This window comes from Bubalus bubalis, chromosome 18 (genome assembly GCF_019923935.1).
Source record: "Bubalus bubalis isolate 160015118507 breed Murrah chromosome 18, NDDB_SH_1, whole genome shotgun sequence".
In the NCBI taxonomy this organism is placed as follows: Eukaryota; Metazoa; Chordata; class Mammalia; order Artiodactyla; family Bovidae; genus Bubalus; species Bubalus bubalis.
In genome coordinates, this window is record NC_059174.1 from 10,638,396 (window position 1) to 10,772,031 (window position 133,636).

At 51.1% G+C, this 133,636-nt stretch overlaps 1 protein-coding gene and 1 pseudogene across 3 annotated transcripts; one reads left to right on the forward strand and one right to left on the reverse strand.

The window, feature by feature from the left end:
* Positions 1 to 1,493: 1,493 nt before the first annotated feature.
* Positions 1,494 to 84,255, forward strand: CRISPLD2 (cysteine rich secretory protein LCCL domain containing 2). 3 transcript variants are annotated; one of them, XR_326416.3, is made up of 17 exons: positions 1,494 to 1,647; positions 18,213 to 18,527; positions 21,378 to 21,496; positions 23,287 to 23,419; positions 23,846 to 23,961; positions 27,273 to 27,373; positions 32,491 to 32,631; positions 34,450 to 34,510; positions 40,219 to 40,285; positions 40,786 to 40,916; positions 42,848 to 42,891; positions 46,153 to 46,225; positions 49,303 to 49,378; positions 55,582 to 55,715; positions 78,005 to 78,094; positions 82,964 to 83,016; positions 84,190 to 84,255. XR_326416.3 is itself a non-coding variant. In XM_006045708.4 (15 exons), exons 2-15 carry the CDS (start codon positions 18,288 to 18,290, stop codon positions 67,254 to 67,256), a joined length of 1,491 nt encoding a protein of 496 aa, XP_006045770.2. In that variant the 5' UTR covers positions 1,494 to 1,647; positions 18,213 to 18,287; the 3' UTR covers positions 67,257 to 69,593. The 3 variants fall into 3 exon arrangements, 2 of the variants coding, with proteins under 2 accessions (XP_006045770.2, XP_025124266.2); XM_006045708.4 differs by lacking the exons at positions 78,005 to 78,094; positions 82,964 to 83,016; positions 84,190 to 84,255 and adding an exon at positions 67,202 to 69,593; XM_025268481.3 differs by lacking the exons at positions 78,005 to 78,094; positions 82,964 to 83,016; positions 84,190 to 84,255 and adding an exon at positions 63,075 to 65,626.
* Positions 84,256 to 95,030: 10,775 nt separating this feature from the next.
* Positions 95,031 to 96,148, reverse strand: LOC102397539 (annotated as a pseudogene).
* Positions 96,149 to 133,636: the final 37,488 nt, after the last annotated feature.

A 133,636-nucleotide genomic window follows, 5' to 3' on the forward strand; every position in this document is an offset into this window, starting at 1 on the left:
CACATGAGGTGGCCAAAGTATTGGAGTTTCAGCTTCAGCATCATTCCTTCCAAAGAACACGCAGGACTGATCTCCTTTAGAATGGACTGGTTGGATCTCCTTGCAGTCCAAGGGACTCTCAAGAGTCTTCTCCAACACCACAGTTCAAAAGCATCAATTCTTCGGCGCTCAGCTTTCTTCACAGTCCAACTCTCACATCCATACATGACTACTGGAAAAACCATGGCCTCGACTAGACGGACCTTTGTTGGCAAAGTAATGTCTCTGCTTTTCAGTATGCTATCTAGGTTGGTCATAACTTTCCTTCCAAGTGTCTTTTAATTTCATGGCTGCAATCACCATCTGCAGTGATTTTGGAGCCCCCAAAAATAAAGTCTGACACTGTTTCCATCTATTTCCCATGAAGTGATGGGACCGGATGCCATGATCTTAGTTTTCTGAATGTTGAGCTTTAAGCCAACTTTTTCACTCTCCTCTTTCACTTTCTTCAAGAGGCTTTTTAGTTCCTCTTCACTTTCTGCCATAAGGGTGGTGCCATCTGCATATCTGAGGTTATTGATATTTCTCCCGGCAATCTTGATTCCAGCTTGTGCTTCTTCCAGCCCGCATACAGTAGGTCCACATTAAGAGTGGGGAGCACCAGGGAGTCCTTTAGCTCCTGTGGCCTTGCTTTCTTCCCCTGCCGACCAGGGCCTTGGCTACATCTCTCAAAGGTGATTTCTTCTGGCTCTAAATTCATTGAAGTGTTTACCTGCACTGCCAGCTAGGGACTTGGGGCACTCTCTTCTCCAAGCCTCAGCTGCCTGATCTGTGAAATGGGATCATTTCCATCTCAATGGATTCCTGTGAACCTACACTGAAATAATGACGATTAAGGATTAGCCTGGGCCTCAGCTTTACTGCGTTCATCCAGTAACATCTTCCTGTCTTCATTTGCACTTTGGGAATGTGTGTGTCTATGTGTATATGTGTGTCTGGATGGCAAGAGTGAAGTTTTCTATCCAGGTGTAGAGGATGGGGATAAATTTAGCAAGTGTATTCTACACCCTAGTTGATAGGGCCCACACAAGTCCCAAGGAGGTAGCTTCTCTTTTCCCATTTTCCAGTTTCCAGTTGAGGCGCACAGAAGTGGAATTTGGTAAATTTGCAAACCCCTGGTGGAAAGTGCTTGGCACCGCGCTGGGTGCACCGTTAATTTCTCAATGGAAACGCTATTTTTATGGTCATGATGAGGAAACTGAGCGCGTCCTCCTTTTCTCAAGCCGAGTTTTTAGGACGCGGGTGGTCCCGCCCTCCCTGCGATGCCCCGGACCCGAGGCGCCAGCGCCTCCCGGAGGCCGCCAGGCTCCTAAGTGGGGAGAGGCCGGGTGGGGCGGGGCCGGTGGGTGGGGTGGGGCGGGGCCGAAGGCGTGCAGGGGCTGGGCCAAGGCAGCGCGACCCTATTAGGGCCGCCAGGGGCGTGGCTCCTGGGTCCGGGCAGCCTACAAGAGGCGGCGCGTACGGTCCTCTGACCCACTGCATCCTTCGGCGGCCCGAGAGTTCCTCATCCCGCGACCTGCCCGCTGTGTCCGCTGTGCTTGCCCTGCTGTCGCCGCCACTCTGCGCAGGAGACGCCGGCGAGGAGGTGGTTGAGCCGGGCGGAGGGAGGTGAGTGTGCCTTAGATTCCTCTGTCTGCACCGTGCTCTCCACCCCCTCAATCTCCTAGGAGCTGGAATAACCAGAGCCGATGCCATTTCTTAGGGTTTACTGTGCGCAGGCAAGTTAGCTGTGCATGCCTTCTGCATTTCAGAACCATACTCGGAGGCATGCCCTTCTGCAGATGGAGAAACTGAGTCTCAGCGAGAGCAAGTTGTCTGAGACCTCACATACTAGAAGCTAGGGAGCCTGGGACTCAAAGCAGGTCTGACCGCAGAATCTTGCTCCCTGAGGCTGTGTGTACTCTTGCCTTCCCGGTGCAATTCGCCAGCATCTATTGCATCCCTGTGTACACTGTGGGCGTCAATAAGTGGAGAGCGTGTGGCAGGAGTTTGAATGTGTTCTGCCCACGTGTGGAGGCTACGGTGATCCTAGCGGCGTGTGTATTCTGCTGGGCAGTTTACAGAGCCACGCCCCTTTACGGTAGTGTTGGCGACAAACCTTCCAGGTAGTTTTCCTCTTCTATTTCAGAGGAAGGCATTGAAGGGTCAGGGAGGTGATGTGTCCGGGCAGAGCGGAGGCTGGGACCCAGTTCCGTCTGCCTCCAAAGCCCCATAAGGCTGTGGATGTGTCCGGGCGTGGCGCATGTCCAGTTTCTACAGGTTTGGGAAGAGTTCCCGGGTTTCTTCAGCTAGAGTAGATATCTGTATAAACTTCTGGTGGGGGGAACCGCTGGCAGCTGAGGGCTCAGCTCTGGGGTCTGGGAGATCTGCGACCCCCATTGGAAGAGCCAGGGCCAGCCCCCTGGGCAGTGGAGACCCAGAGCCTCCCTCGAAAGGGCTGGGCTGGTGGACAGGCCAGCTGGCTAATGCCAGCTCACGGAAGTCCAGTTTGAACCGGGCATCTGTTGGCTGGAAGGTGAGTTACCGCTCTGGTCAAGGGGAGCAGCTGGGAATTGACAGATGCTTAGCTCACCTGCCAACCAAGAGCGGCTTGTGAGTTTCCACTTTGAGCCTTTGGGCTCCTTGCCCTGGCAGATTAGGGTGAGCCTGCCTTCCCCAGAAGGGTCAGGGCATCTAGGGTCTAGAACCTGACAGATGAGAGGCCAGGATGTGAAGGACAGGATGAAAGGCGTGCCCCCTTCTCCAAACAGATCCAGAGGGGAACTCTTGGGCCTATTTGTTCTGTGCACTTGATGGCTGTGTGTGATGCTGTCACCTCAGGTCTATCTGTCTGCACTTAGCCTTCACATTCAAGGGCTGAGTCCTGCCTCCTTTAAGACACTTCTCTGTCCAATTGCTAACTCCACCTCTGAACCTGACCTTCAAACCTGAGGGATCATTTTGTTTGAGAGGGGCTCCAGGTAAAACACAGTTAGCAGAGTTGGGGCCAGCCCGTTCCGACGATGCAGTCAGGGAAGAGAATGAAGAGAGTGGTCTTGATTTTTACAGTCTCTTAAAAAATAGGAGTAGGAATAGTAATGATTGCGTTTGTAATCCTATCAGCAGCTGACATTCATCTGGCACTTACCGTGGGCCAGACATGCCTGGGGTTTTACATGGATGACCACTGACTTATTTGTGAGCTGGACTGTCCTCCTTCTTACGAGGAGGAAATTGAGGCTCCGAGTGATGAAGGCATGTACCCAACATGACATGGGCAGGGTCGGGGAGAGCTGCCATCCTAGCTGGGTCCTCCCTCAGATCCTGGAAAAAGATGCTGGTCCAATGACTGGCCACATGACTGTCAGCTCAGAGCTTGCTTCTGGGCAAGGCTTCTGCTGTGTGGGGTCTGAATTCCCCAGCCCTGATTAGGGGTGGGGCTGGAGAGGAGACACTGACATGGGGGCTTGGGATCCACTCTGCCGACAGGTACCTGCATCAGTAAGCAGGGGCCCTGCTGGGGAACCCAGAGCAATGCCAGCTGCTCCCACAGCCCTGCTTCTGGACTGCCAAGGGGAGCTGGCTGGATGGGGAGGGGCTGGAGCCTCAGGAGTGGAGCATGGGCCTCTGAAGAACCCCACACTTCATCTTTCCCTCAGCAACCCCACATCGGATACCTGGGTTTTTCTGTAGGTCGCATTTGAAAACCAGCTTTTAAAGGCAGGACCTCTGAATGCTGACCTCTTTGGCCTCATGGGAGCTGGAACATTTCTTTTCTCTGTCACCAGAGTAATTTACTATGTATGGGAGGTGCCTCTGTGTCTGCTTACTCCCAACCTAGGAAGACTCCCCCCCCTTTTTTTTGCAGACTCACTGGTTTTTGATCAGTCCCAGATGTGCAAACCCAGAATCACTCAAAGGGGCTGATGGCTTGTCAAGAAAGGAAAATGGAACACAGGCATCATTTCATCTTCAGTTCACTGAGCTGACTACGATAGGGATCTGGAGCCCCTCACAAAGTCCTAAGGGGAGCACACTCCGTTCTGGAACAGGGAGGGACAGGCCGCTCTTGTTTTTTTTTTTTTTTCTTTCCCTTGGAAAAAAATGATTTTAGTATTGTAAAATACTAATAACATGAGATTTATCATTTTAAAGTACATAGTTTGGTGGCATCTAGTACATTAGCTGTGTTGTGAAACTATCAACGCTGTCTAATTCCAGGACATTTTCACCACTCTGAAAGGAAACCTTACAACCAGTATTAACAGTCACTCCCCATTCTGTCCTCCTCAGCCCCTGGCAACTGCTCATCTGCTTTCTGTCTCTCTGGATTTGCTTAATTCTGGACGTTTTGTGTAAAAGAAACCATCCGGTATGTGACTCTCCGTGTCTGGCGTCTCTCACTGAGCATGACGTGGTCAAGGTTCATTCATGTTGGAGCCTGTGTTAGTGCTGCGCCCTTTTTTGCGGCCGAATACTCTTCCACGGTACGGGCAGGACAGACCATCCTTGGTTGATCCTCTCATCCACTGCTGGAAGTTTGGGCCATTTCCCCTTGGGGCTGTTGCGCATAGTGCTGCTGTTGACATCTGTGTACACTTTTTTTTGTACACCCATTTTCAGTTGTTTTGGTTCTTCCCCTATGAGTAGAATAGGTGGGTCCCATGGTAACCTTATTTTTACCTTATTAAGGATCCTGTGTCCCTTGTTCTAGAGTTTCGTCTTGAAGAGGCATCAACTGAGATCATCTCCTTCCAGAAGGAATCAAGGCCCTCTGCCATGAGCATAGAGAATGGGGCGCCTGGGTGTTTTGGGGGAAGTGTTCACAGTATCTCCCCACCCCTCACCCTGGAGAGCAAGTGGCAGAGATTCCTGTCAGAGATGTTGTCCTGGGGAACATCTTGTACCCCAGGCTGTGCATTTGTGGGTACATGGTGATAGACAACCCCCCCACCCAAGATTGTGGGGACAGACAGTTTCTTGTGGTCCAGCCCCAGGGAAATTTATCTTCTCTGATTGCCCCAAGTGCTGCGTCAGCTTAGGAAAAAACCACAAATTCAGGGGAAAAAAGAAAAGTCCTAATGAGGATTATGCAACTTTTGGACCATCATTTTAAAAAAATATTATAAATTATGAAATCCCACATTTTCAGTCCAAGTTTCTGGATCATTTCCCACTGTGAGTGCAGAATGGTAAAATCCTGGAAGGAAAAGAATCCAGCTTCCATTTTGTTTGTAGTCAAGTGGTCCGAGAATGGACCCTTCCCTGACGTTCTTTTGGATTGAAAACTTCTGGATCTCTCTAGAACTAGGGACTGGCATCCAGCTGGCAACTGCTGTGGCTGATTTGATAAGATCCTAGAAGTTCTTTTACTGGTGGCTCAGTGGTAAAAGGAGACGCAGGAGACTTGGGTTCGATCCCTGTATTGAAAAGATCTCCTGGAAGAGAGCATGGCAACCCACTCCAGTATTCTTGCCTGGAGAATCCCATGGACAGAGGAGCCTGGTGGGCTACACTCCACAGGGTCTCAAGGAGTCAGACAGGACTAAAGTGACTTAGCATGCACACACAGAAGTTGTTTTAGAGCAAAGAGGCAGTGTTCCTGGCAGGGAAGGTGACGGTGGGTGGGACGTTGAGGGGTATGCTGGGAGAGGAACCATGTTTGTGCAGAGGCCTGGAGGAGGGCTCCCCTGGTACCCTGAGAGTGACAGGAAGCTCATCTGTCTGGGGTCTAGGGGTCTGGAGGTCAGGCTCAGGGTGGAGGAGCCTGCCCTGTGATGGGGTCAGCTGTGCTGAATTTGGATCTCCTGCTCTGAGCTGCAGAGCACAGGGCAGTCATGGTGTGGCCTTCATCCCTGAGAGCAGGTCACGGTGGGATGTTTGGTGTCCCCCGCAGTGTGTGAAGCCCATCCCGGCCCATCCCCAAGGTGACTGAGCCTGTGTGCTGACCCAGCAGCAACCCACCCTTTACAAGATTGACCTCCCTTTACAACAAAAACAGAGCACCTTCTACAATGAGGCCTCTGGTCCTAGCTCTGCTCCATGTTCACCCAGGCTCATCTCACTCCTGCCTTCCGGTCACAGCAGGAGGGATCAGGTTCTCTGCACATGCTGATCATAGAAGGCCCCTCCTCCCCACTTTTTTTTTTTTTTTTTAAATTTTTGGCTGCCCCGCACAGCATTTGGGCTTAGTTCTCAACCAGGGATCAGTCTGTGTTCCCTGCCTTGGAAGTTCAGAGTCTCAACCATTGGACCACCATGAAGTTCTGAAGGTTTCCTTTTTAACATAAATTTCTTTGAACTCCCAAAGCGAACCAACAAATAAAAATAAGAAATATGAACTAGAACAGGGAGATGGTAGGAAGGTGGGCAAAGCTTGGGGTAGCGGGTGTGCCAAGGGCTAGAGTTTGTGAAACACCGGACTAAGGTGCAGCATGGGGAGATTTGAGAGGCTGGTGCCACCTAGAGCAGCGGTTCTCAAAGTGAGGTCCCAGGGCCAGCAGTGGCACCCAGGGGAGCTGTCAGGATGCCGATTCTCAGCTCCACTGCAGACCTCCAAAAGCTCGGGGGGTGGGGCCGGCAATCTGTGCTTTAGCTCGACTTCCAGCACTTTCTGGTGCAGGCTCCAGGGTGGGACCCACTGCCCGGGAAAGCCTGGAAGACTTTCCCTGGGCAGGGGCCCAGAATGGGGTGGGCTGGGCGGCTGATTGGGGCGGACAGTTCTGTTTACAGGACCTGGTGTGAGCACAGAGAAGTCACGTGGCAGGGATGGAGCCAGTGGCTTGGGAGCTAGAATGACCTCTTCTGTCCAGAGTCGAGGCCCTGAGAGCAAGTTGCTGGCGTGTTCCTAGGCCTTTCTTCCGGGATGACGCCAGGTTTGCTGGCACCCATTGCTCTAGGGCTTGAGCAAGTGTCCTGAGGGTTCCAGCCTTTTCCTTCAGCTGCGTTTAGAGCCCGTGTGCCCAGGACCTTGTGAAGTCCGTCTGTTGGTGACCCCTAAGCGGCCCCTCTGAAAGAATGGGCTGTTTCCTCTCCAGCATTCAAAATACATCTGTGTGTCTGTACATGTCTGCTGCATCTCTCCATCCCGCCCCCAGCCGGCTCCCAACACAGCCAGTCTGTTCTCATGGGGGGAAGCACTGGCTGCTTTAAAAACACTGTTTATTCCCAGGAACCGTCAAGGCCGGGCTTCCCGGGGACTGAGATATTTTCAGCTTTGGCATCGCTGGACAAAGTGCCCTCTCAGACCAGGATGAACCGGGCCCTGTCTGGCAGAGTCGCTGTCTGGCCCAGCTGGGAGGCCCCGGCCGCACAGAGCTTGCTCTGGGCTCCAGCACCTTCAGGTTCACTTCGAAGGGCTGTCGGAGTCCAGGCCCCGGACTTGTCTCAGCGCTGATACTCAGGGAAGAGCCCAGAGGGTTTTCTCTTGCACAGCGCTCTTCTCCTGCTTCTGTGGAGGCATTCTTCCAACAGAAGCCAGAGCCTCTGTAACTCTTCTCTTAAACTTTTTATTAAAGTTCAACATGCTAGAGAAGGAAGCACATGCATTCATGCACAGGGGGATGGCGTTTTCTCCCAGTGCGCACGTGCAGGCTCGGGCCCCAAGGTGACAGAGCCTGACCCCCCCAGGCCCCTCCCACAGCCCCACCTCTGAGGGGAACCATTTCTGTGCCTCTGTTGGGGTAGGTTAGTTTTGCCTGGTTTTGAACTTTACATCAAGGGCAGCATGGATGTTTCATCACTGGAGTCTGGCCTCTCCAGCTCAGCATTAGGTCTGTGAGCCCCATCTGCGGAGCTGCATCTGCCGGGTTCTCAGAGCGTAAATCAGACCGTGTCACCATTGGCTTCATCTGCTCTGCACCTGAAGTGTGCGCCCGTGCGTGTGCGCGCGCGCACACACACACACACTCACACTCACACAAACACACACCCCACCCCCCACTCCGCTTTGCATTTAGAGTAAAATCAACACTCTTTGTCAAGGCCCTCGGGGCCCCAGGCTGCCTGGCCCTGTTTGCCTCTGTGACCCCATTTCTCCCTGGTCACACTGCTCTGACCTTCTTGTCCAGGCCAAAGACAGTGACCATCTCAGAGCGTTCGTCCTTGCAGTTCCCGCTGCCTGGAGTTCACCCCAGCCAGAGTGGTCACTGCCCCTACCTCTGTCCACACTCACCGTCCGGTGTCCCAGGCTGTCTTCCTTCAGCCTCGGTATGGTCTCCTCTGCTTGCTGCGATGCCCGCCCCCCCACTGGGCCCCACTCCTGGGGACAGATTCTTGCTCACTGCATACCCCAGGGACTCCCTGGCCACCTGAGGGCTTGCCCTGGGGATTTCTCCCGAGAGGCCACGTGCAGATTCCATAGTCTGGTGCTATATAGAATGCTTGAGTTCGGTTCAAGGCTGTGACTCATGCTTGCAGGTACCACCGGACACCAGTGAATCGTGCACTGCAGGTGGGAGGCTAGTCCCGGTGCTGCCGGCACCGTAGCCTGGAGCAGAGGTGTCTGGGATGGCTGGTTTCACTCTCAAGGAGCGGGAAAGAAACACTAATTGAACACCAGTGAGTCTTGGGACTCTGCCGCTGGGCTCCTTAGAACCACTATTTCCATAATTGGCAAATTCTCCCTCAGTCCTGGGAGAAACTCAGTACTTTGCTTTGCCCGGGAGGAACTGGAGACTCCGAGGGATTGAGGGACCTTCTGGGCAGCCCCAGGTCTACGTCATAGAGTCAGGATTCAAACCAGGTTTGACCCACTGTCCACAATTTTCTTTGATGTCTCCTGAGAGTCCTCGATTTCTTGTTTTTGGGAGCTGGAGGTTTCCTGCCATTTATCTAAAGCTTTCTGGGAGCATTGTTTCCAAGGAAACATCCACATGTCTGCAAGAAGGGGGCAAAGGGCCCCAGGCGTCATGTACTGGGTATTTGAAGAGTATATTAATTTATTATCCAGTCACTTTAAAGTGGCTTCTTATATATTATCTTGGCTTGCATTGAACAAACCTGTGTTTTTTTTTTTCCTGCACAGAGTAGATTAAGCGAATGTTTGTTAAGTAAGTGTGCTCTTTTTGTTCAGAATTGTGTATGTTCTCTGCATAGTATTTAAAAAACTGAATGGGTTTTATATATTATATTCAGTTAAACATACCGAGTTGTTGCCCCATGTATCCCATAAGGACATATCTTTTGCTGAGGGGACAGGAGGAAAGAAGGTGCCCGTGGGGGTGGCCTTTTTTGTTAAGCCTAATGTCCATCTTTGTGGGGTTGGGGGCAGAGCAGTTGACAAGGAAGGGACAGTCCTCCATGGTCTTTCCCTAATTCTGTCGAGAAGGGTTTAAGGAAAACTGGCTCCCGTGGAGGAGGGAGCTCCCCGCCCTCGGCGTGTCTGGTACTTACCCAGCCGCTCTTCCCAGCCCTGGGATCTGCCCGAGACAGGCTGGGGTGTCCCGCCCCCTTTCTCCCAGCCGCCACTTCATTCCTGGAATTTCTGGGTGGTTTGTGGGTCTGACTCTGCTCTGCCTTCAGCCTTGCTCACATTCTGAGTTCTCCTTTGTGCTCCTGAGGGAGCTTGGAGCCCTGATGCCCCTGCCTTTGGGGCTAGCTGTGGGGGCTCTTGCTGACATGGGGGTGCAAGTCAGAACTGCCCTGATATTTTGGAGGGCAAGGCAGGCAGGGAGTCAGAGCGTGGCAGGCTCCTTGCCGTTGTCCGCAGGCATTCTGCACAACTGTGAGCAAGTTGCTCGTCTGCGTTGAGCCTTAGTTTCCTCATCTGTAAAATAGGGATCATAGTCATAGTGACCCCAGCAGTCTGCAGAGAGGGTAAAAGACAAGATTCTGGGAGTAGAGGACCCAAAACAAGGTCAGCCACTTTGTCCTCACTCATCACGTGTTGGCTGGGTGATTGGTGAGAAATGTTTGTTGAGCAGTTAATACACCCCGAAGTTTCGGGTTGAGTAAGACCCAGTTGGCCAGTGCCGTGCTGGAGCTGGCTCATACCGGCTTGTGGGAGCTGATGGTTAAGTTTCCAGAAAAGCTATGGGCCAGTTCAGTCCCACCATCATTTTTTTTTTTTATTGAAATATAGTTGATTCCCAGTGTCGTGTAAGTCTCAGGTGTACAATACAGCGATTCAGTTATACACGTGTGTGTGTGTCTATATGTGTGTGTGTGTGTGTGTGTGTGTGCACATGTGCGCCCAATTACTCAGTCATGTCCTACTCTTTATAATCCCTTGGACTGTAGCCCGCCAAGCTCCTCTGTCCATGGGATTCTCCAGGCAAGAATCCTGGAGTGGGTTGCCATGCCCTTCTCCAGGAGATCTTTCCCACCCAGGGATCTGTCTCCTGGGTCTGTGGCATTGGCAGATGGATTCTTTACCACTGTGCCACCTAGGAAGCCCTACATATACATATTTTCAGATTTTTGCTCTTATAGTTTATTATAAAACAATGGGTATAGTTCCCTGTACACACAACCACCATTATATGTTATATAAACTTACAATGAAATAAGTCTTACTTAAAATAAAAGTAGTAACTAGTCCAAACTTATTGCATCCTAATCTTTTACCCTGCTTCACTGTTCTCTCTGTTCTTGGGGTGGTTGCTGTCTACTCCATGTGTATGGTGGAAAAGTTGCATCACAGTGTGTTATCGTGGGACTCTTTCCAGAAACTCCACACTCAGTGACCCTACATCAGTGGCTTGAAATTGCCGTGGTGGGGATATTTACACCAAGGGAATGGGTAGACACTACAGATTAGGGTGAGTATTTCAGGGTTTTCCAAATGTCCGTTACTAAACATTTGCCATTCTAGCACTGGTGCCAGCCCCTCGAGAAGCGCCAAGTCTAGCTGGCAAGGCAGCCAGCGTGAGCAGACTTGGGCAGGCTGCTGGCTCCTTGACACCCAGGGCTCAGCTGAGCCCTGGAAGGAGACCCAGCCTCAGGGCAGCAACGGCCACTGAGCCGGATAACTGTCATTGTGAATCCGGTTCCTGGCCAGCTGATCATATTCGTGCTGCAGACCCTGTCTGTTACATCTCGAGTCATCACTTCCCCAGAAAGCTGAGAGAAAGTGGCTAAGGCCCCAGGCATGTAGGGAACTGAAGCGTATTTCAGATTTAAGGGAGGCCTTTTTATTTTTTTTATCATCCCCACCAGCATTAGACATCTAATAGGAGTTTTAAAAATTAGATTTGTCTCCAAGAAGAGGCTTTGAAATAAGAGAGAATAGCCTTTTTAACTTCATTCACCATTATTAATCCCAGTCTTCCTCAGATCTCTCCAAACAATGGATCTGAGGAGCATTTAGCATCCTTATTATTGTCATAGCCAATACGATTAGCCATTAACCACACAATGAACCCTGTAATGTTGTGACCCTGTAATTCCTTGTCCCACGGCTCATCCCTTGATCCCAGCCTGCCTCCTCCCCTCACAGGCAGATCAGTCTCTGTTCCACAGGAAGACTCAGTGGAGGAGTCAAAGGGTCACCACTTTCCGGAAACCTCCGGGAGCTGAATCACACTTGCAGACCTGTCGATCTTGTTCACCGATGAAGACGCCAACGGTGTTCTATAAATATTTACGAGGTGAATGTACAGACCTCCTCGTCCCGACGAGGTCAGACTTTGGTGATTCAGTGGTGAACAAGGTCTGGGGCCATGATTAAGCTGCGACCCCAAAGTTGAGTCCTAACCCACGGGCAGGAATTCATCCACTGGGCCCCAGCGGGGGCGCAGCAGGTTGGGGTCACAGGCTGAGCCACGGGAACAGCGTGTGCAGGAGCAGAGAGCTTGGCACGGCCTCAGGGCTGCCGGCTGGTGGGTCCTATGAAGATTCATCTTTCTGGCAGACTTTCCTAAACACAGGCGAAAGCAGCCTGGGCAGAGTGACGCCTCCAGGTTCATCCACATTCTCTTTCTTCATTTTGCTCCTGAGAGTTGAGTTGAGTGGCAGGAGACCCTGAGGTGGATTGGGGGCATGTGAGGCTGTGGGTGCCCTTGACGTCCACAGACTCTTAGGTGGGGCGGAGGGTGATGGCAGAGCTTTGTGGCAGCAGCCAAGTGTACAAAGCCCTCCATGCTTCCAGGAAGTGGGATCTCAAGTCTTGGTTCCACCTCAGTCCAGCCCCGGACATCACTCATACCATGGAAGATCACCCGGGCTCAGTTTTGTTTTCCAGAAAATGGAGTGGAAAACAGCGAGAGTCCAAATGTATGCCTCAAGTTGGGGCGATGCTGCAGGAATCCGACCCCAGATTGAGTGGCTGTCGACCAAGGGGTTTGAAAGCTTTGTTGGTGTCTCCTCACCCCTGCCCCCCACCCCTGGTGCCCTTATCTTGTTTGTGGTCTCTCAAGCTGGGAGTTTCAACTGCTGCCAAGGAGACCTCTCCGAGACTGCATTTCTGTCAACTGTGCGGCATTCACTCGGGTGTTTGATGCTGTTGGTTGCAGGCCAGGGACAGAGAGTGGAGAGGGCTTCTCTGGAAACGAGGCCTGCATTTGGCTACCCTGGGAGAAGCGGGGGGCAAAAGAGCCAATGAGTGTTGGCCTCCATCTCCAGGCCCCAAAGGGAGCTCAGATAACCCGCTTGCCTGAAGTGTGAGCCCCTTGGGATGTCAGGAGGGCTGGAGGGTTGCAGAGAGAGTCAGAGCGGGCGTCATATTTGAGTCAGAGGCAGATGGAGGCTGGGTGGGTGCTAGGCTCGGTGACAGGGCACGTCGTGGTGCAACGTCACCATGACGTAAATGTTTCACTCCCCTGGGGATGACACATGGGTGCCTTCTTCTTGACAGAGTCACTGGCTGACCTGGAGTGGGGGTGGGGCCTGTCTCCGCTGAGCCCAGCCATCTGCTCAGGAAGCAGGGAAGGGCGGGGAGGGTCACAGTGTGAGCTGGGTTGTTTGCGGGGGTCCTGCCCCTGTGTGGGTGGCGATGGGAAATCCCCAGGGAAGCTCACCCCGGGGAAGGCGTGGTGGCACTGAGGAGGGGGCTCAGAGGCCAGACAGAGCTGCGTTCCAGCCCCAGGTTTTCTGCTTGCAGTTGTGTGACCTTGGGTGGGTTCCCAAAGACCCAGGGGCCTTAGTCTCCTCATCTGTTAGATGGGAGCAGTAGAACACAAACCCCTGGATCATCAGGAGGGTGGAGTGAGAAATGCAGCCACGGGCATGTGGTGGGTCTCCCTCCCGGTAAGCCCCCACCGGCCTCCCTGGTAGGAGCCTGTACTTGTCATTGGAAAGCCCCAGGTGGCAGTGTGTGGGTCTCTGTTGGAAAACTTAAAAAAAAATGTATTTTATTGAAGTATAGTTGGTTTACAATGTTGTGTTTATTTCTGTTGTACAGCAAAGTGACTCAGTTATGCATATGCTGCTGCTGCTGCTGCGTCGCTTCAGTTGTGTCCGACTCTGTGCGACCCCGTAGACGGCAGCCCACCAGGCTCCGCCATCCCTGGGATTCTCCAGGCAAGAACACTGGAGTGGGTTGCCATTTCTTTCTCCAATGCATGAAAGTGAAAAGTGAAAGTGAAATCGCTCAGTCGTGTCCAACTCTTAACGACCCCATGGTCTGCAGCCTACCAGGCTCCTCCATCCATGGGATTCTCCAGGCAAGAGTACTGGAGTGGGGTGCCATTGTATATATTCTTTTTCATATTCTTTTCCATTCTGGGTTTATCACAGGATGTTGACTCCCTGTGCTCTGCGGGAGGACCTTGTTGTTGATCCATTCTGTAGATAGTTTGTTTCTGCTAACCCCAGCCTCCTGCTCTGTCCCTCCCCCACACCGATCCCCCTTGGCAACCACAAGTCTGCTCTTATGTCTGTGAGTCAGTTTCTTTTAAATTATAGATGGAAAGGGGGCTGAAGTGCTTTGTGCGTAAGTTCTGATCGAGCTGTTTGGGCAGCAGAAGTTGAATAGTCTGCCCAGACCAGGGGGCTGGCGGGGCCTGGCAAAGTCTCCTCGGCCGATGGCCTTGTGCTGAGACACAGCACCAGTCGCCTCTGCCCAGGTTCCAGCTGCAATCTCAGTCTTGGCTGCCCGATTTGCCTCTCTGTTCCCCCCTCACCCCCTTCCATACAGCCACCAGTGGGATGTTTAGAACCTAATTCTCATTTACTATCTGATGCTTGTATTAATATTAGTCTGCTAGGGCTGCCAGGACCAAACATCCCAGACCGATCAGTTCAAACAACAGAAATTCATTCTTTCACCCTCATGGAGGCTGGAAGTCCAAGATCAAGGTGCTGGCAGGGCTGGTGTCTTTTAGGCATTGCTCCTCGGTGTGTAGACAGTGGTCCCCTCCCTGTATCTCACACGCTCATCCCTCTGTGCGTGCCTGTATCCTAATCCCTCCTTCTTACAAGGACACCAGCCATACTGGAGCAGGGCCCACTCGTATGATCTCATTTTAACTTAATCACCTCTTCTAAGACCCTGTATGCAAACCCAGCCATGGTCTGAGGAGCTGGGGTTGGGACTCCAATGACGGAATTTGCAGAAGGCATAGCTCAGTCCACGATTCTGTGTTTCCCTCTGTATGCCAGCCCTGTGCCGTGGTCTGGAATAAAGTTGTGGGACACCAGGCCTGTTACTGCTACAGCTTTGCTTGAATCTTCCATGTTCTCCCTGGCCCAGACTTAGAAGCCATCAGGATCCAAGCATTGCCCCCTCCCCAGCATGGCCCCCCAGCCCCCCAGCCCGCCCCTCCCCATCCCCGCCCCAAGCTGCAGACACGCCAGGCCACTTTCAGACCCAACAGTCCTACCCGACATGATGCTATGAATGGCCCAACCCAAGACAAGTCGGCATGTCTGTGCCAGCGACCGTCTCGAGGTGGAGGAACCACTTGGAGAAATGCCTCTTTTCACTTGTGTTTCTCCCAAGGGGAAGGTTTGACTAAACCCCGTGGTTCTCCCAACTTTGAAGCTCCACCCGAGGCTTCATCAGCTCCCTCCTGAACCTTGGAGAGAAGGCCCCATCTGTGGGCCATGGACCGTGTGAGGCCGTTGAATGTTCAGAGTGAAGGCAGCTCACCAAGTCTGGAATAAGGTCGCCCTTGTTGAGGAGAACATGCCAGGAGGGTGCACTTGGAACCAGCGGTGGTTTCATTGTCCTTTCATGCTTTAGCATTTTGCTTTCTTCTAGTCATTAATATTTTTTAAAAATTTGAAGTAGACAAGTCCAAAGGATAGAGGGCACTCACCAGTGAGGTCCGGCCCCCAAGGACGCCCTGCTCTGGCTACCGCATCACAGCTCACTCACCTGGTCCACCTTGCATGAACAGAGCTTACCACATGTGCTTGAGATTTTAAAGCTGAAACAATATATTAAAGATAAAGATGAGTCCCCTCATATTCTCATTCCTGGTTCAATTTCCCTCCTAGAGTCAACCACCACCATGAACTGGTTTCACTGTACCAACACGTGCACACACACCATATGATACATGTACAAACACATATAATACATGTCTGTGTAATATACACATACATATATATGCATGTCCACCTATAATATCCACAAACTTGTCCAAAATACAGTTTATATGCCTTAAAATGTACATAAATAGTACCATTAGCATAATATTCTACAACTTTCTTAGCCCAACATTGGATTAGAGCTTTGTTGCTGCTGACAATCCCAGAACTCCAGGTCTTTCTTTTACCTGCTTTATAATATTCCGCCCACACTGACCCACAGTTATTTTACCCTTCCCCCTACTGAGAGTTATTTGAATTGCACCCATTGGTAATTTAAACCAAACCCAGGTTTTGGTCCAGTTGAGTCATGTAAACAATTCCTGTTTCATGCCTTTTGGGGTGCCCTGCCCCTCAGGATGCTGAAGCACAGAGTAAAGCAAATTGGATGTTTCTCTGACGACCGAGTGGTCATTTTATGATGTCAGTCTTGCTCCCGCTTTGTCCCAAATCTTAACCCAGTGTCAGTAGTTTTTGGCATCCTTTTCAGCCTGGCCTCCGCAGCTGGGAAATGGTCATATATGGTGGTGTGACTAAGCGGGGAGGCGGCAGGGACCCTGGGAGCGTCTGCGTTACTGGCTTGATTCCCACGGGGCGAGTGAGCACACAGAAGCCCTCCCGTGGTCCCTGCAGCTCTGCCCCAGAGGGAACTCCTCGGCAGAGAGGCCACGGAGCTGGGCCTCCGCCTGGATGTCGGCTGCTTTTATCTGAAGCATAAGCCTGGTCAGGACCCTGGAGAGTTTCCAGGGATGGAGATGGGAACTGCCACGTTCCCATTGCTCCAGGCTCTGTGCTCGGCCTCTCAGGTGCCCTGGGCAAGCCCCAGAGGATCCCTGCCTTCCGCTGCCATCTTGCACCCCCACGCCAATGCAACCAGTGAAACCCTGGCTGTTGCTCACGTGGGAGATGACAGGGAGGCCTCCTGGGGTTCTGGGTGGGCCAGCCTCCAGGCTGCCTCCCTCCCTGCTCACCCAGGGGTCTCTGGAGCCCTCCCTCCAGCTCTCCGTGCTGTCTTCAGCCAGACCTATCCCACTGGTCAGGGATTGGGGGCTTCCCTGCCCATCTCCCCAGCCTAACTGGGAGCCCCTTGAGGCCAGGGACAGTGCCTTGTTGTCCTCCTCTCCCAGTGTGCAGCACAAAATAGGTGCCAATAAAGGTCACTGGGTAACTGACTGACTCTCCCTGGGGGTGAAACAGAGGCGAGAGGGTGAACAAACAAGGGTGAACAACAAGCCCTGTCCTGTCTTCTTGGACCAGACAACAAGCCATCAGGAGGACCACACTTCGTGACCTGTAGTGTGACCCCTGGCCCCCCAGGGTGAGAGGAACCAGGGCAGCATGGTGGAAAACCCCAGGCTCTCAGGGACATCACACCTGGGTTTGAGTCTTACCAGTAAGCAGCCTTGGGATCAACTCTCTGAACCTCAGCCTCCCCATCTGTAAAGTGGTCGCAAGGGCACACCTACCTCCTAGGTTGTCATGAGGGCTGGAGATGACATGGATGAGGCGACTGGCCCCCGCAGAGGCTCAGGAAGGGCTCTGGGAAGGAGCACAGGCACAGCGGAAACTCAACCTAATAAATTATCTTCGGGCCAGGGAATTTTAGAATTAGTAAGTGTGTTCCAAGACTAAGACAGCTTTTCCTAAGATGCCTGCCAAGGAAGAAAGGTTAGTGAGAGGCGGTGTTTGGGAAAAGGGCCCAGAGCCCAAAGGCAAGGATGGATCATGAAGATCCTTGACGGGTCATAAAATGACAGCGTCAGGCACTGTGGATCTCAGAGGGGGTGAATCCCAACTGATGTGACCACGAGGCGTGCACCACGGCCCCTGGCCTGGCACGTGTCAGGAGCTAGGGTTCCAGAAACACTCCTTGGGAAGCACAGCCCCAAGAGGGGCTGGGAGGTCCGAAAGTCTTCCATCCCTTCCTTGACCCCGCTGATGTAGCTGTTGGGTGCTAATCACCCATATGAACCATTCACTCAGCAGCCAAGGGGGTCACACCCAGCAGTGCCTGTAACGGGCCCACTGTCAGACAGAAGCTGGCTGAGGGAGGCTGCGCGCTGGACTGTTTGGGGGGTTTCCAGGCAGGGGACAAGGTGAGAGTGGGTACACAGGTGCCTCTGGGAGGCCCGTCTCTTTCTCTGAGGATCAAGCCAGCAGAGCATGTGGCTGGGCCCTGGGAGGCTATGTTGTAGGGTGTGATGGTTACACACCCCGTGGAAGGGCCGTGACAGGAGGAGCCTGTGCGGGGATGGGTCTGGGGGTGCCTGACGGCCAGTTTGGGAACTGAGTCCTACTTCACAGGGAACTAGGAAGTTTGCTACCCCTGTTGGTTCACGGCACATCCTTTGCTGACGTGAAATGGCTTTAGCACTCTCTTTTGGGGGCAGGAGATGGAGTTTAATTCAGGCCATAGACTCACTGGAGCCTGAATGAGTCCAGATGCTGACTCAGAGTGAGGAAAAGGAGGCGCCACGAGAAGCTGAGTCTGGGAGAGACCGAGCCAGGATGTCCATGTGGCATCAGGCCGCTTGCCGTGCTGGAGGCCGTTGGCTTGAATCCCAGCTCCACCACTTCCTGCCTGCTGGACCTTGCTAGTGTAGCTTCTGTGAGCCTCAGTCTCCACATCTGCACAGTGGGGAGAGAGGGGTGCCTGGTCCACTCTCTGCCGTGGTGGGTTTGGCACTGACGGACTTCTCCGGCCGCCCTCTGCTTCCTTTCAGAGCACGAGATCACCCAGCTCTGCCTCAGGCGCCCAGGCCACCCATCACTCCTGCCCTCGCTGCCGGCGTGGAGCCATGAGCTGTGTCCTGACTGGCGTCGTGCCCTTGGGGCTGGTGCTGCTGTTCTGCGGAGCCCAAGGCTTTTTCCTGCCTAATGTCACACAGTTAGAGAAGCTGCTCAGCAAATACCAGGGGGACCAGCCCCACTCGCGGACGCGGAGGGCCATCTCCAGGGTGGACCGGGAGGAGATCCTCGCACTTCACAACAAGCTGCGGGGCCAGGTGTCGCCGCCCGCCTCCAACATGGAGTACATGGTGAGCCCCGGGCCCGGGGCGGGGGGCGGGGCCCAGGCCCCAGGGCTCCTGGCCAGAGAGGCTCCCCTGGCTGCACCTCTCTGAGCTCAGCCCCAGCTCTGTGCCCTCGGCTCTCCCCCCAGGCCCTCCTGGAGCGGGGGCGGTGAGGGTCACGGGCTGGGCTCTGGCCTCAGTGTCTCCTTCGCTGGGCTGGGCCTTAGTGCTCATTTGGTAGCTGGCGGGCACGCCCATCGCGTGCCCAGCACAGACGCTCAGCCCTGGGGCTGTGCTGGTGCCGTGGCCTCCGTGCAGCGTGGTCTCCACCCCACTCTCCAGGTGCTCCCTCTGTCCAAACAGTGAGGGGCAGCTGAGTCTGTGAGCAGTGGGGTGTTCTGGGAGGAGGAGGCCGAAAAGGGATGGTGGAGGGTCCCCTGTAAATCAAGAGAAGCCCCAGCACTTAGGAACAGAAGGAGCGACCAGCTCCAGGTGCCCGTCCCCAGCCCCACCCTCGCTCACGTGTCTCCATGTCCGGTTTTCTCGGCCCCATGAAGTGGGCACCGTGGTTCCCCCCAGCTTTACAGACTGGCCCGGGATCACACAGCTGGCAGAGGCAGAGGTGGATTCCGACCTGGGTCTGGCTGAATCCAGGACCCACACTCTGGTTCGCCTGTCCATGCTCAGTCTGAACTCTACCCCACCCTGCTGCCCCGCTAGGTACCCGGGGCTCTTTCTCCAGCTGTTTCCATCTTCCCTGCCCATGCTGTTCTCGCCTTGATTAGCGGGGCAGCCTCAGCCCTGGAGGGGGACTCACCTGCCATCTTGCCCTCTGAATCCTGGCATCATGTTGTAATTCCTCAATCTTTATTCTTCCAGCCTTTCTCCTGGCAGGAGCCTCGAGGGCCCTCTGTGCTTCTTGCCTGGCACCCGAGGCCTCCTGTCAGGAGCCCTGGTCTGTCTGGTTAGCTTGTTTCCCTTCCTCTTCTGTGGCCAGAGAGGTCTCAGGGTGCTGTGCATACAGCCCCCCTCTGCACCCCAGGCATCTGCACCCTGTCACTCCTGTATCCAGCTCCGTGCAGCCCAGGCCCTGGCCCCTCTCCTTCCTCTGGACTCAGCTGCCGCTCTCTGTGTTGATCATGCTCTGACCTTGGTCACCCTCATGGTCGGGCACCTGCCCGTGTGGCTGTGGGCCCCTAGGCATTGCTGTGCCTGATGAGGTGGCCCGTCACCAGGGATGAGTGGATGCCCGCCTGGGAAGAGCCTGAGAAAGGCTGTCCCCTAGGGACTCCTTATGAAATCATTTCTTTTTTTCCCCTCAAGAAAATAGTCCAGGGGTTTGTTCTGAAGGGGCTGTGCTAATTTTAGGAGGCAGAGTGGGCACCCTTTCAAAATGTTAGTGTGCAAGGCAGCCATGCAGAGCTCTTTAGGGTTAAAGATGGAGAGAATTAGGGTAGGTTTCTTTTTAGGCTCCTCCTGCCCCCTGCCAGGATCCTCGCCTGCCAACATGCATCCACCCAACAACAGGCGGCACTGACTGGAAGAGAGTGTCTCAGATCCATGGCTTCCTGCTCAGCCCTGCTTCCTGGGGCTTTGAGCCACAGCCCTCTGAAACAGGCTCATCCCAAGAGGTGGACTATAAAACCCCATGGAGTTAAGACATCCTGTTTTGAGGTTTTACGAGTGGACAGGCTCTGGAGCCAGCCTGTCTGGGTTTAGGACTTGCCCCTGGATGTTCAGGAGTGCAGTTATCTTGGCCAGAAGGAGACGCAGGACTGGAGATGGGGGCAAGGGGTGGCTCCATGCTGGGGTCCCATGGTTGGTGAACCAGTCTCCTGGAACGTCCCAGGGCCCTCCCCATACAGGCTGTCAGTGAGCACCTATTGTGCACGGGGCTGGGCCTCCTGCCTGCCTGGTGACTCTGGGAGGGGGCGGGGCAGCCGCTGGCTCACAGCCTGAGGGCGCTGGGCATCAGTTTCTCGAAAGAGAGAAGTGGTCTCCCTCACTTGGTTCACCGTTTTCTCTTCTGGGGAGTTATGTATGGGCCCTGTGCTGGCTGGGAGGGGAGCAGGTGGCAGATTCTTTGTCCTGCAGGTGGCAGGGTGGGCTTTGCCGGAGGGGAGCAGGACTGGGTGAGTTGAAGGCATTTCTTGCTACTTAGAAAAAAAAAATCTATATGTACGTGTGTGTATATATATATATATAGGGTTATATGTAGGCTTCCTAGGTGGCACTAGAGGTAAAGAACCTGCCTGTCAATGCAGGAGATATAAGAGATGTGAGTTTGATCCCTGGGTCAGTAAGATCTCCCGGAGGAGGACATGGCAACCCATTCCATTATTCTTGCCTGGAAAATCCCCATGGACAGAGGAGCCTGGCGGGCTACAGCCCATAGGGTCACAAAGAGTTGGACATAACTGAAGCAATTTAACACATGTGTGTATAAAGAAATATATATGTATATATAAAATGGTAAAATATACATAATATAAAACTTACCATTTCAACAGTTTTAAAACGCACTGTTCAGTGGCATCAGGTACCTTCACACCATTGTACAGCCATGACCACCATACATCTCCAGGCTATTCATCCTCCTGTTTCACATATGAGGAGACTGAGGCTGAGAGGAGGGACTTGCCAGGGTTCCCAACAAGTTACAGGACGAGCAGGAGCTCTGAGCATCCAGGCTCCTCCAGGTTCTTTGCTGACCAGAGACCATCGAAATGCTCTAGGAGTCCTTGAGTCCAGCGTCGCAGAAGCTGAGCCTGCTCCTTAGGGTCGTCCTGGGGCCCGAGCTGGGGGCGTCTGTGCGGTTTGAGTTCTTCCACACACTCCTGACCCTACCTCCTGGTGCCCGTTTCTCGTCCCCTGCAGACCTGGGATGAAGAGCTGGAGAAGTCGGCAGTGGCCTGGGCCCAGGAATGCATCTGGGAGCATGGGCCCACCAGCCTGCTGGTGTCCATCGGGCAGAACCTGGCCGTGCACTGGGGCAGGTGAGAGCCGCCGTGGCCCCCTACTTGTGACCTGGGGTCTCTCTCACACTGCCGGACCTCTGAGCATCTGTTAAATGTCACCCACCGACCTTCGCCCAGGTCAACTGGGCCGGTTTCCTTAGAGGAAGCGGGGAAGATGTCTTCTGACTGATTAAGACTCGCTGACCATGTGCAAGGCACACGAGTTCTATGAGTAGAGGCCCAGGAATTGCTAGGGTTCCAGGGTCTGCTTCCATTTTGCCCCATTCATTGAAAAATTGATATGGATTGGACAGAACCCCTGAAAACACAGGGCAAGGTTTGCTGGCCTTCAGACGTACCATATCCAGTTTGTGAGCTCGGATTTTAACGGGACCCCCAAGCCCCTGCACTCTGCTTTAGCCAGGGTTGTTCTGGGCAGGACCTGGGCAAGGGGTCATCCTGGGGCTAGAGGCTTGACTGCGTGGAGGCATAGCAACCCGGTGTTGTTTTCCGCTTTTCATCCAGTCAGCCTTGTGACAGCATCACCAGGAAGCGTCTAGGAGGAGCCCAGCCCACAGGCCCGCTGACCTGGTCAGCTCTTTCTGTGTTTTTGCGCTCCTGGGCTGCATCTGGCCGACATATTTTCGCATAACTGTAACTGTGGCCAGGACAGCTATTGATTTTTTTTTCCTTCTCATACGACATCAAACAGTGTTTAGTACGTACTTGTCATGGTTATCACATTTTAAAGGCTGCCTGTGAGCCATCAGGTTGACAGACCAGAATTTAGGCATTCCATTCTCGTAGTTGGGTTTTGTTTTTTTCTTTTTCCCTTTTGGCTCATTTGAATGATTTCATTAGGAAAACTCTGAGGAGTAGGATTGATGGGTCCATGGCAAAAAGGCTGTTCCCTTTCTGTATCAATATTGCTGACTCACTTTCCAGAGGAGCCCCTCATCTGAAAGCCCCTCAGCAGCTGAGTGTTTTCTTTCTAAAACTGGCCCAGCCTGGCAGCAAGCTTGTGGGACATGGATAGATGGGTGGTGGGTGCCCTGTGGCCCTGGAGCTCTGTCGCTGCCTGTGTGTCCTTCTCCGAGCTGGCCCCAAGCAGAGAGGCTCTTTCCCTGGCCAGGGCACTGACGCCACCATTACCTGAGTCCTGACGGTAATCATTACAAGACCGCTGACTGCCCCGCTCCCCACGGTGCCCTCAGAAGTGCCCAGTTCCCCCCGCATCTGTTCTGCCTATTCAAACCACTTTGTCTACACTTGCTGGTGACAGCAGCCGGGGCTTGCATCTGGCTTATTTTCTTTCCCAGTGCCAGCCTGGGGCTGAAGAGAGGGCCAACGGTCACCAACAAGAGGTGGGGAGGGTCTTCTAAGTGCTGGCGGCGAGGGAGGGCTCAGGTGATAGGATCCCAAATGGGAGCTTGGAGCAAGGTTTGCCCCCCTTCGGTCTTTTCTTATGCAGTAGTATCTGTGAAACACGGGATTCAGGGGCTGCATGTATTTCCCCAAATGTATATAAAAAATACATAATTATTAGTATAAAAAAGGATTCACTAGGGCCAGATACATGTTTCCCATACACACAGGTGGTGTCTGGGTCACCCAGGCATACTCCTGGACTCTGAAGGAGGCCAATTCAGGTTTTAAGCACTTCTAACAGGTGCCAGGTGGGATGTGGGGCTGTTGGCCTGAAGGAGCGCGCCCCCACCGCGTCCCCCGCCCCAGCTCCACCGTGGGTGGTGGTGCTGCCAGAAGGCGTCTCTGTTGTGTGCAGTGGTGGCCAGAACTTAACAAGCTGATCTGTCCCTCTGTCCCTGCAGGCATCGTTCCCCTGGCTCCCATGTGCAGTCCTGGTATGATGAGGTGAAGGACTACACCTACCCCTACCCCCACGAATGCAACCCTTGGTGTCCGGAGAGGTGCTCTGGGCCCATGTGCACCCACTACACCCAGGTAAGGCTAGAAGATCAGGTGTGGCCTCAGCCTGGCACCCCCCAGAGCTGTGGGGCTCTCCCCCAATCAGAGGACCTCTGTTCTATCATTGCCTTAATTTTTTCCCTTTAATTCAGTCCTACTCAAAGTATAACTGGTGGGTTGAGCTGTTTGTGGCTGGTTCACAAATATGGAAGCTGAGAATGAGCACTAGAAACTTCTATGGCAGTTTTACATTGCTGGGGCATTTTCCTTGTTTTGTTTTGTTCCCTTTTCTGTTTTTGATTTAAACAAATGTCTGGATCGTTCATGGGCGAGGGGAAGAATTTGGGCCTCACCGCTTTACCACACACCCGTTTACTGTGGGCACCTTATGGATTCAGGCCAGATTATGTCACCCTGGCCATTTTCCCCTTAAACTTTGATGTATGGATGTCATCTTTTCAGATAGTTTGGGCCACAACCAACAGGATCGGCTGTGCCGTGAACACCTGCCCGAGGATGAATGTCTGGGGAGATGTTTGGGAGAATGCGGTCTACCTCGTCTGCAATTATTTTCCAAAGTAAGAACAAGTGACATGGTTTTATGGGTTGGGGTGTGTTTGCTTGCAGTGGAAGACCCAACTAGAACTGGCTTAAGTGGTAAAATCTCTTCATTACTTCACATAACAAGGCATTCAGATATTAGTGTGTCGAGGTTAGCTTAGTAGCCCAGCAGTGTCAATGAGAACTTTCTGTCTTCTTGCAGTACTATCCTCTCCTCATGGTCATAAGAGGGCTGCAAAAACATCAGGCACCAAGTCTTCCCAAACAGAAGGGAAGAGAATGGTAGAAAAGAGTTCTCTCCTTCGGCTTTTCTCTTGCCTGGCCCACTTTCTCCTTAAGTCATTTGCCAGAACCGGACTACTCATGGACAAGGGGGAACAAGACTGCCCCAGTTGGCTTTGACCAATGAACTTGTCCCAGTTGGCTTGGCAAATCATCCTCTGGGACTACTTGAATAAGTCAGAAGCAGGAATAGCTGTTGGCTGGGCAACTAGTGGAGTCTACCATAAAGATTCTTTTTTTCTGAAAATATGCAGCAAAGAGCACTCTAGTAAAGAGGTATTTTGCGTCTTTGTATTTCCCCTCCCAGAAGGGGCCTCGTCAGGCTTTGTGGTCACAGCCCCTCTTCGTCTTCACGGCGTCCTGATGTCATCGGTGTGTCTCTTATCCCTTTACTCATTCGCCTCTGTTGCTCATGGGACAACTATGTGCTGATTCTCGGAGAGCAGCTCACCCAGTTTACAGCCTGTGGTTTGCGCACTGGCCGTGGGGCTGGCTGCCATCCTAGCACTGGGCCCTGCACACAGGGGCCCTTAAGGCATATTTTCTCAGTGACTGCATGAAGCAGGAATGACCTCATTTACTGGGTTGGGTCAGGAGTGGCCGTGAGAAGGTGAGATGAAGAGGGAATCGCTGAGGTTGGGAGGAAAATAGAAACTCTGCATAAACCATCTGGCACTCCAGCGGTAGCAGTGTCTCCACAGCCACGGGGATGAGGTTAGGGGTTGTGTCATCAATGGGAGGGACCAAGCCCCACGGAAGGGCAGTAAGCTGGTCAGAGCTCCTGGAAGAGTGGCAGGTGGGGAGTGAGGAATCATTCAATTTGACTGTGTATTAAAAAAACCCCAAACACTAGAAGATCCTACTAGAAATACCACTTCCCCCTTATTTAGCGCCTATCCCTTTCTTAAAAAAATTAATATCCTATGTATAGTAATACACTAATCCTGAAAGTACAGCTGGTAAATTTTCACATGTATATACATGTATTAGTCAGCACAGGCTGCTGTAACAAAGTGGCTTCAGCAGCAGATTTCTCTCTCACAGCCCTGGAGGCCAGAAGTCCAGATCAGGGTCCAGCAGGGCTGGTTTCTGGTGAGGATTCTCTTCCCAGCTCACAGATGCCCATGTTCTCTCCATGTCTCCACATGGTGTTTCCTCAGTGTGTGCAGGGGGTGGAGGAGAGAGATGGAGGGGAAGTTGAGCTCCCTATATCTCTTCCTATAAGGACACTAATCCTATTGGATCAGGGTCCCCACCCTTGTGACCTCATTTAACTTCAGTCACCTCCTCTGAGGCCTCATCTCCAAATGCAGCTACCCTGGGGGTTCGGGTTTTAACATATGAGTTGGGGGGTGTGCACATACGTTCAGCCCATGTATCATGTATATATGACATAGCACCCAGGTTGGAAGACAGGCTCCCAGGACGCCTGGCACCCAGCCCACATCCACAACTGCTAACTCTGAGAGTTACTTATCCAGTCCTGTGGGAGGCATGGTTTGTCACTGAGGAAACGTGGAGCCTACATATGCTGGCAAACTCAGCTGGGGGAGGGGAAGAGCCCATCTGGGGGCCCAAATGGTCTGAAGAACCTACTGAGCCCCACCCAGTGACAGGGCAGGTGCTGGGGTACCCAGGGTCCACCTGGTGATGGCCCATTTGTGGGGGTCAACCTGAAGCCCTCTGTGAGTCCCAGCCAGCTTGCACGTGAGGCAGATGTGCTCAACAAAGCAGTGTCTGCAGCCTGCTGGAGGATGTTATTTTGCCCTCTCTGGGCGCAGATTATGACAGCCCCTGCCCACCGTCCCCAGCCGGACACCCACGTGGCCCTGGGTGGTTCCATTCCGCTATTTTGTGCTGACCAGGAGCAAACAGTATGTTTTCTGCAGTTTGTCCCTTGGCCAGCACTAACGGGACCCCTCCCTCCCTGGCCACCCTGGACAGCCGTCAGCCCATCACCCCATGAGGTTGCTGATTTAGCAAGTGCTCAGAGACTGTCACCATCACCAGAGGCCAGCCCCGACGTGAGGCGTACATACAGCCACCTCCTTCATCTCACGACCAGCCCCCGAGGCTACCCTGTACAGAGAAGGGGGCAGAGGTTCTGGCTGGCAGGGCCAGGTCTAGCCCCGGAGCCTGCTCCTCATGGCTCAGCTACCCTTGGCCCAAGAGTGGGGCCCTGCATCTATTTCCTGAGAGGATAGCTAGTTGACTGGGGCAACCCTGAAGGAGGTTCCTAGAACAGATCGCAGAGACCGGCCCCCAGTCACTCACTGCTCCAGCCTGTGCTGCCAAAGGCACCACTAGAAGGGCCTTGGAGTCCTGCTCACCACCCACTACCCAGGCCCTGGAGAAATCCCATCCAGCGGCCTCTGGTTTTCCTGCCCTGGAAGCTTAGAGGGAGGCAGATCAGTGCCTGTGATGCCCAGAGGGACCTTGGTCCCAGCCCCGCGAGCAGAGTATGGTCAAAGCTCTGAACCGCACAGGCTGAGGTCAAATCCCAGCCCTCACACTCACTCGCTGTGTGACTTTGGGCAAGTCACTTAACATCTCTGAGCCTGTTTCCTCTCCTGATAAAGGACTGAACTCCAGCATGTCCTTCCTAGGGTGCTGGAAGGATGGAGTGAGTGGGTGGTATGCAGTGAGAAGCCAGTAACCTCGAGGCCCTCCCTGGAACAGGCTGCCCATCACTCATTTGAGAAATGGCTTAAAAGGGAGGGTCCCAGCAGCTTCCCGGCGTTGGTGTTGGGGCTGGGGGAGGGGGGCGGTGCCGCTGGCGTTCAGAGTTGTGCGAGGGAGCAGCATGGGTAGGTGGGGGCCACAGGACAAAGGATGAGAAGGAGAAGGACGCTTCATGGCTCCTGGCTAGATTATTCTGTAATTCTCTAGACGCTATGCACAGAGGGGCTCAGGGCAAGCGCCTGTCCCCCTCATACTTTCCTTCTTCCCTGACCGTGTCAGGGCCCCAAGAGGGTCTAGAACAGAAAGAGGGGTCCCCGGGCTCTGGCATGGCAGCCCTGTGATGGTGTTTCTGGTCTGTCCTCAGGGGCAACTGGATCGGAGAAGCCCCCTACAAAACCGGCCAGCCTTGCTCCGAGTGCCCGGGCAAGTACCGCGGTGGCTGCAAGAACAACCTCTGTTACCAAGGTAGGAATCCACTTCAGAGCCCTTGGGAGCAGGCTTCCGCTCCCACCCCTGAGTCATAGAGCCGCCAATGTGAAACTGGGACGTTGGACAGCTAGGGGGAGAAATTGGTCCCTTCCACCCTTGGCCTCTGCTCCCCTCCTCCATCTCCAGACTCCAGCCCACCCTCCCCTGCTCCCCTCCCCATCTCCAGACTCGGGGTTGAGCCCCAGCTCCCCCTGGGACATCCCCCAGTGGGCGTCTCCCACGGGCGGCACTGACCAGAGGCATCCTGCCCTCTTGGTGCTCAGACTTTGGTATAAAACAGACAACAAACGAGGAATTTAAAGCAGCTGTGTGATGGATGGTCCAGGCCAGCTGTGGGCTGGGTGGGCTGTCGGAGCCCCTCCTGCTTGTCCTTGTCCCCACCAGCCCCCCACCAACCCACGTGTGTGGCTCACCCAGCCCTTACTCATCATAAACATCTACGTTCCCCTCCCCCTCAGCTCAGGCCCAGCTAGAGCTTTCAGGCTGTGTATTTTCCAGCAACAGGGCGTTTCCATTTACCCCACTTCTGTAAATAATGCACATTTTTCATGCCTGAAGTGCTCCTCATATTTCGGACTATTTCCTCCAACTCCATCCTGGCTGAGGCGCTGACCATGTGTCTGCGGTTGAGGTGTGTTTTTTTCACGTGGCTGCATCAACAGGTCCTGTGACAGCTGAGAGGGGCCTTTCAGGAGGGTTGGCACGGGCAGGAGGCAGCGGCCCTTCCCTGCTGGGGGTTTGTGGGGTCAGCCCAGTGGGCTCCAGGGTAAAGAGTGGATATTCCAGCCCTCTTGGGCCAGTTATTCCCTGATGATTCTGCCCGCTGCAGCGGGGCGGTGGCTGGGGGGAGTCCTCTGAGGGGAGAAGCAAGGGTCTGATGGTGCGGCAGTGTGGCCCAGTCCATGTGGGCCCCTGGGTTATGACTTACATGCGGGGAGCTGAGTCTCCGGGGGAAGCAGGGGCTAAACGCAGAGTCCAGACATGAGACTTCCGGCTCTGGATCTTAGTGATTTGAGGCTCTTTGCTCAAACCCCTTGGTCTCTGCCCAGCGGCAAAATGCGCCTGGTGATGCATCTGTCCGTGACGCATCTCAGACTCAGATGAGAGAGTCAGTGCATTTGGTGTGAACATCCTGAGTGCCTGCTGTGTGCCAGGATGTTGGTAGGTGATGGGGTGGGGTAACTATGGGGACCAGTCCCGGCCCTGCCCCGGGGAACCTGACATCAAGCGGGGCCGTTGCCCCTTTCAGGGCATGATACAGGTGCCTCGGGGCTGTAGCACGAGCTTCCGCGTGGGCCGGGTCAGGGAGGGCTTCCTGCACAGGCAGCTGTCGAGGAAGACTGAGCCTGGTGATGAGGGAAGGGAAGGGCACGCCTGGCAGGGAGCCGCTGTGCCGTGGCACGGCGCACAGGTCCTGGCAGTGCCCGCTGTGCAGTAGGGGGCTACAGGCGTTTGTTAGGTGGAGTTCCTCCTGCTCCCCCTCTCCACCGTCTTCGAGACAGGGTCCCCACGCCCATCCTTAGTGAAATATTTCCACGCAGTCCCACTCTGATACCTGGATTCCTGGAACAAGCGTGGGTTTTAGAGTCTAGGACACCTGCTTGGGGGCTGTCAACCCTGCACGTTGCAGCAGGGGGACCCCGGCAGGTCACTTCATCAGTCTGAGCCTCAGTCTTCCTGTGTGAGCATGGGGTGACGTGTCAGCCCCTGGGGGTAACGGGAGGGCTGAGAAGGCAGGCCAACACTCGAGCCATGTCAGGCTCCAAGTTCCCATTCAGGCGGGTCCTGTGGCTGATATCTGGTCGCCCAGAGGGACAAGTCGCCTCTCAGATCCTGAGGGCTGGTTAGGGGACTGTGAGGGAGGGCAGACCCCTGGGGGCGCCCCCTCAGGTCTCCCATTGGGGGACTCCATGTGTGCACGAGGCAGGCTGTTGCGATGCAGGGAGGGCAGAGGGGCCGGGTGTGCCAGGCAAACTGCTTGCCTTCTCTGAGCCTCAGTTTCCCCATCTGTAAGAGTAATGCCATCATCTCCTGAAGATGGTTTGCTGGGAGGATGTGGTGAGGAAGGTACAAGTTACTAGGACAGCAGCCTGTACATAGTCAGCACTTTATGGACCCAGCCTATTACTTTCTTGGAGAAGCAGGTGAGGAGGTATGACCTCACTTGTCACTTGGCCTGGAGTTCTTCACCTTAGGGGTTACTGGGGGCCCCATCCATCTCAGGATCCTGGCACATGCCTTCTTTTCTTGGAAAACACAATTGTGGTGTCATACCTCCTCTAGGAAGACTTCCCTGATTTCACAGCCAGGCTGCTCACTTGCCTCCACGCCCTTACTGCACCCAGACTCTCCATGAACTTGAATCACCTGTAGTTACAACCGCTGGTTCACGCCAGGGCCTCCAGGGGCACCTGGCAGGTGTGTTCTGCATGTTGTCTGAATAAATACACCCCCAAAGTCCACAGAGGGGCCTTGTCAGAGAACAAATGTACACAAAGACAGCCTAGATACAGGTTAACCCACCCAACGAAGCCTCCTGGACTTGCTTATTTATTTTTGGTGGAAAACACCCAACTTCACTTGGAGGGCATCCTGATTTCCTTAGCTAACCATGCAGAAAGTCTCCTCTAAAGCGGCTTATCTGCATAAGCTACTTAATAAGCGTTTATTGAGGTGCCTGGCAAAGCCTTGACCTCTTAATGGAGATGGAGCAGGGATAAGGATAGACCATAAGAGGCATTCCCACCCCTCTAGCCTGTCCCTGTGTGGCGATGAATGGTGTGGGATTCAGGGAAAGGAGTTTGACTCTCAGCTGTGTGAGCTTGGGCAGGTCACATAGCCTCTCCAAGCCTCAGTTTTCCCATCTGTGAAATGGGGCTGTTCACGCCTCCCAGGGCAATGAGAGGATGACACGAGAACTTGACATTAGCTATGAGCTTTGTCCACACTTACAGAACCATTTGGAGTCTGCAGAATGATGTAGAAATGCTCGGTGTCCTGGGACCCCTGGTCCGGAGCTGGACGGTGCACAGGGTAACCTTGGCGTGAACTTGGGCACGGAATTTCCCCAGGCCTGTGCTGGTCCACTCAGGGGATCTTAATTAGGATGTGCTCAAATACAGCCCATCCTCTGGGTAAGCATTCCACTTTTCATGTGTGTGTCCGAGGGTGAGGACTGTCTGCCCATTTTCTTAAATAGTGAGCCCTCAAATGCTTTAGGCTGCTCTACCCAACTATATTCGGCTAAATAAAGCTGCGATTATGAGGTATAAAAATCCTAAAGGCCAGTGGAAGAAAACCCAGCTTATTCCAGAGACAGCTCTGGCTTTCAGTGAAGGGCGAGCCTGAATAGCCACATTGACGGGAAGACAGACCAGAGACCGCTGCTGGGTTCCAAGTGCTGTTTGCAAACCCAGCATCTTCGTAAAGATTTTGCCTATAGAGTTTAGCTACAGATGATGTTTCCTGCATTCCCCTTCCTGAATATCTTTAAATTTTGCTGGGACTATTTTTTCCCTCTCCAAAGAGTTCAAAGACAGAATTCAGTGTAGGGGTTGGAGGGGGTTGACGGTCCTTCATGCAGCCAATTTTGTTGAGCAACTGCTGTGTGCTGGAGCTCATTGTAGAGTGGGTGTGAAGCAGGCTGGCTGCTGCCTCAGGGAGTTTTCAGCTGGTAGGGGAGGCAGGTGGTGGTGAGCGTGCCGTCCAGGAGCCAGACATGAAGGCCCACGAGCTCTGGTAATGAACTTGGGACTCAGGACTGATGTTCTCCTCTGGCTTCAATCCCGTCCGTCCTCCTCCTCCTGTCCCATCCCCAGGGTTCCCCTGGGGCGGTGGTTGTACGGTGATGAGTCAGCCAGTGAAATGGCTGCAGAGTATCCTATCAAAAGGCATCCAGAGAAGATCTCTTGAAGAAATCTTGAAGTCGCCCTTCAATTGAATGGCTTGTGTCAACACAAAACGGTTGGTCTGCCCTTCAGAGAAGAAATGTTGTCACCCTTAAGGAGAAATGGAGATAAGGCTAGAATTGGTGGACATTTGATGGGACTTGAGTCTTAATCCATTGACACAAAGAAGCCTGCGAGGGCCCCATACCTGCTCCTTGAACTCCTTCTTATCAAAGCACATTTGTTGTCTTTTCTCACTGGAGAAGCTTAGAAGGCAAGGGTTTCCAACTCTGGTCCACGGCATCCTTGGCGAGTACCCCAGCAGATGTGCACCAGCTCATGTTTGATAAGGGCACGCAAGCAATACTTTGCTTTGCTTTGGCTGGAGTGTAGGGCTTGGTATCCAAGTGGCCTATTACAGATCCCAGTGACTTTCATGATGAGAACTGATGCTTAATAAATGCAATTTGTTTGGTGAATTAGAATGTTTTGAAACATGAAGGTTGCAATCATGTTTGGAGAAATAACCATATTTGGGTGGGGAAAAGATTGGGAGCCAGTGAATTAAGTTTTTTTAACCAAGAGTTGGGTCTTTGGCTCTTTGTAGGTGATGGTTCCAATGTTACTGGGTTTCAGAACTTCAGTGCAGAGAAAGGTTAAGTGATCTTGACCTTCAGGGGTGGGGAAGGGAGCAGAAGGTGAGGGTGGTAAAGGGCAATGTGTCTAAGACCATTGACACGGGTATTCTTGCACCCCGATGGCATGTATCTAGGAGGACCCCTCCCTCAGTGAGAACCCAGGGCAGAGGGACCCCCGGGAGACAGCTGCGGTTTGGGGTCAGAGGATGAGGTGGCTTCCTGAAGCTGCTTCCTTGGGTAGGCAGTGGTGAGTAGGCAGAGATGTGACAAGAAGTCATTCTGACCATCCAGGGGTGGGTGCCGGGGCCTTCTAGCCTCCGGTCAGCCCAGCTGCTCTTGGGTTCCAAATCAAGCACAGCGAGCAGAGAGCCATCCATCGCCTTTGGGGGGGAGAATCCCACCTGGCCAGTTGGCCCTGAAGTGGGACTTTCTCTTTGCTGCTGAAATGACCCTTTGTGAAAGCAAACCTCAAACTAGTTTCATCTCCAGATGGCTTTTTTACTTCTTCCCAAGTGCATTTCGTTTGGATCCCAGCATGTTGCTTTTCTCTCCCCCCTTCACTATTAAGAGACTTACGGCCAGGAAACTGAAACGGACGACATGAACGAGGTGGAAGCAGCCCCTAGTCCGGATGAGAAGCACGTCTGGGTCACCCCGAGGGTGATCAAACCCAAGAAGCCCAAGAAAGACTCTCCTGTGAACTACATGAGTGAGTGGGGCTCTGCCTTGCTGGCTGCCTCTGGAGGGGGCAGTTTTCTCTGGGGTGGACGGAGTAGGGGAACCAGTGAGTTGAGAGGTCTTCAAGTCGACAAACAGCGGGGACCAGGGTGGGGTGTAGCTTGCAAAAGCACCACCCAAACACGTTTCTAAAAAATGATATTTTGAAGTCATTTCAAAAGAAGCATTACAGGAGCTGTGCTTGGGTGGCCTTCCCCCCTCCCCGCCCCACGCAGTTATTTTAAGGTTAGACCTTCTCTTGTCCTTTCAGAGAGGACCGGGGCTGAGATCGGGTTCCAGTTGGGGTGCCCACCTCCCATAGGATGAGTGAACAGGCAGCGTGGGGCCCAGCTCCCAGGGCCGCCATGCACACGGGTCCTGTGACTCGGACCTGCCTCTTTGACACTCCACGTGCTCATCTGTAAAGTAGGAGCCCTGATGCCTCTTGTTAGCACTGTTTTAGTTTAGAGACATGGGTGTGTGCATTTCCTGTGTCCGTATTTTAGGAGAGGCATTGTGTTCTTGACAGAGAAGAACTGAAGCAGTCACTAAGGAGCTAGGCTATGAATTCTAGACCTGGGCTGCATGTTCTCATCTGTCCCTCCTCACCCATCTCCTTGCTGGAGCGGCTGCAGCTCAGTCAGGTTGCTGTGAGGATTCTTTACAGTCACATGGGTCCCCCAGTGTCAGCTGTACTGTGAGGTCCTCAGCGTTGCCTCCAACAGCTCCGTTAAGATGGGAAGTTGGCTGTTTCCCCAGAGACTTTCGGAGGTCCCCAGATGCCATGTTCTCACGCTCACCTCTGGTCTCCCAAGACCCTTCCCCTCCTGGGGCTCGCTTCTCTCTGCCTTTCCTTGCTCGGCTCTGATTCCTCCCTCCCCGGCCCGGGTCACCTGTGTATGCGGCACCTTTACTGAAGTTTGGGGGCTCTAGAGGGCATTTTCTTACAGACAAGTCACCAGGTATGGCTCCTCTGCCCGCCAGTGTCTCTGTTTTCCCTCCACACCATCACACAGCACACAACTCGACTCGGCTCTGAGCAGGGGGCCGGCTCACGCCCATCTTTCTCAGAAAGCCTTGGCTATTTTGTCAGTTGCCCTCCCGCCACCCACACCCAGCCAGTGTTCTCGTGGGCCTTCAGTTATCTCTCCCCTGGGCTTCCTGCCTGTTTAGTCAGCCTGTAGCTCTCTGTGACCAGGAAATACCCTGATGTCCTAGTCTGTCCAGAGGTTCCAAACTCTTTCATTATTATTTTATTTTTCCATAATGTAAAATTACAAAGTAATATGTGTCTTTCTGTCAAACTATAATACTACTCCAAGATTCTGATATGTCCCTATAAACTAAACCAAAATGAAAACTTGGCAAAGTCCTCTTGGCTGTAGGGGAGATGACACTGGGGAGAATGGCTGGGTCCCCGCTTCCTGGGCTGCACAAGGCTCACCCTCCAGGGCCCTGTGAGGCTGAGGGGAACTCAGTGTACCAGGCTGCCTTCCAGGGTTGGTTCACTTTCTCTTCAAGGCTCAGAGAAACCCCTGGAGGTGGATACTGTACCCATCCCCAGTAATAAGTGGAATTTGAACCTCAGAGAGGGGAAGTAAGTGTCCAAGGTGATAGTGCTACTAGAAAAAGGAGCCGGGACTCAAACCTCCACCCTGTGCCTGCAGCCAGTGGGCGACGCTCCTGCTCTCATTATGATGAGGCTTCCAGAATATTCCAGAAAGTTCCTCAGGGTGGGGATGGGATCTGCTAACTCAGACTCATCTTCCCGTTTCTTGCCGTGACAAGGGTTTCTGCATTTCTCTCCTAGCCCAAGTCGTCAAGTGTGACACCAAGATGAAGGACAAGTGTAAAGGGTCCACGTGCAACAGGTAAGGGCTGGCCCCTCCCTCTCCCACCTCCTGCAGCCCTTAGATACACCTGCTCTGGGTCAGGGGTCCCTTCGTGGCCTGTCGGCTGATCTGCTGTGGAAATGCCAGGTGTGCTGTAGACAGGGAGATCCTGAACAATGTTTTGGTGCAGGTGGATGCTCCTTTCCACCCTCTGCATGAAGGGGTCCCAGAGTGATCCAGAGCTCTGGGCTGCAGCAGCGTCAGGGCAGGTGTGGCCATGGCCGGGTCCAGCACGGCTGCTGTGGAGTCCCAGTCAGCCTGCTTCCCCAGGGCCCCACCAGACGAGGAGCAGCAAGCATCTCCCCCAGAGTGGAATGAATTAATCTAGCCAATGGAGTCACTTAGTATCATCCATTTCGGATGTTGAAAAACATCTGCCAAGAAGAACAAGCTTGGTTTTGGCAACATAGCCGCTGAGCTGCTCCTTCTGGCAGCGAATGGCCAACAGGTGCAGTGGCCTCGTGCAGGCCCTCAGGTTCACGGCAGGAAAACCGTGTCATTGGTGGAGGGGCCCTTGCTCTTCTTCCTATAGGTCCTGGCGTCTGTTCATCTAAAGCTGAATCGTATTATTTAAAGCACATGCTCATTGTGTATGCCCAGTACTGGGATTGCTGGGTCATAACACAGTTCTATTTCCAGTTTTTTAAGGAATCTCCACACTGTTCTCCATAGTGGCTGTACTAGTTTGCATTCCCACCAACAGTGTAAGAGGGTTCCCTTTTCTCCACACCCTCTCCAGCATTTATTGCTTGTAGACTTTTGAATAGCAGCCATTCTGACTGGCGTGAAATGGTTCCTCATTGTGGTTTTGATTTGCATTTCTCTGGTAATGAGTGATGTTGAGCATCTTTTCATGTGTTTGTTAGCCATCTGTATGTCTTCTTTGGAGAAATGTCTGTTTAGTTCTTTGGCCCATTTTTTGATTGGGTCGTTTATTTTTCTGGAATTGAGCTGCAGAAGTTGCTTGTATATTTTTGAGATTAGTTCTTTGTCAGTTGCTTCATTTGCTATTATTTTCTCCCATTCTGAACGCTGTCTTTTCACCTTGCTTATAGTTTCCTTCATTGTGCAGAAGCTTTTAAGTTTAATTAGATCCCATTTGTTTATTTTTGCTTTTATTTCCAATATTCTGGGAGGTGGGTCATAGAGGATCCTGCTGTGATTTATGTCGGATAGTGTTTTGCCTATGTTCTCCTTTAGGAGTTTTATAGTTTCTGGTCTTATGTTTAGATCTTTAATCCATTTTGAGTTTATTTTTGTGTATGGTATTAGAAAGTGTTCTAGTTTCATTCTTTTACAAGTGGTGACCAGTTTTCCCAACACCACTTGTTTAATACATTGTCTTTTCTCCATTGTATATTCTTGCCTCCTTTGTCAAAGATAAGGTGTCCATAGGTGCGTGGATTTATCTCTGGGCTTTCTATTTTGTTCCATTGATCTATATTTCTGTCTTTGTGCCAGTACCATACTGTCTTGATGACTGTGGCTTTGTAGTAGAGCCTGAAATCAGGCAGGTTGATTCCTCCAGTTCCATTCTTCTTTCTCAAGATTGCTTTGGCTATTCGAGGTTTTTTGTATTTCTGTACAAATCATGAAATTATTTGTTCTAGCTCTGTGAAAAATGCCACTGGTAGCTTGATAGGGATTGCATTGAATTTATAGATTGCTTTGGGTAGTATACTCATTTTCACTATGTTGATTCTTCCGATCCATGAACATGGTATATTTCTCCATCTGTTAGTGTTCTCTTTGATTTCTTTCACCAGCGTTTTATAGTTTCCTATATATAGGTCTTTAGTTTCTTTAGGTAGATATATTCCTAAGTATTTAATTCTTTTCGTTGCAATGGTGAATGGAATTGTTTCCTTAATTTCTCTATTTTCTCATTATTAGTGTATAGGAATGCAGAATTGAAAGAGACACGTGTACCCCAATTTTCATTGCAGCACTGTTTATAATAGCCAGGACATGGAAGCAACCTAGATATCCATCAGCAGATGAATGGATAAGAAAGCTGTGGTACATATACACAGTGGAGTATTACTCAGCCATTAAAAAGAATATATTTGAATCAGTTCTAATGAGGTGGTTGAAACTGGAGCCTATTATACAGAGTGAAGTAAGCCAGAAAGAAAAACACCAATACAGTATACTAACGCATATATATGGAATTTAGAAAGATGGTAACGATAACCCTGTATGCGAGATAGCCAAAGAGACACAGATGTATAGAACATTCTTTTGGACTCTGTGGGAGAGGGAGAGGGTGGGATGATTTGGGAGAATGGCATTGAAACAGGTATAATATCATATATGAAACGAATTGTCAGTCCAGGTTCGATGCAGGATACAGGACACTTGGGGCTGTACACTGGGATGACCCAGAGGGATGGTACGGGGAGGGAGGTAGGAGGGGGGTTCAGGATGGGAAATATGTGTACACTCGTGGCAGATTCATGTTCAGTTCAGTTCAGTCGCTCAGTCGTGTCCGACTCTTTGCGACCCCATGAATCGCAGCACACCAGGCCTCCCTGTCCATCACCAACTCCCGGAGTTCACTCAGACTCACGTCCATTGAGTCAGTGATGCCATCCAGCTATCTCATCCTCTGTTGTCCCCTTCTCCTCCTGCCCCCAATTCCTCCCAGCATCAGAGACTTTTCCAATGAGTCAATTCTTCACATGAGGTGGCCAAAGTACTGGAGTTTCAGCTTTAGCATCATTCCTTCCAAAGAAATCCCAGGGCTGATCTCCTTCAGAATGGACTGGTTGGATCTCCTTGCAGTCCAAGAGACTCTCAAGAGTCTTCTCCAACACCACAGTTCAAAAGCATCAATTCTTCAGTGCTCAGCCTTCTTCACAGTCCAACTCTCACATCCATACATGACCACAGGAAAAACCATAGCCTTGACTAGACGGACCTTTGTTGGCAGAGTAATGTCTCTGCTTTTCAATATGCTATCTAGGTTGATGTATGGCAAAACCAATACAATATTGTAAAGTAATTAGCCTCCAATTAAATAAATTTATATTAAAAAAAATAAAGCACATGCTCAAAAGAGAAGGTATATTGTATTACCTGAAAGAGAGGGTCCTATTTTACACATGGGGACGTGGAGTCAAGTTTGTCAGGAGAACGCTCCACTCGCCTTTGGCAGGAAAGTCCTGGGACAGAGAGAAGCTGGGATCAGATGTTCAAGGGGCTCACACGTTGTCCCATCAGCCTTGGTGATGGGCCAGCAAACACCACGAAAGTAGAACCAGGCAGTTTGGTGGTGAGACGAGCAAGAGGTGGCAGCGAGGGTGGTGGAGTAACCATCTGCCCCCACCCTGAATGTCGTCCCAGAGGGGTCTCCACCCGCAGACTCCCAGGTCTGGGATGCCCGGAAGGCTCCCGAGCTGCCCCGTGGTGGTGCCGTGTCTTCCGAACCGCTGACTCGTAATGAGAGCATCACGCCTGAATAGTCAGTGGGGAAGATGACAAGGTTTGGAAAACATTCGTTGTCAGACAGCATCAAAAGAGTTTCAGGATTGGAGGTAGACGGAGCCCTCCCCAAGCACGAAGAAGGCAGGGGTCTGTGCACATGAAGCCTCTTAGACGCCTCCTGTCAAGAAATAGAGCTCAGCCCACGTGTAACCCCCTGAACTCCCACGGTGCCCTTCCTGGATGTCGTCCCACCACCTGGCACGTCAGTTTTCTGTACATGGCACTTCTGCAAGAATAATGTTTACTGGGATTTTTTTTTTTTTACTTTAAAGTACATCCTTGTTCATTGTAATTCAGAAAAACAACCACCAAAACAAGTATAAATAAAATAAGTGGCCTAGAATCTCGTTAGTGTCAGTAATAATTTGATGTCGTTCCTTCCAACCTTTGTTCTGTGCTCTGATTAGGCCTATTCTATTGTACAATTTTGTATGTTACTGGTTTCATTTAAGATTTCCAAAGTCAATAACTATTCCTCAAAAACTTCATTTCTAGTGGCCGTAAAATACGCTGACATTTGGCCGCACAGAAATACATTTGGCTATTCCTTTGACACCTGCTGACTTACTTCCAGTTTTCCCCAGTTATAAACGGTTGGAATAACATGGAGGTCTGACTTTCTGACTTTTTTCTTGGGAGAGTCAAGAATCAAGGGATATAAATTTAAAAATTTTTTTAAATTGAAGCATAGTTAATTTACAATGTTGTGTTAGTTTCAGGTATATAGCAAAGTGATTCAGTTATACATATATATATTCTTTTTCAGATTCTTTTCCATTATAGGTTATTATAAGATACTGCATATAGTCCCTATATACAATATACAGTAGGTCTTTGTTGGTTATTTATTTTATATATAGTAGTGTGTATACATTAATCCCAAAGTCATAATTTATCCCTTCCCCAATTTCCCCCTTTTGTATTCCTAAATTTTCTATGTCTGTGAGTCTGTTTCTGTTTTATAAATAAGTTCATTTATATCTTTTTTTAGATTCCACACACAAACGATAGCATATATTTGTCTTTCTCTGACTTCACTTAGAATGATAATCTCTAGATCCACCCATGTTGCTGCAAATGGAATTATTTTAGTTTTATGGCTGAGTAATATTCCGTGGTATATATGTACCATCTTTGTTATCCATCTGTCTGTTGATGGACCCTTAGGTTACTTCCGTGCGAATATTGTGACTATTGCCGGCGTGACCACTGGGGTACCTGTATCTTTTCGAATTAGAATTTTTCATCTTTTCGGGATATATGCCCAGGAGTGGGATTGCTGGATCACTCGGTGGTTCTGTTTTTAGTTTTTTAGGGAACTGCCATCCTATTCTCCATAGTGGCTGCACCAACTTGCATTCCCACCAAGAGTGAAGGAGGCTTCCCTTTTCTCCACACGTCTATAGCATTTGTTATTTGTAAACTTTTTAGTGATGGGTGGTACTTCACTGTGGTTTTAATGTACATTTTTTCTATTAGCAACATTGAGAATCTTTTCATGTCCCTGTTGGCCATCTGGCTGTCTTCTTTGTAGAAATGTCTATTTAGATCTTCTGCTCATTTGGGGGGCTTTCTGATTGGATTATTTGTTCTTTTTTTTATATTAAGCTGTATGAGTTTATATATTTTGGAAATTAATCGCTCGTGGGTCACTTCATTTGCAAATGTTTCCTCCCAGTTTGTAGGTTGTTTTTCTTCATTTTGTTTATGCTTTAAGGGACATGAATTGTTAAGGCTTTCTGGAAAGATTAATTGATACTTGTTTGTGAGCATGATCACCATCATCGAATTTTATTCTATTACAGCACCCTTGTAGTTTGACACCTGGAACTTGTAGTCTGCACATCTTTGATGATTGGTATCTGAGGACTTTTTTGGTGCCTTTGAAGCCACTTGTCTTTCTTCTGGACAAGCCATTTGTCCATCTGTTCATAGAGACGTCCATCTATTTGACTTGAATCTGAAGCACATGAAAATGGTCTTTAAAGAGGCCAAGTTGAATCTGTAATTGTGTCCATGTGTCTATACACTTCCGCCTGGGTAAATTGTGACTTGCTCCCAAACAGTGTATGCTAGATCACTGACACTTTTCTATATGTAATAATAGCTATTGAAGGGAATAAAAACAATAAATTCATGGTGAGGTTTTAGCAACGTATTTTATTCAACTTATGAAAATCATCTTCTTTCTTCCCCATCAGGTACCAGTGCCCCGCAGGCTGCCTGCACAGTGGAGCAAAGATCTTTGGGACTCTCTTTTATGAAAGCGTAAGTATGGCCAGAGCTTCTTTAAATGGCTGGCGTGGACTCCTGTCTCTGTGTTAAAAGCAGGTGGCTGGTTTTCAGGTGAACAGATTTTCTTTTTGCTCAGTAGTCAAACCCCCCTCTTAGCTGAGGCTAATAGGCATAACTGATCCATGCCTATTTCTGGGGTCACAGATTTGTGAAGCCACTTTCGGAAATGGGGCTGACCCCTGAGCCGATCAGTCTCTATGTTAGCCCCAGCGTTAATATGCTCCACTGGAGGGGGAGAAAGGGCTGTTTGTCACTGTTCTTAGTTTGTAAAACAACGCAGATGAGTTCTTAAAGATAAGCAACCCCAGAAACAAAGACGTGTTATAGAGCGAGGTCGGAGTCAGCAGTGGGGTGAGCCTTGGCCCGGCTTTTTGGCTTTTTGTGGGTTGAGGACAAACATCTTGTGTGTTCCTGGAAATGATTGCTGACAAAGGTGAATTCAGATGTACTTACATTCCGGCCCCGCCCTGCAGGCGTCCAGCATCTGCCGGGCCGCCATTCACTATGGGATCCTGGACGACAGGGGAGGCTTGGTGGACGTCACTAGGAACGGGAAGGTTCCCTTTTTTGTCAAGTCAGAGAGAAACGGCGTGCAGTCTCTGAGGTAAATATTCTGTGATCAGGGCTCCTGAAAACTTCTTTTCTGATTGTGAGAGTATTGTTGAAACCTTGGGAAGTTCTGGACCATATAAAGAAGTGGGAAATAATACAGATGGCAATGCTATAATTCAGAAATCACCCCATAGGCTGTTTAGCATATTTTATTCCACTGGGTTTCTGTGTGTGTGTTTAATGTGTTGAGCTTTTTGTTTGTCTGTTTGCTTGTTTTTGTAGCTTTTAGGAAAGTTTATTCCATATTTGAAAGTTAATACTGCTCTCAATTATGAAATGTACATATAGCCATTAAGATATAGAAAAACAAATAAGGAAATATTGACCCCTTCTTTCCCACTTGCTTGAGATAGTCTGGGTACACAGCCTTCGAGAGTGTACAGTCTTGCAGTCTGACGTGAGTTCTGAATCCTGCTTTTTCTCCCTTGCTGTCACTGAGACCTTTTCCGACACCTCAGTAATGACTGATAGTATCTTTGAGTTTGCAGGCTAGTTGTTCACTGGCATTCCCTACATACCCCCCTACCCCTGAGAATGAAGCTTTTCATTTTTTAAAAATACCTACTTGTGTTTGCAAGGTGCTTTTCACATAAGGTATGTGGATGGGTCACAAGGCAGACCATCCTTGCCGTCCTGACTTTTGGAGGATGGAGGGGGTATGGAGACCAGCAGGAGGCCGTGTCTTGATCTGTCCATGGCACCTGAGGCATAAGGTGACCAGGAGATGGTGGAACCCACTGCAGGCTCTGGGGTCAAACGGACCCAGCTCTGCCTCCTCCCCGTCTGTGACCTGGGCTGGCTTCTTCATCCCTTCTGGCTGGCAGTGCCATGGTAGGACCTGAGGCTGACACCCAGCTTTCCCACCACAGAGCAGCGTGTCAGGGACCCTGTCAGTGCCCCCCAGGGTCTGGCAAGAAGGCGCTCAGCAGACACTTCTGTGGTTGGTACAAGGTGGCATGTCCATATCCGTTCTAACAGTGAGGCCACTCAGAACACTCCAGAAACGATGTGAGTCATTCTGCTTGGAAAGGCCTGGTTCTTCATCTTCAGGCAGTGTTGCAATATTCCTTGTTCTGTCTTAGCTGGGGATTTGGGGGTTATGTAAACAAAACAAAAAAGAACAAGGAAGTTTAAATGAAAACTAAGAAAATATTCAGAGAGATCGATTGGGTGACCTCAACATCAGCCTTGATGAAGCTCAACCTCAGCCCTGGTGGAGCTGTGGGCTTGGCTGAGGGTTCAGGTCTGTGTTGTCCAGGATGCCTGTCCTGAAGCCGCTTCTGGTCTCTTCCAGTGGCCAGCTTTGCATCTAGAGTGAGGCTCTTCACATCTTAGAATTCAGGGAGTCTGTGAACGCAAGGCAGATGAAAGCTTTAGTTTCACTGACCTCTAATTGAAATGTAGTATTGTCTTCCTTTATGGATATTTAGCCCCACATCTAGCTAGCACTGCTAGAAGTCCACTTGCTGGAGACATCTTGAAACATTCTCTGCCATCATGGTCCCTCAGTGACAGAAGTTAGAAAACCTGCCTCTTGATTCTGGTTTTAATGCATTAATAAAGATGCACAGCCATTAGGCTAACACAAATTTGTTTTCATACTTTGATAATGATATTAATAATACATGACTTCCTTTTAATCTTTTAAATGTATCATATGCATTTAAAAAGCATTGTTCTGAGGAGGCGTCCAAAGGCTTTACCAGGCCTCTAGAGGGATCCTTGGCACAAAGAAGGTTAATGAGCCCTGTTCTAGAATGTTCTCAGTCTAGACCTTGCTCTGGAATGTCCTAAGGGCTTTCAGGGTGATGGGAAACAAGTAGGAAGATATGAAATTGAGGCTGAAATAAACTAAGTACAGTAACAAGGTTGCATATTTAGAAGCAGTTCTGTTTTGTATTCACCTAATGTTTCCTTTTACAGCAAATACAAGGCTTCCAGCTCATTCACGGTGTCAAAAGTAAAAGGTAAGCTGGACAGTCTTCTCTTATATGACCACAATCCGCAGGTTACCCTGGAATTTTGTTCCCCTTAGTTACTGATTTAATGGATATCATAACTGTTGGTACTGCTTTTCTCAGCATTGCCACAATATTGAAGAGGTTCCTGAGAAGGATTCCTTAGCTAGTTTCTAAACATATCTGAACTTGGCATTGGCCCTAGATGGCTAAGGCTGAAACACAGGCCCGAGTTCCCAGCTGACTATCACAGAAAGACTATTGCCTGGGTCTAGAGTAGCTAACAGGCTTCATAGGCAGTATTGATTTCTACTGAGTGGTATTGGCTACCTGGAACATTGTGTTGAGAAGGATTCTGAGGTCCAATTCTGTGCTCAGCAGAAAACGGAGCTGGAGAGGTTAGTCATGTCTGCCACAGAGGAGAGAGTGAAACCTGGGGAAGGACGTGGCCTATATTTGCTGTATCTCGTCCAGCTTTGTACCTGACCTGTGGCTTGTTCCTTTGGCAGGGCGGCAGGGCGGCATGTGACCATGGGAGAGCAGGCTGTAATCAGAACTGGGGTTGGGTTTGTAGTTGCCCAGACCGGGCACTTGCCTGGAGGGGCTCAAGCAGGCAGGGGTGCATAGGCACCACCAACCCTCCCCTCCCCGCTGGGAAACTGCCCCCCTACCCTCTCTTCCTTTGGGAAAGCCATGCTTGTCATTTGGCCTGGATGCCAGACACGTTCAGTCGTTCAGTCGTGTCCAACTCTTTGTGACCCCATGGACTGCAGCACGCTAGGCCTTCTTGGCCTCCACTGTCTCCTGGAGTTTACTCAAACTCATATCCACTGAGTTGGTGATGCCATCCAGCCATTTCATGCTCTCTCATCCCCTTCTCCTCCTGGATACCTGACTACCTGGTTAGATATCTTTATAAAAATATGTAGCAGCATTTTACCGTATTACAAAATTAATACCTATTTATTCCAGATAATTTAAAAATATGTAGAATCAGTAGGGAAAAAAGAAAAAAAAAGACCTAAATTCCACCACTCAGAGATAACTACTCTGAACATTTTGGTGGATTTCTATAGAGTTTATTTTCCCTCTGCATTGAGTATATACATTGGTAATATGTACATTGATATGTTTTTAAAAATTGAAATTGGTAGCCTGATTTATTTTTTGAATAATAATATACCAAGAATATACTTCTATACCTTTAAGTGGACTTCTGAACCTAATTTTAATGGTCTCCCCAGCATCCCATTGTGTAACAGACCCTTGTTGGACCTCTGCACAGACCCCTGCCCATCCAGATGATAGGCTCTGCTAGAGGCAGGCAAACTACAACCTTCAAGGCCAAACCCTGCCTGCCATCTGTCTTGTAAATAAAGTTTTATTGGCACGGAGCCATGCCTATTCATTTCTGTGTTGCCTAAGAATGGTTTTTCAACAGTATGTGAACTGTGAACTTCCAGATGTTCAAGCTGGTTTTAGAAAAGGCAGAGGAACCAGAGATCAAATTGCCAACATCTGTTGGATTATCAAAAAAGCAAGAGAGTTCCAGAAAAACATCTATTTCTGCTTTATTGACTATGCCAAAGCCTTTGACTGTGTGAATCACCACAAACTGTGGAAAATTCTGAAAGAGATGGGAATCCCAGACCACCTGACCTGCCTCTTGAGAAATCTGTATGCAGGTCAGGAAGCAACAGTTAGAACTGGACATGGAACAACAGTCTGGTTCCAAATAGGGAAAGGAGTACGTCAAGGCTGTATATTGTCACCCTGCTTACATCGTGAGAAATGCGGGGCTGGAAGAAGCACAAGCTGGAATCAAGATTGCTGGGAGAAATATCAATAACCTCAGATATGCAGATGACACTACCCTGCATTTAGTGAAGAAGAACTAAAGAGCCTCTTGATGAAAGTGAAAGAGGAGAGTGAAAAAGTTGGCTTAAAGCTCAACATTCAGAAAACTAAGATCATGACATCTAGTCCCATCAATCACTTCATGGCAAATAGATGGAGAAACAATGGAAACAGTGTTAGACTTTATTTTTTTGGGCTCCAAAATCACTGCAGATGGTGATTGCAGCCATGAAATTAAAAGACGCTTACTCCTTGGAAGAAAAGCTATGACCAACCTAGACAGCATATTAAAAAGCAGAGACATTACGTTGCCAACAAAGGTCCATCTAGTCAAAGCTATGGTTTTTCCAGTAGTCATGTATGGATGTGAGAGTTGGACTATGAAGGAAGCTGAGGGCCGAAGAATTGATGCTTTTGAACTGTGGTGTTGGAGAAGACTCTTGAGAATCCCTTGGACTGCAAGGAGATCCAACCAGTCCATCCTAAAGGAAATCAGTCCTGAATATTCATTGGAAGGAATGATGCTGAAGCTGAAACTCCAATACCTGTTGCGAAGAACCAACTCATTGGAAAAGACCCTGATGCTGGGAAAGATTGAAGGCGGGAGGAGAAGGGGACGACAGAGGATGACATCACTGACTCAATGGACATGAGTTTGAGTAAACTCTGGGAGTTGGTGATGGACGGGGAGGCCTGGCATGCTGCGATTCATGGGGTTGCAAAGAGTCGGACACAACTGAGCAACTGAACTGAACTGAAGGCTGGTTTCTGTTACAACAGCAGAGTAGGGTGGTTATAACACAGACCATAGGGCTCAGGGAGCTGGAAATATTTACTCTGACTCTTTAAGAAAGAGTTTGCTGAGGCCTGGACTGAACAAGGACAGGCTGTTAGAGACCACAGGTATTCAGTATTAGAAGTGCTTCCTTAGACACAGCATTTGACCTTGAAGGAGTCACCTACCCCTCAGGAAGGGTTTGAGCAATGAGCTGAGGCTGGAAATCAAAAACCAGACCTTCAGCGTGTCCTGTGCAGCCTCAGGGGGTCTCTTAGCTCTTTTGGACCTCAGTTTCCCCATATACATAATTAGAACAATACCTTCCATGAGGATCCAGCATGATAAGGTAGAGGGAAAGACTTCAAAGTATAAAAGCACAATGCTGGCCCCACAGAGAAACTGGTAAGTGTGATGACCTTTGACCTGTAGACACACTTGGGCTGTGAGTTTTGTCTCATTCCTTGAGTGGCTGTGGGGGAGGAGTTGGGAGCACTGGGGCCTGGTGCCTGCTGGGTGCTCACCCTGGCTCTCATCCGAGTTCAGAGGCCCAAGTAGCCCCCAGGACCAGCAGCCCCTTTCACAGTCTGGAAGCCTGAGGCTCAGGCCCGCCCATGACCTGTTGTTCCCATTCACAGTGCAAGACCTGGACTGCTACACCACTGTGGCCCAGCTCTGCCCGTATGAGAAGCCGGGGACGCACTGCCCAAGGTAAGGCTCCCTGGCATCTGGATTGGCAAACATGGGGTCTGGGCTGCGGGGCGGGTAGGGTGGTCACCGCACGCAGCCACGCACGGCTGAGTTCTAGCCGCAGCCCTGGCATGTGTCCACCTAGGAAGTCATTTGCTTTGTGGTCTGAGTCAAGGACCCATCCAACTTCTCCCTGAGACCGCTCATTCTTCGCCCTGGCTGCACACTGGACTTGCCGCAGAGGCATTAAAAGGATGAATCCCAATCTCCAAGGGTGGCCCAGGAGGGCATCACATCTTTGGAAGCTTCTCCGTGAGTCCCGTGTGCAGCCAAGTGCCTGCGGCCCGCCATGAGGAACTTAACTGAGAAGATGATTTCGCCCCGCTCACTGTCGTATCCACTAGCAGGAGAGAGTATGTGCTTAGTTGCTCAGCTGTATCTGACTCTTGCGACCCCATAGACTGTAGCCTGCCAGGCTCTTCTGTCCATGGGATTCTCCAGGCAAGAATATTGGAGTGGGTTGCCGTGTCCTCCTCCAGGGGATTCTTCCCAACCCAGGGATCAAACCCCGGTCTCCCGCTTTGCAGGCGGATTCTTTACCATCTGAGCCACCAGGGAAGCAGAAGAGAGTATTTGACTTCGTTTGCCGCCAAGCTCTTCCCAGGCCCCAAGACAGACCTCAGGACCTGTCATTCTTGACCCCTTAGATCAGCTGAGAACTCTGGAAGCTGGTTGACACTGGTCCCCTTGAAATCTGCTCTTTGATTCTTATATTTGATCTGTGATGTTTTCTGTGGGTCACTTTAGAACAAGCTTGTTAAAATCCAGCTTTTTGGAGGTAAAACTTACACACAGTGAAATCCACCAGTAATAAGTACACAGTTGGGTGTGTTTTAAACAGTGTACACCACAGTCCCGATAGAGGACGTTTTCATCATCGCAGCAGGTTCCCTTGTAGTCCGTTCCCCTCCCTCCGCTCTCTCCTGTATCTCTTCCAGCCCCTGATCCGCTTCCTGTCCCTACAGTCGTGCCTTTTCTGGAATCTCATGTACATGAAGCCATCACAGAAGAGACTTGGGTGTCTGGCTTCTTTCACTCCACACGATGCTTTGCAATTCATCTGTGTCCTAGAGCCAACGGGTGATTTGTTTCTTCTTTCACGTTGCCTAGTGGTGGTCCACTCTGTGGATGTACCGCAGTTTATCTAAGGAGTGAGTTTTATACACATCTGCCTAAACCTCACTTGGCTGGTTTTTGGAAGATGGTGCGTCATAACTAAAGAAGAGGTGCCTCTGAAGTACCTATTAGACCCTCTCAGAAAATGGGGGATGTAGCACCCCCTGAGCCCTTCTCCTGGCCTGGAGGCCTGTGGGTTCTCCAAGGGGAAGACTGACCTTAAAACCAACAGGTGAGGGACTTCCCTGGTGGTCCAGTGGTTAGGACTCCTGCTTCCACGGCAAGGAGCACGGGTTTGATCCCTTGTTGGAGAACCAAGATCTTGCATGCTGGGTGCAGCGGACCCCCCAAAATGTAACAGGCGGAGACCCCCAAGGGTGAGCAGGAGGAACCCCGGGAGGGTGCTGATGAGGGAGAGGGGACTGGACTGGGCCCCAGACTCCTCCCCTTGGCTACTCACGTTCCACTTGGGGCTTTCTCACTGTCTACTGCCACCTCCACCACCACGCTGACCTGCCTTGAATGTTCAAGGGAAAACATCCCTTTAATATTTCCCCGCATGTTAAAGAGAAGCAGAAGGAAGTAATTTCAGAAAGTACAAACAAAAAGAAAAACTTGACATACTACAAGTATCCAAAATGTTTCTGACCTCTCATTCTAGAAGCAGGAAAGAACATTCTTACCCAGATTCCCTTTTTTTTTTTTTTTTTTTTCTGTTTAAATCTCAGACACATCCTTGTTCTCTCTGCCCACTCTGCCCCTTCGCCCCAAAGGACCTTTTCCACTTCCCAGTCGCTCTGCCTGGCTCTCTTCCCCTTCGGCATCCTGCCTGTCTCTGGGCCAGAGGGCTTCCGGCTGCCTTTTTGGTTTCTTGGTCCCTGGGCTCATGTGTGCCTGTTCCAGATGAAGACAAAAGACCTTTTCTTAAGTCAAGCTTGTGTTCTTTCTTGGTTTGAGAGGCTCCAGTTTGAGGCACTCTCCTCATCCCCTGTGGCAGGGATGTGGTGACTGACACAGCAGTGAGCAAACCCTTCCTGCCCCAGGTTATCAGTGTTCCCTCCCTGGAATATTCTGTGACTCACAGAGGTGAGCACCCCCACCCTTTCCTCATCCAAAACAGGGCAGTGGCCTTAAAAAAAAAATCTATTGATTACAATCTCTATAAGGTACCCGCAGTGTGAAATGGCCAACACCCAAGAATGGGAGATACAACCCCTTACAATTGCATACTCACCTCTGCTAGATTTTTGTTTCATTTCACCTCATTGTTTGTGCATGTCTTTTAATATGAAGAGCTTTTTTTAAAAAAAATTTTATTGCAGTATAGTTGATTTACAATGTCGGGTTAGTTTCAGGTGTACAGCAAAGTGAATCCGTTATGTAATCAGCTATTGCTGTTGCTCAGTAGTGTTAGGCTCTGTGACTCCATGGGCTGCAGCATGCCAAGCTTCCCTGCCCTTCACCGTTTTCTGGAATTTGCTCCAACTCATGTCCATTGAGTCGGTGATGCCATCCAGCCACCTCATCCTGTCAGCCCCTTCTCCTCCTGGCCTCGATCTTTCCATCTATACCTACTCTTTGAGATTCTCTTTCGTTAGTCTTTACACAGTACTGAGTATAGTTCCTCATGCTATACAGTAGTGTAGAGTGGGATCTTACAGAAAGTCTATTTTATATATAGTAGTGTGTATATGTCAATAAAATTCTACATGTACTTTTAAGAAAAGGAAAAATATCTTTTATCACTGCTAGGGCGAGAGAGGTATATATGTATTTTTTCTTAAAGAGTAGACTGTGGTAATAATTGCCTTTCATCTAAGTAGTAAATCTTGATGAGCAAATAAAGAGGGCCAGCTGCTCTTCTCAAGAAGTTTTGTTTTCTGCCGATGATAACCATTCCCTAAACGCTTCTTGTTTTCCAGAGTTCGCTGTCCAGCGCACTGCAAAGATGAGCCATCCTATTGGGCTCCCGTGTTTGGAAGCAACATCTATGCAGACGTGAGTATTCTGGCCTTATCAGTGACCGCCCCACAGAAACCACGTCCCAGGGTCTGGACATCAGAAACTTAAAATCTCATTCCTGTGCCTATAGATAAATTTATGCCATCCATTTCTGCTACCAGTGCTCTAGTTTCTGCGTTTTCAGAAGTGTTTGTGCTTCCACTAATGTGTGCTGATGAACGCAGACATGGGTGTGCCTCCTCTTACCCAGACAGCTTCAGAGTTTGGTGAACTGACTCCTGCTCCCTCACTGACAAGCTCTTCTCATGTGAAGGCTGCCGTGCATCACATACTGCACTCCCCCAGATACTTGATAACCTATCTGGCTCTCCTGATGCTTGTGCAGCTGTTGGTCTTCTCTACTCATTGCATTTCCTTTTGGCTGTGTACATACACTGAACTAAAAGCACACGGAAGAAAATGCAGACTCCCACAAATTTGCCCCCTGTGATAACCAGTCTTATTAGATTCCACTTTTCCATCCTAACTTTAGCAAGGAAACTTAACTTGGTTGTTTTTTAAGTTTTATTGAAATATAGTTGATTTACAGAGTTGTGTTAATTTCTACTGTAGAGAAAAGTGACTCAGTTACACATACATATTCTTTTTCATACTCTTTTCTATTCTGGTTTGTCACAGGATGGTGAATATGGTTCTCTGTGCTCCAGAGTAGGCCCTTGTTGTTTATCCCTACAGAACAAGGTCTCTCCCTCCTGTGATCCAGGGTTTAGAGACACGGTGACCCAGGAGATGTGAATACGGTCACAGCTCTGCCCGGCAGGCTCTGTGATCTTCTTGACCAAGCCATTCACCTCTCTGTAGAATGAGCCAGGGCTGGGGTTTTCTAGTTCGGGGAATCCTCCAGATCTGAAAGTCCATGAGTAGATCAGCTTCACTCAACCCCAGCTAATGTTTTTGCTCAGCTTTCCTCATCTTCATTTCTGTAGTTCCCCTGCATCCACTATCGCCACCCCCACCTTTGCCTCCATCTGCCTTCATTTATTCTGGACTCCCGTAGTGTGAGCTCACTGAGTTCTATAAAATCAAAGCAAACTTCGTGACTGACCTCCCCCCACCCCTCATCTTTTTTTCCTCTCCTCTTTAAATGAGCCTTTTTTTTTTTTTCCTCCTTGAAAGGTGCTTAGCCAAAATGGAGCTCTAAAAGTTTAATGAAGGAATAAAACAATGTAAATCAATTGTTATACCAAATATTTAAGCCAAAACCTGCTACTGAAAGACAAAGTCTTTGATTGTCAAGTGCTTTAAATATAAAAGGATGAGCAAGATGATTCTAGTAAAGTACAAAAAGACAAATAGATAAAGCAGGAGTGGCAATATTGCTATCTGATAAAGTGGAATTTAAACATACTGAATGGGACGAGACAATTCATTATGCAATGGCACAAAAGGTACAATTTATGGAGATGTGAAATTCAAGTCCATATGCTCCAAACAGTGTAGCAGCTAAACATATAAAGCAAAAAAAAAAAAAAAGTTTAGAAATGCAAGGAAAACTTGATGAAATTTTAATAATAATATAAGGCTACATTTTACTTTGTTATAGGTTCTTAAAAACATCATCACTAGGTATTGTTACTCCCATCTCACAGAGACGGACAGGGAGGCTCAGAATAACCTGCCCCAGACCACGCCACCGGCAGTGGCAGAGGCGAGATGCAGATGAGGGCGTGTCTTGTCTTTGGGTCTGTTCTGCCTGCATGAATGTCGCTGCACTTCTGAATACCCAGGTGTGAACAGGCCTGTGTGAAAGCCTGTATTCAGTCTCTAAGTTATTCACTAGGATTTTGAGCTTTTGACATCACTGCGCCAGTGCCCATGACAGGGCTTGGCGTATAATAATTGTTCAATTCATGTTTGTTAAAAGAATAAGTAGATAAAAATACTGCAGTAGTCAATGCCTAAACATCTCTTGAGAAAATTTTTTAAAAAAGGAAGGAAGGAAGGGAGAAAGAAAGAGAAAACTAACCCCGTTTCAGAGGCTCTTTTCTGGCTTCGGTTTCTAGGTCACTCTGTATTCTGGGAAATGATGATGCCCCTGGAAAATGTCTGTTTAGCTAAGAGATTTATTTTGGGAGAGTTGTCTCCAGGCCTTCAAAGGGCCCAACAGTGCCTCCCTCGGCGAGCGCTCCTTGGCAGACCCCGCACTTTGTGGTGAGCTGCAGGCAGGAGGAGCACCAGGGTGCAGCCTGTGAACCACGTCTGGGTCAGAAGATGCAAAAACTCAAGCCCTGGCTGTGACATTAAACAGGCCTGGGATGGTGGACGAGCCTTGCCCTGTTCTGAACCTCAGTTTTCTGATCTGTCTCATCTCCCTCTGTGGCTCCTTGAGTTCTCACACTCGTGTGTGCACCAGAATCCCCGGAAGGCTTGTTCAGACAGAGTTCCGGGTCCCACCCCCACCATGTTTCAGACTCGGGGGTCTGGGGCAGAGCCAGGGAATCTGCATTTCTAGCAAGTTCCCTGGTGGGGCTGATGCTGCTGGTCTGAGACGGCACTTCAAAGACCCCTTGGTTGGAGATGACAGTCCTGTGGGAATTTTCGATAATGGTGATGGTGAGAGCAATGATTATGGTGGTGTTTGTTTTGTTACCTGACATCTGTTGAGCACTTGCTGTGTGCAGGCCTGCATTTAGCCTGTGATCTTTACATAATCGCCTCCCTAGCCCCTCTCGGGGTCTTATTGACCCCTGTGGAATAGTGTGCAGCTTGCTGGCTCTGAGCAGCAGTCCTGGCTCTGCTGTTTGCCAGCCCAGTGATTTCCGGCAAGTCTTTAAACCTCTGTTAAGCGGGAATAATAGTGGTGGTGATGATGATGACCATGATAATAATGATGATGATGATAATACTGTGTAGGTTACTGGGCGTTACTGTATCAATCACTTGAAACACTCAGAACTTGGCCTGTAGTGATAAATGCTCGAAAAGATTACCTATGATGATCCCTGCTTTATGTTGAGAAGATAGAGCCTCTGAGGGTTAAAATAGGTCATCCAAGGCCACCCAGCCAACCAGTGGTGGGGGCAGGGGTGCTGAGACCAGATCTCTGTTGATAGTGCTTGTGAATAAGTATCCAGATACCGGTGTTGCCAATATGTTGGTGTTGGAGAAGACTCTTGAGTGTCCCTTGGACAGCAAGGAGATCAAACCACTCAATCCTAAAGGAAATCAACCCTGAATATTCATTGGAAGGACTGATGCTGAAGCTGAAGCTCCAATATTTTGGCCATCTGATGTGAAGAGTCAACTCATTGGAAAAGACCCTGATGTTGGGAAAGGTTGAGGGCAGGAGGAGAAGGGGACAACAGAGGATGGGATGGTTGGATGCATCACTGGCTCAAAGGACATGAGTTTGAGCAAACTCTGGGGGATGATGAAGGACAGGGAAGCCTGGCATGCTGCAGTCCGTGGGGTCGCAGAGTCGGACACAACTGAGTGACTGAACAACAACGAAGTAGGTGTTGCCTCGGGTCTTGAGGAGAGAAAGCAGATACCTTGTACCTTTGGGGAAGCAGAGGTGAGAGGAGACGTGTGGGAGGAGGAAGCGGGAGGAGAGTGTTTGTCCGCCATCAGCAGTGGACGGCGTGTGCGGTGATCACCAGCCCATGCAGCGAGGAGGATGAGGTCCTGGGTGTGAGGGTCCCATGCCTGCTGTCATCGTGGGAACTGCTGTACCGCTGGTGCCCCGACACCCTCGGGGGCCGGGGCAGAGGACCGTCCCAGAGGCCCCAGCACCGGAGCCCCCGGCCTCTTGGCAGCTGTGGTCAGAGGATATGCCTCCTGGGCAGGCCCTGGGTCTGGTCACTCATAGAGTGTGAGCAATACAGAGAGGGAGACGGAAGAACCCCCAGTCCTGCCCACAGCGGACAGTGAGCCCCAGCTCAGCCCTGCAAACAGCGAACGTAGGAGGATTCCACAACGATCATTTCCTTCGTAGTCTCCCTGCCTCTCTTTGAGACGGAGCAGACTTACTGCTTGTTAATCTTCTAGGGACACAAGCCCTTCTGAGAACTGGAAAGCTGTGGATCCTTCCTCCGAGGAGGTGGGGGGTGGAGAAGGCTTCTTTGTATTGATAAAGTTGACCAACCATCCCAGTTTGCCTGGGATGCTGGGTTTCCCAGGCTCAGTGCTAAAACCTCGAAAGTTCTTGCCAACCCTCTAGGCCCACAGAGTTCTGCCTGCAGCCTCAGGGCCTCGCAGATGTCCCGGAGCCTGCTTCAGGCTAAGGAATCCGGCCCTTATCTGTTTAATGTATGAACTGAAGACAAGATATGTTCATGCGGAATTAGAAAAACTGGCCTTCAGTGCCTCAGGTCAATCAGTGGTGGGAAGCAAGAAATCCAGTTCTCTCATCTTTAGTGTGAGGGTGCCAGTCGGCTCTGAGACTCCAGCTTTTAACAGCAATATTAACTTCCCAGGGAGCGGGCCGGGCAGGGCCTTCTACTGTGAGTGTTTTTTCCTTCTTCTGCAAAACCAGAAGCTTGTTTGGAATGGCCTGGATTTGGAAGGGATGTGGCAGGAGCTGGCAGTCTGCAGGGATGTTGGGTCTTTCTCTCTGCCTCTGACCCTCCAGTCTACCTCTTGCAAGGACCCTTGGAATTCCACTGGACCCACTGGGGTAATTTAGGACCCTCTCGTCTCAAGGTCCCTAGCTTTGTCACGTCTTCAGAGTCTTTGTGCTGTGTCAGGTCACGTGCCCACATGTTTCGGGAATGAGGGTGGGCATCTTCAGTGGGCATTTCCGTTATTCTGCTGACCACAGAGGCTCAGACTTGACCCTTCGCCCGATCTTGTATGGAATCGCTACTAAACCATGAAGTGTCTTCAGGGCCTTGGCAATGTTGTCCAATCTCACTGAGCCTGTGTTTCTGGACTATAAAATTGGAGTAACATAGTCACCCATCTCACTGGAAGATGAAATGAGATGACAAGCAAAAGCAGCCCAGGGCTGGTATTCAATAAGTTCAGTCGCCATCAGCTCTGCTCACCATGACGGAGCCTGTCGACTCCACAGGTGGGCTGGCTCCCCTCGTGCCTGCAGCCCTGGCCGTACCTGGCAAACACAGCCTCAGGCTTCACCCCAGAGCAGCCGAATCTGTGGGGTCGGGGGGCATAGGAAGGGCATCACCAGGTAAAGACTGCAGCTGCAGTGAGGGTGGAGGCTCGCTGCCAAGGCCAGCGTCAGAGTCCAGCACAGGCCGGATGAAGGACTGCAGAAGGGTGTTACCTTGAGTCGGCCTCAGCATCACCTGGCCCTCACCTGAGGGGATGGTTCTGAGTCTGTAGGTACGTCAGGGTGAGCTCCAGGAGCCTGCATCTTTCACGAGCACTGGCCTCCCCAGCCCTGAATGAGTCTCCCCAGCTTTGAGGAACGTTGATTAATTACTCTCAGACAACCCAGTCTGAAGAGCGTTTTTCTACTGGATAAGTCAAGACCCTAATGGAAGTTGAACCCGACGATTGTCTTACCCAGGGATTGGATGACTTGACGACTTTAGAAAACAGCGTCTCCTGCCCTTGCTTGAAACAGGGGCTTGTGTGGCACCTGGAGTGAACCCAGATGCCCCACGGCTCTCACGGCCCCGAGTGACTGGCCCCTGCTCACCTCCTCCCCCCTCTCCTGCCGCTTGCTGTCTGACTCACTGTGTTCCAGCCACCCTGGCCCCTTTTTCTATTCTTTGGATATGACAAGTTCACTGCGCTCCAGGGCCTTTGCACGGGCTGCTCCCTCTTCCTGGGACACTCCTCCCAGAGACGTTCCCAAGTCTGTGGGAGTCTTCCCGTATTAACTGTTCTAGAAGAGCCCCTTAATCTTATTTCATGATCAGGTTTTGTTTTCTTTGTGGGTGAGTTCCTCATTTGTGTATTTGTTTGTCTGTCTCTCTTGACTCCGTGAAGGCAGAACCTTTATTTTGTTCCACCCACATCCTCTTGCATCTAGTACAGTGCCCGGCACATAGTAGGTGTTCAGAAAATATTTGTCAAAAAATGAGCAAATGAATGAGGGATGAGGCCAGGTCTCGCTGGAGAGGCCGTGGAGTAATCGAGGTAGTGATGGTTACTTCCTAAGGCTTGGTGGGGTCAACATCCTACCAACCAGCAAGCCAAGGCACGGTTGACCCCATCAGGGCGTGACTGAAGGCCTGACCTTGACACTAATCACAGCCCTCCTGCACTTTCAGACTTCCAGCATCTGTAAGACTGCCGTGCACGCGGGGGTCATCCGGAACGAGAGTGGGGGCTATGTGGACGTGATGCCCGTGGATAAAAAGAAGACCTATGTGGGCTCGCTCAGGAATGGAGTCCAGTCTGAAAGGTAGGGCTGCTTTCTTGGACACTCAACACCCAAGGCCTGTGGGGGCCGTTGGAGAAGGGCCACAGTCAGTGCCCTTTAAGATAAAGCTTGGGCAGACTTGGCGCGTGTTCTCAGTAGAACACCCAGGACAAGCCTGTCCTTCTCCTCCTTTCTTTTTTCAAAATAAGAGCTTGTTTCCTGCCCAGCGCAGGTTTTTGTAGACCATTTAGAGGTGTCACAAAAGCCCCAGGGAAACCATCACCCGTTACCTCTCATCTGGGGGAGTTAGAGATCTTTGGTGTGTGTCCCTATGGTCCTTTTTTCGGAATGTATGTGTGCATGCCCCCCCGCCCCTCCCCTCAAAAGACAAAGGGATCAAGTTATAGTCACACGGCGGTTCTCTAGCTGCGTCAGAATATAGCTGCATTCCGTTACCCAGCTAAGAGTCGAGTCTGGAGTGCAGCAGACCTAGGCTCTGCTCCTTCCCAACTTTGTGACCCAGAGCCAGTCGCCTGGTTTCTTGAGCGTCCGCTTTCTGGCCTGGAACATGGGGAGAACTACAATCCCCACCTCTGAGGGGTGTTGCAAGGCTGACGGGGCTGTTGCCCAGCTTTTCTGTCCAGGACACCAGCCACATTGGACTGGGGCCCACGCTGATGACCGCATTTACTTTAATCACCTCTTTGAAGTCCCCTTCTCCAACTACAATCACGTTCCGAGGGCAGCAGGGATTAGGAGGTCCACATGTGAACTTGGGGTTGGGGCGCACAAGCCAGCCAGCCCACACCAGGGGAAATAATGAAGATGTTATACTTGGGGGACCGCTTTGGAAAAGGCATATAGAGTCAAGGGTACAGACTGTGCCGGGCCCCTTGAAGCCCAGGCTGTCGTGGCTCCCTGGCACTCTGCCGCTGTCCGTACCCTCCCAGCCTCCTGGGGCGCTGCAAGGGCGGACCCTGCAGAATCAAATGACAGGGATCCTGGCAGAGGGTAGGAGCGCACGGGGTGTGCTCGGTCACAGCCATCAGCCACGAACACCTGGAGTTAGTGGCTTCTGCATTTTCTCCTTCAAAGCCTGCAACCTCTGTGTGGGAAAAGCTTAATGAAGGGAAATTCCATTGATTTAATGGGAGGGAAATGAAGCAGCTGATTAGGTGGAATTTCCTGGTGGGGCTGGAAAGAAATCCCAGGACACCCATCTCTTGAGTTCACTGTGTCCCTTTGAAAGAGAAAACGCCTTGGTGAGAAGCTGATAGGCTGGCCTTCTTATCCTTGAGAGGGCCCCAGCAGCTCCACCCCCGCCCTAGGCTGGGACACAGGGGGGTCTCTAGGGAGGACTGGGGACCAACAGAGGGGCCCCCAAAGTGCCTTCTTCCCCACTGTTCACTGCCCCCTCCATCTGTAGTTCTCTCTGCCCAAAGGACCCGCCTGAAATGCTGTCATTATACCTGCCCTTGACGCTCACGGTGCCTTGGTTCCAGGATCCCCAGCCCGAGGATGCTCAAGTCCTTATTGTTGTTGTGGTCGTTTAGTCGTTCAGGCATGCCTGACTCTTGTGACCCCATCAACTATAGCGCGCCAGGCTCCCCTGTCCATGGGATCTCCCAGGCAAGAATACTGGAGTGGGTTGCCATTTCCCTCTCCAGGGGATCTTCCCGACTCAGGGATCGAACCCACGTCTCCCACATTGGCAGGCAGATTCTTTACCTCTGAGCCACCAGGGAAGCCCCCAAGTCCTTATATACAATGACAAAGAACAGGAGGCTGTCCACATCCACGGACTCCACAGCCACGGGTGGACGTGGAGTGGATACAGAGGGCTGACTGTGTCTTGCGGACAGCCTTCCCCAGGCCCCGGAGTGGTTGATGCCCACTGCACTACTCAGACAGGTTCTACTGAGCAGACAATTTGCTTGCCTTCCTTCTTGGGCTCTTTTCCCCCTGAGTAGGTTGTGCAGGCTGAAATCTGTGATCAGCTGAAGTCTGTGGTGAGCTTCCCGACCTGTAGAGGGAAAATGATAGCAGCCACCTCCAGTGTTGGGGAAGACAGTGGGTCTCCAAATAGGCTCCCCAGAGCAGCATCCAAATTGACGGGGAGTTTGCTAGAGAAGCACATTCTCTGGCCTACCCAGGACAGACACTTGGGGAGCGCAGCCTCCTCTTGGAGGCCCTGATGCCTGCTGGAGGGTGACCGCTGCTGCCAGAGGGGGTGATGCAGGGTGGCCACGTCCCGGCACACACAGTTGCACTGTCCGTGATTCTGATAGTTTGTGAGGTACTGTGTATCTGCGGGGGCCCAGACCCATGCCGGGATGGGTGGGTGCCAGGTGGTAGTCTGCCCTGCGTGTGCAGGGGGAGAGGCCAGGCCAGAGGGAACATGGGGTCTGAGGGCAGCTGGGAGCCCTCTGCACTGCTCGTCAGCTGGGTGTCCTGGGGCAGGCAGTCTCCCCAGGCCTCCGTCAGTGTCTGCTGTGAGGATTAAATGAGAAAGTATGTGCAAAGCACTCACCAGCGGCTTAGAGCAAGTGTCTAATAGACCCGCTGGTCTGGCCGTTATGACACCTCAAGGCCAGTTTTGAACCTCAGGACGCTTTGGTTCTTTTCATGTAGGGTCAGGTAACGCGACTGTAGGAAGTAGCCTACGTGGATTATTCCAGGACAAGGGAGAAAGCATCGTGCAGGAATTACTCTTTCGTCCTGATATCCGTCCGTTCCGCGTGCTCTCACCTATCAGGTGTCACACTCGAGGTGAACCCTTACAGTGTCCCAGGCGCTGGGACCCAGCGGGGAGCACATAGTCCCGATCTGCGCCCCCCGGGACTTGTCACCTAGTTGCAGGACAGACAGCGCAGAAATAACAACTTTAGTAGCAGGGCACAGGCGTCTCTGCTGCGGAGGGTGGTGCTGGGAGCTGAGCACACCCAGCAGGGGCCCATCTTACTGTCAGGAGGGGCCTCTGTGGTGACGTGGCTCCTGCAGAGATGTCTGGCTGCCCCAGGCAGGGCAGCCCCCTCCTCCCCTTCTTTAGATGGGACCTCAGAGCCCCTCTGCATATGGACCAGTGCTGAGGAATTTCCCTGGAGCCTGTTCCCATTAGGGACTGTGGGAACCCAGCCTGAGGCTGGTGACTCTGTCCTCAGTGTCTGCAGGGCCCCTGGAGTGGTCATGGCTGTCCCAAGGGAGATGTGGACACTGGACATACAGCACCCGTTCACAGAAAGCCACCTTCTAAATTTAGGGAATCCTTCAATCAGTCAAACAAACAAACCTCCTGAACAGAATTCTCAGTACACAGACCAAAAGTTGGTTCTGCGTCAAAGTGTCTTTAGTTTAGCAATTGTCTTTTTCTAGAAGAGGATTTCCTGAAAGTTTTGAAAGATGACCATGCAGAACCGGAACCACGTAAGACGACAGGCACTTTCTCTCTCTCACACACATGCCCATGAAAGCATGGAAGGAAAAGGAATCCGGGAGAACTTTAGATGTTGGGACCTGGGTTTGTCCAGATATTCTCAGAAAGAAGTGACATCTGGAAGAATATCAGTTCAGGATTTTTTTTTTTTTTCCTGAGGCCAGGACTGATTTTTAAAGACAGATTTCACAATGAGATTGGGAAATATACCAAACAATGACAGATAATACTCTTGGTCACAGTGACCTGTTTACAGAGGTTGATGGTATATACGTGGATTGATGTTTACCCGAACAGTAGGCCACCTGGACTAGCATTTATGGGGCAGCTCCTGTGTGCTGGGCACTGTCCCTGGGGCTGGGGCCACAGCAGGGACAGAAGAAGCCAAAATTCTTGTCCACAGAGGCCTCTGTCGACTGGGGCATGTCCCAGATACATACCGTGAGCCACAGAGGGGATTAGAAGCAAAGCATTAGAGCGCAGTTGGTCTACAGTGTTGTGTTGGTCTTAGGTGTACAGGGCAGTGAGTCAGTTCTCCGTGTACATATATCCACTCTTTTTTAGATTCTTGCCCCACCACATGGGGATTTTAAGGTTTCTAGTAATCATAGTGAAAAAGAAACAGAAGGGAGAATTTAGAGTACATTCATTTCATCCAATGAATCAACACTATTATTGTTTCAATGTGTATGAACAGAAGAAGTGTTGGTGGGAAACTTGCACTCCTCTTTTCTCATAAGAGCTGGGAAGCCCAGTGGGTGTTTCACACACAGAACACGTCTCAGTTTGGGTGAGCTACATTTCAAGCCCTCGGTAACCACCGTGAGCTCTGGGAGTCTCGAGGGTCAGGTGTCTGAAACTCTCTCAACTTGAGCAGAAACTCTGGGAAGCAGAAACCACTGGGCCGTTATTTCCAGAGGGAATGAGCTTTGCACTCTCCCCCAGGCTGGCTGGACCAAGCTGGGCTGGTCTCCCTCCCTCCCTGCTCCTGTTTCCCAGCACTCTCAGATCTGTACTATCGTTAGCTCAGCTCACCTCCCAACAGTCCCATGAGGCAGAGACCACAGTTACCCACATTTATCAATAAGGAAAGGGAGGCTTAACAGAGAGGTTAAAGGACTTGCCCAAGGGCACCCCACCAATAAGCGGCAGGGCCCATACTTGAACTCAGGCTGGTAACCAGCACACGTGACTTCTTACTGCAGACAAGTTGTTGACCAAAGAAGGGTCTGGGGTGAGCCTTAACACTCCTAAGGTACTCTTGTTTGTAAACTTTACAAATATTAATTAGAAGAGAAATACTTATTTAAATAATAGGGCTTCCCTGGTAACTCAGACGTGTAAAGAATGGCACCTGGGACCCCTCTGTACTGCTTGCCAGCTGGGCGTCCTCGGCCGGCAGTCTCCCCTGCCTCTGTCGGTGTGTCCTTACAATGCAGGAGACTCAGGTTTGATCCCTGGGTCAGGAAGAGCCCCTGAAGGGGATGGCAATGCACTGCAGAGTTCTTGCCTGAAGAATACCATGGACAGAGGAGCCTGGCGGGCTGTATAGTCCACGGGGTCGGCAAAGAGTCAGACATGACTGGTCGACTGACACTTTCACTTTCTATTTAAATAATATGTCTAGGGATTAGAAAAGAAGAGTTCCTATAAGCATTCTGTTAATCTCTGTTAACTGCTTTTTTAATAACTTTTCCAGGCTTCCCCTACCCCACCCTGGGCAATACACATAAAAATGAAAATGGACATTGTATTTTTTTTCCTAAAAAAATATTTTCTAAAATTGTTTTCTCCTAAAAAATATTTTCTATTTCATGAAATGAGATGAAGAGGTTTGACGATTCCTTGGGGATTGGGCTTATGCACGGATAATTCACTCGCTGCTGTGCACCTGCCCACCATTCCTCTGATGGGAGAATGTGGTTTCAGTCTCGTGGGGTGACGCTGTCCATGGCCCAGGGCTTGAGCTCCGGTCAAGTGCACAGCACTGACCCAGAACCTTCCCTGGATGAGCTCATTCACCTCCTACAGGGCCCCTGAGGAAGGGGTGCTTTTGCGAATTCTGTCCTCAGAAGCAGAAACTGAGGCTCAGAGAAATGGATTAACCACCCCAAGGTCCGATAGATAAGATCTGGGACTATTTCTGTCTGACTCTTGGAGTTTCCTGGAAGATCAGTAGAGGGTGAGAATCGGGGAGAACAGATTAGAATATTAAAAAAAAATGTTTATGTATGTATAACACACTATACATATAAATACATGCATGTTCATGTATGCATATAAGTGATATTGCTTAGTACTGAAAAAGATGTCGCACATTTAAAGCCACGATAGCAATCCTCTCCCATCCTTTTGTTGCTGGGTTCCATACCCCCTGGGGTTAGCTGCCAACTAGTGGACCATCCATCCCAGGACAGAGGTACACTGTCCTCTTTCTTTAATCCAGTCTCTGTCGTGTGCTGCCAAACGCCAACCACTTCCTCCCTGAGTAATTTTCGCCCGCAGGAGTGAGCTTCCAGGACGAAGCCTTATGCTTTTGGCTCCTGGCGGACCTGCAGCCTCCCCCCTCCCAAGGGGCTCCCGGAGTTTGAGCCCTGACTGCCATGTGGGGTTGGCCAGTGTGGTCCTCAGCAGTGGTATGGCCACAGCCCATCCATTTAGGATGAGGGTCGGGAAAGGGTCCCAGAGCATCCACAGAGCTGCATCCGTGTCCCAGCTGCACCTGGAACAGGTGTTCTGTTTGGGGCAAATCACGTCACCTCTCAGAGCCTTGCTTCCCTTTCTATAAGTGGGAGGAAGCCTGGAGATCTCTCCGGGGGCTTTGGGGACTGGATGGGGTAAGATTACATAATGAACGGAGGCGGCATTGGGGTGCGGCGGTGTGTGTGCCAGACACAGCCGCTGGCTGGGAGAGCTGAACACTGGTGCCCAGGGCAGGCGAGGGGCCGTCGGAAGCCTGGACTCGCTCCCCAGGGCTGGGCCGTGACACCACCCGAGGCCACAGTGCCTCAACCTTTCCCGGAGCTCCCATCCCAGCGTGTCAAGTAGATCAGTGACCCTGGGGATGCCCCAGAGGCTTCCCAGGCCAGCTCCGGTTCTTCCCCAGTTCTCAGAGGGGGTTTTTGTGCTGGTTTTCCCTCCCTTCCCCCTCCCTTTCTCTCTCTTTCTTTCTCCCTTCCTTCCTTCCTTCCTTTTTTTCTCTTTGTCTCTTCCTCCTCACCCCCTAACTTTTCATAGTAAGATTAGAGAAATTTCAAGAAATAGTGCAAATAGTTTTAAGAAACTACTATCACAGAAAATCCCACTGTAAACACTTTAGCGGTTTCCTTCCAGATTTTTTTTCTATTTGCACAGTAACAGTTTATTTCTTAGTTTTCTTAATTAATTTTACTTTTGGTTGCGCTGCGTCTCCGAGGGCTTTCTCTAGCTGTGGCGAGTAGTGGCCACTCTCTAGTTGTGGTACACGGGCTTGTCTTTGCAGTGTTTTCTCTGGTTGCAGAGCACAGACTCGAGAGCACATGGGCTTCAGGAGTTGCAGCTCCAGGGCTCTAGAGCGCAGGCTCAGCAGTGGAGCACAGGCTTAGTTGCTCCGTGTAACGTGGAATCTTCCCAGACCAGGGATCAAACCCGTGTCCCCTGTGTTGGCAGGAAGATTCTTATCCACTGTGCCATCAGGGAACTCCCTTGTGATTTTGGTTTTTTTCCTACAGAAAAAGGAATCAGACTGCCCACATTGTTCTGTTAATTTTTTTTCAGTCAACAACAGTTGTGCGTGTCTTCCCAGTATTTCCCATGCCTGACATAGCCACACCATCATTTCCATGGCTCCATGATATTCTGCTGCATGGACAGACTGTTTCTTTACCCAGTTGACTGACATCTGGGTTGGTTCCTTTTTTTGTTTTTGTAAACAACACAGCAAAGAACGTCTTTGCACAACCTGTGTGCTTTCCCTACACTTTGCTTAGGTAACTTCCTGGTTGCAGCATAGCCACAGCCACCAATTGACCTCTTTCTGTGATGCACGGCATGTCTCTCTCCTGTTCAAGTCCTGCTGAGAAAAAAATCTCCGACTCTTACCAGGCAGGTCACCCCACCCACTTCCCCACCCTCCTGGTACAGCATCTGCCTCGTCACAGCAGTGCCCCTAACTGGCCTGCTCTCTTTCCTGGATACCTCAGGGCCTTTGCACCTGCTGGTACCCAACCCTGGGCCCTCCCAGCTCCTATACCTCCCATGGCTGGACCTCATGTTGTGTACATCTACACAAAAATGCCAGCTCCCCAAGGAGGCACCCTCCTGCTGTGGGGTCTCCATTCACCCTCCCCCCTGACTGTGCCCCCGATCTAATCAGATCCTCAGGACCCACCACTGTCTGCAATTACTCCTTACACCTATTTAGCAGTTGATCTCTCACTCCCAGACCGTAAGCTCCATGAAGGTAAGAACCCCTTCACAGGTGTGGTTAACCCTGTGTCCCCGACACCCACCCCAATGCCCATACATAGTAGGTGTTCAGTAAATACTGGTTGAGTGACTGACAAAATGATGAGTTCAGCTATTTGTTCAGAACCAGTTGTAGGATTTTTAATACCCTTTATGAAAATTGTTCAATAATTTTGGGAACATCGTCCAACACCTTTGGTGAAAATTGTTCAGAAATGTGCTGGTTTACATTCCCTCGTGGGAGCTACAAACTAACCTAGAAAGAGTCAGAGGGCGAGATTTAGAAAAGGAGGGTGTCTTATAATTTATCAGGTCACACTTGGTTTTCATCAGACACACACAGTTGTCCACTTTGCTAGCAGAACTGGAGCTTGGTAAATGTTTGAAGCATGGACCTTGCCTGAGGCAGCAGGAGGGACCCACCTGATGGCACATGAGATCCAGTTGGCCCACTGTCTGATGTGCTGAGAAATAAACAGCCCGTTCAGCAGAGCTTGCTTGTGCCTTCCGGGTGGGGTGGTTGTTCAGTGGGGATGTCTGGCAGGAACCTTAGGGTTCCCGTCTGGATGACAGCCTGAGTGGCCCCTGTCCCTGCTTGTTGGGGGTCCTATGGATGGGGGCACCCACTGCCCCATCCGTAGAGTTTCAGAATCACAAACCCTGGTAATTGTCCCCAGCATGTGTAATAGCCGAGGGCGTGTGGCTCTGAGTGATTCTCCCAGACGATTCATTTGGGCAGAGAATCCAGGATAGTCTTGCAGCCCAGAGGCCCGAGGAGGGCCCTGAGCTTCTGAGAAACCTGCAGGGCAGCCAGGGTCGCTGCAGCCCCCACCACAGTGTCCACCCTCTGCCTCTGCGGGCCCATGGGGGCTTCTGGCACCAACATTCCGTTGTTTCTGGGTTCTGGACTTTCTCCACTGCCCCCTCTTGCCAAGGACTCCCATCTGATACACATTTCCAGAAGACCCAGCTCAACCAAAAAAATATGAATGGTAATAAAAAGCCACATGAGGGGCTGTGCTGGAGGCACGTGGGTTAACAGGCCACCCCGTGCATAGATGAGGAGGTTGTGAATCATGGTAACCTTCCTGAAACACAATTCAGCAGGCTGCCCACATCACCAGTGGGCATTCCTCTGATGCAGTAATTCCACTCCTAGGAGCTTATCCCTGGGTGCCCTCCTATAGATATAGGCAGCCCCATGGACCAGGTTGTTCTCTGTAGCATTGTTTGCAAAAGCAAAACATTAGAAATGGCTAAATATCCATCCTCAGGGACCCAGTTAACTATATGATAATAGCGTGGCACAGTGCCAGTGCCGGAGCCAGAGGAGACACGGGTTTGACTTCTGGGTCGGGAAGATCCCCTGGAGGAGGGCATGGCAACCCACTCCAGTATTCTTACCTGGAAAATCCCATGGACAAGGGAGCCTGGTGGGCTACAGTCCACGGGGTCGCAAAGAGTCGGACACGACTTAGCGAGTGAGTACACGATAGCTTCCTACGAGAGAATACTATGCAGTTGGATCAAAAGCACGAGGAAGCTGTTTTTGTACAGGGAGCCAATGGCTGTAAAAGGGACAAAAACAAATGTTGACAGGATGTGAAGAAGCTGGAAGATGCTTGTGTGTCACTGGTGGGGATGGAAAACAGTGCAGCTGCTTTGGAAAATAGTCTGGCGGGTTTTTAAGAAGTTGAGCATACATTTAACACACGACCTAGTAATTCCACTCCCAGGTATATACCCACAAGGAGTTGAAAGCATACATTCACACAAGAACCTGTATGCAAATATTCATTGCAGCATCATTTATATTTGCCAAAAATTGAATAAATCTAAAGTCCATCGACTGAGGAAGGGATTAATGGTGTGTGATCTACCCAGGTGATGGAATATCACTTGGTAAGAAAAGTAATGAAGTGCTGAACACACTACAACATGTTGCTGTTTTGCTGTTTAGTCACTAAGTCGTGTCCGACTCTTTTCGACCCCATGGACTGCAGCTTCCCTGTCCTTCACTGACTTCCGGAGTTTGCTCAAACTCATGTCCATTGAGTCAGTGATGCCATCCAACCACCTCATCCTCTGCTGTCTCCTTCTCCTCATGCCCTCCCCTTCTCTTCATGCCCTCAATTACTCCCGTGTCAGGGTCTTTTCCACAAGTCATCTCTTCACATCAGGTGGCCAAAGTACTGGAGCTTCAGCTTCAGCATCAGCCCTTCCAGTGAATATTCAGGGTTGAGTTCCTTTAGGATGGACTTGTTCTCCTTTAGGGATGATTGGCTTTCTGTGATTGGCTTCTGTTCTGAGCATGATGTTTTGAGGCCACAACATGGGTGAACGTCAAAACACCATGCCCAGAACAGAAGCCAATCAGAATGTCACACACTGTGTGATTCCATTGACATGAGAGGTCCAGAAGAGGCAGGGCCATAGGAACAGAACTGGCCAGGGGAACTAACTGTAAATGGGCACCAGAGACCCTCCAGGGGTGACTGTGATGACTTGAACCATGGAGATGACTGCATAGACCCCAGTCACTAAAAGTCCCCGAATTGTCCACTTCAAAAGTATGAATTTCATGGCATGTTGTATCTCAATGAAGCTGGGTGGTGGTGGGTTTTTTTTTTTTTCTTTTTAAAAAAGGATTTAGCTCCCATCTTGAGAGGGTGGTTTTTTCTGGCTGTGTGACTTGTAGAAACTGACTTTCTCCTTGCCTTCATACTCTTGCCTGCAAAATAGGGATACAAATGGCTCCACTGTGGGAGGGAGGTAAAGGCGGATAGAAGATGCTTCCTTTACAGCTCAGTTCAGTTCAATTGCTCAGTCATGTCTGACTCCGTGCGACCCCATGGACTGCAGCATGCCAGGCTTCCCTGTCCATCACCAACTCCCAGAGCTTGCTCAAACTCATGTCCATCGAGTTGGTGATGCCATCCAACCATCTCATATTCTGTCATCCCCTTCTCCTCCCGCCTTCAATCTTTCCCAGCATCAGGGTCTTTTCCAGTGAGTCATTTCTTCACATCAGGGCTTCCCTTGTGGCTCAGCTGGTAAAGAATCTTCCTGCAGTGCGGGAGACCTGGTTTCAATCCCTGGGTTGGGAAGATCCCCTGGAGAAGGGAAAGGCTACACACTCCAGTATTCTGGCCTGGAGAATTCCATGGACTGTATAGTCCATGGGGTCGCAAAGAGTTGGACACTACTGAGCAACTTTCTCTACACTCCTATACAATATCCAAGCCCAACTGTGGTGCCTCTTTTAGTAACTGGAACACATGCACTACTGTTTTAACACCACTCTATTAATCAGTCAAGCGGGTGGTTTCTCTTTGGGTTGACAGGTGGTAGCAAAAACCAGGCAGAAGTCCTAAAGGCTGAGTTGCGTTCAGACAGACGGGGGCCAGCCAATTCCAAGTTAACAGAAATACCTTAACAACCCAGACCTCGATTCAGACCCATGTGTGTCTGCAGAGGCAGAGGGCTTTGCCAGCTGCTGCTGGCCGGGGCGAGCCCTGTTCCTGTAGCTTTAGGAAGCATCTCTTGGCCACACTGCTTCCACTGAGGGGACCTGGGGACACCCAGCTCCCCCACCCCAGCTCGATCCCTGCAGAACTTTCGGTAACATGCGCTCTTCCTTCTTTTTCAGCTTGAGGACCCTTAGAGACGGAAAGGCCTTCCGCATCTTTGCCGTCAGGCAGTGAACTTGCAGGGCTGGGGAGAAGGGCATGTCCTCAAGGCGGCTTCAGGGGTTCTCTTTTTATTTTTATTTTGTCATGGGGGGTGGGTGGGCCGGGGATGTGGGGAGTCAGGAAGCTTCCTTTGATTGGCGTCCAGCGTCCCGTCTGCCATGCCTTGGGCTCAGCTCCTCACACCGGGAAGAGAGAGCATCCCTGGGGTCCTGAGCAGACAGCTGGTGATCATCTTGCCGAGGCCCGGGGGTCTCCCCGAGGAGGTGTCCTTCTATGGACGGAGAGAGGATTCCTACCGGAGGAGAGAATGAAGGATTTGGAGCTGACACCACGAGGCACTGGGGCCATGGGAAGAGGCGCACGGAGAACACTTGGGGGCGGGGGAGTTTCAGGGATGGAGTAGAGGTAGCTATTTAAAACATTCAGAAACACAATCTGTCCCTACCAATGGTGAAAATGGGATTAATGTTTGCTGGTCAGACAAACGGGCTGGTCTGGGGGACTCTGCCCTGGCACCTGTCCTGCTCCCGTCCTGCTGCATGCGGGCTGGTTCTACACACAGCAGTGCTGGTTGACTTCGAGTTCAGCCCTAATTCCACAGATGTGTCTTGTCTTGGTCCTTCCCTACGTCCACGTGGCCTGTCTGTCTGCTGCCTCGACCTTTGGTCTCATTGAGGACTAACAAACCAGGACCCTTCTTTGATCCCCTCCTCGCTGCGGCTCACACCCCACCCAGACTAGTTTTTTTGTCTCCCACCAGGGTCTTTGCTTAGCAAGTGATTCTGTATGAAGCCCACCTTTTAATTTCAACCCCTCGTTCTCTGTGGGTCCCACCAAGATGTCTAAAAACAGCCAAAGAAGGGCTGTTTAGTTGCTGCCTTTAAAAATGGCACTGAAGTGTGCAGATTCCCCATCCATCAGATGACCTATTTTTCTGCAGTGGGAGGAATGGCTTCATTCTTTAGAACATTCCTCGCCGAGGTTAGCAGCTCTGGAAGGAGACACAGCCTGTGGTTATGAAACCATCTTGCGGCATAATAACAAGAGATGGTAACACGCGCGGGAGATTTCTCTTCCTGTTTTTGTGGAACGGTTCTTGCCAAATGTTCCTGAGGCTCCGAGGAGCGTGGTGCTCTCTGGCTCCCATCGCCATATAAAACTTCATAAGCCTCGACCCGAACCCACAGTGAAATAAAAACCCTTCTGTAAATAGTGTTTCTTTGCAGAAGGTAAAATTCCACCTTCCACCACCAGACTGGCCAAAAGATCACTTTCGTGAATGCCAGTTTCAAAGTTGATTTCACCCTCAATCAGCATATTTCGAAGGCAAAAGAGCTAGCAAAAAGTTAAAAAGAAAAAACTAAGATAGTCCGGACGAGGAACTCTACCTGAGGAACCAAGCTGGTTGCTTCCATCAGAGTATCCCTAATTAGAGCAGAAACAGAAGGTAAATACTATTCCCAGCTAGAGGGAGTTTGTAGAAGGAATGAAACTGTTAACCTTGACAGAGCTGAAATGAGCAGGACTGTTTTTGCTTTGCACACTATGGGCTTGTTATAATTCATAAGTACTGACTGTCCGACTCCAAATGTCAGAGTGGAAGAATTTGGTCAGACTGTCAGATACTCGTCTTGTCCCTGCCAAAGATCTGAGTCCTTGGATCAGATGCTAGCTAAGTATTACACTGTTGGACTTCTGCTTGTCACCAGGCTTTGGTGGCTGTGACCACGTCCAAACTCTGAGTTGGGGTTTTCAGAATTAGTGACAGTCCAGGGGAATTTCAGTAGGTTTGCTTTTGAAGCATTCTGCCCGAGGGAGTCTGAAACATCCAATAGGAGTGAACTCTACCATTTAAAAGTAAAATTCCCAGTTCCTTCATTAACTGGCCCGTATAATGGACTAGAAACTCCTTGCCCAGAACCAGGTCTTGCTATCTCTTTCACTCTCACAAACATTTTGAAACTGGAACCGTTTATCTTCCAGAAATGAACACAGGGCTTCAAAGGAGAAGCTCTCCTACTAATCAGGGACCTCCTTCTCATTTAATGTTTAACAGTGCCTACAGCGCCTTCAGCACCTCACCCATAAGATGATAAATCTGGCCGACAGTGTTACTGGGACCCCCAAAATAAAGTTTTGGTTTCCTTCCGGTTTTTCCCATCATGTTCTGATTTTTCATACTGTCTGTAGGCTCACTCAGCCCGCAGCTTACATGTATGCTTTTTTCTATGAAAAATGATGTATTTTACTACTTCCTATGTACAAAAATTTATTGTAAATTTATGTGTGCTTCGCTTGAACAGGGACCACGTTGCTGTCGTTTCAATAAAACTGATTTGATTTCTAAAACGTTTCTGGGACTTATCTTTTAAGGGCACACCTCATCCGTCTGTGTAATAAAAAGTTTAAAAGCTCCTTCCAGGCTGGTTGGAGAAAGATATGGCAACCTACTCCAGTGTTCTTGCCTGGAGAATCCCAGGGACAGGGGAGCCTGGTGGGCTGCAGTCTATGGGGTCACACAGAGTCGGACACGACTGAAGCGACTTAGCAGCAGCAGCAGGCTGGTTGGTCTTTTCCATGACATCCTCCCGGGAACGCGGCGCAAGGGCGTGGAGACGCTAATCGTGGAAGGATTTCCATCTCCCATGTGCGTAAAGCGTTAAGTCAAGTGGGGCGTGAGGATTTGGGCGCAAGGACGTGTGTGCGTGAGGACCTGTGTGCGTAAGGACGTGGGGACGCGAGGATGTGGGCGCAAGGACGTGTGTGCGTGAGGACGTGTGTGCGTGGAGGCCTGCGGACGTGGGGACGCGAGGATGTGTGTGCGTGAGGACGTGTGTGCGTGGGGGCGCGGAGGCATGTGTGCGTGAGGACATGGGTGTGTGCGTGCTTGTGTGTTCCGGCCGGCCAGGCTGGGCTGCGGCCTGAGGGGCTGGGCTGCCTCCTGACCACCCAGTCGCACGGCGTGGTGAGTACGACAGCCTTACCCTCACTCCATCAGCGTCTTGGTCCGTCGGCTGCCCCCGGGGCTCCCACCGCAGAGCCTGTCGACCCCACAGCTCTGGAGGCCGGAAGTCCAAGATGAAGGCTCAGAAGGCCGCTCTCCTCAGGCCTCTCTTCTGGGCCTGCAGGCGCCCCCTTCTCACTGAGTCTTCTCTGTTGGAGCATTCCTGGTGTTTCTTTTTCGTCTTAACGAGGACGGGTTCTGTAGGGTCAGTTCCTGCCGTGTAGACTCCCGTTTAACCTTAGTTATCCCCAGAAGGGCTTCCTTGGTGGCCCTGTGGTAAAGAATCCGCCTGCAGTGCGGGCAGGTGCGGGTTCAGTCCCTGGGTTGGGAAGATCCCGTGGAGGAGAAGATGGCAGCCCACTCCAGCATTCTTGCCTGGAGGGCTGTAGTCCAGTGGGTCCCAAAGAGTCAGAAACGAATGAGCACGCTCATCTTCAGAGGCCACATCTCCACATACAGACATATCAGGCATTACGGCTTCAACACATGAATTTGGGGAGGGGGAAACCCCGCTCAGCCCTGAATAGACGTCATCTTCCCCGGCGTCAGTCCGTTTTTGTCCAGTTGAGTCGTGTGTCTCTGTGTGTTTCGACCGCCAGCATCCACAAACCATTTTGGGGGTTCCTGGCCGACCTTTTTCATCTCCCCATCCACGCTCTGCCTTTGCCTTCACCGGCCATCTGTTCTTAAGAGGTGCTTCTCATTCCCATGGATGGTGGGATTAGTGGTCCTTTGTTCTTTTTTTGGCAGTGGCATGCGAAATCTTACTTAAACCTTTGCCTCCTAAGGGAAAGCTGAAGAGTACTAACCGCTGGACCACCAGGGAATTTTCAGCGTTCCTTTTTAATAAATGCACTTGCAGTTTTTTAATTTAAGAGTTTATTTGTGGCTGCGCTGGGTCTTCATTGCTGCAGGCAATGAAGTTGCATCGAGCGGGGTTACTCTTGATTGTGGGGCCTGGGCTCACATTGCAGTGAGTTTTCTTGTGGAGCGCCGGCTGTAGGGCGCGTGGGCTTCCGTAGTTGTGGCTCCTGTACTGGAGCTCAGGCTCAGTAGTTGTGGCACACGGGCTCTGTTGCTCTGTGGCAAGTAGGGTCCTAGTTCCAGGACCAGGGTTCAAACCTGTGTCCCCTGCATTGGCAGGTGGATTCTTAACCACTGGACCACCAAGGAAGTTCCCATTTAAGGCTTTTTAAATGTTGATTTAAAAATACTGCATAAGCAGGTCTGTGGGTGGGTCACAGAAATCACAAAGATGAGATGATGACTACTGATGTTTGGGAAATGCAGGTTTCTGACAAATGCTTTGTCAAGGCCATAGACATGCCCCCCCTCCCAAATCAACGGCAACCTCCGGGCACTGGGAGCGGCCCTTCCAGACTTTCTCCTACAGAGCCTGCAGCTTTCCTTGATGCCCACACCTCTTTCTCCTTCTTCAGGAAGTTCTTCTGAACCCCCAGGATGCCGCAACCCTGGGTCCTGAAGTTTTTGCCCCCAAATGTCCAACACAGAAAAGATGCACTGGCTGAGGAGACAATGGCAACTTGGAGGGAGCTGGCGCTCCCTTCTTGCAGAGTCAGTCTGAGACGCAGCAAAGGTGTGCGGGAGTGGTGTGAGCAGGCTGAATGCCAGCATGCTGCTTGGGCACTCCAACAGAGGAGGCGCCGCACAAGGTGACCCAGGGGCTGAGCACTGACCTGAGGGTCCCTGGCCTGCCTCCCACCCCCTTACCAACTGAGGAAGCTTGGACAGTTTTGTTTTTTTTTTTTCCCCCAGCTGCACTGTGTGGCATGTAGGATCTTAGTTCCCCAGCCAGGGATCACACCCATGCCTTTTGATTGAAATGGGGGAGGTTTAACCACTGGCCTGCCAGAGAAGCCACTTCTGCCTGTTTGGGCCTCTGCTCATTTAGGAATTTCTCACAGTGACCTCACCGCAGAACAGTGATTCCAGGGAAGCTGCGGGCTGAAAGGTGCTCTAGTAATCGTGGCCACTGTGCCGGGTGACACGCTTTGGGGCGGCAGCTAACACGAACCCATGCGGTAGCCCCAGGACTTGTCAGAAGAGCAGATTTTCGGGTCCCAGCCCAGATCCTGTGAATCAGAACCTGCTGGAGTTCACAAGCTCTCAGGATGATTCTGGTGCTGGGTCCGTTGGAGAATCATCACTCTGAAAACATCCAGATATCTCACATGAGAAGTCAGAAGAGAGGTGATCTGGGGGCAGAGGCTCAGGGATGCTGGGACAGCTGGTCAGCATCCATGCAAACCTCCCCCCCTCCTCTGTGGGCAGGATGGCCGCCGGTCACAGACTGTCCCCACACTGAGTCTGAGATGGGAAGAAGGGACGAGGGAGTGAGTCCTCTTTCCCACAATATTCTTTTATTGGGGAAGAAAATCATTCCTGGGATTCCCCAGCAGGCCTGTTTTTGCATTCCTTTCATCACCAATGGTTCGCATGCCCAGTCCGAGGTTTATTGTGAGCAACTGTGACAGAAAAAGGTTTAGAGTGAAGAGAGGCAGACCGGGGGCCACGAAGGGGTCACGTGGTCTAAGAGTTAGGAGCCAGGATGCAGACATGCCTGAGTTTGAATCCCACATCAGCTCTTCACCAGCGCTGTGACACTGGGCCATTCGCTGAACCTCTCTGAGCGTCGGTGGCCTCCTCTGTAAAGGGGCAATAATGAAGTGCTCACGGGGTGCTTATGTGGATTCAGTGAGGTCATACTTGAGGCGTGCTCAGCCCTTGGTGGGTGCCCGCGGCTGCCGCATGTATCACTACATTGCTTTGCAGCATGAAACTAATACCAGTGGGTACATGCCACAGGGAGACAGGTTTCTACCAAGTACAATGAGGAAGATTCAGATTGCAGGACTTCCAAAAGTGAAATGGGCCTTATGAAGAGGGAGTGACTCCTCTTCCCTGGAAGAATATGAACGGAAGCTGGAAGATCCTTGAACTAGATTGACCGCAGAGCCTTTTCCCTGATTTTGGCTTCCAGCAAAGACCTGCCTTCCCTCTTTCCCCTGCCCTACCCCTAGGGCCCTGGGGACCCACGGAAGGGATGGCAGGAATTGTGAAATCCTGGCTCCTCAAACCGTGGCCACTTCATTCTAAAAAGGAAAAGTAAAAACCCTGCAGCTTGGTGGGTGGTCCTGAAACCCTTACATGTTTTATGGGGTTGATTTGTTTGTTTGTCTTACCCATTTTCCTTCTAGTTTTTCACACCAAGACCTGTCCTAGACTACCACTGGGACTTTAAAAATCTTTTAGCCCCTTAAAAAAATAAATTTGGTGCCGAAGGCCCAGGTTTCGAAACCTTCATGGTGTTCCTTTGACTCATCCTGGCCAACTAAACCGGTAGCAGCCTTCATCCAAGGACCAGGAGACAGACCATTAAACCAGTTCTTCTGTCAGTGCCTGGCCTGGATCCCACGTGGGCAGAAGGCTGCCCTCTGGGCCCTGCCGCCACCTGAATGGGGATGGGCTGGCCTGTCAGCCAGCAGGCTACCAGCTCGTGGGCTCTCACCTTCTCATGGCTGTGGTCCAAGGATATTTCCACTCCATCCCACTGGCACCAATCCAGACCCACTGTCCCCCTGCCCCTGTCTGACCCAGGAAGGCAGCAAAGGAACCCACCTGTGCCAAGTGCCACTACATGCCAGGATTAACTGGGCACCAAGCTTGTGCTGTCTCGTTTAATAAGCACCCGTCTCCATCAATAGTTTGCTAATTCAATATACATGTCAAATATAATTCAAATCCTAATTAGATTTTCTTTGTCAAAATGTCAGCTGGGAATGCATTGAGTTGCATGTAACGGAGACCCAACCACAGTGGCAGGGAGGTCCCGGGGATGCACGCTTGCGGAGTCCTCTAGGTTCCTTCCCACTTACTGCTCTGCCATCCTCAGAGAGTGGCGTGTGTCCTTGTGGTTATGACTCTTCACCTCTACCCTGTAGCAGACCTTCCAGGAAGGAAGTGACACCATGAAGGGCAGAAGCCACATGGCGGTTTGATTCTGCCTCTTTTCTTCCAGGTAGTGTATTTTTCAATTCTGGAATTCTGAGCGAGAACCCGAGTCTGTCTCAACCAGAAAAACAACGGAAGCATAGCTTTCCCAGAGGTCTCAGCCTGTAATTTCCACTGATACCTTCTTGGTCAGACTTGGGTCCCACAGCCACTCCTTGCTGCAAGGAAGTTTGGAGAGATGCGTCTTTTTTCCACGTTGAGATCCAGCTGTCAAGTGGGTCCTGTGAGGATGAATGGGAGAAGGGACCTCGGGTAGGTCAGGTCTGGCTCACCTGTGAACAGGTGAGAACTGCAGGTGTTGCTTCTTAGAACTGCCGTAACAAATGACCATAAATCCAGTAGCTTAAACAGCAGACACTTACTCACAGTTCTGGAGATAAGAAGTATGAAACTTCCTAGAATTTGAAGATTCTAGGGGAGGATCCTTCCTGCCTCTTCCAGCTCTGGGTGCCCCAGGCATCTCTTGGCTTCTCCCACGTCACTCCAATGTCTGCCCCAGGTCACGTGGCCACCTCAAGCTCCTTAACTAATTACCTTTGCAAAGATCCCAATTCAAAGTAAGGTCACATTCTGAGGTTGCAGGGAGACATGAATTTGGGAGGGATACTATTCAACCCAGTCTGCGGAGAAGGCAATGGCACCTCACTCCAGTATTCTTGCCTGGAAAATCCCATGGATGGAGGAGCCTGGTGGGCTGCAGTCCATGGGGTCGCTAAGAGTCAGACACGACTGAGCGACTTCACTTTCATTTTCACTTTCATGCATTGGAGAAGGAGGTGGCGACCCACTCCAGTGTTCTTGCCTGGAGAATCCCAGGGACGGGGGAGCCTGGTGGGCTGCCGTCTACGGGATCGCACAGAGTCGGCCTCGACTGAAGCGACAGCAGCAGCAGCCTCAGTTTCCTCATATATGAAATGGGAACAATAATAGCAGCTACTTTGGCTTTTTTAAAAGTTTGTTTTGTAGAAGTGTAGTTGATTTACAGTGTGTTAATTTCTGCTGTATAGCTAAGTGACTCATATATATATATATATATGTCCTTTTTCATATTCTTTCCTATGATGGTTTATCACAGGATGTTGATATAGTTCCCTATGCTATACATACGGGCTTCCCTGGTGGCTCAGAGGTTAAAGCGTCTGCCTGGAATGCAGGATACCCGGGTTTGATCCCTGGGTTGGGAAGATTCCCTGGAGAAGGAAATGGCAACCCACTCCAGTACTCTTGCCTGGAGAATCCCATGGAGGGAGGAGCCTGGTAGACTACAGTCCATGGGGTTGCAAAGAGTTGGACACGACTGAGCGACTTCACTTTCACTTTCACTTATGCTATACAGTAGGATCTTGCTGTTTATCCGTTCTATATATAATAGTTTGCGTAGGCTAATCCCAAACTCCATCCCTCGCTCACCGTCTCCACCCTGGCAACCACACATCTGCTATGTCTGTGAGTTTGTTTCTGTTTCATAGATAAGTTCATTTGTATTGTAATTTAGAGTCTACATGTGATATTTGTCTTTTTCTCTCTGGTTTACTTCACTTAGTATGATAATCTCGAGGTCCATCCATGTTGCTGCAAATGGCATTACTTTGCTCTTTTTATGGCTGAATAATACTCCATTCTGTGTATGTACCACATCTTCGGTATCCACTCGTCTGCTTACATTCAGATTGTCTCGTGTCTTGGCTGTTGTGAATAGAGCTGTAATAGCAGCTGCTTTGTGTAGTTGTTATGAGGTTCAAACAAGTTAATATTTTTCTTAAAGCATTTGGAAGCCTGGCACATAATACGCGCTATATACATGTTAGTTTATGTCATCATTTTAACAAATGTGTTTTGCATTCCTCGTTTTTTTTCCCCTCAAAGTTCTGCCCTAAGCCTTCAGGCAGCAGCCCCTGTTTTTCTCCGGGAAGGGAGGCCATAGCAGAAGAGCAGGAACAAAGACGTGAGTTTTATTTAGCTTTTGACTTACTAGACAGATTTTTTGTTTCTTCTTTTTCTTTTGACATTATTTCAGACTTGCAGAAAAGCCACAGAAATACTCCAGAGGATTCTCCTCTGCCCTTCATTCAGCTTCCCCAGATAGGAACACTTACTGCCATTCCTTGACCATCTTCTTTCTCTCTCCTCTAAATTATTTAAGAGAGAGTTACAGACATGAAACCCCCTTTATCTCTAAATACCTTAGTATGTGTTTCCTAAGAACACAGATGTTCTCTTTGGAGGAAGGAGGCATTTTCTTCCATAACCCTGGTGTAATTATCTGAATCAGGGAAATGAACATGGATGCATTATGTAATCTAATCCGCAGACCTTATTCAGATTTTGCCGATTGTCCAGGAATGTCTGTTACAGCAAAAGATCTCAGATCATGAATCACATTCAGTTTTCTCATCTCGTTAGTATCCTTGAATCTGGATAAGCTCTTCACTTTATGCTCTTCTTTTATGATGCTGACATTTTAAAAAAGATGACTGACCAAGTGTTTTGTGGAATGTTCCTCACATCAAGTTTGTCTTACGTTTCTTCCTTATGAAATTCAGATGACATGTTTTTGGAAGGAATCTCACAGAAGGGATATTGTAAGTGTTAGTGCCTCATACCAGGGGCCATGTGCCTGTTCGCTGTGGGGCTCTCATGTCAATTTGATATCTTGGTTAAGATGATATCTGCCAGGTTTCTCCACTGAGAAGAGCCTATATTTTTTGGTGGTAAATATTTTAATTATCTTGTAGCGAGATGTATTGGAACTGTGTAAATATCCTACCCCCATAAAACCTTCAGTCCCCAATTTTAATATCTGGTGATGATTCTTCCCTGAAACAAGCATTTTGTGATGGTTATCGGATGTTACTTCTTCGCATTACGTTGTGCCTTCCACATCTGTCAGTTGGCAATTTCATCTCAGGAAAACGTTTCCCTTCTCCTCCGTTCATTCATTTATTCACACAGTGTATTTTATAAATGTATATTCCATGTGTATTATGTTATATACAAACATAGACTCACGTTTATTGTTACGGACTCATTCTTATTTCATGTGGTGGATTACATTTTTTTTCTGTATTTTCATGCTCAGGTCATCCCAGATTTGAGCAGCAGGAGCCCCTTCCAGCTGGCCCTATGTCCTTCTGACACAGCCCCATCAATTTTGGCTCAGCCTTCTGGCACATGGTGTTCCTGGCTTGCCTTGTACTTAATTTGCCCTAGTCCTGGAATCAGCCATTTCTCCAAGGAACCCTACTTCCTTTTAGTGGAGATTGTATCTAAATAGACATATTTAGTTGAGAAAATGGGTTGAGGAAAAAAAATGTTCAGATCTCAAAAGCCAAATCTCAGGGACCACACAACAGATCTGGGCAGGATCTGGTTCTTCACCCTGCCCAGGCTCTCCACACAACGGGTGAGTGGGAGCCCAGACCCAGCTGTTGACCGTGGTCTAAGCAAGTCCCCGACCCCAGGAGGCGGAGCCCCCTCCTGCTGTAGGAGCTTGGAGACAGTTGCTTTCCCAGAATGCCTTGCAGCTAGGTGCAGACCTAGGATGTGTCTGTATGACTTCAGACTGGGAGCCTCTGATGCGAGGGAGCTGGTGTCTAGAGACTTTTCTCGGGGAGCTGTAGGGGCTTCAGGGACAGCAGGTAGGGGTGCCAGATTTAGACAGAATAAGAACATTAAACTATTGCATGCAGCATACCTTTATTAAAATGCTATTGTTTATTTGCAGTTTATAGTGGACTGGGTTGCCTGTGTTTCGGGGCCTAACAGGAGCATCTGGACTCCAGTCCCATCGGGCCGCATGGCAGTCACCCAGCAGGTAGGTCCCACCCCCACCAGGCCTTTCTGTGGGGTGATCTCTGGCTGCAGAATGCTCCCGCCTGTCCCTCCAGCTCTCCTTGAGATTCTGGGGGATCCACAGCATTATTGTAATGGTCCCTTTTTTGCTTAAATAAGTTGTGAGTGCTGTGAAGGGCCATCTGTGCCTGCCTCTCATTGTGCTGGAGTCAGGTGGGGAAAAAGAGAGGAAACCCCCAGATCAGTTCTGGAAACTGGAGCGGAGAAGGGCCTTGTTCCCCACTTCCTTCCAGAATTTGCAGAATTCCCCAGCCTGCAGACTGAAGACAGTCACCTATGCGTCCATTCATCATCTACCATCTACTCATCTTCCCATCCATTCATCCACCCACCCACCCTCCATCTGTCATCCATCATCTACTATCTGTCCATCCATCATCTACCATCTGTTTATTCACTGTCTGTCCATCCCTCCATCCACCTGACATTCAGAATTGAACACCTGCTCTGTGCTAGGCACTGTCTGGGTCCTGGAGACACCACCGATGAAGACACAGCAGATACAAATGTGTCTGTTCCCAGGTGGAGCTTGCCTTCCTGTAGGGAAGGCAGGCATTAAGACAAGTTACACACGTATGTCAGCTGGTGAGAAGTGCTATCAAGATGAACCGTGAAGGGGGCGGGGAGCACTGAGGCAGGGGCTGTTGGTGTTCTACCCTGAGTGGTCAGGAAGGCACCTTGAAAAGGGGCAGCGCGTCCCAGGTGGAGGCAGCAGCGAGCCCCAGAGTGCTGGGGAGTCAGAGCACCTGGTCTGAGGGACCCCACTGAAGCTGGAGGGAGGGAAGGCAGGGGCAGGGGCAGGGGAGGCCAGAGTCCAGAGTGGTCAGGACAGCCCTGAGGCTGTGGGAAGGGCTGGGATTCAGCTCAGAGAAACCGGGGCTGCAAGTGGGACCTGAGCCAAGGAGGTTTGGGCTCTGATTCCAGTTTTAAAGGCCATTAAACGCCACCTCAAGGAGAAGCAGGGCCTTCTGAATGAACCAATTTAAACTTGAAACGACAGCAAAAACCAGGATGCTTTTCCCTGAATGACTGATTTTATTCTACCAAGTTCACTAGACATGGGGCAGGACTTGAGATCGAAAGGTCAAGTTACTTATAGGAGTGAGTGGCTGGAAAACTCCTCACACCTCATGGGCATCCCCTGTTTATTCCTCACCACAACCCCACAATACCCCATTTACAGATGAGGAAACAGGCCCAGCGTAGCCCAGCACCTTGTCCAGGGGAGGCCCGAGTGGGGTTGGCAAGGACAGTTTTCCTCCCCCACCAGCCTGGTGGCAGGGCAGCCTGGCTGGGAGTGAGCATGCGGATAGAGAGCCACTGTCCCTGGCTCCCAAGGCCGCTGGGATGACCTGCCTACTTGTGGACGAGGCTGGCAGAGCCACGAGACGTCTGCTCCCAGATGGAAAATTGAAACCACGCTCTTCCGTCACTACAGCCATTTGTCACTGAACTGGGGTGCATATAAACAGCTTAATTCAAACCATACTGCCACCCCCTCCCCTCCCTCCTTTCCTGAGCCTTCCCCCGGCTCACTTCAGGAAGGTAACAGACACGGCGCAGCGTCAAAATGAAGGGCCCCATTTGCTACTCCTTGTTGAGCTGAGCCTGCTAAGATGCTGTGGGTTGTCTTCACAACACCACCAAGACTTAAGAATTATTATCAGGCCCACTTGTCAGATGAAGAAACTGAGGCCTGACTTAAATCGTTTGGCCAAAGTCATGCTGACAAGAGGCAGAACCAGGTTCTGGCCAGACCTTCCCGTAGAACCCAGCTGCCACTCTGTGACCTCGACTGCTGACTTGGGACACACAGCAGCCAGATACGCACCAGAACCCTGGACCTAGGCTGGATCCCAGCTCCACTCCACCTGCTGAGTATAGTTGGCCTTGCAGAACCCTCTCTGAGCTCCAGTGGGAGACCCACCTGCCTTAGAGACTCATCACACACCTCACATGCACCTGTGCTGGTCTTCATCCCCCAACTGCATGAGCATCAGCCTCTCACCATCTCGAAAGTCTATTTTTCACCCCCGCCCCCATCTATATCATCAGACAAGGGAGTATAACTGAAGAATGAGGAGCTCCTGGGGTGGAGTCCTGGTGGGGCCTCTTGCAGTTGTGTGACTTTGAGCAAGTTCCTTAACCTCTCTGTGCTTCCATTTCCTTAACTGTACAAGAGACATAAGTTCTTGTCTCAGAGTGATCATGAGGAATCAGTGAGATAGTGTGTGTAACATGTTTGAAACAATTTTTAATAAAGGACTGGACTATTTAATAAAGGCTGATGGATAATAGCCAAGAAAGCCCTGTAAGTGTGTTGATAACATCACAATAACAAGTGAAAGGTTATAAAAATAACTGAGCAACAAGAAGTGATCATACCAGGAACAGGTGGATAAATGAGTGAGTGAGTGAATGAATGAATGTGAAACTGACCAGACTAGTTCAGGAGAAGTCCATGCAAGCCTGGCCCCTTTTTCCAGTTTCAGGAGCCCTGGGCTGCAGGTGAAGACATGTGGTTGTAAACTGAGCCCACACAGATGGAAGGGGGAGAATTTGAGTTCCCTTTGGGGGAAACCTGCAAGCCGGAGCTGCAGGCTGCTTCCTCAGCCCAGAGAAGAGGATTTGTTTCTGTAAGGCCTCCTTCCCCATGTTCACCCCGCCTACCTCCTTCAGTGATTCTGACTAAAATAGGGGAAAAGTGAAGGGGGATAGGTCTCTGGAGAGTCCTGGACCCAGGAAATAAAGGCTTCTTAGAGGTGTCGCTGAGATGACCTTGAGAGTGAGCGGTGGGTTAGATAGGAGTAATGAGGTACACTAGAGCACACAGAATGCGTTCATACTGTGAGACCCAAGTAGTACAGGCCAGCCTTGGTCTATTGCTCTTCACTTGATCGCGCCTCGCGAATCTTCCGTTTTTTACAAATTGCTGATTTGCGGTGACCCTGCGTCTGTGTGCTGCCCTTAGTGGCTCAGTTGTGTCTGACTCTCTGCGACCCCATGAACTGTAGCCCGCCAGGCTCCTCTGTCCGTGGGATTCTCCAAGCAAGAATACTGGAGTGGGTTGCCATGCCATTCTCCAGGGGATCTTCCCAACCCAGTGATCGAACCCAGGTCTCCCACATTGCAGGCGGATTCTTTACCATCTGAGCTACCAGGGAAGCCCAAGAATACTGGCGTGTGTGGCCTGCCCTTCTCCAGGGGATCTTCTCGACTCAGGAGTTGACCCAGGGTCTCCTGCTTTGCAGGCAGATTGTCTGCCAGCCAAGCTACCAGGGAAGCCCACCCTGCGTCTGTCACGTGCCATTTTTCCAACTGCATTTGCTCACTTCCTGTTTCTGTGTCATATTTTGGTAATTCTCTCAGTATTTCCGACTTTTTCATTATTGTTATATTTGTTATGGTGATCAGTGGTCTTAGATGTGACTATTGGAGTTGTTTTGGGCACCACGAACCACACCCATACTAGAAGGCAGATTTGATTCATGAATGTCGTGTGTATTCTGACTGCTCCGTGACCAGGTGTTCTACTGTCTCTCCCTCTCCTTGAGCCTCCCTGTTCCTGAGATACAATATTGAAATTAGGCCAGTTAATAACCCTGAAGTAATCTCTTGGTGTTCAAGTGGAAGGAAGAGTCAAACGTCTTTCACTTTAAATCAAAAGCTGGAAACAAGCTTAGTGAAAGCCAAGGCAGGCAAAAGCTAGTCTTCTCACACCAAACCGTTAGCCAAGTTGTGAATGCAAAGGGAAAGTTCCTGAAGGAAATTAAATGGGTGCTTCAGTGAACACATGGATGATGAGAAAGTGAAACAGCCTTACTGCTGATACGGAGGAAGTTTGAGCAGTCTGGATAGAAGATCAGACCAGCCATGTGCCCTGAAGCCAAAGCCTAATGCAGAGCAAGACCCCTTACTCTTTCCAGGTCTGCGAAGGCTGAGAGGTGAGGAAGCTGCTGAAGTGGTTCGTGAGGTTGAAGGAAAGACGCCATCTCTGTAACATAACAGTGCCTGGCGACAAGTGCACCATGCAGAAGCGCTAGCTCAGTTCATGCGTGACGGCCCTGCGGTGAACAGCAGATGTTCAGTGCAGGCAATGAGACAGCCATTAAGAACATTCATGATTCTTGGGAAGAGGTTCAAGTATCAAAATACACAGCCCTCATGGACAACTTTGAGGGGTTCAAAATACAGTGGCGGGATTATCTGCAGATGTGGGAACAGCAAGAGAACTAGCAGTGGGGCCTGAAGATGTGGCTGAATTGCCGCAACTTCATGATCAAACTTGAAGAGGAGATTCTCCTTATGGATCGACATGGAAGTGGTTTCGTGAGATGGAATCCATTCCTGTGAAGATGTTGTTAAGACTGCTGAAATGACAACAAAGGATTTAGACTACGACCTCAACTAGTTGATAAAACAGGTTTGAGAGGACTGACTCCAATTTTGAAAGAAGTTCTGTTGTGGGCCAGATGCTGTCCAGCAGCACTGCACACTCCAGAGAAGCTGTTCACCAAAGTCAGTCGCTACAGCCAGCCTCACTGGCGTCTCGTATTAAGAAACTGCTGCAGCCGCCGCCCCTGTCAGTCAGTAGATCAGTGCTGAGGCAAGACCCTCCACCAGCAAAAAGAGGAGGGCTCTCCGAAGGCCCAGGCGATGGTTAGAATGTTAAAACAATGAAATATGTTTACATTAAGGCACGTACATTGTGTTTTCAGACATAATGTTATTGCATGCTCAACAGACTACAGCATAGTGGAAATATAACTTTCATAAGCAGCAGGAAACCAAAACATTTGTATGATTTGTTGCAATATTTGCTTTATTGCAGTGGCCTGGAGTCAAGCCAGAAACATCTTGGAGGTTCCCCTGTATTATAGTCCGGTAAGATGTTAAATTTCCTGATTTTGAACATTTTATTGTATTTGGGTGATAGAAAGTCATGTTCTTGGGAAATACACATCAGAGTGTTTAGGGAGAAAGGGGGCCGATGTCTGCAACTTATATATGTATGGTATTTACATGAAAACACATAGAGAGAGAAAGCATAGGGCGAAATGTCAGTGATGGTGAATTTGGGTGAAGGGTACACAGGAATCCCTTATATTCTTGCACCCTGTCTGTTGAATTTATACCAAAATAAAAAGTTACAAAAAATAATAACTAAAAAATGAGTAAGCAGCCCCAAACCTGTGATGTCACGCTGTATCCCAGCACTGCTCTTTCAGGTTCTTGATTTCCTCCAACCCTGAAACACGCTCATGCCGGCTTGGTACCCCCCCTCCCCGGGGCACTGGAGACTGTCGTGCTCAAGTGTGTGGACCATTCCTCGGATGGTTTAGATGTCCTTATCCTCCTCCTCCTAGCTCGAGAGATGCCAGAAGCATCCACTCACTACATGCTGGGCTCTGGCGCTGACCCTGGTGGTCCCAGGGTCAGTGAGAGAGACCCTGCCCCCACCCTCAGGGAAGCAACAGACACAGGACAGGAATTACAAGGGGAGGAGGGTGGGAGGAGAGGGGCTCAGGGACCCAGTAGTCTGGAGCAGGGTGGGAACAGGAAGGCTTCTAGGTGGAGATAGTTTACACCAAGATCCAAAGGAAGAGGAAAAAAGCTAGGAGAGGAGAAGGGGCAAAATGCTTCCCAGCAAGTCTGTGAGTTAGGTGTCCTGAGCCCATTTTACAGGTGGGAAAACTGAGGCTCCAGGTGTGTAATTAACTTGCCCAAAAACAGGTGCCATGGCTGGGACATGATGGCCCTGGGATCCTCACTGCCCCACCTTCCTGTAAGTGAGAAGGGTGACATCTATGGGAACTGGAGACAGCTCTAGGAGGGGGGACATCTGGGGTAGGGGCTGCCTCTTCCATTCCCAGGAGGCCAGGATGCAGATAACCAGCAGGATTTTCAGGCACCACTGTCTCCAGTCTCACTTATTGCGGAGCTCTTTCCCCATAATTCCATAGTCTTAAGAGCCAGGTTTCTCCCCTGATAATGAAATTGGAGAGATCACTCCAAGGGGAAAATCGGGCCACTCAACCTGCCCTCTCAACTTCTCAGCCTTCTACCTGCCAGAGCTGCCGGGATATCCAGGGGGCGGGAGAGCACCGCAGACGAGACGCCCAGGTAAGGAACCAGATGCATAGCCTGCCGCTTAGCAGCCTGACGTCTCGAGTCTGGGCCTCCGTCTTGTCCCTAAAACGCAGGCAGCAGTGGTGCCGCAGCCTTGGCTCAGGGTTGGACGGCTTTATAAGGACGGCGGTGGTGTTGATCAGAATGACGGTCGTTTTGAGACTAAAACACCTCATTTTCTCCCTCTGTGGCCCAGATACCGAGGAATGAGGTCCAGTCTCCTTCTCTGGCCGGCTCCACTCCTTCCAGACTGTGTGGTGGTTTTTCCCCTCGTTGCTTTGCCAAAAGTGAGTCACAAACCTCACCACCTGCCCTTCGGAAGAAAATCATTATTTTAACCAAGAAGACAGGGATGGCAAACCTTAGGAAACAGTAGGAAACTCCTAAGGTGTCAGCAGGGATGGGTCTCAGACTCCACATTCACCCCACGGTGGCCTCTTGGTGTGTGTGCTGCAGGGGCTTCAGGGACCTAACCCCAAAGTACATTTGGGGAGAGGGATTTAAGAGGCTGGCACCTGGAAAGATTCCAGCAACTTCTGTGTTTAGGCTGTACCTGTGGCCTCAGCTCACCTGGGCAGCTGCCTTTCAAAACGGCCCCAGGAGGCTCTGTCACTGATAATGGTCCTCAGTGATTAGCATGGTCAAAGGACCACTGCATCTCCTCACTCCAGGAGAGGGGACATCCCTCCTTCCATGCCCAGGAGGCAAGGATGCAGATAACAGGATTTTCAGGGACTGGAGACCAGTCCCTGAGACAGACTGAGTTATTTTTGCTGGGCTATTTCCCTAGAAATTCTGTAGACTGAGAACCAGATCTCTCGCCTGAATAATGACATTGGAGTGGTCATGGCATCCTCAGCATTTAAGATTGCCATGCCAAAATTTTGTGGCCTTATAGGTATGTGCTACACTGGGTGATCACATAACCTAAAACACGACGTGAATGATAAGGCTGCTCCAGTACTGTGTTTATGGATTGCTTTCACTCATCTAACGCAGATGTGTTCTCAGAGTGCTTGCTCTTGGCTGAGCACTGATGATAGAGAGCTTCCCAGGACGCCATGATTCAGGGAGGCTGGATGGTGGGCCCATTGACACCCATGAGAATGGCAGTCGGTGGCGGGGTTATGTGGTGCTATGAAGTGGGAGTGCTTGTGTGTGCAGTCAGGGAGGCTTCCTGGAGAAGGAGTCCGGTGTTTATCCTAAGAGCAATTGGCTACAGCAGTTGGGGTTTTAATCAGGGGGTGATGGTGATCAGATTTGCATTTTGAAAGTGTGTTCTGCCAACATTGTGGAGAATGGCTTGTTGGAGTTGAGGGTGGGAGCCAGGGAGGAGGCTGTCGCCCACCCCTGGTGAGAGGCCTCAGCCAAATATTTCTAAAGTGCTTCCCACTGTCTGGGCTGAGGGGATGGAGAAAGGTGGATGGGTTGAGAGATACTGAACGGACCATCCTGACAGGACTCGGGGGTTCACAGGTTTTGGGCAGAGGGAGAAGTCAGAGTCACAGTTGCCTCCAGGTGTCTGGCTCAGAGAATTGGGCCAGGCGGTGTCTGCTCGTCCAGGTAACTCATGTGAGAGGGGGAAATAAAACTCTTTGTCATCGTAAACTTAAAAAGTACAAAACGTAGCTTACAGTACAATATTGCCCTTGTTTTAAAATGTACGGAAAAAAAGACTGAAAGGAAATTCACTGAAGATTAACAGAGGTTCTCTCTGCACACAGGATTCTCGACTTTCTGCTTTTCTGTTTCCCAAATAATTGTTAATGACCATGTACTAATACAATAATTAGGGAAAACCACACGTGAAAAGGGATGTGTATTTCATCAGTTCTAGGATAGTCCAGCCTCTGATGGAGGTAGTGTTTCATTTTTTCCCAGAGAATAAGTCTAGCTGGTCAGAGCAGGAAAGTTCCCATAGCTGGCACTCCGTAGCTTAACCTCTCCGTTTCCATCAGGATCTGCCAGCCAGGCTCAGCCCCCATCTCCTCTGAAAGCAGTTCTTGCTCCATTTGTTGAATCCAGGTGTGTGGCACTCCGAATGTTAGAAGCTCGTTGCCGTTTTCTTCTGTAAGTTCAATGTCATGTTTTCTCCTGTTCTCCCAAAGAAGACTTGCAAAGCAAACTGGAGCTGCACGCGCTCGACATCTTCCCGCAGTTGAGTATTACTCAGCCATTAAAAAGAATACATTTGAATCAGTTCTAATAAGGTGGATGAAACTGGAGCCTATCTTCAGAGTGAAGTAAGCCAGAAAGAAAAACACCAATACAGTATGCTGCTGCTGCTGCTAAGTCGCTTCAGTCGTGTCCAACTCTGTGCGACCCCATAGACGGCAGCCCGCCAGGCTCCCCCGTCCCTGGGATTCTCCAGGCAAGAACACTGGAGTTGGTTGCCATTTCCTTCTCCAATGCATGAAAGTAAAAAGCTAAAGTGAAGTCTCTCAGTCGTGTCTGACTCTTAGCGACCCCATGGACTGCAGCCCACCAGGCTCCTCCATCCATGGATTTTCCAGGCAAGAGTGCTGTACTAACACATATATATGGAATTTAGAAAGATGGTAACGATAACCCTGTATGCGAGACAGCAAAAGAGACACAGATGTCTAGAACAGTCTTTTGGACTCTGTGGGAGAAGGAGAGGGTGGGATGATTTGGGAGAATGGCATTGAAACATGTATAATATCATATGTGAAACGAAATGCCAGTCCAGGCTCGATGCAGGATACAGGATGCTTGGGGCTGGTGCACTGGGATGACCCAGAGGGATGGTACGGGGAGGGACGTGGGAGGGGGGTTCAGGATGGGGAGCACGTGTACACCCGTGGCAGATTCATGTTGATGTATGGGAAAACCAATACAATATTGTAAAGTAATTAGCCTCCAATTAAATAAATAAGTAAATTTATATTAAAAAAAAAAAATGAAGCGTTCCCTTCCCTGGCTTCAAAAGGCCGGACAGCTGCTCTGTTTTGTTTCACGTCTGGCCCCAGGAAGATAGGATTTGGGTCAGGAAGAGCTCCTTGGAAGCAGCCTTCCCAGTAAATCCAGTCTGTTTGCTCAGGAACGACAAAAGGTTGAAACGCTTTAAAACATGAGCCTGCAGGATTGAGTCTGGCGCAGGGGGACCCCTGACTGTCTGGGGAAGATCGTGGCTCCATTCCTGGAGATTAACCCCCAGATGCAGATGTGGGGGAGGGGGCTGCGCTCCAGGTCTCTGCAGCCTCCAGCCATTGATTTCCAAAGGGCTTCCCTCCCCGCCGGGCACGGCCTGGCACTGCAGCACTGGAGACCTGGGAAGACCCTGACCCCTTTGGTTCTGCAGAGTGTCGGGTTTTTAGTCAGGTTCCTGTTCCAAAAGTCCAAATCTCAGCCTGCGCGAGAGGTGGTTGTCCCTCTTGAAGAAGTTTGGAGGACAGAGTGCTTCTGCCTTGACAGAATAGTAGCGGAGCAACCGTCATAGCAGCTGGAACACTAACAGCGGTAGCGCTAACCGTAGTCAGAATAGGGATTGTGGTGGCAATGTAGCGGTAATAGTTACGGTATTGCCATTGACACTAGCGATGATAAAAAGACTAGTGATGGTAGTGACGCAATGGTTATCATAACAGTGACAATAATAGGAATAGTAACAATGCGTGCTAAGTTGCTTCAGTGTCTCGGACTCTTTGCGACCCCATGGACTGTAGCCCACCAGGCTCCTCTGTCCAAGAGATTCTCCAGGCAAGAATACTGGAGTGGGGTGCCGTTTCCTCTGCAGGGGATCTTCCTGACCCAGGGATTAACAGCAGTGATGGTGGTAGTTGTGGAGGTGGTAGTGATGGTAGGAGGTAGTGGTAGCGGTAGTAAGAGTAGTGATCATCATCACGGTGGCAGTGAAGGAGGAAACAGACAGAACAGGCTCCACCTTGAAAGCAGGACTGCACCTTGGGCCGGACGGTGGACTTTGGGCTCTATGCCCAGTGTCTATGGAAACGACATACCAACTGGAAAACCAGGCCCCCTGGACGGAAGAGCCTACACTGCCTGCTCACAGGTCAGTGCTGCCTCTCGGCACAGACAGAAACCTCCAGGGACTCAGGTAAAAGGCACGCTGCCCTTTGAACACCTGGAAGTGGACTTCACTGAAATGAAACCGACACTACCATTACCTGCTGGTCATAATATGTACGTTCTCGGGATGGGTAGAAGCTTTTCCTACCCGGACTGAAAGAGCATCAGAAGTAGCCTGGTGCCTGCTTAGGGAGATAGTTCCCAGATTTGGATTTCCTACCAACATTGGATCGGACAATGGCCCAGCTTTCGTAACTGATTTAGTATAGCAAGTAAGCAGCACTTTAAACATCAAGTGGAAATTACACACAACACATAGGTCCCAGAGTCCTGGGATGGTGGAAGGAACCAGCCGGACACTTAAAGTGACAGTCTCCAAGTGGATCATAAGAGACTGACTCTTCCTGGGTGGACTTGTTTCCAATGGCTCTGCTCAGACTCAGGATGACCCCACAGTCCCAAGGCTCTTCTCCATACAAAATTGTGTATGGGAGGCCCCCTCCCATCATAAAACAGGTGCCAACAAATTTGCCTCAGGTAAGGGGAGATGAGATTTCACAGCAGATGGAACAATTGGGTAAGGAACACCTTACCAGGTGATAAGTCAGGTAACTAAGTTTGTACAAGAAAGGGTGCCATCCCCCCTTGCGGAACAGATTCACAAATTTGTGCCCGGGGATCAGGTGTGGTCAAAGCCTGGAAACACGACTCCTTGGCCCCACATTGGAACGGTCCATATACTGTTGTTCTGACCAGCCCGACTGCAGTAAAGTTGCAGGTGTGGGTCCACCACATGAGGGTGAGGAGAGCATACCACGCAGACCTGGAGGACGCCGAGTGGACTACACAACAGGCCCCCACTGAGCTCCGTGAAACCAAGATCATCTTAAAGAAGAAACAGAGGGGAAGCTCTGCAACCAACTGCTGCTACAAGGACTTGCTGGTATCATCTTGAGACTAACCAGAGTTTCAGTACAAAGAGGGACCTGTGCTATGATTAAAATTGAATGTTGTGTCTATAGTCCTGATTTATCTGGCTATATATCAGCCACCCTAGCTGTCACGAAAGGTCAGGTAAAATTTATGTCTGATGATAATCTTCCTTTTTGGACTTCGGTCCTATCTTGGATGAAGGGTGATTGGTGGAAAACTATATTTACCATTGTTATAGCTGCCTTGATAGTTCTGCTTTGTGGACCCTTTATTTTACAATGTATTATGAATAACTTTGTAACCCAAAGGTTGATGTCGTTCTCCCAAATTAGAGGTCGGAGAGTCAGGGTGCAATATATCCCTATGAATGATGCTCATACTATGAGTTAAGAGCATCAGGAGGGGGGAATGAAGGAGGAAAGAGACAGAACAGGCTCCATCTTGAAAGCAGGACTCTACCTTGGGCCGGACGGTGGATTTTGAGCTCTATGCCCAGTATCTATGGAAACGACATACCAACTGGAAAACCAGGCCCCCTGGATGGAAGAGCCCCAGGGCTCGCACCTAGACTCTGTGTTGCCTAAAAGAATACCCTAATTATCTGTGTAACTGAATAGAATCATAAATTCTATTATGCTTATTGGGGTATGACCACAGGCCTACTGATAATTGTTCCCTGTTAACTACCTAGGCTTTGATTGTATCTTTGTTTTCCTTTGTTCAGACTAGTTTCAGGGAATGTGGGGAGGTGGGTTTGGCACATACACTTAGGGTATATAAGGTTTTCAGAAAAACTGGTCAGGGTCCTTGGCTAAGAGGACACTCTGCCTTGGGCCGCCGGTGTAATAAACTGCACCCCACCATCTGCATCGTGCTTCTGAGTGAGTTTGTTTCCCGGAGCGCGTGGCTGCGGCAGCAGTGACGGTGGGAGCAGTACTGCTGTCCTGCCGCTTCCTGGTCACCGTGTGCCCAGTGCCGCTGGGAACACGGCAGAAGCAAACACAGCCACCTGCCTGACGCCTGTGAGAAAGGTCCTGTCCTTACCGTCCCCTGTGTTCTTGCGAAGACATTGAGGCAGGGGCCGTTCACTTGGTTGCCCCAAGTCTCTCAGCTGTCAAGAGGCAGGGCCAGGATTTGAATCCAAATTTGGATCCGTGTCACTTCGCAGGCTCCGTGTGGGTCACAGCCTGGCTGCCCCAGAGGATCACTGGACGCAGCTTGTGCCTGGCCCCTCCAGGGACTCTGCTCAGCCGGTCTGCGGAGAGCTTGGCCTTGGTTTTGTGTGGTGAGCTCTGAGGGTGACCTAGCACTCAGCCGGGGTGACCATCACCACACTGCACGGTAGTTCTCACGCCTGGGGGCAGCAGGACCCCGAAGATTACACAGCTTGTCACCCACCCTCCGAGTTTCTGATTTAAGAGATCTGGGGGGCCCAGGAAACTGCATTTCTACTAATCTCTCAGGGGGTGCTGAGCTGTTGGTCAGAGACCACCCCCCCCCGAGAAACCGCCCCCTCCCCAGAGCAGAAACTGTCCATGTATGCACGCATTCACTCAGCAGACTCTCGTGAGCGCCTACTGTGTGCAGCCCTCTGCCAAGCTGTGAGTGACAGGGCAAAAGGGGAGGTTACACACACCCCTCTGTCCTTCCTTCCCGGACAGCGTGGAGCCCGTGGGGGATGTGGGGGGCCTGAGGGGTGAGAGAGGGTCCTCGTGGCAGGCACTGGACTGAAGGGGCTTCCTGGACCCTCAGCCCATTGTATGGGGAGCTCCTTTGTCCTCAGCCCCTAAGCTAACTTTCTTCCAAACTTTCCCTTTAAGCCCGTCACATAAGTGTTCCCTGAGGCCTCGAACCTTCCAGATGGGCCTGTGGCCATCCCACCAGCTGCTCCTGGGATGTCAGCCCTGACCTCTTTCCTGGGCCCTGGAATTCCTGGAGCAGCCTGACACAGAGCAGCTGCCGAAACATCAGGAGGCCACGTCAAACAGCCTTTGTGCTCCTGGCTCCTCCTGCAGGCAGCTGCAGTGGGGGAGGGGCTGGGTCCTCGTGACCCCAAACCTCTGGGCCCACAACACACACCAGCCTCGAGGCAGGGACGCGGGCCACCTCCCGTCCACAGAACAGCCTGTCCTTGTCCCTCCTGCTCTCCTTGGATGCGTTCCCGGGCCCTCGGTGAGGAATCTCCTCCCACTGCCCTCAGGCCACCCTCATGACCACATCCAGGGGCCACTGGGGTCCCAGGCCTCCAGGTCCTTCCGAATTACCTGGAAGCTGTCATAAAATAGCCAGCTGGGGGCCACGCCCGAGAGCCTGATCCTGGAGGTCTGGGAGGGATCTTCATGTTTGATGAGGTATCCAGACCGTACAGGGATTCCTTGGACCACACTTGGAAAAGCGCTGGTGGAGATAGTAAACTCTCATTACATGATACGTTTTATATATATATATACACACACACACACACACACACACACACACACCTATGTACTTATAGAGATAAAAGGGCTTCCCAGGTGGCTCTATTGGTAAAGAATGTAGGAGATGGAAGAGTTGTGGGTTAGACCCCTGGGTCGAGGGGATCCCCTGAGGAGGGCATGGCAACCCACTCCAGTGTTCTTACCTGGAGAATTCTGTGGACAGAGGAGCCTGGCGGGCTACAATCCATAGGGTCACAAAGAGATGGACAAGCCTGGAGCAATTTAGCACCCACACACATATGGATACATTGATATCATGTCATATTAGTTTCCTAGGGCTGCCATAGCAAATTACCCAAACTGGGTGACTTAAATCAGCAAACATATATTCTCCCACAGTCTGGAGGCCAAAAGTCCAAAATCAAGGTGTGGGCAGGGTCAGCTCTCTCGGGAGGATCCAGGGGAGGATCCTTCCAGCTCCTGGTGGCCCCAGACATTCTTTTACTTGTGGCCACATCCTTCCAAATTGGCCTTCAAGCAGAAGGATAGGGAAGATGCCTGAGTTCAAGTCCACCCCCAGGACGGAGCCGCAGGCTGGATCCCTGGCCCTGTCTCCAAGCAGTCAGGCTTGGCCCCACAGCCAGCAAAGTGGCTGATCAAACGGCGCGTTTTTCTGAGACCGCACACTTCCATCTGGCATCTGTCTGTCAACACCTACAGTCCTCACCCCTCGCGGTTCCCCACCCTCCCTGGCCTCTCCTGCCAGCTCCTGTCCTTCTCCGTTTATGCCCAGCCCTGGGCCTCTTCCCTCCTCTTAGATGCACCTTCTAAGAGTTTTAAGTGTCATCGATGTGCGGGTCACCTCACACCCCCTTTAGCTCTTGCCTCCCTGAGTTCTGGGTCCATAGAGTTCCAGGGCCAACCACTCAAATGTCTTCCAGATTCCTCACTGGCCAGTTATGAAGGTAGGAAAGCTTGTAGCCTATCTGAGCCCCCGCTGGTGTCTGTGGCCTTGGCTGGTGTCTGTCTCGCAAGGCAGATGCGAAGTGCATACCCGCCCCTCCAGCTTGGAGCTCCCAGAGCTGGGAGCAGGGCCTCAGCCAGCTTCTCCTACCTTCCAGGGTCAGAGGAGACAGCTGCCCTCTGTTCTCGGAAGGACCCTACCTGCCCTTCTCGGGTACATAAAACTTAAAGCCAGCGGCAAAGCATTCCTATTCTCCAGTATGAGCTTTGGAGTTCAGGTGGCACTCTCTGATGGAACGAAGTGCGAGGACTTGAACTTACTCTTACTGAAGTGTAAATGACTGACAAAGATCAGTTCCCGAGGAAAACCAAGTATGAGGACCCTGGTTCTGGGTCAGGGAGCAGGCACCCCCGCCTATAGTCAGCAATCGAGGGGCACCTCCCAAAGGAGATGGTGCAGAATTGCCCGCCACTGGGGGGCAGCAGAGCACCAGGGATCAGTTTACAAATACAAAGGCAGGGGTCCGAGTAGGTACCTTGATAAGTTGTGAAACTACTACCCACCTGTCTAGACAGCCCTTCTTCCTTCCAACTGAAGGAACAACGCCCAAGGATACAAAGGTCCCAAGTGCAGCAGGGGCCTCATGCCTCATGGGCAGGCTTGCCCAAGTAGAGACAGAAGCGCTTCACACCTTGTGCAGGCCATGTGGCCCAGCCCTGATACACCTGGCTTCTTAGTGACCTGGAGCGTCAGCCTCGCCTGGGATCTTGCCGACTCTCAGCCCTACCCCAGACCCATAGGCTCAGACTCTCAGAGGTTAGGCCCAGCAGGTTTTTTCCAGTTTATTTTATTGAAATATGCTTGATTTACAATGTTGTGTTAATTTCTGCTGCACAGTAGAGTGACTCAGTTACACATACATATTCTTTTTCATTTTCTTTTCCATTCTGGTTTATCACAGGATGTTGAATACAGTTTCTTTTTTTTTTTTTTATAAATGTATATAGTTTTATTAAGACAAAAAACTGACAGTGTTGATATGAAGTTTACATTTAAATGAAAGTTTTCATTTAACCTAACACACGCCTAAAAATTACAATAGAGTTCTAGATGCAGATCAAGACGATGTCAACAACTGATGGATCTCATGACTCAAGACAGCGTTTTGGATTTTAGTTAATTCTTAGGATTAAAAATTTGTTTTAAAGTGAACCACTGCCCCAGTATGAAAATTTATCTTCTCCTGAGAACAGGGCTTTTGAAATCATTCAGCTCTTGAACTTGTACTGTCAGTGCCTGAACCCTGCCACCGATGGTTTCAGAGTTCAAAAAGCAGAGGCTGCAAGAGTTTTCCACCCTATGAGCACCGGCCCTTGTCTTTCCCTACTCACTCACCTCCTATACCACTCTCTGCCCTTCCCTAAATACTTCCCCAGTGGCTTGGATGGAGAAGCTGATATTTGTAACTTCACAATAGGAAAAGAAAGGGTCTTCTTGTCAGTTTCATGAGTAGCACCTCTAAGACAGAATGATCTGCCTGTGTACACACTCCAAGAAGACTTGTCCTCCTCAACCAGTTTCCATCCCCCAAATGGCACCTTTGGTAGCTTCTTATTCCTTTGTTGGGAACAGCATTACGCTCAGGCAGGGAATACCTTGGCTTCTAAGTTTCAGGCATTCACAGCTTTTAAACAGCCTCTCACAGTCCTCATTTAGGTTGCCAATGATATTTTTGAAAGGATACAATATTCTGGACACAGAACCCAATCATCATTAGTTGTTCTTTCCTTTGTTTCACGGTTTCCCCAAATTTTAACAAAAAGGATCCTAACCCATCTCCCTTCTTTCCCACCCCACCCCACCCACCCCAAATAATACACCAGTAATAGCCAAAAACTACACACATGCTTGGAGAAGGCAGTGGCACCCACTCCAGTACTCTTGCCTGGAAAACCCCATGGATGGAGGAGCCTGGTAGGCTGCAGTCCATGGGGTCGCTAAGAGTCTGATACGACTGAGCGACTTCACTTTCACTTTTCCCTTTCATGCATTGGACAAGGAAATGGCAACCCACTCCAGTGTTCTTGCCTGGAGAATCCCAGGGACGACGCAGCTTGGTGGACTGCCATCTATGGGGTCACAAAGAGTCGGACACGACTGAAGTGACTTAGCTTAGCTTACACACATGCTACGCTGTAAAAATGCAGAGTTAATACCATTGGGAAGAAGGCTGTGTGGGTTGTGGAGATGCTCTTTGAAGATCTACACTATCTCTTGCTCTCCCACATCCCGTTCTACTTTTTGTCCTTCATAGAAGGCCCTTTGCTTTTTTTTTTTAAGCAAAGTTCAGAATGGGTTGCCTTGAAACACTGACCCTCCTTCCCCTCCACCGGGATGGGTGTGCAGCTTTGAAGCCCTTGGGCTGCTGTAGGGCACAGAAACTATCCTGGCTCTTCAAAGGACATCTTCTCGAGCCACCTTTATGGTGTCAAGACAAGGAGAACTCCTTCTTTCCCCACTTGAAACCCACAGTCAGATGTGACAGGGGCTGGTATTCAAGAAAGTTAATTCTTACCATCTTCTTTGTCATCATCCTCTGAGGGGTAAGAATGCCACGTCGGCCTTTCCTCATAGAAGGATATGACAGCCTGCGGGCACTTGACATTGGCTTCCTTGGCAGGGGCCAGATCAGCCTCATCAGAGTTCTTCCATTTCATTAGGAACATGAGTTCTCCACTGGAGTCCATAGCTCCAATAATCCGCTCTGGTTTCAAACCCCGGGCAAAGCCTCGTGGCTTTTCTGACTATTCTTTCTTCTTCTTTGGTTTGCTCTCCTCCTCCTTATCTTCCGAATCAGAATCAGCTTTACGCTTGCCTCCCTCTGATTTATCTGTCTCGTGTGCTGTTTTCTGTGACTGCAGAAACTCAGCAATGAGGTCAGGGCAATCCAGGTTCTCTTCTGGATCCCGTGTGTTATCCTCATCTGAGAACCCCTTCCACTTTAGGAGATACTCCACTTTGCCCTTTACCACTCGACGGTCTAGAACTGTTTCCACCACATATTCTTCCTCTTCTTCTAGCACCTCCTCCACTTTCTTCTTGATTTGTTTTTCCCCATAGTGCTCGCCAGCTTTCTGGTATAAAGGATGACGCTGCTCGGGTCTTGCAGTCATCAGCCCTCCCTACGCTGGTTCAAGCGCCCAGGCTGTCCCGTCTGTCCTCTTCCCAATTTACTGTGTTTCCTCTCCAGCCCAATCCCCCAGCCATGCACCCAGCCCACGTAGCATCGTCTTGGTCTACTCAGGCTGAAGGGCGACACACAAATGCTGAATATAGTTTCTTGTGCTATAGTAGGACCTTGTTGTTTATCCAAACTATATACAGTAGTTTGCATCTGCTAACCCCAGACTCCCAATTCATCCCTCCCTTGTCCCCCTTGTCTCTTCTCTATGTTTCTGTTTCATAGATAAGTTCATTTGTATCATATTTTAGAGTCCACATATAAGTGATATCATATGGTGTTTCTCTGTCTGACTTACTTCACTCAGTATGATAATCTCTAGGTCCATCCATGTTGCTGCAAATGGCATTATTTCCTTCTTTTTTATGGCCAAGTAGTATTCCATTGTACGTATATGTACTGTATCTTCTTTATCCATTCATGTGTTGGTGGACACTTAGGTTGTTTAGTCACTTGGGGTTTTATGGCCCTCGGGATTCTGCTCAGCTCAGGGCCGAGAATGACTGCTTTCAGTTCAGCAGGCAAGCTGGGAACGTTGGTTCACGTGCCGCCATGTGTCGGGGCTGCTGTGAGGAAAAAGGCCTGGTTGGGTTCTGTTCTCTGCAGGGATGCTGGTTTGGAGCAGGGCTTTGAGCCCGCAGGCCTTTCCCGGAGCTGGGCCAGGTGAACCTTTATCGTGAAGGACGAGTGAGTCAGTTACGGCCACACAGCATCGTGACCCGGCCTCTGATCAGTTCCCAGGAGGAGGAATTAGAAAGTGGTCTTTGGGTTGTTAGTTCTTCAAAATGAGAACATCTCTGGCTAAAAAAGAAGCCCAGTCCTCCTGACACTGGAAGCAGACTGCCTGTCCCAGGTCTTCAGGAGGGAAGGGACCACAACCTGGGTTCATATCCCTGCTCCACACTTAGCAGCTGCGCCCCCTACTCAGTGACTCAGCGTCTCTGATTCATGGCTTCCTACCCTGCACAGTGGGGATGGAAGCAGTACGCGCCAAGCGAGCTTGTTGTGGGGCTGAAGTAACGGCCACATTCTGACAGCCTGACCAGAGTAAATGCTCTGCAAGTGTTAGTGAGTTTTTAATAAATGCTTCATTTAAGTTATAATACTTTATGGTTTCCCAGTCTGGCTGTTACCCAGAAAGTTAGATGTAGAGTAACTATATGATCCAGCAATTCTGTTTATGTACCCAAGAGAAATAAAGAGTTAGGTTCACACAAAAACCTGTACACAAATGTTCGTAGCAGCACTATTCACAGGCTCTAGAAAGTGGAAAAAAACGAAATTTCTATCAGCAGATGTATGGATAAGCCAAACATAGTCTGTCCACAGAATGGAATAGGATCTATTGCCCGTAAAAAGGGACGAAGCACTGACTCTGCCTGCAACGTGGATGAGCCTTGGAAGCATCACGTTCAGGTCAAAAAAAAAGGAGAGGAAATTAATCTCTTAGTCGTGTTGCACTGTTTGCAACCCACAGACTGTAGCCCGCCAGGCCCCTCTGTCCTTGGAATTCTCCAGGCAAGAGTACTGGAGTGGGTAGCCACTCCCTCCTCCAGTGATCTGCCCAACCCAAGGATTGAACCCGGGTCTCCTGCATGGCAAGGCAGATTCTTTACTGTCTGTGCCACCAGGGAAGCCCAATCCAGACACAAAAGACCGCAGCTAGTGTGATGCTATGTATATGAAATGTCCAAAAGGAAATGCAGAGAGACTAAGGGCAGATCAGTAGTTGCCAGGGGTGGAGGGGTTGGAGGTGATGGCTAAGAATCCAGGGTTTCTTTTAGGAGTGGGTGGAATGCTCTAAAAGTCATTGTATTGATGGTTGCATGACTGAATATGCTGAAACCCATGCAACTGTGTGCTTTAGAAGAGTGAATTGTGTGGCCTGCGAGTTATATCCCAGAAGAGCTCCTTAAAAAAGCTATGTTTTCCCCATCAGATGCCCTAAAGCTACTTTTTACTGTTAATGAGGGCAGGGAGGGAAAGAGTGACCTGTGCACGTTTTAATTTTTTCCCGAAAAAGCAAAACAGGTTAGAAACATGAGCTACATTCCATCTGCAAGCAAAGGCTCTGCCCCGGCCGCCCTCAAGGTCAGGCCTCATAACACAGCAAAGCAGGGCAGCCTGCTGAACTGTGGGCTGTTTTTAAAGGCTTCAGGCTTTCCAGCTGCATTTCGTCTGAAAACATCACACAGTCTTTGAGGTGGGTTAAGCCCCTAGGATCTTTGGGGGCTTCAGGCTCAATTATCATCAGAAAATGGCAGCATCTCCAGGCTCAGGGAGCCAGGCTCTGTGTCCACAGCTGTCCTTGCAGCAGCTGCCATGGACGCCTGCCTGGGCCTTATCTCCAGGAGGAAGTCACCCCACCCTGTTCCAAATGCTTGTCCAGAGGGATGGGGCCAAGCAGAGTCCCAAGGGGCGAGGCAGCCCCATATCCCCAACCAGAGAGAAAGTCTTCCGTCCCTGCCCGCCCCAGCCCTGGCGGAGGAGGAGAGCCACTGGGGGATGGATGGGGTTCCCGGCACGTGTGCTTCCCACGGGGACCGAGCAGTTCTGTCCCCAGCCTCATCTCTGGCTGGGACCCGCTTACATGGTGCTGTCACCATTGATGGGTTCAACTTCAAGGGTGGGGGCAGCCCTAAGGTCTCACAACCTGACTTGGCCCCTGAGACACACTTGTCACTTCTCCCCACTCCCTCACACCCCAGGGCCTTTGCACAGGCTGTCATGGGAAGCTTCCACCAGGTCCCAGCCGTGTGCCCTTGGACAGGTCACTCCCTCCTGGGCCTCAGATCCCTGTTGGTTATTTGAGGAGCTTCCTCAGTGACCAGTGGGGATCTGAAGGCCGGGACTCTGGGGCTGAGTCTGTGTTCCGACTGCCTCCAGGGCTGCTCTTTCTGCAGAGTCAGACTGCTCTCTGCCCACTCATCCTTCCAGCATCAGCTCCCCTCCTATCCCTGGGGCCTTCCAGAATGTCCTGGCACTTTTGGGTTCCTGGGCCTATCTGTGAAGGTGTGGGGGCCTTCTTGTCCACGCTGAAAACTCCTGGAGGGCGGGGTGGTCCCCCTAGCAAGTCCCCTCCCCAGCCTGGTCTCACAGGCTCTCTACCAAAGTGTTTAAAGAAGCACAGCTGAGTTTCCAAAATACTTCCTCTTTCAGGATCTCATTGGTCCTCTCCAGCACCTGGACACAGGAAACAGGCTGTTGCTCCATTTTACAGATGAGAAGCTAAGTCTCTGAGCGCTGGGCTCCTGGTCAGCCTGCCCCTCCTCCTCAGTGTTTCTCAGGTTTCCGAGACAGCAGGAGAGAGCCTTGTCACCTCGGGTGAAAGTGGGGCTGTCATGGCTCCTCCGTGGGCTTCTTGAAAGGATGCTGTTTAAGCAGAGCCTCCCGGCCCAGCCAAGGAGAGAGGTCACGTGTCCTTTGGCAAAGAAGAACCTGACCCTCAGGCTGGGCTGTGCTCATGCTTGCTGATTCATCACTCCTGGCCCCTGAGTTCTGTGCCTCCTGCCCAGCCACCAACACACAACGCCAGCTCCGTTTATCTCCCCATCAGGAAAGGGGGCAGTGGCCTTAGGGGACCCTGAGGGCCACCCTTCTGGAAGCAGATGTGAACAGGCTGTTCGGGTTGGCGGGAGGACGTGTTCTCTGCAGGCAGCTCTGGCCACAGACCAGAGTAGTGGAGCCGCAGGAGGCTGTGCCCCGCCAGCCCGGGGTCCAGCCTCCTCCTCTGCCTCCCGGCAAGGTGACCTTGTCGGAACACCGGACCTCTCCACTCATTTCCTTCCTGCCACAGGGGCGAGGGGTGCGTAATGACATGCTTGTTGTGAAGGGTGGCCGTGAGGTCTAGAGGTCGTGGAGGTCAGCTCGTGTTGGGCAAAGCACCTTGTGCATAAGAAACCCTTGGTGAAGATCACATATTTGTGAAAAGATTACTTATTTGTACAATTCATCAGGAATCCTCTAGATAGAGGCCAAGGGAGAGAAAACTGCGCTTTCAGAGTCAAGAGAGGATTGTGGGCCCCTCTGTGGGGGTCAGGGGGCGGCAGGAGCTGTGATCCACGAGGTGCCGTGGGCACTGAGGTGACCGCAGACGCTGGGGCTTGAGAGACGGAGCCCGGCCTGGGGACACAGTGAGGCCAGCCAGTCTTAGGGAACAGGAGCAGAGGGAGGTGGTCTAGAGCCCCTGCAGGGGCCTCTGGACTGGCTGCACTCACGTATTCTCTCAGAAGTTCCCTGGTGGCTGCAGGGTGGAGACTGACGGGAACTTTGAGGACTTGCTGAGCCCCTGGGGCCTGGCTTCATCCGGGTTATTTATGATCGTCATCAGTTAGCAAAAGCTAAGCTGGGCTTGGTGACGATGGCTCCCAAAAGGGGTCTTTTGAGGCCGCTGAAGGTCTGATCTGAGTCAGAGCAGGGTCTGTGAGAGCAGCAAAGAGCCCAGGGCCCTATGGACGCAAACCGGAGGGCCCCGCTGAGCAGCAGGCTATTTCTCCCCGCACAGCCTCCCATGGCTCCTGTTAGCACACTGCGCATACCCAACACCTTAAAACCGCACGCGTGTGTTTTCTTACTGCCCTGGAAGCTGGAAGTCTGAAATGAGTCTTTCAGGCAACAGTCAAGGTGTGGGCAGGGCTGCTCCTTCTGGAGGCCCCAGGGGAGAACTTATTTCCGGGCCTTCTCCAGCTTCTAGAGGCGCCCACGTCCCTTGGCTCACAGCCTGGTCTTCAGTGCTTGTCCCTCCGCCCTCTGTTTGATCCTCATGTCTCCTTTCTCTGATCCTCCTGCTTCTCTCTTGCCAGGACCCTCATGATGACACGGAGCCCATGAGACAAGCCAGGATCCTCTCCCTACCTCCAGGTCCTTAATGACATCTGCAAAGTCCCTTTTGTCGTGTGAAGTCACACAGTCACAGGTTCTGGAGGTTGAAACATGCCCGTCTTTGGCGAGAGGTCACTGTTCCACTGACCACACACTCTGTATCCACATAGTTGGGGTGGCAGCCTCTGCCTAATAAGGCTGTTGGAATATCATTCATATAACTTCGAGTTTTAAAATAACAACTTCTCTTCCTGCAGATGTCACCAGTACTCACCGCCTTTCTTCCTTTAATGATAGAATGCTTCAGTTTTCACTGGGCTTAAGACTGCTCACTCGCCAGCCTACTTTGCAGCTAGAAATGATCGCATGACTATGTCTGGCCACCAGAGTGTGAGCAGACGCATCGCGTGTCCTTATGTGTGCCCTTAAAAAGCACGGGCCTGGGCTGCCTTCGTCTCTCCCCACTTCCCAGTGTCGGGCTTGTGGACACCACGGCAGGGGCTGCAGCAACCACTTTGGATCCAGAGAGAAAAACCATGTGTTGAAGCTTACAAAATCGCCCTGCTAGTAGTCACCTCCCTCTGGATTGTGAGAGAAATAATATCTTGTATTGTTTAAGCAAATGTATTCGGGTGCCTCTCTGTCACAGCAGCGGACCTTGTACCCTGACTCAGGCACATGGGCCTGTGTGTCTGAGAGGCTGCCTTGTTCTTCCCACTGCCGATGACTCCAAGGTCTCTGCCGCCTCTCTCCTAGATCTTCCCGCTGCTGAGCTGGTCGCAGCTGCAGGCAAGAGGATCAAATCCTCCCTGACTCGGGCAGAGGCGAGGCTTTTTCCCAAATGTGCGGGCTTGAAGCCAGTAGCCTCAGCATCACCTGGGAGTTTGGTTGGAAACGCAGAGGCTCTGGCTCTCGTTCAGACCTTGCGCCTCAGATTCTGCATTGAATATGACCCGCAGCTGGGGGTGTGCAGCCACTTGAGAAGCTCTGGTCTTAGCATTCCATGTCTCTGTGCTGAAACCCCTTGCTCTCCGAGTCAGTGGACTTCATGCTGTACCCCAGTCCCTGGGGTTGTCCACGGGCCTAGATGCCTCACCCCTGCTTAAGTAAGGCAAAACCACATTTGGGGGTTTATTTGCTGGGGTTCTGCATAGGCTGATTTTCTGAAGTGGAGAAGTATAGAAGTCCTGGTTCTGGGTCACGCCTCCTCTGATGACCACCTCGCTGGGGCCACACAGGGCATGAGGCAGCAGGGGCAGCACCCCAGGGTGAGCATCAGGAACCCCCACCACCTCTCAGTCATCTAGAGGACTCTCCCCCAGTTTCCTTTGCGGGAGGCAGTCTCCTTGGGTGGAAGTGCCTGGAAACTCGTCTCCAGGTGCACTGAGATCATTCATTCTCCTTCCTGTTGTTTTACGTCGTTTTCATTCATTTATGAGTGGATAAGCGTTCAATAAGTGCCAGGCACTGTTCTGCGATTGGGAACACTGCGCTGATTGCACACAGGCTTCCCTCATGGAGGTTCCAGTTGACTGTGGTTGTGTCTGGGGAAAGATTTCCAGGCAAAGGGAGCAGCCAGTGCAAAGGCACTGAGGTCACTGGTGTTGGGAATGTTTAGGGCAGTGTCATGGCTGGCTGGCATGCTGCAGCTGGTGGATAAGGGAAGGCAGCAGGGAGGAGGTGGGGCGATTAGAGGTTTGTGGGGTGACAGGGCTGGTGGGGCAGATGCTACTGGATGCCCTTGCCCATGTCGCTTCTCAGCTCCCCGGTGTGATGCATGCCAACGGCTTCTTACCTGCCGTGTCCCATCTGAGATTTTCTCTGGCTACAGGAGCAAGCCCAGGGTGCAGCAGGGTTCCCCAGAAGAGCCAGAGAGTAGGCTGACCCACTTGCATCTGGCTGAAAGTCCCAGAGCCCAGAAAGCCCTCAGTCCCAGGCAGACGAGAATGGGTGTCACCTCGTGGAGGAGTTGATGTTTGGGGAGCTGCCCTGAGGCAGGGAAGGACGAGCATGGTGTGGGGAGCCTGGGTCCTGCCCCTCTCGTGGAACAGCCCAGAGGCTCGCCCCTAGTCATGGGTTCCCCAGCAGGCCACCCGCTCGGGACCACTCTCTCCCTCATCTTTCCCCTGCCTGCTCCCTTCTGCACCCCTCACCTGCCTTCCAGGAGCACCTCTGCTATATTCTGTTTGTCCCAAATCCTTGTCTCAGGCTCTCTGCCTGGAGGCCCCAACCTACAGCCCAGGGCAAAGGGGCTAATGAACATGGGGGGAGGAGCCAAGCTACCCCTTTGAGTCCCCCTTGCATGGAATGCTTTTGGAATTTGAGGGGTGTCCCCATCCCAAGGCCTCTCCAGGCCTGTGCTAAGCCTGGCTTTGAGTCAGAGTGGACGTCACAGCTAAGAGGCCGGAATGCAGGTGCCTCCCCAGACACTGAGGTCATCCCAGCTTCCCTGTCCTCACCGCCTCTTCCGCTGACCCTTCACCCACCCCTCCCCAACAGGAGGCAGCCGAGGTCACAGCCGAGAGTGAGCGACCTGTCCTCAGGCCACAGCCGGGGTTGCTGCCGGGAACCCTGGGCTCTCCTTGCCCGGCCGGCCCCACAGTGCTGACCCTGGCTGCCGCCTGCGTGGCTGGAGTTCGGGGCTGCGTGGGGCCGCCGGCCTGCCCTGCCCTTGCCCCCTCTCGCCCTCGCTGGGCACTGCCAATGCTGACCTTGAGTTGCTCTCCTGGCCTCCAGACCTTGGCCTCTCGCTTCCTCTTGCCACGTGGTGCCCAGCTCTGCTGATGAACTTCCCAGGTGGCAGTGGCCCTTCCCTGTGCCCTGACCTGCGAGGGCCTGGGCTGAGCCACAGACATGGCCAGAGTGGACTTCCTAGGCCAACCTGGTAGCCCCGGCTGCCCTGGGCCGAAGCCAGGGGCTTCCTCTTGCATCACATCCCACAGAACAGTGGCTGCTCAGGAGCTGTGCCAGGCGGGGGCCACACTGCCCTTCTGCAGCCCCCTGCCAGGCTGCCCCGGACCCCGGCATGCACACAAAGCCCCCCTCACTCACTTCCAGAAGCCCCTTCCCCCGTGCCTGCTTTCTGTCCTGCCCCCATATCAGCTCATGGGAAGTTCCTTTTCCTCCAGCTAGCTTCACAGCACAGGCTTTAAGAGTCTCTTTCGGTCATGGCATTGAAAGAATGACTCAGTGGTGAGGTTGGCAGACCGCTTTTTTCAAAAGGAGGGTCCCTTTTCTTTCGGATTAAAGGACTGTTTTTTCTGGCTGTGCCGTGCAACATGTGGGATCCTAGTTCCCTGGCCAGGGATTGAACTCGTGTCCTTTGCCTTGGAAGCACCAAGTCTTAACCACTGGATTGCCAGAGAAGTCCCCTAAAGGACTCCTAGATTCAGAAGACCGTCATGCCTTTAGCTGACTGAGCCTTGAACAAACAAAACCCCCAACCTTTCTTGATCTTTACCTGTTTCCTTCATAGTAAGTGACCTCATATCCAAGACCAAAATCCTGACGCTCTCCTTCTTTCTGGAGCCTTTGCAGAATAAGCCCATGTATTAAGCGTAGGGAGAAAAAGTCCTTCACTGTTCGCCACGTTTTCACTTTATAAGAATAATAAGTAATACTGTTTGTAAGTGTTCACAGCGTGCTGTGCTCACAGCCTCCCTGTGAGGTGGTCCAAGTACTCTCCCATTTTATAGATGGGGAGAGCAGGGCTCAGAAAGGCTAAGTCACTTGCCCAGGACACACAGCAGGACTCAAACCTGGATCTTTCCAAGAGCCAGCGGCGCCCTGAGTGCCTCATTCCAGGCTGACTCAAGGTCCCTTCGGGACTCATTTGTCTTACTCTTCTGTTTTTCTGTGGGTTTTGTCTTTCCAAATCAAAAGCGGTTGTTGTTATTGTTCTGATTAAGTTGGGGCCTGGTTGGACCTCCCCAGAGCTGGAGAAGATGCCTTTCCAGGATAAATGGAAACTGTTTACACAATAGTTGTCAGATGCTTTAGCAGGAAATAAATCATATGGGATAACACTGGAAAAGCTGAAATGAATCTGTGTGGGCAGCTGGGTTTAACCCCCAAATTAGTTCCAGTCCTTTTAAAAAACATTTCCCCCTCTCTCTTCATGTTTGTTTGCTTCATTTTTTTCCCCCTTGCATAAATTTTCCAGATCTGGCTTTCAGAGAGGCTGTTGATGAGTCAGACCATTCTGCTTGTCTCAGTGCTAATCAGGGCCACCCTGTCCCCAGTTATCTTCATTCCCACAAAGTCACCACGGTGGGGAGGGGGTGGTGTCCACACGAGTTGGGGGTCGTGGAGGTTGCCCAGCCCTAGACTCCAGGTTTAGGGGTCGTCCCTCGAGAGGCTGCAAGCCATCCCATCAGCCAGAGCCCTTCAAGCCTCTCCACACTGGGGTCCCAGACCAGACCTCACACCCGAAGTGGCAAAGCCCAGGAAAATGCATTTTGATGCACAGTTCTGCTTTTGAGCCCTGCTCTCTTGAAGGAAGCTTAGACTCCTGTACCACAGTTCTGGGAGCACAGCTGGTTCTCTGGAAGATTCAGGATCCCACAGTCCCCACCCCAAACCCAGTCCAGTGGGCAACTCTGCCCACCCAGGGTACAAGCCTCGGAAGGTTTAAGAGCTGAAGAGCTGTGACGAGCGTTCATTCCCCTGCAACTCTCCGTTGCTTCAATGTTGACAAGAAGCTTCTGCTTGTATCTACTTCCTTTTCCCTCAAAACATCAAAAATATAAGCAGAGGTAGGAGCTCTGTCATCCACGTGTCACTGAATGCATTTATAACAGGAGAAACAATGGAAAAACCATTTCTCGGGTTTCTAGTGATCCATCCGGTTATACAGCGAGTCCTTGCCTGAGTTTCCACCATGCACAAGGCACAGACAGCCGTGAGCAGCCAGACACACCCTACCCACCTGGGCTGGCAACCGGGAGACAGACCCTGAGATTTATTGTTTAATGGGCTGTGTGAGAGCTTATAGTGGGAGGCAGGCAGTGTTTCTGTGAGCTCTGAGGGGTGCGGGGAACATCCAGACAAAGGCCAAGCACAGGGAAGCGCCCCCTGCCTCCTGTGTGAGGAAATGAAGCCCGAGATGAGGCCTGGTGCACCATGTGGAAGGTCCTGAACCAGCTGCCCGCCTGTCCTCAGAGTGCCCAAGCAAAAGCTGCCTTCTCAGCTGGCCCTTGGCCACTGAGCATGGCATTTCTGCCACACCCTGGCCCCTGTCCCTGCTCCTGTAGGGACATGCTGTCTTCTGCACCCCCAGACCTGCGTCTGCACCCCGAGGGCAGCATTCCCAATGCCAAGGGCATCAGTGTAGACTGGGAAGTAGGCTGACAGCTTCCAGATGTCTGTGGACCCGGCCTGGCTTCTAGAGGGGCCACTTGGCCTTCTGAGGTTTACAAAGGGCAGGACCAGTTCCCTGCTGACCCTTGTGAGGCAGGGGCCCCTGCCTGGTCGGTGGATCAAGGCAGTCCCCTGGGGTCCTCATGTGGGTCCTCCCAGCGTTTCTGCCCCGATCCAGCTAAGGAAGGCCAAGCACCTGGATTCTGCCCCCAAAGAGAAATGGATGAAGGAAAATTCCACAAGCCCCAGGGAAGGGGCTCATCAGGTTGGTGGAGCTGGGAGGACTCCAGCCATGCCCCTGACGTGAGCATAGCCCCCTGTCACCCTGAGAAGCCCAACCTCCAGGGCCACACCCAGCCCAGACACACTCCCCATCTGATGCCCACTGAGCTGAGAGCAGCCATTCTGATCTCGGGGCTCAGCCCAGAAGGTGGGGTGGGGAAAGCCGGCTCCAGAAAACAGGGCCCACAGCCTGTCTTTCCAGAAAGATGTTAGCAGTCCTCCCACCGACTCACTGGGTGGGAGATGCTCACGTGAGTGGTACCCCACACCTCCACCCTGGGAGGCGCCCAGGCACCACAAACCCAACACACAGATGGCTCATCACTTTTCCTCCCAAAGCTTCCGGGGGCTTTGTGCCCTAGACGCTGATGAACCCCGCTATCCACCCAGGCCTGCAGAAGCCGGGGCTACTCCTCCTTTTCCGTTTGTTGGGGGTGGAGCGTCCTTCTGAAATCCCAGCACATCCCAAGTTCCCCCACCCCTGCCCCGCCTGCACCCCTCTGCCGCCGCCTCTGAGCAGCACCTCCAGCTGGTCTCTCCAGAGTTCAGCCTTGCGCACTTTGGTAGGTTTTGTTTAATTTATTGAGGTAGTATCACATAAAATTAACGCTTTTAAAGTGATCACTTTAGCAGCCTTTAGCATGTCCACAGCATTATAAACCACCACCTCTACACAGTTCCAGAATGTTCCCCTCACCCCAGAGGAAACCCGCACGCAGGAAGCTGTTTCTCCCTCTTTCCATTCCCCCTGCTCCTGGCAGCCACCCACCTACTTTGCGCCTCTGTGGGCTTCTCTCTTCTGGACATTCCACATAAAGGGAGCCACGTGATCTGTGACTTTGGGTGTCTGGCTCCTCTCACCTGGCACGAGGCTTTCCAGGCTCATCTGTGTTGCTGCTGCTGTCAATGCTTCCTTCTCTTTTATGACCAAATCATACCCCCCTGTCAGGACAGACCACCCTCGGTTTATCTGTTCACTGGCTCGAGCTGTTTCCACCTGTTGCTGTTGGGAATTGTGATGCTGTGAACACGCGTGTATGAGGGTTTGTTTGCGTCCCTGCTTTCAGTTCTTCCAAACGTGTGTGTGGGGGCACACACCTGGTCGTAAGGTGGTTCTGTGTTAACTTTTTCAGGCACCCACATCTGTCCACGCCTTCTTTGAGGGCAGACCCTGCGTGAGTTTCCCACTTGAATGCCCAGCATGGAGCAGAGACTTGTACATGAAGTAGATGCCCAGAATTCATCCCTGAGGCCCCCAGAGAGAACCAGGAGGCAAGTAGGACAAAAAGGAGTGTTCTGTGGCCGTCCAGAGGATGGAACGGTGAGCGCGAGCCGCCTTGCTGTTCTTTTTACTTGTCTTCCCCTTGCTGGCTTGTCGTCGTCACTTCTGGAGCCTTCAGTTGTGGCAGGTGGGCTCTAGTGCCCGACCAGGGATCGAACCCCCACCCCCTACAGAGGACGCGCAGATTCTTAGCTGCTGAACCACCAGGGAAGACCCTGCCTTGCTGTTCTTCAGACACCAGGCGCGCTGCTGCCCCGGGCCTTTGCAGCTGCTGCGCCCTCTGCCTGGAATGCCCTCTCCAGCGATCTTCCTCGCCACCTTCCCCGCCCACCCCACCCCACCCCCCAGACCACATCCCCCTTTCTTCCTTACTGGTTTCCCAGATCGCTGTTTAAAAATGTGTTTTTACTCATTTTCTTGTGCATCTCTCACTATACTGTAAACTCCACAAAGGCAGGATTGTCCTGTTCTTTTCATTTGCTGCTGAATCCCAGTGCCCAGGAGAGTCTCTGGGACGTGGTAGGCATTTAATAAATATTTGGTGGAAGAGAAAACTCAGGAAGAGAGGGAGGCGGAGCAGGGAGGGAAGAAAAATGAGGCGTCAAGAAAGAAGGAAAAACCAAGGTGAGAGAGGGTGAGTGGATGGAGGGAGGCAAGGGGGAATCGCGCCTCTTCCACCCCATTTAGGCCCCCGAGTCCCTACTCCACATAGGAGCAGGTCTCCCAGTTGGGCTAGCTCATGCCCTGAGACTGTTGGTCAGTCCCGGCTTCCCTCCAAGAACCGAGTCTTCTTTTCGAAGCCAATTGACATTTCCACTTAAAAAGACGCTGTCCAGCCCCTAAAGCCCAGTGCACACTTCCGGCCTCTTGCTTTCTCAGCTGTGGCCTGGGCTTGGCCAGCTCAAGGCTTTCAACGTACTGAGCCTTTTCAATGACCCTAATGTGGCCCATTTTTAGCTATCTCTGGCCCACCTGCCATCTGCAAGCCATTTCCCGCCCGCAGTGGGCACTCGGCTCTCATTTACCAGAAGTGGAGCAGTGAGGCCTCGCTGCGGGGCAAGTGCTGGGTGGGACTGGCAGAGTAAGCGTGGTGGATGGCCTTGGCCAGAGGGTGGCTCTTCGTCTCGATTGTACTTTAATGCCACTTGCCTCAGTCAGAAAGGTATGTGGTTAATTTCATGCCATGAACAGGCCCCCACAGCAACCAGAAAGAAGCTGTACCAGGGCAGCCTTGCGTGCCCGCAGCGTGGTGGCTGATGGTCATGACTGATGGCGTGAGTCCCCTGCTTGAGGCTCACAGCAGGCCTCGCGGGCCAGGCCCTGGGTCATTGTGCATCTGTAAAGGGGAAACTGAGGCCCGCAGAATCTGGCCAATGCTAACAGAGCTGGCCACGTAATTTCCCCTCCCTTCAATTTCCATATGCAGGGCAGACTTGTTAAGGTGTTTTTCTCTTCTAAAGTACTTCGTGTGTATCACGTGTGAGTCGTACATGTGACACACAAAGCTGGGTCAGGCTGAGGCCAGGACTGGGCATGAAATCACATGCTCTCAGGCTTCATTCCGTCCCGTCCTGCTCCTCAACTCCCAGGACCTCCCGTATCGCCTGCCTGCAAAGCCTCCCCTCGGAGGTACGAGGTGACGACTCTAAGCCAAGACACTTGTGTGTTTGGGGGTTTCCTCCAGCACCCAACATAGTGAGCACATCATTGACTTAGTCACTTTTTTCATTTAATGATTTATTATTTTACTAAATAGATATTTACTGAGTACCAGTTGCGTGCCAGGCACTATTCTAGGTGGTAGGAATGTCCGCGCATGTGTGTTTGCGTGTCCCTGTGTTTTTCTGCGTGTGTCGAGGCGTGTGGGGGCATTTGAGGAGCGGGTGACGGTCACACAGATGATAGGTGGCAGGACTGCTCCCTCCCTGTGTCCCTCACAGGGGAGCCCAGGTAAGGCAGCAGCTGCCATCTGGGCTGTGAGGCTCAGGTCACATTGACAATTAAAGGCTCTCACCGGTGCCATGACATGTCTCCACAACAGGGGAGCAGAAAGTGTGACCCTCCCAGGTGCCAAGAGTGATGTCCAGAGACTGGACTGCAGTGGGGCCTTGGGTGGGCCTGGGGGTCAGCAGTGAACATGGCACCTCAGATGCTGGTGGTCTAGCTGGGGACACAGTGGACAAGCCACGGCAGAATTAATGGTCTAATTGCATCCGTGGTAAGTGCTGTCGAGAAGTGCAGGACACCAGGGCGCCGAAGGGCCACATAACCTCATCGCGGTGTTGGAAGGCTTCCCTCAGCACCTGAGCAGATGCTTATTAAACCTGAGAGACCACCGGGGTTCTCTTGGTGCAGATGAATGGGAGAGCCTCTGAGAAGTGGGCAGTGATCGCAAAAGCCCATGGATGCAGGACGTGTCCTCTCGAGGAATGGGGAGAAAGCCATTCGTGCTGGAGCACAGGGCAGGGAGAGCAAGGTGAAGCTGGAAAGGTCAGTGGCCAGATCATGCACGGCCGTGTCAGTGGGTTTACGAAGCTGGCCTGTGTCCTGGGAACTGCGGGGAGCCTCGGAAGGTTTTCAGAAGGGGAGTGGAGGGGCGGTGCTGGACGGCACCCTCTGGTGGCTGTGTGAGGAGCCGCAGCTTCGGTGCGCTCGGCCAGGACCTTTCCTGGGCTTGGTTCTAATCCTCTGCTGCGGACCTGGAGATGCAGTCCTTCTGAGACTGCCTGCCCCATTAACGCTGGTGGACACGGCTCACAGGGGCCGGCCTCCAAAATGGCATGCCACCAAGGCATGCTGTCCAGGAGACACCAGCCGGACATGCCAGCACTTCGTGGAGCAGACCCAGACAGTGAAAGGTCTGGCCGGCCTGGGTTTTCTCCGGCAGGGTGCCTGGTCTGGGTCTAACTTCAGACAGGATGAAAGGGAGCCTGATTACCTTCCCACCCCCATCCTGGGGAATCTTGTACCTCACATGGGTGTGTGCTCGTGAGTGTTCAAACAGACAGACACCCCTCCAGTGAGGGGCGATGGAATGGCAACTTAGATCCCCCTGCATTACCAAAGGCAGATAAGCCCCAGCCAGCCAGAAGCGTGGGACCCCGCGGCGGCTGCCCCCCCTCCCTGGCATGCTTGTGGCCTGTTTCTGCCTGAAACTGCAAATGCTTATCGCAGGCAAGTGATGAGTCATGGCTTGGGTTCTTCCTCAAAGGACGGCCTCAAGCAGGAGACGTTGATCAGCTGCTTTTCTTCTTTATTTTCAGACAGGACGGGTTGAGCCAACTGAACTTTGTGGAAAGGGAGGGGAGGTGTTTTTCCCCCTTCATTCTTGGGAAGTGCGACTGTGCTAAAGGGCACTCGAGTCTCCCTCTCACCCTGGAGCCCCACTTCCCTTCTCATCACCAGCATCTGCCCTTCCAGAAACACCAGATACAGAGCAGCAACCAAGGGTCCACCAGTTTCTACAGAGGTTTTGCTCCCATAAAAACAGCCTGTTTTTTGCTGGCTAAACTGGCTTTACTTCTCTAGGGGAAGAAGATTTTGAAATAGCCCAGTGTCTTTTTTGAGGTGCCCCCAGTGGCACCCCTTCTGTTATCCCAACCAGGCCACAGATGTGGCTTGTTGCTCAGGGCAGAGGAGAATGACGGCAGAGGGCTAAACACAGCTCTGAGCAGGAAAATAACTTTTTTGAGTTGTCTTCTTAATCCTTGGTGAAATAGTGGTCTCGAAAGCTGAGCTTTCGAGCATGAGTAACTGTTCCTGGAATTCCCACTTCTGGGCCGTCTCCCATGAAGAGTCCCACAACGAGGACGCACCTCGGCGTGAATCAGATCACAGCAGGGGGATGTGAGATGCAGCTGAGGGGGAGGAGAGCCGGGGGACAGGGTAGGTGGGAGAGACGGAGCCTGGCCGCAGCCCAACCCTGGGGAGGTGAAGACCCGGGTAAAGACGCCACTCGGCCTTTCCCTGCCTTCCCTGGTGGGCCCAGAAGTGTGACCGCAGCAGGCAGCCTCACTGTGGGCCCACGGGGCAATCGAGGTCCAGCCCGGGAAACCGACACCCTGCTGGGCCTTTCAGCAGAGGGTACTGAATGCAGGGAATTGATGATACAGGTGATGGAAGAGCGGAGAAGCCAGACAGAGCAAAGGGAGAGCTGGAGGGGATTTGAAGGACACCACAGCGCAGCGCCACCTCCAAAATGGCCCCAAATGATAGACTAGAAATGGTAGAGACTGGGGCTTGAGAAAAGAGCCCGCCTTCTCGTGGCTCATGTGTGGCGTGTGAGGGCTTGAGGAATGCCATGTGCCCCAGTGGGGAGTGTGGACTAGGGCTGAGGGGGCAGGTTGAGAAGCTCATGAAGGGACGTGGGGTCGCCTCTGGAAGGAGCACAGATGGAGCGGGGGGAGCCTTCCTGTAGGAACTTGGTTCCCATGTCCTGGGTCCCATGGGACAGCCTCACTTCAGTGCCCACCCCCCGCCACAGGGTCGCCTGGAATGGAGGACCGGCTAAGACATGGTCCCCACCCTCTAGGGGCTTTCTGTGTCCATGGAGTTGACAGACCCAGGAAGGGCGGACTGAGCGGAAGTCCACACTACTGTCCGTGGGGCAGGAGGGCACCTGGGAGCTTCCGCTAAAGGCCCACATTCTCAGCCGGGCAGCCTGCCTCTCTGGAGGGCTCAGACCTCTGGGTCTCACCATCATCACCCTTCCCACCCTCTGAGCAGGGCCAGTCTCTGGGAGCTGCCCGTGGCCTGCGGGTAGGTTATTCATACGTGTGGTCCTGAGTAATGACTACAGTCGAATTTCTCACCCTCAGGTCTCTTGACCATGGGCTCTGGATAATCCCTGTTGTGTGTGTGGGTGGGTGGGTAGGGTGTGCCCTATGTACTGCAGGGGGTTGACCAGCAGCCCAGCCTCGCTCTACGAGATACCATTAGCATAGCTCTGAGTTGTGACCAGCCGAGATGTTCCGATTTGCCAAATGTCCCTTGGGGGCAAAACTCTTCCTGGTCAAGAACCACTGGCCTGGAGAGTGGTTCTCACACCTGATTTACACATTTGAATCACCTGGAAACTACAGAAAACTGCCAAGGTCCAGCCCCAGCTGATCCAGGGTATTTGAAGGGGAGACGGAGTAGGCGACCCCTTTATTTATTCAGAGATATAAAGAATAATAGAATGAGGATAGCTCAGTAGGAAAATTCAGTGGAGAAAAGAAGCTGAGTAGCTTGGTTTACGCGGGAGACCAATAAAACTTCAAGACAAGAAGTTTGCACCACTTACGTAGGCCGCAGGCGTCCTTCCGTTCTCCCGAAGGAGAGGAGACACTGAGGCCTCCCCAGTCGGATCTTAGAAGCCCAGGCATAATTAGTAAGCATGGTGGGTTCCGCGCTCCAGATGGAGACTCAGCTGGAAGTTAAAGGGAAGAATGACATGGGGAGACCAAGCGTTGGTGAGCAAGACCCATAGCTTTATTTTCAACAGGGGCGTTTATACCCTAAGTTACACATAGAGGATAATAGGGGATGCAAAGTCAGCAGTCTTTGATGCTTATCAAAAACCAGGGTTTCTTTCCTGCAAATTTATCGTATACAAATGGTTTAGGTGATTTACATCATCTTCTGGCCAGAAGGCCTATTAACATTTTATGACTCTTGACAAGGACTTATCAACAAAGACTTATTTTCTCTAAGAGTAATTATTTTAAGGTTTGGCGCCATCTTCCGAAGATAAAATTGCATTCCTATAGGGCGGATGTGTAATGGGTTTACAAAGGAAAGAATTTATTACCTTAAGGTCTAAAGTTACTAACACCAAGGCCACTACTTATTTTTTCTACATACCAACTATATTAATTAATACACATTCAAGGATACAATACAGGGGATGTGAAAACTTGGCAACAAACATTGGCTCATCAATGAAATCTTTTACTAGTTTTATTCTGACAGTTTCTAACGCTCTGAGAGGCTCTAAGCCATTTGAATACCTTAGGCTTCCCGTGCCTCTCGAGGCTGGGAGACTGTAAACAATCGTATGCATAGCTGTAGGTGTCCGGGTAAACTTGTCAGGCGAGTTAGAGAGCCATCTGAGGGGTTTGGATTTAAACACTCCTAATTGCCCAGGAACTTTATTAATTGGAGCTGTAAGTTAACTCTTTGACAGAGAGAGTGAGATGGTGGTGGGGGACAGCCCCCAGCAAAGTCAGAGGTGAGAGCACAAAGCAATAAAGTAGGCAGACTCTGGTTTTTTTTGGGGGGGTAGATGCTCAAGAATATCCGGGGGCACTCCCGAGGCTCGATCCCGCCTTTGCGTATGCTGAGCCTCCTTCCTCATGACCTTTGTCACGAGTGGAATGTCTCTCGCCGGCTCCCGGCAGAAAACGACTAAACCAAACCCTACAGGGCCACTCCTAGGTACAGGAATGAGACAGAGGAGGCACGTCCACAAAAACTGTGGAACTACACTCCCGTCAGCTTATAGATAGCTGAAGGCAGGGACAGCCGAGGTGTCCATCCATAGGATACTAGACAGACAGGTTAGAGCCCTATAGTAGGAAAAGGAAGAAAGAAAAAGCCGTCAGCATGCATGCACTGTACTGATACTAAGTTGTGCAAAGGACACCTCACACAAGACTCTGTGCCGTACAATCCCTTGTATGTGAAGTTCGAGAGCGGGGAAGACCAGCCTTTCCTGGTAGAGGCGGGCAGAGGGCTTGCTCCTGGGGAGGGTGGAGGGTAGTGCCCGAGCCCTGGGGTTCTGGGAACGTCTGTTTTGGTCGGCAGGGTGACGCGTGCTGTGTGGGTGCGGCAGTTCATCGTGCTGTGCACTTCGGATTTGTGAAGGTTATGCCTTGAGCTCATTTCCTGTGACAGCTGTAAGGAATTACCATAGACTTGGTGATTAAAAAACAAAGCAAAAAACAAATCAGGACTGTATCCTCTCACAGTTCTGGGAGCCAGAAGCTCAAGCTCAGGTGCTTCAGGACTGCGTGCCCCCAGGAGGCTTCCGGGAGGGCCCCTGTCTCCCCTAGCTTCTGGCAGCCTCGTGGCCACACCCGTGTCTCTGCTCCTCCCGCACTCTGCCCTATGCTTTGTGGGTGTCAGATCCTCCTTGGCCTCGCTTATAAGGATACATGTGATAGCGTTTGCTTTTCGTTTTCGTTGTTTTTTCAAATACTTATTTATTTATTTGGCTGTGCCAAGTCTTAGTTGCAGCACTCGGGATCTCTGATCTTTGTTGCCGCGTGCGAGATCTTTAATTTTGGCATGTGAACTCGACCTCTTAATTGTGGCCTGTGGGATCTAGTTCCCTGACTAGGAGTCGAACCCAGCCCCCACCCCCATCCCCACCCCCAGCATTGCGAGAATGGAGTCTTAGCCACTGGACCACCAGTGTGCATTTAAATCCACCGGATAACTCAGGATACTTTTCTCATCTCGGGATCCTTAGTTACATTTGCAGGTCTTTACCATAGAAGGTAACATTTATAGGTTCCATGGATCAGGACCTGATACGATGGGGGGGGGTCATTATTCAGCCTGTTATATAACTAAATTTGAAAGGGAAATTTTAAGTTACCAGTGCGATGACCCCACCCTACACACTTGAATCAGACTCTGCTGTTTCTGTCAGTAAATCACGCAGCCCTGGGCTCAGTGGGTGGAGAGACCGTGATCTGGAGGTTGTGCATCCTGTCTCTGTGAGTTCAGGATGCGCCTTTCTTGCTCATCACTTATCACAGTGCAGAGTTGACTTAAGCAACTTGTTAAACATTGAATGAGTTAATGCGTGAATGAATATAGTTACTGCTAAGGTGTGGTGTTTGAGAAGACTCTTGAGAGTCCCTTGGACTGCAAGGAGATCCACCCAGTCCATCCTAAAGGAGATCAGTCCTGGGTGTTCTTTGGAAGGACTGATACTAAAGCTGAAACTCCAATACTTTGGCCACCTGATGCAAAGAGTTGACTCATTGGAAAAGACTCTGATGCTGGGAGGGATTGGGGGCAGGAGGAGAAGGGGATGACAGAGGATGAGATGGCTGGATGGCATCACTGACTCGATGGACATGAGTTTGAGTGAACTCAGGGAGTTGGTGATGGACAGGGAGGCCTGGCGTGCTGTGATTCATGGGGTTACAAAGAGTCGGACATGACTGAGCGACTGAACTGAACTGAACTGAACTGAAGGTCTGTTTTTCATGTGTAACACTCCTGACACCAAATATGTAGATTTTTCACAACAAGCAATTTTCTCATTCTCTACGGACATCAAGTGGGTGTCCTACAACTTAATTCAGTTCTAACACTTAACTGCCTGGAGTCAGAGCAGACCCCACAGGTGAAGGGCTTCACCCCACAGGTGAAGGGCTCAGTCCCAGAAGACTGCCTCCACTTCAAATGCCAGTCACAAGTGGTGAGTCCCCAGGTGACACCCACTTCTTTCTGGTTTGGCTACAAATCAGTAAGTCCCCTCCTCCATTCAATAGCTTGCTATGATGGCTCTTAGAACTCAGGAAAATACTTTCCTTATGTTTACTTTTTTTTAGCCAAACCACGTGGCTTCTGGGATCTTAGTTCCCTGATCTGGGATTGAACCTGAGCCCTCAGCAGTGAAAGCATGGAGTCTTAATGACTGGACTACCAGGGAATTCCCTCCTTACATTTATTATTATTGTAAATATGAATCCTTTACATTTACTGTAAAGGATACTGATGGAAAAGTGTACATAGTGGAAGGTCTGGAATGGGCTCAGACCTTCTGTCCCCATGGAGTTTCAGGCCTGATCTTTGTTGATCTTTGTTGCACACCCTCTCGACACATGGATGTGTTCACCCACCCAGCAGGGTTTTCATGGAGGTTCCATTATATAGACGTGGCTGAGTAAATCATTCGCCACTGGTCTTTCCCCAGTCACCTCCCTGGAGGTTGGGGATGGGGCTGCAAGTTCCAGCCCTCTAATCAGATGGTTGGTTCCCCCCACAACCAGCCCCCATGCGAAGCTCTCTGGGGGCACCAAGAGTCATCTCATTAGCATAAACTCAGGCACGGTTCAGAGGGTTTTGTTAGGAGTAGCCAAGGACACTGCTATCTCTCCGTTGGCAGATTACACGGGTTCTAGGAGCTCTTGTCCCAGGAACCAGGACAAAGACCATGCACGTATTTCTTATTCTGTCACAGTATCACAAGAGAAGTGAGTGTGGCCATAGTCAGCTGGGATGATCTGAAGTCCGAGGACCCAGCCTCAAACCCAGCCCTGCCACTTACCAGCCAAGTGACAGGGCCCATGTCCCCTCTCTCTCCCACCCTGTTTCCTCGTCAGGAAATCAGGGACCCCAGAATTGTTGGGGTGGGAATCCATGAGATGACATGTGAACCTGTTGGAAATCCAAAACAAGTGTGCGTCTTCATGAGAAACATCTAATGCTGAGAGTGACTTCCTGCACAAATCCATTCAAACCAAAAGATGCTGGGTGTTAGACAAGTGGGACATATGTGCCTGCCTCTGTGTCGGCATAAAATATGCTCCCTGTAAATGTGCGGAGCTTGTGAAATAGCTGCGTGCTCTTTGAAGGCTGCAAGGAGGGACCCTGGAGGATACAAGCTGGGTGGGGAAAGAGATAAGATCCTTGTGACGATTAGAACTGTAAAACCCTCTCCGAAGTCAAGGGTAATGTCCTAACCAGTTCATTATTCCTGAGTAACAGTGTGCCGGGTGCTGTTTAGTTTGACAGGGGAAACAAACAAACCAAAGAAAACATCCAAACAACAACAGAAACCTTCTCAGGAGAACTTGGAGTCTGATGGTCCTTCTATAAGATGCCCTGCTTGGTCTGGGATTTTGGGCAGGTCTGGGAGGGGGAAAGGGCCTGGTCCGGTGGAAATTTCCAAGTAGGTTTATTTTGAAGCAAAGGTTTGGCAGCCCTGACCCCGTCTCCTTGGCTAGACAGAGCTTCTTTGAAGAGAGTCAAAAACAGCAGGGGTGGGAAATTGTCCTTGAGGGAGCCGGGTGTAGTGGGATCCTCTTCTTTCAGGAAGAACTGCCAGGACCGGCCCAGGTTTCCCTTGCTCGATGGAGTTCAACTCGGCTCACCTGTGGTCAGCAGAATACTGCCCGCCCCCTGCCTGCCCCGACCCCAGCCAAAACGCCCTCACCCTGGTTCCTGGAACCTGCGTGTGTGTGACCTGACGTGGCAGAAGGGACTTGGCAGGCGTGATTGAGTGAAGGGCCTTGTCATGAGGGATGATCCTGGGGTGATCCCAGTGGGCCCCGTGGAATCACAAGTCCTTGAAATCAGAGTCCCTTTCCCAGCTGTGGTCAGAGAAAGAGGAGGCAATGGAGGTGGGTCCGAGATGCAGGGTCTCTGGCTTTGGTGATGGAGACAGTGCCATGAGCCAAGAAAGAGGGGCGGCTGCTGGATGCTGGAAGGGGCGAGAACAGTTTGTCCCTAGAACCTCAGGGGCCCCACCTCGGTTTGACCCAGTGAGACCGGGTTAAAAGTTTCTGACCCCAGACAGCAGATACTGAGCATGTGCTGTTGAAGTGGTAAAGTTTGCAGAAAAGTATTCCATTAGCAGTGGAAAGTTAAAACACCACCTTTCTTTGTGTGTTTTTTGTAAGTTATTGAAGTATAGTTGATTTAGTGTCGTGTTAATTTCTACTGTATAGCAAAGTGCTTCCGTTACACATCTGCATACATTCTTGTTCATGCTCTTTTCCATTAAGCTTTATCACAGGATAGTGAATGTAGTTCCCTATGCTATACAGTGGGACCTGTTTATCCATTCTCTGTGTAACGGTTTGCATCTGTTAGCCCCACACTCCCACGCCACCCCTCTCCCGCCTCCCCTTCCCCTTGGCAAATGCAAGTCTGTTCTCTCTGTCTGTGTCTGTTTTGTAGATAAGATCACTTGTGTCATATTTTCAATTCCGCATGTAAGTGATACCGTGTGATATTTGTCTCTGGCTTGCTTCACTTTCTGTGATAGTCTCTGTGTCCATACGTGTTACTGCAGCAGCGTTGTTTCGTCGTGAATGTTACTCACGGCTGAGTGATGTTTCCATCGTATACTTGTACCACGCCTTCTTTATCCGTTCGTCTGGTGATGGACACGTAGACTGCTTTCATGTCTTGGCTAATGCAAATAGTGAACATAGGGGTGCCTGTGTCTTTCCCAGTTACAGTTTCCCCAGACATACGCCCAGGAGGGGACTGCTGGATAACATGGCGGCTCTGCTTTTGGTTTTTTGAGAAACCTCCAGCTGTTTCCCATAGTGGCTGCACCAGTCCACATTCTCACCTGCAGTGTAGGAGGGTTCCCTTTCCTCCACGCCCTCTCCAGCATTTGTTGTTTGTAGACTTTTTTAGTTGTTCTGGGTCTTTGTTGCTGTGTGCGGGCTTTTCTCTAGTTGCAGCAAACAGGGGCTACTCTTGGCTCCAGTGCTCGGGCGTCTCATGGCGGTGGCTTCTCTTGTTGTGGGGCACAGGCTCTAGAGCGTAGGTTAGTTGCTCCTCGGCATATGAAATCTTCCTAGCCCAGGGATCAAACCCATGTTCCCTGCGTTGGCAGACAGATCCTTATCCACTGCGCCACCAGGGCAAGTCCTCTTTGTAGACTTTTTAATGATGGCTATTCTGACCAGTGTGAGAAATCACGGTCATTTGGATCCGCATTTGCTAATAATTAGCGAACATCACCTTTCTTGGGCACCTACTATGTGCCCGTTCCTGGGATGGGATCCCTAATCCTTGTGAGCACCTGTGATGCTGAGCTTGTGATCTCACTTTACAGATGAGTAAACTGAGCCTCAGCGAGCTCAACTGGCATGCTGAGATGGTGCGAGAGGGGACAGGAGCCCCTGGATGGCTCCAGCCACCCCACGCCTCCTGCTGCTCACAGGCAAGATGGGGGATGGGAGCGTGAGCTCCTGGTGCACAGTAGGTGTTTAGTTAGAGCTGCTTCTCTCTCTCTCCTTTTCCCAAAGACCAGGTGTCCAGCAGGCCTGGCTTTGACGTGGGTGACACTTTCTTCCTGACGATACTGTAAAACCATTATAAAATCAACCCTGGTTCCCAGGGGCGAAAGCCTCCCCTGATAGAACCACCTCAGTGGGTAAAAGGCTCGCATTGGCAGAACTGGGAGGCAGGTCTCTCACACTGGCACTGAATGATCTCTGTGTGACCTCAGGCTGGTTACCACCCCTCTCTCGGAAGCGTGTAGTTCCGGTTGACTCAAGCCCCCCCTGCAGCGTCGGCCTCCAGGGAGCCTGTGAGCAAACTCTGGTCCGCATCCAGAGGACCGAGGTCAGGCCAGGTTGGTGGCTGCTGCCATGTCTCTGCATGCATCCTGGGGGCCCTCGCGGCAGAGTCAAACCCTCCTGCCATCCGAAAGGCCAAGGCGTAGATCCCTCTGCTGTGAATCTGCCCCTTGGCGGGGCCGGTTTCCTGGCCTGGGGCTGAGGCTTTGAGCTTCTTCCCTAGGAAGATGCCCAGGTCACAGTCCAGCCCTGGCCCAGCACTGAAGGTCCGTGTCTTAGCCTGGCTTTGCCAGCTGCCAACTGGCTGCCCTCCAGACAGTTACTCCTTGGAACGGAAACATGTGAGGGAAGCTGGGTCCGCCCAGGGGTCCCCAGCTGTGCCTGGAGGTCCAACCCTTCTCCCCAAGCTGGGAGGGCACCGTCCCTCAGATCTATCTTTCTTACACTTTGCTGTCAGCATGGGAAGGGCCTCAGGGGTGGAGGCGCCCTGTAATGCTTGCCTGCTCAGCCAGCTTGAATGATGTCCCTTAGAAAGATCTATGCCAGTCCTGCCCCTCAGAACCTGTGAATGTGACCTTACATTTAGAAATAGGGTCTTTGCAGATATCATCAAGTTAAGACGGGTTCTTACTGGATTAGGATGGCCCTAATCTAATGCCTCGGAGAAGGCAATGGCACCCCACTCCAGTACTCTTGCTTGGAAAATCCCATGGATGGAGGAGCCTGGTGGGCTGCAGTCCATGGGGTCGCGAAGAGTCGGACACGACTAAGCGACTTCCCTTTCACTTTTCACTTTCATGCATTGGAGGAGGAAATGGCAACCCACTCCAGTGTTCTTGCCTGGAGAATCCCAGGGACGGGGGAGCCTGGTGGGCTGCCATCTATGGGGTCGCACAGAGTCGGACACGACTGAAGCGACTTAGCAGCAGCAGCAACAATCTAATGTCTGGTGTCCTTATAAGAAGAGGGGAATTTATTGACTTCTTTATTTTTAAAGCAGTTCATTTTTATTATTTTCTTCAAGTATCTCTACAGCCCTTAAGAGCAAGCATGTCCAGGCTTAACATTCATGATTGTTTACAGGATATAATCACAAGTACTTGTATTACAGGCATTGCAAACATAACATATCCAAAGCAAAACTCATCTTTACAACCCCACTTGAAGCTGGCTCAAACACTTTCTTCCCTACTGTTGTTAATGACTCAGAATATAAGTTTATTCTCATCTTAAGCCAGTGCTTCACCCCATTATCCAGTCAGAAGAAGGAAATTTAGACACAGACCACCTGGGAGAGGCCATGTAAGATGGAGGCAGAGATGGGAGTGGCTCTTCTACAAGCCACAGAATCCTCCCTGGAGCTCTCAGAGAGCCCTTGGCCCTGTGGACACCTTGATTTGATTTGATATTTTTAAACTTTTTTAAATTAAAAATCTTTGTTTATTTGTTGTTTGACTGTGCTGGGTCTTAGTTGTGGCATGTGGGATCTAGTTCCTTGATCAGGAATCAAACCTAGGGCCTCTTCACTGGTTGGGAGCTCAGAATCTTTGTCACTGGACCACCAGGGAAGTCTCTGCCATCTGGACTTTAGACTTGAGGGCTCTGGACTATACGTTTCTGCTGAGTTTTTTGTTTGTTTTTTACTAGTTCTACTTCCTTTTGGCTGTGCTGGGTCATCATTGCTGGGCAGGCTTTTCTCTGGTTGCAGGGAGAAGGGGCCACTCTCCAGTTGCGGTGCACAGGCTTCTCACTGCAGGGGCTTCTCTCGCTGTGGAGCGCCGGCTCTGGGGCACTTGGGCTGCAGCGGCTGCGGCGTGTGGTCTCCACAGTCGCAGCTCCAGGCTCGAGAGCACAGGCTCAGCAGTTGCTGCGCACAGGCTTAGTTGCTCCGAGGCACGTGGGATCTTCCTGGATCAGGGATCGAACCTGTGCCTCCTGCTTTGGCAGTCAGATTCCTTATCACCGAGCCACCAGGGAAGCCCCATTTCTGCTGTTTCACAGTCCTCTAGTTTGTGGTGCTGTTACGTGCACACCCACTGCCTGCTCACGTCCGTTTCCCAGTAGTCGGTGCTTTGAGGAAACGTGAGAAAATCACCAGGTGTCCCTCCAAACTGAACAAAATTCAACCAAGAGGACTGACCTTTTCTTACAGCTCATGTCCTTCCTCCATTGCTGGGGGTTAAGTTATCATTTTATGAAGGGATGCTGGTCAGAGATGGCTGTGGAACTTTATTGATCCTTTTTAGTTCTCAAAAATTTTTTCTAAATTTCTATGAAATTCAAAAGTCTGGGGACATGGGCTCTGGAGTTAAAAGAGTGCTTCAAACACCCTGTGTGTGATTTTGGAGGGGCACCTAAACCCTCAGAGTCTTCCCTGCCATCAAGAGGGTTGCTGCTGCTGCTAAGTCGCTTCGGTCATGTCCGACTCTGTGCGACCCCATAGACGGCAGCCCACCAGGCTCCCCCGTCCCTGGGATTCTCCAGGCAAGAACACTGGAGTGGTTGGCATGTCCTTCTCCAATGCATGAAAGTGAAAAGTGAAAGGGAAGTTGCTCAGTCGTGTCCGATTCTTAGCGACCCCATGGACTGCAGCCCACCAGGCTCCTCCGTCCATGGGATTTTCCAGGCAATAGTACTAGAGTGGGTTGCCATTGCCTTTTCCGTCAAGAGGGTTAGAGCGTGGCTATTTTTTGGCCAGTTGCCAAGTCCCTTTAAAACGGGCTCAGCCCTATGCTCGCTCTTCCTGCCTGCCTTCTCTGTATCCCTTGAACTGTTTCAAGTGCTGTCTGGATGCTGCAAACTCTTTGGTTTTTCAGGAAAGGACACCACTAAATAAATAAATAAAAGCAAAGTTCTTACTTACATTAACCCCTGAGAAACTTAAAGATCCTCTCTGGAAACTTTGCTGCCAAATGAGCTTTCTTGACTTTCCCCATTGAAAATGAGGACCTCATTTTCTCTGAGAGTAAACAGGTTTTCTCTCAGCAGTGAGAAACAGGGTGCTGATGTGAACTCATGCTTAGGTCCTCCAGCTTGATGAAAAAAGAGAAGGGATTGCATCTCTTTTCCTGTTTCAGAATATTGGTAGTCCAGGGAAGAATCTTGATTGGCCAGCCTTAGTCACATGACTAAGGCTTAGTCCTATCCCTGTGGCTAGAGGGCAGGAGTTCTTTGATTGGCCAGGCCTGAATCACATGTATGCTCGGTGGTGGGGCCCTCTGACGGGGGGCTTACCCAGCCGCACATGACTGATAGGAGAGAAGCACAGCTAGAAAGAAAGGTGGACAGTCAGGTCCTAGCTGACTCTTACCACAACCCAAAGGTCCCTAGACCGGAATCAGAGCCATGAGATCCAGAACCACTGGCCAGTGGGTTTTGCACATCCTGGTGGGGAGCTTTTACTTGGAAGAGTGACCAGAATTGTTTTGGCTGAGGCAGGAAGGGCTACAGTGGAGGCAGGAGGGCCTCCACCCTCGCCCAGGCTTCTCCACCAAGCCAGGCCTGGAGGCCGTGGGGACATCCTGCCCTCGGAACATACGGGAGCGACATCCCACTTTACAGACGGGAAAACAGAGGGCTCCGAGGGCTCTACCCCTTGCCTGAGGAATTTGTCACAGTTCATCGCCACGTCTTCTGCTGCCCAGGCCAGGCGGTTGCCTGGAATTTGGGCCAGCCTCCTTTTTGCCCAGATGTTGGACCAGGTCCTTAGAATTCCCGGCAAAAGGGAGAGGTCCACAGACATTTCAGAGCTCAAATTAGGACAGTGGACTGTGGCTCCCTAACCTGCTTTGTGGCGAACCTGAGAAGTGACTCTGTGGTGCGGCCGGCTGGCGAGTGCCTTCAGCCTGGGCAGCAAGACCCTTTTTCATGAGTGTGAACCACCCTCGGCCCCGATGAAACAGAAGCGGACTCCAGTTCTGAGGTTGTGCCCGCAGGATTCGCCGAGGCCAGCTGGTCAGCCCAGCCTGAGACACACAGTCACCGAAAGCCACAAGAGTCCCCACCTAAGGGACCTCTCCTGCACTGGGCAGCCCCTGTTGTCTGCTGGCAGTGCCCACAGCGGTGCCCCCTCCAGGGAAGGGCCAGCCCACCCCTCCCTAGGACACCCTGGGCGCACCCCAGCTGCCGGGAAGGCCCCTTGGGGCTGGTGGGTGTGGGCAGGGTCCCCTCCCCCAGAACCACAAGACCACCTGTGAGCCTTGGCAGAGGACACCAAGGCCCCAAGGTCTGCAGCCTCCCGTGTTGACAGGGAGGCGGTGGGTGCACAGAAAGTGGGAGAGGGAGTGGGGCCGGAGCGTCAGGAGGTGACTGGCGGGAGGTGCTGAGGCCAGCGCACACATGGCGGGCGTGGACTTGCTCCTGGAAACACAGAGAGGACTAACGGTCAGGGGCGGGGCAGGGGCGGCTCTGCACCTCCGTCCTAGTCCACGTCAGTCTGCCCGAGTGTGCCGGAAGCCAGTTGGCTCTTGGCTTTGCACTGATGGCAACTCCGCTGTCCTGGTGTCTCCGGCTAAAACCTGGAGCTCCCCCTTGATGCCTCGTGTTCTCCCATTTCACGTCCAAATGCAGAGTTACCTTTTACTCCGTCTTCAGAGGGACACCCAGGCCACCCGCTTCAGCACCTGCACCAGCTCCGCCTGGTCCGAGCTGCCTCTCCTCTTGTCTGGATGGCACAGTGGTCTCACTGTACTTGCTCTCCCCCCGAGCCCACCCTCACCCCCACTCTCCCAGCACAGCACGTTGAGCGATGCTGGGAGATCTTGACATCAGTCGGCTCCTCCGCAGCCCCCTCCCCGAAGCTTCCATCAATGTTGTGGAGAAGAGCACCCCCCCAGATTCATATCCACGTGGACCTGTGAGTGTGACCGTATTAGGGTCTTTGCAGACATGATGAAGTTAGAATGAAGTCAGACTGGAGTCAGGTGGCTGGGTCCTTCGAAGAAAAGGGGAATTTAGGCCCAGTGAGACACATGGTCTAGTCAGGGTTTTTCCAGTGGTCATGTATAAATGCGAGAGCCGGACTATAAAGAAAGCTGAGCGCCGAAGAATTGATGCTTTTGAACTGTGGTGTTGGAGAAGACTCTTGAAAGTCCCTTGGACTGCAAGGAGATCCAACCAGTCCATCCTAAAGGAAATCAGTCCTGAATATTCATTGGAAGGACTGATACTGAAGTTGAAACTCTAATATTTTGGCCACCTGTTGCGAAGAGCTGACTCACTGGAAAAGATCCTGATGCTGGGAAGGATTGAGGGCAGGAGGAGAAGGGGACGACAGAGGATGAGATAGTTGGATGGCATCACTGATTCAATGGACATGAATTTGAGGAAACTCCGGGAGTTGGTGAAGGAAAGGGAAGTCTGGCGTGCTGCAGTCCATGGGGTCGCAAAGAGTCGGACACGACTGAGCGACTGAACTGAACTGATACACACTTAGTGAAGACACGTGTGAAGACGAAGGCAGGGGTGGGAAAGATGCAGCCACAAGCCAAGGACACCTGTGTCCACCCAAAGGCGGAAGAGGCAGGAAGCGCTCCCCCTGGGAGCCTTCAGAGAGAGCCCGGCCCCGCTGACACCTCGGCTTCAGACTTCTGGCCTCCAGAGGTGCGAGGCAGGGTACTGGCGTCGTTCGCCATCACCAGGGTGTAGCCGCTTGTTCCAGGAGTCTGCGGCCGCCGCCTCTGTCTCGTGCAAACTGCAGTGCCCACCATCAAGCAAAAGGCTCTGAGAAGCCCGCGAGGAAGCACGTGCCCATCTCCCCAAGCTTATCCAAGCACACAGGCACCCACTCCACCCACCTTTCACCTCCCACTTCGGGCGATGTTGGACTAGAAGACCCCTGATGTCCCCTCTGGACTGAAAGCTGTGTTGCTTTCAGAATTGAAGCCAAGCCATGAAATACATAGAAATATGTATGCCCGATTAGACACTCATTTTCAATATAGTCAAAATGCTCTTGCATTTATAGGGAAAGCAGAGCAAGCCGGGGAGGAGCAACTGCTCTAGTGAGCCAGCTCCAGTCAGGCTGTCGGCGTGAGCTCCTGACCCCGTAGGAGCCCGGTCTGAGGTCGGGCCCGGTGGCAGTGAGAACACTGTAGTGTCCAGTAGACTGTTTCCTTGGGCTGTGTTCCTAGAAGTGGACTAGCTGGGTCAAAGGCTTCGCGTTTTTAAGACATGGGATTCATGGTGCCAGACTGCTCGCCCGAAGGTCGTACGGGTTTAAAGCTCCACTGATAGAGCGGCAGTGCCCACTCTCCATCTGTGCCCACACTGGCCGTCATCCTATTTGACATCTATAAAATTGCCCTGTGTGTTTTGACCACAAAGATAAATAGAGTTTTTGAGTTGTCTGAGTTTCCACTGTGTTGTGCCAAGAGCAGCTTGCCCACCAGCCCACAGCTGCCAACAGGGCACTCCTGCCAGTGTCCGGGCAGCGGTGCCCTGAGGTCAGGCCAAATTTTGGAGGAAACAGCAAACCTCACTCAGATCTGGCCCGAAATATTAAACTCTGAAAAAGAGACGATTCAGTGTCATAGGATCCTTCTCCTGGGGAAGAGCTGGAGAGAGAAGAGGTTAAGGATTCAGAGTCAGGAAGACATTGAGGATTTGTCCTGACTCGGCCCCTTTTTAGTGCTGTGACCTTGGGCAATTCACATGACCTTTTTGTGCCTCAGTTTCCTCATCTTTGATGTGGGGTGACGACAGCCCCTGCCTCTCTCTCGATGGGGATTAGATCATTTCCTTGTTGTGAAAAGGGCTTTGCGGATGGAACCCTAATAAGAACTGAGGTTCCAGGTGGCCCAGTCCAGAGAACATCATAGAGGGGTGTGGTCCAGCCACCAAAAAGGATTCGGAAGGAACCCACATCTTCACTTGCATTTCTCTCAAACGTCAGGAGGAATCCACTCCTTAGCGTAGCCCACCAGCCTCCTCTGTCATGGGGTTTTCCAGATAAGGTTTTCCTTACCTTCCAGGTAAGGCATGGATTGCCATTTCCTTTTCCAGGGGATCTTCCGGATCCAGGAATCAAACCCGTGTCTACTGCATTGGCAGGCAGACTCTTTACCACTGAGCCACCAGGGGAGCCCACGATTTCTCAAAATTCTCTCTCCTCCCTGTGTCTTTTGCATCCTGCAGTGACTCCATTCAGAACCCCTCCCCTGCCATCCGCTGCAGCCCTGCTGCCGACCTCAGATCTCAGAGTTGCCACTCACTCCCTCCGCTTGGCTTTTGTCATGGAAATGAGCTTCATCTGCAGTTTCGCTTGTTTTCTTTTATATATGCACATATTTACTTATTTTTGGCTGCGTCTGGTCTTAGTTGAGGCAGGCAGGAGCTCTTGTTGTGTGCATGGGCTCCTCTGGTTGTGACATGTGGGTTCAGTTGCCCCACGGCCTGTGGGATCTTAGTTCCCTGGCCAGGGAACCCTTGCCTGGAGAGACATCCCTGCATTGAATGGTGGATTCTCAACCACTGGACTGCCAGGGAAGTGCCCAGTTCTGCTTGTTTTCTCATGGTCTTGTCCAGATCTCAAGTCTCCACAGTAAAGGGGGATCCAGCCTCTGTGGGGCCTGTTTCCTTCTCCCTATTCCCCAACTCTGCTTGCAGCGTGGAACCCACCTGAGAAAGGCACAGCTCTCAGCAGGAAGCAGGGCAGGAGGGAGCTGAATGGGCAAAGACAAAGTGCTGTTTACCTGGTGGGGACCCGGCGGAGATGTGGCCGTGCGTGCACCTCACTGCCGCGAGCTCCCCGACCTCCATCACGTCTCCCTGGGCTGAAGCTTCCTAATATCTTCTGTGCTTTCCCCTCAGCAAATGTGTTCTTTTCTCCCTCCTACTCTCCCACAGCAGAGGTGAGAGAGGGCAGAGTCTACTGTGAACTTTGTGGCCCAACCAGCACGGTGGTCCCAGCCACCGGAGGCAGGCCAGCCCTTTGCTCTGGGGTGCGGCGGGGAAGGGGCGCTGATAGGCATCGTCTTCCATGACTGCCTCTTTCCCAGCATTGTCAAGGGGCCCTGGGGCTGACACATGTGTGCTCACGTGGAACTCCCCCGCGGATCACCTCTCCCTCCCCTGCCGTCCTTACCTCCCTGCTGGGGTCCTGAGAGCACCAGGGTGCTGGAGACACTGCCCACCTCCTGCTCCCCCAGACTTCCCCTGAACCTCCTCCTGCTCCCCAAGATCCAGAGCATGCTCTGCTCTGTGGGTCCCCTTCAGCTCTAAGGAGGGTGGGAGCAAAGTTTGGGGTGCGGGAGAGCTGGAGAGGTGGGGTCACCAGCCCCTCCCCCAGTGGGAAGCTGGGTGGCCTCAGGTAAGATGTGATGCTCTCCAAGCCTCACCTTCCTCATCTGTCAAGTGGGTGTGATTGCACCTGCCTTGCACCTGCCTCCCACCTCCCTGGGCCTGGAGGAACCTGAACCCACTAGGCGTGCTTGAGGCCCGACGCTGAGAGCACTGGTGCCCATTCACTGCTCTGTGCTGGGTGTCCGTCCAACTCCTGGCAATACGCAGAGAAATCATAGCTGATGGGGTAGATGCTGACAATCACAGATGGTAGGCGTAAGGACTGTGATGGGAGTACAGGGCCTGTGGCCTCAGAGAGGGGTGACTAGGGAAGGCTTCCTGGAAGAAGTGGTATCTGAGCCAGACCTTAAACAATGCATGAAAAGTAGTTTCTTTTTTCATTTGTGTGATTAACAAGCATCTGTGACACATCTATGGAGTATAAATGCTACGTCAGGTATTGGAAAAATAAAGGTACATGAAGTGTTGGCCCAAGGAAATTTGAGACCAAGAAAGCAGAGAGGGCATCTCAGACTTCCCTTGCCAGGCTGCAGGGGCCAGGCTGGGCGTCTGAGTGTTGGCAGGGCTGTCCCTATGTGGGCTCAGAGGCGTGGGTCCTCGCTCTGTGCGGAACCAGAACCACGCAGTGGAGTAGTATGCAGCCGAGAGCAAGAGGAGATGGAGCACCATCCAGGATATATTAAGTGAGAAGCAGCAAAGCGCCAAGCTGCAGGATGGGCTGTTACGCTGCGTGTGTGTGTGTGTTGGTGTGTGAGTACACATAGGCAACACCCAGGCCAGGGACTGCCAAGTCACTCAGCAGCTGCCCACCTGAGACCCTGCTCCTGGGAGCATGTAGCTGGTAATCTGAGTGGCCCACGGGTTGTAGAAGCCAGCAGGGCAGGAGGAAGAGGGGACAGGCCCAGAGCAGACACGCAAGGCAGGAGTGAATGCCCGTCCTGCCCCACCTCGGGGCTGCCATGTGACATGGAAGTGGACGCTTGCAATTTGCATACAAGCGTGTGCTGACCCACGTGTGAACCTCAAAGATGCGCCGAGTGAAAGAAGCCGGGTAGTGTGTGGTTCCATCCGCAGGGAGCATCCAGAATAGGCAAGTCTGTAGACGGAGATGAGTGGTCGCCAGGGGCTGGGGAAGGCGGGTGGGTGATGCTGGGTGTCTTGGGGGATGATGGAAACGCTTTGGAGCTAGGAAGAGGCAGTGGTCACACAGCAGTGGGAGTGTGCCCAGTGCCATTGAATTGTTCATTTGAACATGGTCAGCTGTTTTTCTTTTCTTTTACTGAAGTATTGATTTACAATGTTGTATTAATTTCTGCTGTACATCAAAGTGATTCAGTTGTACGAACATACACATTCTTTTTTTATGTTCTTTCCCATGATGGTTTATCACAGGACACTGAATATAGTTCCCTGTGCTATACAATAGGATCTTTTCATCCATCCATTCCGTACATAATAGAGTGTTTCCACTAATCCCAAATTCCCGCTCCACCACCCCTGGCCCCAACCCCTTGGCAACCACAAGTCTCCTCTATGTTTGTGAGCCTGTTTCTGTTTCATAGGTTCATTTATATATCCTGTTTTAGATTCCACATATATTACATGGCTGCTTGTCTCTGTCTGGCTTTCTTCACTTGTATGATAATCTCTAGTTGCATCCACGTTGCTGCAGATGGCGTTGTTTTGTTCTTTTTCATGACTCTGCAATCTTCCATCGTATCTTCTGTGCGACCTCTTCTTTATCCCTTCCTCTGTCAGTGGCCCTTGGGTTGTTTCCGTGATTTGTCTATTGTGAATAGTGCTGCTGTGAACTTTGGGTGCCTGTATCTGTTTGAATTATAGTTTTGTCTGGATATATGCCCAGAATTGGACTGCTGGATCATTTGGTAATCCTGTTTTTAGTTTTTTGAGGAACCTCCATACGCTTTCCATAGCGGCTGCACCAACTTACACGTCCATGAACAGTGCAGGAGGGTCCCTCATCTCCACAGCCTCTCTAGCTCTTGTTCTTTGTCATCTTTTGAATCATGGCTGTCCTGACTGGTGTGAAGTGTGGTGCTTTCGTGTAGATTTGATTTGCATTTCTCTGATAACTAGCAGTGTTGAGCATCTTTCGTGTGTTTTGTGGCCATTTGTATTTCTTCTTTGCAGAAATATCTATTTAGGTCTTCTGCCCATTTTTCAATTGAATTTTTTGTTTCTTTGTTACTGAGTCGTGCGAGCTGTTTGTGTATTTTGGTGATTACGTCCTTACCAGTCGCGTTGTTTGCGGATACCGTCTCCCTTCTGTAGGTTGTTAGGTTGTTTATGGTTTCCTCTGCTGTGCCAAAGCTTGTCAGTTTGATTCGGTCCTATTTATTTTTTATTTTATTTCTATTGCCTTGGGAGACTGACCTAGTAAAACATTTGTACAGTTTACAGTAGAGTGTGTTCTGCCTATGTTTTCTCCTAGGAGTTTTGTGTCCCATCTCATGTTAAGTCTTTAAGCCACTTGGAGTTTATTTTTGTGCATGGTTGAGAGGGTGTGTTCCAGCTTCATTGCTTTACATGCAGCTGTCCAGCCTTCCCAGCACCACCACTTGCTGAAGAGACTGTCGTTCCTATTGTATATTCTTGCCTCCTTTGTCAAAGATTAATTGACCTTAGGTGTGTGGGTTTATTTATGGGCTCTCTGTTGTGCTCCATTGATCCATATGTCTGTTTTTGTGCCAATACCATGCTATTTTGATGACTGTAGCTTTGTAGGATTGTCTGAAGTCTGGGAGGGTTATGCCCTAAAATAGTCAGTTTTATGTTATGTGAATTTTGCCCCCATAAATCCTTTGAAAAGAATTCAAATGGTGTCCTGACGATTGTGCGTGTGGGGACAGCTGCCCTGGCACCAGGCACCTGGCCAGGAAGAATGGGGCCCAGGCGGCCATGAATCTGCATTTCTAGGTGAAATCTCCTGATTTGCAGATGTTAGCAACTGACCGTGGTATCTGAGCCACCCGTGGGGGCTGGATCCAGGTCATGGCCACCAGCCTGCAGCCTCTGCTCCAGAGCATCAACTGCAGAGCGCCTTGCTGGCTGCCCACAGGCCTCAGGCTCTGCTGGGAAATGAGGGCAGATGGAAAAGTACCCCGGCGGGGAGAGAGTCCTAGACAAACACGAAGACGCTGGTGGTTTTCAAAGACACGAGCTGCAGCCTCTTAAAATTCCGCAGGCCTCCCTGCCATGGATAAAATGCTTTCTGGGGAGATTGCAAATGTTTGCCCTGGTGGGACTTTGTTATAAATGGACTTGGTTTTGTTTAGTTGGTTATGTTTTTATTTGGTTAAAAAAAAAAATCTTGCAAGATCTTAACTGAAGACTCCATGTTAGTCCAAACAAACCAAGAAAGGGCAGACACGATGGACGAAGAACCTGCCTGCCCCGCACGTCAGGTCTGCCTGCCCCCACACAGCAGGTCTGGCTTGAGGTCCTGCTTGGCTGCAGAGCCCTTCAGTGGATAGGCCGTCACAGTTACCCCCGTTTCTGGAGTGCCTACTATGCACCAGCCCTCCTGGTCAGCCCTCTATGGTCCCTCCTTTCTAATCCTCCCAAAGGCTGCACGAGGCAGGAAATGTTGCATCGTTTTAAAGATGAGGAAACTGAGGCCAGAAAGGTGAAGGCACTGGGCCCAGGTCACATAGTTGGGAGATGGCAGGGATGTCTTTCAACCATGTCTCACAGCCATGCAGGCTGAAGCCAGATCTGCCCACAAAGTAACCCTCACGGAGGCTGCTTGGTCACTGAGCTTTCTGGGACACAGAACCCCGTGTGTGCCAGCCAGCCTGCGAAGCCACCCAGCGAGCAACTCTCCTCTGGTACCAGATGGCAGACTATCACCTAGGCCGAGGCCAGAGAAAGGCCATGTGCAGACCCCTCCCAGCCACTTAAACCCCCGCCCCTGCACCACGCTGGGCCAGCTTCCCACAGCAGAGGCCAACCCTGCTCCCGCTGAGGCCCCCTAACAATCCACCCAGGATGGAAATGTCTCTGAAGACCCTGTCTTCAGAGCTTCGCTCCTGGACTTTGGGGAAGGTGGTTGGCCCGTGTCTAAGAAATCTGCTTCAGACGAACCTCCGCTCCACCCGGGGGATGACCTCGGCGTCTACGCACGTGTTAACCCCTCAGCCTCTTCCCTGAGCCCAGCAGGCTGACACGTGACTTTCACCAGCTCTTCCACCCCGAGTTCTCCGATTTTAACCAGCTCCAGTTCAGAGTTGAGCACCACACCTTTCCCGGCCCCAGCCCTTCCCCGAATGCTCTCTCTCCATCACTCTGACACTAACGCTCCCTCTCCCTGCTGCTCTGTTTTTTAGCATGAATCACAGGATATAATTACACATTCAGTTTCTTGTGTTTGTGTTTACTGAGGGCAGAGGCCTTGCCGGCACCTAGTAGGTATTCAGTAAATACTTGTGGGACTAGCTGGCTGGATGAGACGATGGTGCAGGGATTTTTGTGGCCTCAGCAGCGTGCAGTGTGGGTGCATTTGCTGTCCAATGGCGCCCTCTGGTGGACGCAATGCCGACGCCAGGCTGAGGACTGACCCTTTCTTCGCTTTCAGCATTGTCCCCAGCCCTGTGCTACCTCGGATCAGTGAAGGTTTAATTTATTGTTTTCAGTTCCTTGTTATTCAAGAAGTTATTACTGTTTTTAAACTCAGTGCTTTTTTAAATCTTTAAAATACCTGTATGTATTTGACTGCGCCAGATCTTAGCCGTGGCACATGGAAATCTTTATGTGGCACATGTGGATGTGGCATATGGGATCAGTTCCCTGACCAGGGATCGAACCTGAGCCCCTGCATTGGGAGTGCGGAGTCTTAGCCACTGGAAAGTCCCTGAACTCAGTATTTTAAAAAGTAAAAACAGAGACGGATCTAGGTTAGAAAAAAGTGCTTTTATTCTAAACGTCCATGTGGACTCGTTCCTTTCTTCCTCCCTGTGAGAACCTTGGGAAGTCTGTTGGTCTATAAAATGGGTGCACTGTTACCAGCCTGGAAGATCATAGGGAACATGTGATCTGGTCACAGAGGAAGGCACTTTGGAAACTGGAAATGTCAAAATCACATCTTGGCGATCATCACCATTATTTGTCTATGTACTTGGGGCTTTTCTTGGAACTCAATTAAGTTCTCCCAGCCTGGGGATGGTGCTGGTGTGTTGAAGGACTGGTTGCTGCCTGAGTCTGAGTTTCCTGGTGGACCTGTGGCTGGATGGCGTGTGGAGCTTGGTCATCCCATGCCGGGCCTGTCAGGGAGAGAGGCCTTCAGGGCTGCTGCACCTGTATTGCGAAAGTCAGAGCTTCTGCACCTGGAGGGCCACGTCCCCTTCAGAGTGGGCCCAGCAGCACCTGGTGATCCGATGATGCCTCCAGGCCTTCAGAGAGACCTGCTGCTGGCCTCCGGGCAGGGTGACCCCTCTTTGGGCTGGCCGG

Coding starts and splice junctions, on each gene's coding strand:
- CRISPLD2 (XM_006045708.4), top strand. CDS start 18,288: ATGAGCTGTGTCCTGACTGGCGTCGTGCCCTTGGGGCTGGTGCTGCTG. Junction 23,420..23,845: donor TGTGCACCCACTACACCCAG/GTAAGGCTAGAA, acceptor TCATCTTTTCAG/ATAGTTTGGGCCACAACCAA. Junction 32,632..34,449: donor CTCTCCTGTGAACTACATGA/GTGAGTGGGGCT, acceptor TTTCTCTCCTAG/CCCAAGTCGTCAAGTGTGAC.